The following is a 114,420-nucleotide window of genomic DNA, read 5'->3' on the forward strand; positions in this document are numbered from 1 at the left end:
GTAAGCATTCAATTATATTATTTTACTTTAATGCATTTTTCGTTATTTTTAGTAGCTAGTTTAAAAATATATTTTCAGTATTAATTAATGTTATGTACTTTTACATAACACATTTGCCACAAAGATAACTTATACGTAAAAGTAGACATTGTATTATTGATAAGTAGTTAATTATTCAGCTGACCGTGTTGGCATTTTTATAATAAAAAAATTCACAAACCAGTTTTTTTTAATTCCATTTTTATTTATCACTTGGGTTAAAAAAGACTTTCAAGATCGTTTAAACTAATAATTAATTCGACACAAAATAAAATTCCTTTAGAAAATCGATTTTGATCTAAACCACAGAATGCAATATTTTAATAAAAAATAAAAATACATTGATTTATTGTATTGCTTTCATAATACCATGATAGCGTTGAAATCTGACTGAATTAAAATATATCATGAGAATATTACCATATTAATAGTTGATTGTTCTAATTTGCCACTAGAATTCACATGACGTACTATCGACGAATCGTCGAAAAAAATTTATAGGTTTTCGATATGTAGAACGTCTCGAGAAACAAAACAATAGAGCACCGAATGTTGATGAAGTATATATCCAGTGCAAGAATGCACGTGTTGCAACAATCTTCTTGCATTGTTCTTTGTCTGTAAAATCTCGCATCCGCCGACTCATAGATATGAGAACTAACCATCCAACTAACCGCATTCTTAACCTTTACCAATCCACAAAAAAAAATGTTGACCGCTATATATTCCCACAGAGAGAGGTACCATAGCGAAAAAATTGCATCCGACATTGAATTTCATGAACTGATGATTTGCTAATAAAGGATACGATGACTAGTTAGTTCAACGGTGAATGGCTCTTCGGTCAAATGTCATATCACAAGCTAAACAAGGCGTTTTCCCGTCTGCTATTATTATTATAAGAAGGTTATGATGATGTCTCATCATCTGGAAGCATAATCCTATAATACAAGAATGAAGTGCGTGCATACACAGCAAAACACGATATGTTGCACCATCCAATTATTCCATCCATCATTTGGACTCGTTAATATAAATGCAAATCGATTGTTTGCATAGTGTTATGAAATGATAATAAAGATAATTATCTAATAATGTTCCCAAACGATTCGTTTTACTTTATTATCGATTACACGGATAATTGATTTTATGATACATCTTATTAAAGTATATTAATTTTATCTAGGATTTGCAGAGGTCACATAAAAGGCTAGGTGTGTCACGGATGCAAGCTAGACAGACCTTGATGGTATATAACCTGTGGCGATTTCTTTGAAAGCGACGTGATATAACATTTTTTTTGTCAGACGTCCCTATTATTAATGACTATTTCACCCACATGTGATATTTGAATTACATTCTGTGATCGTAAATTATTTATTTTTATATTTTAATAATAAAATATATCTACAATTCAATTTTATATTCAATAAATTTATCAGGTAGAAGCCTTAATTGGTGTGGCATTACCTTTCTTGGAATACAAAAAATACTAAACAAATTGATAACTTGTATTGTTGAAATTTAAAACATTAAGATATAATGTATTATTAAAAAAAATAGAAATAACTAAATATAAAGTAAAATCCAAGTTTATTCGAAAAACTATTTAATAATAATAATTAAAACAATAGGAAATAGATAGATACAACTTTAAATGCATGAAAATGTTCTCGTTCGCTTTTACTGTAAATATCCAGCAAAATTCATTGTTACATTAAAATTTTGCTTTGAAAAAATACTAAATTATTGTTATGTATCTAATACTATAATTTAGTGTTTTTGTATGAACTTTGGGCTCACATCAAAACCATAAATTAATTTGCTTGATTGTTGTGCTTGGTTTATTTTCAAGTTTAATTACCAAAGTTATCACAGTAGAAATATAGCCGCTTAACTTCTACAATATACAATAGATACGTGCTATGTCGTTAGTTTGCTTCTGCGTTATAATATTTTCAAGTCGTTTAAAAAATTGAGTTGAACTCTTGGAGGTTCAAAGTGATTGCTTGGCTGGACTAGATCGGACGATCAAAATGGAAACAACTTTTTTTTTATTTGGACTTTAGAATTGTTTTCTGTGTTGTTATTGCCATCATCTCTGGATTAGATATTACATTTTGAGAGCAAAAAGTGAGAAATTTTAGTAAAAATTCAATATATAAGTAAAAATTTAGGTGATATTTGGAAGGCAATTTAATTTTGCAACGTTATGATCTAGGAAAAAAATCAAAGGTATACTTCTTCATTGCATTGACTAATCGTGGGTGAATTTAGGAAGAGCTAAAATTTGATTTTATCTTTCAAATATAGAATAAGAATACTTTAGTCTGTTTAGCTGGTGTATTTTCTCTAGGTTGCGCACGTTCGGCAACAATGAAAATTTTGCTCTAAAACGATAGATACTAATTGCAACACTACGAATATGGCTAATTAAATGATTGTTATATTTTATTAAAATATTTTAATACCATAATAAAATACATTGAGACTTAAAATAAAGTAATAACAACGACACTTTTCTGTAAAGATAATGTCAAGGTGTAATTATTCATGCAAAAATAAAAAAGGCAATATTTTACTAATTCATTGCTCTTTTATAGTTAATTGTAAATGTCGCACAAATATTTGTAATGTTTACTTATAAACTATGTTATAGCTTTAAATAAAACATAAGGTTAATTGATTGTAATTATTTTAAATTAATTTACATAAATTGCTATTTTATTTAATAACAACTTTAAAGTTCTGTAAATATTAAAGAAATGATATTTAACCCTTTAAACGCCAGCGACTCTTTAGTGAGTCACCTGTTATTAGTCTTCACGCGTCAGTATCTCTTTCTAAAAATAAATATTAAATACTTGGTTTACTGATAAATTAATATAGTATAGTAGGCTTTATTCATTTAAAAAACATGTAAATAATTCAGTAATTTGTTTAAAAAAAATAAGCAAAAAGTGACACACCAGTGAGTTACTGGCACTTAAGTGGTTAAAAGCACTTTTTATTTTAGTTAAATTGAAATAAAACTGAACGAAAAATATGTTTAAACAAACTGATTGAAAATTAACAAAAGCTTAAGAGTGGCAAAGTTTTTATTTAATTATAATCATTGCTTTAAAATTAAATCTTTTCAATCGTAAATTCCAAAAAAACGAAACTTTTTTTACTTCTTCGAAAAAAATCATATTTACCTGAATTTATCTTACAATTTATTTATTCCTTCACTTAAAGCTTTATTTTACAGCTTTTACAACAACAACAAAAAATCTATGAATTAATTTTGTATTATTTATGTTTTAAAACGTATTTACAAGACTGAAAATGTATAATAAGAAATTGGAAAAATCTACAAATTATCTTAATATTAGTCTTAAGAAGCTAAATCTGACAAATATTTATCAAACTAGCCATATTGCTTCCCAAAGAATAGAGATGTTGAAATATCGCCAAAAAAGCAATATTTAGATTAGCATGGACTATTTTAGAACTATTTTAAAAATAAGTGATATTTTTATGCAAGCAAATAAAATGTCAAGCAAATTACTACCAATTCAATTTTTCAAAGAATTATAGGGCCTTATTTTTTTACATCTTGCTGATAAATTTAACATATAAATAAATAAAAAATACGAAATATTTTTACAACACAAGTGGACCGGTCTAAAAAATCTATAAAAGGCGGACATAAAATTTAATACTTTAAATAGCCTTCCAAACTCGTATAATCAGTTTTATATAATTTGCTCTTCTTACTATCTTCTGGTCCAGATATATTCGTATGTAGGTCAACATCAATTTTTAGGCATCTCTAACGAAAAACCAAATAAACGATAAAAGTTTGGAGACAAACCTTAAAATATTTTTTTTTAGTTATAATAATCGTTTTAAAATATTCATTGAATATGTAAGATCATTGTTCACATTAATTTTAATGTATACTTGTTGATTGTGCGTAATTATATTTTATTTAATTATATATTATTTAAAAACCTTCTTCAATAACAATTATTAAAATAATAAAAACATATTTATGATACTTGAAACTTATTTAAATCTCTTTACAACTCATGTTTGGTTTTTATGCATTAAAATATTGACAATCTTATAATATGATACATTCCATCAAACATTTTTATACTTCCTTACATAAAAAAAACTAGTGATGAATTTCATAAATTCGTAAAACCATGCTAATTATGTACGTTAATCACGTGGCGATCATTTGCTACTCCCTTTGTGATCCTAAATAAAATAACAAAGTTCCTTATGAGTTTGCAGCCTTTAGAGTTAAATTTACGGAATAAGGCCCACTTTAAAGTGTCAATCACTCGTCTTCTTGAAGAAAACAATGTTTCAACGATTTATATCACAGCTTAAGACTACGTGTCGTCAAGGGTCTGTGCCCCCCAAAACCGTACCGTTTTTGTGTTTTAATGGCGTCAAACTTATTGTGTAACTACTGTTTCTAGATCATTATCTAATATATTATCTGTGTTTGTTCTTTATTTGTATATATTTTAATGTATATTTAAATTCAAATATAAATGGCATGAAATGCCTCTTTAACGGCACTCACAATTTTACAACTATAAATAACTTTAATCTCCTGATCATAAAAATTGCATCACATACTCTGATATATATAGTTTTATTATAATATACATGTATCTAATAAACACTCGCTTTAGAGTCATTTACCAAAATATGTTTATTACCTTGCAAAATGTCAAAATATCATCTTATATAATAGTAGTACATATCATATGATTATTAATCAATATAATAGGTTGAATACAAAAAATATTTTATGTCTTTATATAATTTTTTTGTGTCTTGGTAAATCTATTAAATCCAAATATGAACGTGCCTAACGATTTATAATAATACATCACATTATTTTAGCAATGTCGGTTATAATGTTTTTCAATTGCTGAAAGTCGAAGCAGTTTTCCAAAGGTCGTGGAGTACTCGGAATTGTGATTGAAAGGTACGTCGGTTGCGAAACGATTTGTCAGCGGAGGCACCTGAAGACTTGATCACATTTAAAATAGTCATACAGATTCGTTATGGATGTTGCAAATTAATGCCGGACTGTTTGCTCTCTTGACCTCTGATCGGATTTTTTCTGAACATGTCGAAATCAGATCGCTTTCCGAAACCTATCACGAACGAAAGTCGTGATGCGTTTCTTTCTGAAACCGTAAATCAGCTCATTGTTAAAGATGACCACGGTAGCTAATCTTAAGGTGTGATTGTAACGCCGATGATCTAACGATCTACCCACCTCATTTCCACAAACATTACATTTATTATTGAACCGTGGGATTTAATGTTGTCGTATTAATGAAAATAAACGTACAACTATCATGTCGGCGCGTATGAAATTCACGGTATGTATACCAGATAGTAGATTTTCATGGTATGTATACTAGTAGAACACTGAAAATAATAAATGGTCTTGGGAGACGTGAATTCAGCAATATGTCAAAGTTAAGTGGTTTGGGTAATGCTCTTAAATGATCCACGATGCTTCTGTAATATAATGTAACATGACTATTTAACAATAATGAGAAATTACATAACCAGTCTGAATAGCTAGCGTTTTTTTTTGTGTAATTACAATTATGATTATGTGTAAAATATATACATATATAAAAAAAATAGTTTTAAATCAAAAAATGTAAAGCGTCCTTCGGCTTCTTGAATTAGTTAGCTTTCATTAACATATTTTTTTAAGAATGAACTTTACGAAATCATTCATAATGTATTTTTGATTTTGATTAATATGTATTTTTTTTTCTATCGTCAATAAATAATTTTCAATTTAACTTTTTAAGTATATAAATTAAAAATGCATAAAACATTGCTTATTTTTTAATATCTAAGTATTATAATTTGTAATAACTGCATATTTTTAGTACATAATTTAAATATTTGCATATTTCTAAATAAAAAATTGAGAATTATATTATAAATATTTGTTTAATACTGTGTATCAAACATTGTAAATACATATTTTTCTTTGCCACAAAGATGACTCAATTTTAAAATAAAACGATGTTTTCAAATAGCAATGGCAAGATATAGTTTTTCAGAAATTCAGCATAAGCACATGCTGATTTATTATAATACATAATAATACATAGCGTATAATATTTTTTTAAAGAAAAAGCTAGAGTAATAGATTATAAATATACATATTAAAATATGAATAAAAAAATATTTAAGATTAGCTACAATAAATTGTTTGCTATTTTATTTAGCATAGCGATGTAAGTCTACTGCTAGTCTACTGCTTTGATTAGTTTAGTTATTATTATTTTTACAGATGATTTGTACGTTCTTTATATCTATCTTCAGCTATGGCAATCTTCGCTCCGATGAGTATTTTGCTCATTCTGGAGTACCACAGGAATCTATTCTAGGTCCTCTGCTCTTTTTGTTATATATTAACGACATATGTACATGCAGCAATTAATAGCCCAAATTATTTATGGTTGACCTGAAATCTCATTATCAAGATTTATTTATTTATTTTTATTTAATCTTCCGTAATAACCTGACAGGCGTAAGCCCAAGGCGTTACAACGGGAAAATAAATATTAACCACCAGACAAAAAGTCTGGGAATTGGTGACATCTATATTATTAATTATAAATTATTATGTGCTATACAATTTATAATCAATAAATGTCACTGCAGCTGGTGCCAGTATTTTTTTTATAATAATAGCGCATTTTTATAAATACAAATTCGAGTACCGCCAAGTGATACGTCAAATTTTCAAGATCTCCTTGCCCTGTGGAACTCTTTTACACCTTTGGTGGAGGTGTAGAAATACAGAAATATTTCCGTCGATGACTTGAGAATGACCTTCAAGAAGTAATGGAGATTTTCTATCAAAGTAAAAGGCATAGAGGATGCTCGGCTTTATTATGCGCAGCGCATGTCATCTTAATAATTTATAGCTATTTCGCATTCTGTACGATACGCTACTTCGTAGCGTCCTAAAATATTGCTTCATTGTCTTCAATCCAAGTGAAACGAAATACTTCTTGTTGTTGGAGAGAATTTAATTTTATCCGTAGTTGTATCCTAACGTAAGAATACAATTCATTGCATTATTGGCGTAGCGTCAACTCAATGAAGCACTTTTTAAAGTTGCCAAAGGATGGTGTCTACAACCCGTCAATGCTCAGTTACCTTTGGCTAGAGAGTCGCGATCTTTATTTTTGCCCGTTATGGCCAGGAAGTCAATGCGTAAAAACAATCTTTTTTCGCGAGCCATCTAGAATTTCAACGAGCTTTCTAAACACAATTATGAGTTCAGCGATAGTTATGAGGAGCTGGAAAAAATATGTGGGATGGTGCTTATTTATTTTAAATGTACACGCATTGAAGATACCTGTCAAGTTATGATAATCAATTTTATAATAAAACATAAATATGCATATTATATTTAAATATATATTGTTGCAATTTTTATACAATATTACAAATAAATAGGACTACTGAATATTAGTGAATAAGTGTAATTTAATAAAATTATTTACAGAAGTATACTATATTTGTTTATGCATTGCAACCCTCTCAACCACTTTAAGATGACAGACATCAGCCCAATGTGTTACAACGGGATTATTAAATTTAGTTGTGAGAAACCAGTCTGTAAATCAGTGACTCTTTTATTATTTTAAGTTCAATCAATAGATGCCACAATGCAAAACCTATCTGGACTTTTTTAATTATAATCACGATATTCATTCGTGAGATTATGAAATTAAAAAAAAATAGTCCGTGATGCTCGATCGAATTTAGAATTATGAAATTATCACTAATTCTGATTTCTCAGACATGATAAAAATTTAAAAACACTAGAGTTCATATTGGATTTAAGCGCAGTTTTTTTTTAGATATATGTCATTAACTTGTACCACTGGTATATCGTGCTGGTATATAACAATACAATAATAAAAATGAAAATACTAACTAAATTATTTAAAGCTGTTTTTAAAAATGTATTTATATTAAATTTTTTATATATAATAACTAACAGTCTAGCATGATTTAGTTTATATATTATAAATGCAAGCATGATTAACTATAATAAATATGAAGAATTTGTAAACTGCTTGTTATTTTATATATAAATAGAGCTACTTGCTCTTTGTAAAAATAAATATGGATTTTTTTCTATCAAGTGTAATTATTATTCTACTTAAAAACATTCATAATATTATTATATTGCGTATTTTTTATTGCAATTGTAACGAATTATTTCCTAGTTTTTTATCAATACAAATTATCCTAATGGTTCTACTTTTTAATAGTAGTTACAAGCTCATCAATTTGTCTGTTATTATTTTTAATTCCAATGAAGGATACTAATGTTGGAGGCTATGCCAAATTAGGCTAAGTCTTGAAAAAAAACACATTCTATTCGAACATCCCAACAAAACATATATTTATTAGAGTATATTTTTATATATTTTTTTTTAAATGTATAGGTTAATCGTATTTATTTGATTTTAATTTATGTCTGTACATAACCTTAGAATTATCTTGTTTTACATATAAATTATTAGATAATACATTGGATTAAATGCCGCGCGCGTTTGACGTGATGGATTAAATGTCACATTCATAATCGATATTTGCGCCTTTACACAATCGAAAATGCATTTTTATAGACAATCTAATGCAATTTGCATATCATGTATATACCATCAGCATTACATACTTGTGTTGCGACACAGTGAAATGATGCAAAACTGAACTTGATTCTACATGATGCAGGTTTTGCGTTCACTTACAAGGAAATGATATTTAGGGTATATTGCAATTAGGCACAATACGTTCGTTAAGTATTGACATATTATTATAAATAGATGCTGTATGCAATACAATAAATCGTTTATCATTCTGTATAGACACTTAAATAACTGTATATTCATTTTCAAATAAAAAATTAAAACTAAAATATTTTCCAGACACTTTTTTCAATATTTTTACTTCTCCATTCCTAAAATTAAAAAATAAATAAAATATTATTTTTATAAACATAGTATGATTTTTAATAATTTATGTTTAATTATTTAAATATCTGATTAAATTAAGAGTCATATGAAAAATTGGCAATGTGTATTTAATTTTGTTAAAAATAAAATACACATTATATAATATTATTATCATTACTAGTGATATCTACAGTTAATCTTGATTATTTTCAGGCACTGAAAGGATCAATTTTTGATTCCCTATTGTTTGTAATCATAATTGTTTAAATTTAAATATTTTTACTATAATTTTATTTTAAAGAAAAACTTCTTATATATTATAAAATATAAATTTAGCTAAATTAAAGTAACAAATGTATAAAAACTTTTTTTTTTTATTTTGCATGATATTTTTTTTATATAAATATAACGTTAATATATATTAAATTAAAAAATATAATATTTAGATTAAGATTTTACAGCAGTACAAATTAAATATATATATTATATATTTTAAAAAGTTAAATATTGTATCGTTTTTAAAATTATAGCCATATAATAATATTTATAATGCTTACATTAAAAGTCATATATTATAACATATTACATATCTTGTGTGTGAATGAAACAAATTTAAATAATAGAAACTAAAATGCTTTAAAATTGAACATTAACACCCATATTTATTAAAAAAAACGTATTATTTTTTTGCTTAAATAAAAACTATAATAATAACTCGGAACATGCTTCAAGTTTTTTTCTTTCAATAAATATATACACAAATATATCACTATAACTGTTGACAATATATAATATGTAAAAAAAAATATAAATTAATCGAAATACATAGATTTCTAAAACTAGCAAAAACCTAAAACATTATTTTTTTAATATTTCAGATTTTTATTCACATATTTTGTGTTTTCAATAATTATTTAAAAATAAACCGCATAATCGGCAATTTTATTTTCTGCAGTAACATATTAATTAAATAAATAAAAAAATTATATTAAAACACATTCGCTAGAAAACCATTTTGCATTATTAAGCTTTAAATGTTAATAATTAAATAATTATTAATTACGACATATTTTAACAGAATAAAAAAAAATATGAAACTCTGGTCTTCATTTACTAGTTTTTTTTTGATAAAAATAAATTATTCGAGATAAATACTAGCGATTTTAACGATTTCATACAAACAATTAAACTTACTAATTAAAATTCTATTGAAATATGTTTCTTATTAAATAATAATAATATTCTTAAGAACAGTCTGCTTACACAATATATTTACTTTTTATATTATATCATCACCAGAAGTAAAAGGCAAAGAACAGTTGATAATAAAATTTTAACCTTAAACAGACATAATAATTTTTATAAAAGCAAGTTTTAACGCATGCCTTAAAATAATCAATATCGCTCTAAAACTTTAAAAACGCTACCAGATTGTAAATTATTATTAAAAATAACACGAAGTATGAAAAAATATGTATTATTATTTTCTGACTTGATATTAAAATACATATATAAAAGATAAACTAATAGAAATGATTATGTCCCAATAAAATTAAACAGTATTTTTTTTATTATAAACTCTTCAAAACTCTTATTTTAAATTAATATTATTATGAAGTATTAGCTATCTGGTCTATAATCACAAAATATAATTTAAATAGGATTTTTTAAACACGTTATATTTTATACCTATATTACTTAACATAAAAATGAATTTAATGCTTTATAAGAAGAAATCGACAACACAATATTTAACCCAAAAATATTTCACATAATATTACAATAATAAATATTGTTTATGTAGGTATAATATTTTAAGAACTATAATTATTGGATTATACCATGTTTTATAGATCGTTTAACATATTATGCATTTTCAATAGACAATGAAAAAAAAACGTTCAAACAAAATAATAATGGGGCGTATATCTCATATATGCGAGTCAAGGACACAGACGAAAATTTTACCATAAATCCGAATCCTGTCGATTTTTCCCACACGCGAGATTACTATACTAACAAAGGCCCCGCCCGGATTCTTCAAAGAACGCTCTCGGCCATTAGGCGTTGCTGTAAAATCGCTTTACCAGTATTGTACCTTTGGTGAAAGTTCAAACCAATCTCGCCTCTAAGTTATTCGTAAATAAGACTGTTTGTAGTTTGAGATCCGTTTTACGTTACAACAGGTACGAAAACGGTCTCGGAGCAATTGGCGCACTTTCCTATGCGATTTGACGCATATAAAAAGATGGGGCACACCGATGAAAAATCATTCCAAAGCCAAGACTCGAACAGTCAAAAAGTGTCTCTCTGACAAGTCTCTCTCTGTCTATCTATCGCAACTTTTATCGATATGCATTCGGTGAGTGATCGTGTGTGGTTATTGTGTTGTGCGAAAGACACTCTTTCAGCGACCTACCCATAAAAAAATTACAACCCCTATTGTGTTTAAAAATGTGTTTGCCTTAATACAAACTAGTGTTATTATCATTTGAATTTTTTAAATATATATATATATATATAATTTTTTTCTCTAAATCGGATCACCAACCCAATTATATTTATTTTAATAATTGTACATTAGTATTTTAATAATAAATAAATATATACAATATTCAAATTAAGGTAATTCGTATTACAGTATATATTTAAAATTTAATCGAATTTATATATCACTAATTACTAATTACACTATTAGGATAATCAACCCTTTGCTATTTTATTTTTGATTATTGTTTATGCAATGTAAACTGTATAATTTAACAATTTATATTTAAATGAAATAGTATTAAAAAATATTTTTTTAATGGCAACAATGACAAAGGATCTTCAAAGTATTCCAGATTTATTTTTATTATTTAACATCTGCTCCTTTATTTTAGTTTATTTTATTTTTTAACATCTGCTCCTTTACTTTAGTTTAAAAATTTATTAATCATTAATTAATCATTAATTCTACATTAGTTTATCGGTGTTATTATAAACTTATATAGTTGTGGTTTAAATTTAAATATTAAAAATTATGAATTATAAAGTAGAAAATTAGTAAAAATTCGTTGAACGTTTTGAATACATAAAAAAAATGTTAATACCATTAATTTCTAGCTAACCTTAAGATATATTTTCTTATTAGTGATTTATCTAATATATTTTAATTTTATTCAAGAAATAAAACTTTAATAAACATTTATATATATTATTAAAACTGCATAACTAACTAAATACCGTCACCAATGTAGCAACTACACAATTTCGGTGCAACTCTCCCACAATTTAAAAATTGATAATAATTTGTATGACCAAAGTGATTACTCAAGCCAGACAATAACAAGTTCCATGGGAACATTTTCTTGTCGTTCGAAATATACGAGAACATAAAATATTCGCACATTGACAACCATTGTAACCATTTTGTTTCACAGATCGTAGTATTCGCCACCCTCTTGGCTCTTGCCTCGGCTGCTCCACAATCATACAACCAACAGCAATACAATGCACCCATCCCGATCGTGAGGCAAGCTCAGGAGGTTAACCACGACGGATCTTACCAATACAAGTGAGTTTTGGCCTTTTATAATAACGCAAAATATCTCCTTTGAAATTCCACCATGTCTTCGGAACGCCCCATTAAATTATCTCAAATGCAGTTGTGTTGCAAGAAGACGACGAAAGCATGTGAATCTATCTAAGAGATGATGCAACTGCAGGCACACCTTTTATGAATGAACAGCCACAATTAAAAATGCAACTTTATTTTTAATATATACTAAGAAACATATTTATTAATCATTATTATAATTTAATCTTTACTTTTTTTAGCTATGAAACCGGCAATGGAATCGTCGCCCAAGAGCAAGGATATCTCAAGAACGCCGGAGTTAAAGACCAAGAAGTCCAGGTAGCTCAAGGATCTTACAGCTACACCAGCCCCGAAGGAATCCCAATCACCGTCACATACATCGCTGACGAAAACGGTTTCCGCGCCGAAGGAGCTCATCTTCCAACCCCACCACCAATCCCAGAAGCCATCTTGAAGTCCCTGCAGCTCATCCAAGCCTCAAACGCTCAACCAGCTCAAAACTTCCAAGGATTCGGACAGAACAGACGCTTCTAAGCTTACCCACTTACCAACGTTGATGAATTATGGTTATACGATTCGTGATTTCGATTAATTAGTTTTAAGGCCAGTTTTGTGTGATTTTTCTCGATCTTAGTATCGAATACCGTTAATTTATTGTATGATTATTTTTTTTTATAGAAAAGTAGTCAAGCGAATAATAGTACTATGATATGATGATAGATCTGTATTTTTCTTTCTTCTAGCATTTCTTTCATTATTTATTCATGTTTTGTCTTTCTTTAAATTAATGTACATATGTACATTTTGCCTCAATGTGTTTTTGAGTAGATTTTTATATTTTTTGTAAAAATAAAATTACTCATTTTACCAATATGTATTATATTATAAAATGTGATCAAAATAAACGAAAACAATTCGAAATACAAAACATTTTTATTTTAACTTATACAAAAAACATATTCCTAAATTGTCATTATATGAGTTTGATTTTAACTGAATAATATTTTGTATACTAGTATAATTAACTGGTGAATTTTATTTATAATCTACTGAATCATTAAAAAATCATATCCGTTAAATATTCAAAAATCAGTTAAAAAAGATTCAGGCTTCAATACAGATATGTTTTAAATAAACTATTAAAATATAAAAGAATCAGTTAATTATTTACTCTTAGTTGATAAGCACTAACTAACTTCATTATTTCTGGATTTATAAAGAGCATTTAAAACGATAGATAGAAAAATAAAAAGCTAGTAATATGATTATACTTTAAGGCTATTTAATTATTACAAAGCAAATTTAAATAATTGTTAAGAATTCAGTATCTAATAAAGTACCACAGTGATCTAAGTAGGGTCCATTGTTGTCTGTGTTATATAATAGATAAAAAATATTCTGCAATTAGATAACGAGTTTGGAATTGCTTTATTTAAGTATGATACAAATATTTATTATTTGAGTAAGAATACGAAAATGTGAATTAAAAATCAAATTTAATGAATGTTTGACTGAAAGTAATTAAATTTAAATTAAAATCTAGTTTTATTAACTAAAGTTATTGAATTGTAAGAGAGTATGTAAGTTATGCAAAATATAATTAGTAAATACAATTGAGTACATAGTTAGGAATTACTATACCGCATTTTAATGCCTCATTTTTACCAAGGACCAAAGCAACACTAGCCAATTTATTCCAATAAAATATATTCCTATATCACTTATCATTTTTTGTAAAAACTATTAAGATAGAGGAGTGCGTAAAAAGTTCTAAATCTGTTCGAATAAAATGCGAAATATTTTCTTTAAACAGATTTTTGTGATTGGTGATTGTGATCATTATATGATTAAGATGATATTTTTTTACTAATTTTAATTATTGCATGTTTAATATTCATATTAAAACATCTTAATAATATTTATTTTTAAAAGATTTGTCTCCTTATATTTATTTATTTTTAATCATGTTAAACGTTAATTAAATATAAGTTATAAATGTTTATGTAAATGTTACAGAATAAAAAATATGTAAATACTGCATAATATTATTCTACTTTGATATCCTACGCCGATAACAGTATTTATGTTAATTCCCTATAATAACCATAATCTGGACATCGTTGTTCTCGTAGTTCTTAGTCATAAAGATATTTTTTCAACAAATAAAATGTATGGATTTGAAAAAAAGATAAATAATAACTTCCATTACACTATTATTGGCCCACATAAAAAAAATTGAAAACTATTTTAACAAGAGAGAATGAAATAAAAATTGTATTATTAAAAAATTAAAGTCAATGCATATATTTAGGGAGTTACAGTATACAAAGGGAATTAAAAGCTTTACTTAGTCATTGCATACTATAACTATACATACGTAGTTAAAGTATTTACAAACGTAACAATAAGTACGCGTGCACTGATATGGTTGAGAGACGTCAGTTATTAAGTGCAGTAGTCTAATTCTCAATGGCTTTGCTAATTATTATTTGACATAACTTCATAATTGTAATAATTATGTATTTACGACTTTGTAGGTATTTAAAAAAAAATGTATTTTTACAAGATTTAACTTAAAATAATCAAGATTTAAACATATATATGGTGTATTTTTCGTACAGCTAAAAAGCGTTGAAGTTCCAGACATCATAATCTGTACACATTTTATGATCAGAGCTCATCGTATGAGAGTTTGTGATGCATCAGCAAATAGATTTTCTATTATATAGTTATTATATGCTTAAATATCACATAAAATGTGCAATATATATAATTGATCTTGTTTGCAAAAAAGCCACAATTCAGCTATTATTATTTTCAAAAAATATTTGCTTACAGTTACATTATAAATAACCATCGCAAAAATAGTGAAGCCACTGTAGGGCTTTGGTCACCAATGTGCACTCTGTCAATGTCGATTCTCAGAAGAATTTAGTGGCGCTGGTTCTAATGTATAGGTCGGTTCTCTAAGGGGCTTTAATCACTGGAAGTTTCAATGGGATACTTTCTGCGTTGGCCAACCGGCCAAGGACGAAGCAGCGACATTGAGTATAAAAGGGGCGACCAACTAAGGACAAGCCTCATAGCAACAGCCCGCAGCTATGCTGAACTGTATGTGGAGTTCCGAACGGCAAAGGGCAAAGCCCCGACGTTGAACCCAAGTGCGTAGACCCTCTTTGTGGTGCCTATAAATACGTATCTTATTCAGCAACAAATAAAACTCTCACCGCCTGATATCTGGCAAAAAATTAAAATTAAAAAAAAAACAATTTTTTTTTAATTTGGATGGCTAAGCGAAATACCTTATTTTGTTTCTGGATGAGGATTAACGTAACACGTGATCGCCACAAAATAATTGTGCTATTCCATATGTTTTTCATATATTTTTAAAGTAAGTGAAAATATTTTGTTTTATTTAATAATTTAAAATAACAAAATTAGCAAGCGCCATTATTAAAAAATGTGAGGGTTCAAAATTATTTTTCTTTTATAATTATCGATAAAATATTTTGATATTTTTAATAAATTAATTCATACCATGTAAAGAAACACAAGCTCTATATTGATTTCTTAAAATTAAAAATATAGTTAAGAGTTTGCCTCGATATTCAAAGAGGGCGCGAATATTTGCTTAAAATTTTAAATTATTAGTATCTAAGAACAACAACAGATGTCAATATTTTATTTTTAAATAACTTTTAATTAAATATTTTAAAATAAATTACAAACAATATTTGGCTTTTATTAATTATATTCAAAAAACATTCTCTAAAAATTATCAAAACAATACATAATGTTTATTATTATAGCTGATATTAAAATAAATTGTTAGTATCTACTAAATCTTAGTTATTAATAAGCTGATTACTAATCCATAAATGACCATGACTTATTAATATAATTTACATATTTTATATAACCAGTTTAAATGGCGGTAGTATTTAGTGCATATGTCCATTCATACATTATTAAAAATTCAGTATTATACTCGAACAATAACTACCTTTCCTTGCCAATGTAGGTTAACGTAACATCCTTGACATTTAACGACGATTACATAACGAAGAAAGCTGAGAAGACCTTAATAAAAAGGAAGCTACAGGCATTACTTAATAATAAAATATTGTGTTATATTTGTAAGGAAAAAACATGATGGGAATTTTTAATGTTGCAGCCTTATTATTGGGTTTTTGGTGAATCAACCTGTTAAATTTTACCCTATATTTTTCCGAATATATGAATAGGTAATTGCTTTAATTTATTTATGTGCACATTTTATTATGCGATAGGTTAGTAGAATAAATGAGTCATTGTTCTTTTTAAAGTCTTAATAAAATGTATATCTGTAATTTTTAAGCCTAAGATAAACTACATTTTTTTACTATAAAACCATTTTCTTTATTCAAACACATTTTATAGATTTAAAATTAAACTAATACTTGTTTTATTCTTATTTTAAAAATACATCTAACGTGTTTATTTGTAATTACAATTGTACCATGCGTGACTTTTCGAAATTATATGATAATACGGTGAAATGTATTTTTTACAAAAATCTGCAGGTAAAAAAAATAATTACATATTTAAATTTATAGTTAAGTATCCTATATAAAATACGTTTAATGGCTAAGAAGCTTATGAAAGATTTTTTCTTGTGAGTTTGTATATCATGGCGAAATTAAATATTTCGTCTTTTCTTTTAGAGGCATTGCTTTCAATAAATATGTTAAAAAATAGCATTGTATTGTATTAAAATAAAAATATACAAATCGTTTGAATTTAGATTTGTAATTCAAAATGTAAATTTGTATGCTTCGAAATATTTTCACGTGTGTAATAAAAGTAAAAAAAAAATACTGTGAATTTTTAGGTCTTTTAAATGTGTTTTAACCCAAAAATTCATATATATATTTGTAAATTTGTTTGTATTCAAATATTTTATTTTAAAATTTTCTCAGCTTTTCAAAAACTTATTTATTATGTAAACTTGTGCAAAAAAATAATTTTGTCACAAACAAATTTACACCCATTTGGGTAAATTTTTGGGTTAAAACACAGACGACGTGCACAAATTCAAAATCTTTTTATATGCCTTTTATAGGTTAAAATACTGGTAAAAGACCACAAAAATATTTACAAATATTATAAGTGCACAAATTTAAAGTTTTTATATACGTTTTTGCGATTAAAATACCAAGCTGCACAGTTGATATATGTAAACAAAATTACAGTTTTATGGGTAACGCGTATAAAGATAGTTACCACATGTAAAAGTTATTAGAAATTTATACAAATGATTTTAATTAGACAAATATACTAATTTATGTAAATTTTTGGTGTGAAAACACCTGTAAAAATCATAAAATTCACACAAATTCTTTTCTGTCAAGCATCTGAAAAGGCCTTTTAATTTTAATACAAATTTTACAAAGTGCACCAATTTACAATATTTAATATGCGTTTTATCTGTAAAAATACGTAAAAAGGACTTCAGAAAGCTACGCAATTATTAATAAATATAAAAATTTACAGTTTTATGGGTAAAAACAACTGTAAAATACCTAAAAAAATTCACAAATAATTTGAAGCTATTTATATGAATTTTTGAGGTCAAAGCACTTGTAAAAACCTTAAAATCTTTACAGATAATTTTAACGGACACATTTGTAGCTGTTTATGCTGTCCTGGTCTTTGTGTCCAATAGCTTATTTTGTTAAGACAATGACATATATTAAAAAATATTTACGAGATTGATTTGAGACTTTTTTATTAGATTTTTTTTAGGAATAACCTAATAATCTCTGGTTTAGAATCAGCGACGTCATTTCATAATTTTACTTCAATAAGATACGTAGTATTTAATTAAATGACATGCATTTTTCTAGCCAAATTCAAGAAGGGAAGAAAAAGCCCTCACCCACCACCCAAATAACGTTCTTAATAGTAGTCTAAGTTAAAAGATTCTGAAGTTCAGATGCCTTAAACTCAGATTTGAATGTTTAAATGTATCTCATACAAAGTTTCAGAGGGAAAGTCCTTAAAAGAAAGTCTGAGGGTAAGTAATTCGCGGTCGCCCACGTTGCAGTAATTGTATTCATTGCCCCCTAAATGGTAGATTTTGTTATTTGCCCCTTTGAGAATTTTCAAAAGGGTGACGAGTTTTTTTAATACAAATCGCCGTTGCCGTTGGTCAAAAATGGTCGTTTTGAGGATAAACTTTAATTTATGGTTTATCTCTTTTCAAAGCGACGGATATTTAATCCCTTCTGATTAATGGCGCGTACCTTAATCCGTAAAAAGGTTCTCTACGGTGTTTCATTTTAATGAAAAAACCCATTTTTAAATCGAAAGTCAAACTACCCTTTTTATGATTATTAATATACATCAATTTCTTCAGTTGTGAATAAATGAGTAGTTCAAAACTTCAGTAAGAGGCAAAATACCGAAAATTCGTGAACTTTAAAAATATTGTAAAAATTTCTTAGGTCTTTGCAGGTGATTTAATCATTAATAAGGAATCCCTCAGTTATAAGTTTTATATATTTTTTCATTCGTTTCAAAAACAGTAAAATTTTCATTATATTATATACCTTATTTTAAAAATTTATTTATTTTAACATTCTCTTTCAGATAAATTTTATTGACCTGCAAAATAAATACACATTTGCACATAATTTGTGTTTTTTATAAACAGTTTTTTTTAAAGAATACCAGAAATATTTTGGTAGCTTTCGAAATCTATTAATATTTTTAAGAGTATATTCATAGTTTTAAGGAATTTGTAAATATTTAGGAAGTTATTTTTTGCTTATTACATTTTCTATTTTAACTCATATTACTAATCATATTTTTCTAACACAAATTTAAGCACCCCTTTTATAGTTACTAATGATATTTTTTTCTGTTCAAACATTGAACGTTTATTATAATTATAGCATTTTTAACAATTATTTTTATTTCCCGTTTTATAATGATTTAATTTAATGAACGCTTTTTTAAAATATTTCTTTATTATTAAAAGTGTATATTTATATGGTTTATTATTTACTTACGTAATCTAAAACTTTGATACCTTCTTCCGTTTAACTTATCGTATATTTATGCAATATACGCATTTTTTAATTAGAGCATTTAACATACTTTTATAATCCTTTCAATATATGTAATTGTTATTTTTTATTGTATCATGCATCCGGAGAAGTAATACCTTAATATAATATTCTCAACATCAGGCTCACCTTCATTACACACATATTCATAATAAAGCTTCCTTATTATTATAATATAATTATATTCTAACTCTTAAAGACTTTTAAAACTGTAGTATATAATTATAGCATATAACATATACTATAACATATTAACTTTATTTAAAATCTCAAATATTTTTTCAATTATTCAAAGAAGTTTAATTGTTATTAAATTATATACATGTTTGGAAAAGTACAGCTGAGTATAGTATCAATATTTAAAAATTAAAAATAAAAATAAAAAAATATGTGTTCTATAATAAAATTCAATAATAAAAAAACTCCAAAAAGGGCACAAATTTTTTTTTATGTCATAGTTTAAAATTTGTAATAATATACTTATAAATATAATATAATCAACATTATGTTTCATAACATTTTATAAGATAACATCAAATTAAAAGCTCACGTTTCATTTATATAATATGCGATTTAGGTTAGTGCAATTCAAAAATGAAAGCACAAATTTTAAAAATAAATATCATAATAATTGCCTAATAAAAAATATATTTTAAATTGATAAAAAAAACTAAATCATAGCAAATATATTTTTAATTAACTAATAAAAAACTTAATGCGGCATGATACTAATTTAAAATCATCTTTAAATTTACATATATTTGATAAGAAATTAAATATAACAAAATACTAGTAACTTCACGCAAATTTTTGTAAGGAAAAAGGCCTAATTTTTATGCTTGGGTTAAAACTGTAACGGGTAAATCGTCAATTAATCACAAGTGACGGTATTCTAAGGAGAAATGGGCGTCACAAAATAAAGAGGAATTTTATGTGAATCATTGCTATGGGATTTTACAACACTGGTGATTTTTTTACTGGATTAACCTGTAATGATTTATCCCATACGAATTTACGAATACATTAATCAATAATTTAGCGTATATACTTTTAATAATATATTGAAAAAATATGTTGAGATGCATTTATTCGGCAAGTTTTATGCTTGAACTACTTGTGTATTCTAATGACATTGAACCTGCACTACAAGGGACTTCAGAAAAAATATTAGTACATTTTTGCATCAAGCGAAAGTTGTTCACCTTGTGAAATGAAACAGTTGTAATCCTTGCTTCTTAGTTATTTTTATAAAATACAAGCAATATAATTTTTGTTGGTTTTACATAAACATAATATCAAAATAACGTGAAAAAACATAATTTACTTTATCTACGTAATTTATTTTAAAGTGAAACATTGTTTACGTTTACTCGTAGATAGTGATAGAAAATTTATTGTTACGCCTATTATACCTCTTAAAATAATTATGCAACATACATCAAAGTGTGAAGTGGTCTAAACTGAACTGACACAGTATTTTCCCGATTGGTGTGTTTGCCCACACATGTTCGTTCGGACCTGAGTAGAAATGGAATCTGAGCTGTATATAAGAAATGGATACATCATCTCACAGGTTTACTTTTGGTAACATTCGCGCGAGACACATCAGTTGCACGATACAAGGATTAAATATGAAGAGTGTAAGTTGATTGTGACAAATTAACTTAGTTATTATACTAATAACTTCCTATTGTATATTTCAGACATTTGTTCTTCTAGTAATAGCAGGAGTGGCTCTTTCTGCTCCAGTGAAAGATGAAGCGCCTGTTACTCTGTTAAAATACGAAAATACAAACGATGGATTAGGTTCATACAGTTTTTCGTGAGTACTTGATTATGTTTGATATTACTTGACTTATCACTAAAAAGCCGTAATAACTTTGGAACAAGTATAAAACATTAAAATAGTAACCTAATTTAAATTCAACATTTAAATATATAATTTACAATTGCTTTGAAAAATAGTAAACAATTAAGATATGTAATCTAATTACTATTTCATTATTTATGCAAATATTTAGGTATTGATAATTCTACAGCCTACATCTGTTATATTAGTATACCATATTTATAAATCTCATTTGCTTGCAATTTTAGTATAATTTAATATATCTTGCAACAGTAATATAGAACGCAAAATATATTTCTTAAGCTAAAAGCTTAATGTTAAGTTTATAAAAAAATACATATACTCTTTACAAAATTACCAATGAAGCAATACATAATTATTTCACATTTTTTAATACTATTTTTGTAGTGCTTTTTTAAATCCAATTATAATTGCATGTGCAACACAATGGTATTAATTTAGATATTATATATTAAAAGCTTATGATTTTAAATGCACCATTATATAATAAATGTGACCTTTGCAATTATTTTATGTCCTTGAAATCGTTCATTGGCATAAAGTGCTTGAATTAAACTCTAGTTTCCTATAGTATCAATAGTACATGAAATATTTAATTATCTAAATATATTTATTTAACACTTCACGTATTTTTAGTTACATAATGTTTAAAAATATGCGAAAACATTAAAGCACATATGTGTTATAATGAACTGACTTGATTTTTTTATATCTGATAAACATCTTTATAAATTACTTTTTTTATTATATATAAAATTATTTCACGTACTTTTTGCTAGAAGGACACAATATTCCACAGATTTATTAAATAATATGGATGCTCTTTTCCTCTTCTCACCTACTTTAAATGTCAATGTACATAATTGGATATTATTATAGCTCCACACAAAACGTTATTATACCACTTTATTGTTTTATGCTAATTGGAAATCAATAACAATATATTTAATCGATTAACTAATCCGCCTCGTTGCTTAAACTTTTTGGCATAAAAAATATACAATTAATTATTATAATATTTTAAATATATGTAGTAAAAACCTATTGGTTAACCTAAACAGGTTTTACGTCACTTCGTCAAATTTTGTTATAATAACATTTCATAATAACTATTTTTTCATACAGTGTGTTAAAGTTATTTCGCTTCTTAGAAATTACCATAAAAGCGTCCAAGGTGAATCGTTCGCATTCTACATTTTAATCGAATGTGCCTACCTCATCTTCTATGCACATAATTTCATAACGCAATGACAAGTAACCTTTGACGTTCTCCTAGCAATTATTTCAATTTGTTTTTGTAAATGTATATAAAATCTTCAGATTCGAGAGTTCTGACGGAACGTTTAGAAGAGAAGAAGGCGTGCTGAAAAATGCAGATGATCCTGAAAAAGCTTATATATTAGTCACCGGTAGTTATAGCTTCATTGCTCCAGATGGAGAACATTACACAGTTAACTATACAGCTGATGAAAATGGCTTTCATCCCGAAGGAGCACATCTTCCAGGATCTCCCCCACTGGTATGTATCGATTTTTGTAAATGAAAATGTGGCTTTGTAGTTGCACCTTACTTAAATATATATCACTTATTAGTGCACAACTTGGTTAACTTTTATAGTTTAAAGTCATGGTTAAATCGTGTAATTTTTTTATTAAGAAAACTGAGGCTTCCGCATGTATTACTATTTGTTATGAATATCAAAAAAAATATATAACCTTGAATAGTGAAGAAACTTATCATCAAAATCGTGAATTTGTATGTGCCAAAATTGGAAAGATGATATTTTAAATGTAAATTTTACAAATCAATTCAAATTAATACTTTACTAAAATATCATATTTATTTGATAAAATATTATCTATTCTTTGTAAACATAAGTTTATTATATCACAAAGGCAGTATATTACTTATGCACAAAATTATTTAAATATGTTATTTTAACATAAAAATAAAAATCACCAATCATATCATTTCATTATTTCAGGGAAACAGGGTAAAGAGCTTTTAATATTCCAAATTCGTAAGTTAACGTTTGGCCGAGGTACGAAAATTTTTTTTGTCATGGATATAATTTACTTTACATAGATATGTAATTTAAAATTTAGAATATCTCAAATTTATTATTATAAATAAAAGACTCATTAATATAATAGGAACATATAACACAAGGAAAATGTTTAAAATAATATTAAATGACGACAACTATGTAAAGTAAAATCCTATGCTGATATTTCCTTATAAGTCGACTACTATCTTCAATGCTCATTTACTTAATAAATTTAAAAAGTCGATGGCCTTAATTTTTGATTACCATTTACCATTTTTGGATGAAAATAACTTGATAGTGCCACTTTGTTCTAACCATCTCCACTTTATTTGTAAATCTCTCAGAAAATAAATTTAATTTTTGAAGGAACAGATCTATATAAAATTACCAGATAAATATAAGTAATTTTGTCTTTCCTGTACAGTTGACAATTATTAAGGCCATCTATATGTGTGTTTCTTAACCCAACTTAACTTATTTGTTTGTATATAATACATAAATGTGTAGTGATACACATTAATTTATTAAAAGTATTTGGAATAATATGTTAAATAAACCGTCGGTAATTTATATTTTATATTTACAGATTATAACAGTTGCAGCTTTGCCTCCAGGCATTGTCGCCTCACTTCTGGGATAAAATTAATATTAAAATCATTCGTGTAACTAAGATAAAAAAATTAAATTAAAATAATTAATTTAGTATCAATAATCTATTTAGCTTATACTGACTTATTTAAAAAATTATAAAATTAAAATGAATATTTTGTCCTGAAATATACATTTTTGTGATTTAGTCTTAATTTTTATATTTTACGTAATTTTATATCAACATATTTTTTTGATAAATATAGAGGCTATATCAAAATCGAGTATAATTAGAGGCTAATATATTTATTAGAAAAATTGTGCTTTTGATTTTTAAAAAAAATTACACGATTCTTAATAACCGCTTAATGAAATCGAATTATAAATGATACAAAAACTTTTCTAATAGTAATTTTAGTTTTACATACGTGTTCCTAAAAAAATGTATTATTAGACATTGAATCGAAAATTACAAATATGGTATTATATCATTAAACGCATTATCTAAGAAGTGATATATATTTGTGTATCAATCTTATTATCTTAATCCTATGAATAAATCTACAATGTTCACTTTTTTATTTTATAAAAAAAATATTTTTTAGGTACCTAAATTGGACGTCAGATTCAACGATAGAAGATTGATTTAATTTCGTCTACAAAAACTGCCATTTAGCAAATATGTATATTATATATATATATTTCTAATATTATTTGCTAATAAATAAAAATCATTCGCATTATACGATTGATATTTATATTATAAAAATAATAATAATCAAAGATTTTAATTTAAAAAAATCAAAGAATTGGTTTAAAACTCGACTGTATTTTTGTACACACAAATTATGAATAAATTGTTATTTTTTTAAATTGTTATTTTATTTATCTCCTACCAAAACCTTATTTTACCATAAGTTTAGTTATTCACCAAATGTATTTTATTAATATAAATATATTATATTCATACATACAAAAGTATATGAATTTAAGAAATATTAAAAATGTTTTTTTTTTATATTTTGAGCAGGGCGGACAAAAAATTGTCATGGGCCTCATAAAACAATATTAATTTTTACAGTGTAATTAATATTATCTATATGTCAATTATTACTTTAATTTTTACGCAGAAGATAATAACATATTATTTTTAATGTGACAACCGTTCTTATTTATACGATATCAGTGCATCAATAGTTATTTTAATAATGGAAATAGCGATGGAAGGAGTATTTTGAAGATGATCGTTTAGAACTTCTGTTTCAGTTTCACTTTTTATAATAATATTAAATTATTTAATTTAAAATATACATTTAATGATTATTAAAATTGAATAAATAAATTTAATTAAATGTTTATTAATTAACTACATAAGGGAAAAAAATGAACTTACTATTTAAAAGAGATGTCATAAACAAGGCGTATTCTTAGAGTGTAGCCAATTTTTCATTATGCTTCTTAAAATTATATATCTGTAAGTTCGTAGTCAATGTATCGATGCTAACTAAAGATAGAATTTTAAATATACTGAAATGCAGTTGCGGTTTTCTGAAATTTTAAAATCTACTCTCAAATGTATGAAAATAGTAATTTAAGCTACACATTTTTTTCTTTTTAGATGGCTTTGTTCAGACAGTGCTTCAAAGTAAATGAAGTTACTGTTCTTATTTTTAGATAGGCGCAACTTCGTTTGATTTTAAATGCCGACGCTGTTTGAAACATTAAATTTACTACCTGATTTTTATCTTGAAAAGTATGTTCACCTCAGTTAAATCAGACATTTTCAAATTCAATTGCAGGTTTTTTTTGCGATCATGAATTAACCACTTAACTGCAGTAAAGAACACCGTCTCCATAGCTATTTTCCAGAGGATTCAGAAACATTAAATTAAAAGTGATTTAATCCTTTTGCTTTTTTTTATTAATGACGACATTTATAATATTGTTTATTTTTAACGTCGTTGAATAATAATGTTATAGATGAAGAATGCAGTGATACTTAATGAAATGGAAATTATCAGGTTTTTTTATGATCGTCATCAACTTTTTTCACTAATCATTTCTTTATCCAACCATCAGTTAATTATTAAACATGTGAGGGTCGAGCGATATCTTGCAAATTATGTTTTTTCTGCTTCATATAAATCTGTGAAAATAGTTAATTGAAACTTGTAAAGTCAGTTCTTCGGTAATATTAAATTCTATGTCAAATTTTTGAAAGAAGTAAAATCATATCTGAATCTTTCTACAGTGTTTACAACCAAAGCTATAAAATAAGACTTGTATGCTTTTAAGACAGATTATTTCTGCTACGCTTTAAAAACATCATTGAATGAATTCATCTCCAGTAAACGAATTTGCTTTATTTAGAAATTAAATTGGAACCTTAACTTGCTTTTAATGAATGAGAAGTAATTTATTGAAATATTTGTTATATTGTAAGGTTTTTTCCAGATTTTTAATTTTTGTTAATGCACATTCCTCACGGTTTATACAATTTTTTAATAAATTAAATATAATGCCTTAAAAAATTAAGTCTTATTACTATGCAAAAAATGCTTTTTTTTACTATGCACTAGTCGTTAATCTTGTTTTCGTAAAACGCTCTTTTGTCGTATATTCTGCCTTATAATTTTATCAATTTATTAAATATTTCATTTTTAATAATATTGTTTTCCGTGGGCCGCAGGTTGGACACCTCTAATTGAGAGTAATGCTTTAAAAACGTTAAAATTACAATAAATGTGATTTTTTAAATAATAAATCAATGAAAAGTTTATTTAAAAAATATTCAAACAATTTATTAAAAACCCAAGTTATTCAATTAACTATATTTATGGTAAATATTATAATATATAATAAGCATATATATGTTTCATTTTTATCATAATTATATGAATTGTGTTTACGTTATTTTATGAAATATAAATACGAATAAAAAACTAGTTTTCCACCCAAGTGTCACTGAACCGCATTGTCGAAAAATGACGCAATTAATAAGTTTCATTTTAGGTAATAAATTATATTTTTAATGTACAATAACGTCCTGCGATTAATTTTCATTATTCACGCCGATCCTTTGATCATTCTAATACTTTTATTGTTTCATACAATCATGTTGAAAACATAAGCGATTATAATTTATATCGCATAAAAAATACCTCATCAGCTAATAGTATTTTTTGTATTATGAAGATGTTAAATAACCTAATATATTACATTTTAAAGATTCAAAAAAATAAGTAAATACATTTTGCATGAAAATAGCGTCGATGATTGATGCAAATTATATACAATCAAAGCAGAAGAACTTACTGGAAATGTGACGGCCATCCGATCCAAGTAAATTACCCATTCACTGCCATTTGCGATTAAATTCCTAGCAAAAATTGTCCGATGTGAACCCTGCGAAAATTCCAAACTAAATTAAATTTAAATTGGTAGTTAAAATGATTTATGTAAGTAATACAAATAAATTATCAGTTTTAATACATGATATATAACTATAATTATTATTATGAAATAATAAACGAATAACTTCGGATAAGAATAATCCAAAATAAAACTTAAGCCGATCAAAAATAATCTTTGGTTTTATATTAAAAAACTTATCAATAGTAAAAAATTTATCAAAATCCTTATATATTGCGTTAAGCAGACAAGAATGAGACGAATTTTTTGTCACGTATGTCATTTTATTATAAAGTTACATAAATTTGCATTTCTTTAATGTTTTTTGGTCAGAAAAGTTTACAATAATTTAACAATAATTAAATGGATAATACACAATCACATGTGAATATTTAGTAAAAATATCTGACTTTAACGTATTCAAATATAAAACGCGTAAGTTTTTATTATTATAATTTTTTAGGCTCCGACGCAATTATGTAAGACATTCTAATTCAATGTTTACCAAATAAAAATATAACTTTATGCTTAAAGTACTGATTTTTAATATATGTATATATTTTTTATGTAGTATGACAATTTTAAAAATTACTCAAAAGCACTGGTAATAAATAAGATATATATTATTTTTATTTTAATCTGAAACCAAAACTGAAACGAATAATTTGGTTTAGTTTTGATGGAAGTGAAACTAATACAACATTGCAAATAGCAAATGTATATACATTTGTTTATAAAACTATGAGAAGGTAGGACATACATATGTATATAAATATTACGTTAATTAGTTAATTTTTAATTATAATCCTAATGTTTACATTTAAGATAAAAGTCTGACGCTAAAAATTTAAGTTTTTCCACATTTTCTACAAACAGGTTTGATAGTCTATTTGCATAGATTTGTCAAGCTTTAATATTCAAGATACCCAATTTGCAATGATAATTGTAGAGATATTATAATATTTTTATAAACTTAAATCCTGAACGATTTAAAATCAGAAGTTAATGTTGATGCAGCATATTCGCTATGAAGTTGGAGCAGCTGCCATAGATAAATACCTTTTTATTGTAAAAGTTAAAAACAGAATCTTTTGTCTATGTCTGTTTCAATCTATTATATTTGGATTATAGCAAGGACAGAATCAAACCATAATTTAATTTAGATTTCGCGATAATATTTTATATATGTATTTTATAATTTTCCAACCATTGTGCAAAACACTTTCTGTTGTAAAAAATGGATATTTTAAGTTGCGTAAAAAAAGCGCCAAACAATTGTTAGGTTTTAATTTAGTTCGCTTGGCATTTATTAATCAGGCTTTTTGCTTGACCAGAACTGTTGAATTAGTAACCCTTAACTTTTGAACAAGCTCTCGAATTGACATACGTGACTCTGATTTATTTAAAACCGTTAGTTAATCGTTATCAATTGAAGAACGTCCATGACTTTTTTCGTCTTCAAGGATCTTGTTTTAGGCATATGTTTATTAGAACCACCATTGAACCGTGCGTATTTACAAGGTATTTATACTAAAAACATAGTTTAGTTTAGAAGTAATTTCTGCTGCTTTATTACCCGTTCTGAATTTAAACAAAGAAAATCTTCTACTTTCTTTTTTCTATTTTAAATTTAATAGCCTATGGTGAAGCAAAATTATATTAAAAAATACACAATTGAATGACTTTTTCATTCTGTATATATCTGTATTTATGTCATTTATCAATGACATAAATACGGCAGTTATAAATTCAAGTTTTCTTGTACATATATGCAGATGATTTAAAAAAAATTATATACATTTTGTTTCTTGTGGATTCCTCTTTACCGAGTGATTTAAATTTTCTTTTAAGATAGGCTTCCGTTAAATGTCCGCTCTTTAGTGTTTTAAAATGACATACTGTTATCAGTTTAATTCTACGATCTCTGTGGAAAAATTTTGGCTAGAGAAACTTCAAATAAAGATCTTAGAATCACTTTTGAAGACTAGTAAAGTTTCTCTGTCTGCGATAAATTTTCCAAGATGCAGGAACGTATTCTTCTATGCCACTTTAGTTCGCAGAAAAAATACTTGCTAAAAACAAGCTTTTAAAAATAGTATATCTTAAGAATTATTCATTTTATATGTGTATTATATTGTTGAGACTATTCTTAATTTTTCTACTATTTACAGATTCTGTCAATAGAGTCATAAAAACCAGAATATTAGATCACTAGATATGCAGCTCCCTTCCGAAAGCAGCTTTCGAAAAAACAGGATATTTTCTGAACCGTCTCTGATTCTACATTTTTTTATTGCAAAAGCAAATTCACTGGTAAAAACAAATAGAAAATAATAATATAACGACATATTAAAAGTATCTTTTAATGTGATTTTAATTTCTATATTCTACATTTTTGCATACTTCGTGCATGCAAAATCACAGAGAGAGAAACGGCATTTCTTCAAAAAAAAAAAAAAAAATTTTTTAATTTTTTTTTTAAAAACGTACTTTTTTTAAAAGTCTACTGTTTTATCATATATTTGCATAAATTGTTAATATTAGAATATATTCAATTCAGTTTCATCATAAATTGCTGAAAAAAATACGTGTCTTCACTCAGGCAATAAATCAAACATACGAGCTTTCAATACAGTCTGCAACTAAATCTAAATCAGCGATGTCATTACAGATGGCAACTTTATAGTCCATAGAAAAGCAGCCTTACCTCGATCGTCCGATAAATATCCAAGAGTTCAACTAGATCTTTGGGTTGACTTGAAATTTTATGACGCAGTAACAATTGTGCAGCTGTATTTAAAATTGTTCTACCTTTAAAAGAACACATTTTTTTAAATAAAAGTTATATAAAACACTTGTACCAAATACTGGTATCGCAGAATTTATTAACTTGATATATTATACACGCGCTAAAAACCATATGCCTAATAGAATATTATATATATGTCGACCGTTTGTTCATATTATCTATTGTCTATTGTCTATTTTTCTGGATCCCTACGAAGTGGTAAAATCCTATTGATTTTTTCATGATTATGCTGGGATACAAAAAATATGTAATAATCTTATCATATTATATAAAAGAAATAAAAAAAATTGTATATATATATACATATACATTTATATATAGTTCATCGGTTATTATAGTAAAATATGCATATATTATGTAAGTTGTATTTTACTGCATATTATCATTAAATTAATGGTCAAATATGCTGATGTTTTATTCATATTTTTATTTATAATATTGTACATGTATGAAACTTAATAGCAAATTTTATTAGGATTGCTTATAGAGATTTTAATCTGTAGCGTCGCAATTATTTCTGCTATCAATCAAGATGAAAATGGTATGACAACCAAATGCAAAAATTACATTTTCGTATGCATATGCTTTTAGGTTTTTATCGAGAATAATAAAGTATAATGCAAAAAAAATACCATAAAAATATCTAGACGACCATCTCTGCAGGAATTCCTCGAATAGACCGCCTATGCCAAAGATAAATCATCTTAACATTGTCGTACGTCATATAATTTTTACAATTCAACGCGAATATAAAAATTATTTATTTATATTTATTACACGGGAATATTTGACACGTGGTCACGCCCAACTACGATTCTCTACGATCTTTTCAAAGAAAAAAATTGGCAAACGGTACGGTCTTGACCACCACAGATAACGAGATTTACATATATATTATATTAAAACGCGTCACTATAAAATATATATTTTTTTATTCTTTACATATCTATACACTCACAGTGTCATTTCGCATTATGGTGGTGAAGATAAAACCTGTTATATATCCGCGGGTAGAATTTTTGTGGAAATGTATAAAATAGAGTACGTGTTTGAGAGTTTAGCATTTTGTGTGTGAACTTGACCGCTGGACGTTGACATTATATTAGTTTGTTAGACGCAAGCAAATCTTTCAAAATGAAGCTGGTACGTATTTACTTTATTTTTCAGTGTATTTTTTAATTTTATAGTGATAAAACTTACATCTATCTTTTCAGTTTTTAGTACTTTGCAGCATTTTCGCTCTAACCCTTGCAGCTCCAAAACAACACCGTTCAGAAACAGCAGAAGGGCCATCAATTGTGCACTATGAAAATAATAATAATGGCTTAGGACCCTATAATTATTCGTACGTATTTTATTAAAATTATATCTTTGATTCAATTTAAAATTTAAGCACATATGTATGTGATTTTTTATATTCCTTTTTAGTGTCGTAAAAAAAATAAAAATCAAATTAATATTCAATTAAGTGTACAAACATGTTTATTCTAAAACAATATTTAATTTTTTGCTTCTATTTAATTTTATTTGAAAAACTATACATTCTGGGTTTCGGTGTTTTTCATTTTTAAAACTATGAAAATCCGTATTTTCACTTTTAGATTTTTCTGAAATTTCTCAAGCAATTTAGATAAATTATATGTGATAATATATATTTTAAATATTTAAGGATGTGAATTATACTATTCATAGTGATTAAAATATAACAAAACTTGACGAATGCTAAAACATGTTTAATATATTAACACATTTTAGTGGATACATTATAAACATGGCACATTATTCACAAAATAACTTTTTAATAAACACACTATCCAACCTTTTTTGCTAGAAGATATTCAGTTGAAAAATATTATGGAAAGCCTCTATAAATTTTTACAATCTGCCAATTATCACGCGGAGCAAATTCTTATTATCTGATTAATGATTTAGTTCTTTGATTGACAATGCAAATATAGGACCGATTATTTTAATTGAGAACATCGTAAAAAAATTTATGTCATTTAAATAATTCCGACCTATAATAAGAAATTTTAAATAAGCATGCATATTTTTTAACATCTGGTTTAGCCACACCCTTTTTATGCAGTGTTTGTACAAATTTATTTTTGATAAAAAACGTTTTTATGAAAATGTTTTTATGCAATTTAGCATTTTTATCAAGAATTTCCGAGAAATAAATAAGATTAGAAACACTTCTTTTAAATTAAAAAAATATTTATATTTCAAAAGAAATATTTGATTGACTTGAAAACAGGAATATATATTATTTTTCAAAATAAAAGTGAAAAGCTATGAACTATTTTTTTATTTATATATATATGTAATATTTTAATTATTAGAGATATATTATAATTGGCTAATTGTTTGAGCTTTTTGAATTATATATGCACAACATAATTTTAGAATAATTTTATTATTACCCTCACAGAGATTAAGACAATCCAGAAAAATCTAATATTTAATGATCGATCGGAATTATAATTAATAATAATCACAAACTTTTATTTCGCAGATACGATATAAATTGAAAAGCACAATAATTCATATTGGATTTAAGCCTAAGTTTTTCAAGTATTAGTCATATACCTATAACACAGATTAATATTGTTTAATTTTAAAAGCAATGTAGAAAAATGTACGTAATTTGTTATCACAAAGCTAAGATTTAATTAGCTTAAACTTAATTCACAGAAAGTAAAATCAAAAACTACAGCAAATAAAATCAAGAATAATAACAGTACTTTACTGCATAAACATTTAAACGTATATATTAAAGCAATAACAAATACTATAACTAAGAATAATTTTACTGCAATTACAAAAATTATATTTAAAAAAAACAGTTTTAGCAATTTTAATACCTTACAAATTGATAATTTTATGTTTAGAGCTTTATATTTTTTTTTTACAATATATTATTTATTATTATGGGACTAATATTAAAGTATAAGTTTTCAGTTTTCTATTTTAATTTTGGATTTTTAAAATAAACGAAAAAAATTGTTCTATAAATGTAATAGGTTTAATATAGGGTCAAATTTAGAAATATTTTGTGATGAAAAATATCGGATTCTAAATCATCTTGTAATTCTCAATAAAAAATAGCTCAAATTTTATTTTTGTTTCAGTGAAAATGTAAGTGCAAAAGCTTATTATTAAAAAGCAAAAATAACCTTTATTAATCAGTGTTATTTTAAATTTAATTTACATACAAGTTTTCAATAAACTTTCTCTTTTATTAAAAATTTAAAATGGTTGTGATAAAAAATTCACTTTACAGTGCAAGAAATTAGTCAATTATGATACACGAGCTTATAGCTAAATTACGCAATAAATAATTTAAAAATACATAGTAGTCAAAAATAAATATTTACTAATTTTTCAAGACAATAAAAACAATACGTAATATTGTATATATAATCAAAGATCGTTGTGCGTAATTAAGGTGCGGTGTCCGTATTTTTTACTTTATTATTGCTTAGTCGCTAACCTTGTATTATTTTTATAGATACGAAACATCAGACGGAGTTCAAAAACAGGAACAAGCTGTCCATTCAAATCCCAACGATCCTGAATCTCCCCTGATCGTGACAGGATTCTACACCTATCCAGGAACTGATGGAGTCATATATACAGTTAATTATGTTGCCGACGAAAATGGATATCGCATCGTCGAACCCACAGCAAATAAAAGATTTTAAATTTATAAATGTTCACGATTAAGAACTTTTTTGCTTGCATAATTAATTATATGTCCATGCTTTTACCAGCTATATAATATGGCGTCCAATTAAATATTTGCAAGGAAGCTATGAAAATCTGTATACCGAATTTTATATATATATTTTAATTTTAAATAAAAATGTGATTTTTTTATAGTAAAAAATATCAAATACAGAAATCGAATTTTATTTCATTACACATATAATTTATTCATGATCATATTTTATAAACATTTTATATCAAGAAACACATTTTCTAATGCGTAACCTATTAAACTGTCGATAAATCTGACAATAAAATTTAAAATATTACCATTAACGAATACGTGCATATTTTACTATGAATGAAAAGAAGGAAGCGATAAAAATGGCAAGTTTTCAGTAAATCTCAATCTTGATGATTCAGATTAAGAGTTTAAAGACCACATAATTCGAAAACGTGTTTCCCAGACCTTGAATTTTATAGTCAAGTCAATGAAACTGCTAAATTCAACGGTCCGATTCATGATGGCGAAAAGCTTCAAAAAGAGTTTATTGTCTGCAAATCGCTTGAATTATTTCAAACGTTTTGAATCAATATCAATGAAACTATTGTGCGATGATGTTGCACACATTTATGATTTTTGTGGTAAACAAAAACCTTCGTTTAACGTTGTATGTTACTTTCATGGCCATCGTTACAGAAGATGCAGTCACGAATAAACTTGTTTACCGAAAGAACGACTTTCGTCCTTCTTTCATACTATAATTAAATGGCGTGAGTTTAACATTTAAACTAATTAAACTGTACAACAATATTTTTACAACAAATATATGATATATAAATCTGTACTTTTTTCTTATAAATAATAAAACTTTTTATTGTAAATAATTAAATAATCAGACTAGAAAAATTCAATTTAAAAAACATTATATAACACAAACGAGTTAAAAAGTCGTTGTTCTGTAGTATAATTAAAATATATTTATTCACTTTAAAAATGTTCTATTGTATCAAGCAATTTGATTTTTGAGTATACGTTGAAATATAATAACAACTCAGTAAGTTAATGTAATCAAATATAAAAATAATCAAATTAAAAAATATTAACTTATATTTTCTAACAAATAAAATAAATCATAATATTTTATTTAATAAAATGAAAGCACTTGCAACCCTCAGCTTTATATAAAAACTTGTTTGAGCATCTAACATATTTTATTCATGATTTTTTTATTGAAACACAAATGTGTATCTGTTAATTAAGATATATTTCTACTAATTTCGTTAATTATTTTTTATTATACAATTAATACAAATTTATTGCCTACGCGATTTTTTCTATGAATATGGGCCCATTAACATATTTATAAATCATGTATTAAACGTAGCTATTATTATATTACACATGCATGCAAGTTGTTAACCGTGAACCGGTCGAATATTTATATTGAGAAAACCTTCAATTATTTTACTCAAGAGACCTAAATCCAAACTCACTGAGAAAATTCACTAATAATTACAAATACATATAAATTACTGGTAAAAAAAGACGAACGTGACACGTAACACCTTTTTATAAGCAATACACGCTCTACAGGGAGATTAAAAATCGGTTAAAAAACCTCATATAAATAATCAACTTGCATATCCATCTAAACAAGAAATAAAAACTTATTGCTTAAAGTCCGGTATTGTACACGTATAAAATAAAAATAAATGGACCTAGACATAAATTGTTACAATTATACCTATTAAAAAAACTTAAGGTAAGGAGAGTGGAACACCCTTATTTAAATAAATATATTAACTGCTTTATATAATTATTTCACAGTTCAATGAAATAATACTCAAAATGATTTCTTATCTTTGCCATGTTTTATTGTGAATGAGAAAAATGATTAAAAATAATAAAATATAACATGAAAGAAATGAAATAATATTGTTCTAATAAAGTACAATTTTATAATGTTTTTTTATATATATATATCATATATAATACATAAAATAATTCAATAAATAAATTTATATTTAAGTAATCGACTACAAGTTTTTTTAGTATTTTAAAATATTACAGAAAATAAGCTCGAGGATCTAATACCAATTATTAGATAATTTAATCCTTTTAAATTTTGGTTTAAATAAGTTTTATATTTTTACACGACACAGTTTAATCAAATTTAAAGATCAATAATAAAACTAATTTTTATTTTTTATTGCAAATCTGACCATCATGGCTTAACAAATTTGCCCAATGCGTCATGAAGATCATCATATAAACAATAAAAATATTTAAAAACAAAATAAAAAATACGGATATTGTGCACACATAAACACCACTTCATATATTTTTTCTAGCTCCTCATAGCTATCGCCGACGATATCATTGTGATTGACAATTTTAGCTCGAGCAAAAATAGCGTTCTCAAGCGCTGACATCATGGCCACAACTATTTGTAAAGTATTTCTGTGAAAGAATTCCGCCGGGCAAGGGGATCTTGAAATTGTGACAAAATGAAGAAGTAGTTGATTGTCGATCGACCATCACGTTGAGGTCATAAGCATATATTAAATATTCCGAGCTATAAATAGCTTCATGTATGTAGTTAATGAAGAGCAAAGAAAGCATAGGGCCCAGATTAGATCTCTGTGGTACTCCAGAATGAGTGAAATACTCATCGGAGCGTAATAAAATTTAATCTAAATATATAGTTAGTAAGAGTGTAACACAATGCTCACATCTTAAACCTATTTTCTAATATTTTATTTTATGTTAATACTATATTATTTACCTATGATATAAATTTATTATATATTGATTAATTTATTCTCTCAATGATTTAAATAGTATTTAACTAAACCTTATTGTAAAAATTAAGTTAAACGGTTATATTTTTTTAGGCCTCATATAATTATTATATAATCTTTATTTTAAATAGTTAACTCTTATGAAAGACTTTGGTATATTGTTTGATATTTTTCCAGGACAATTCCTTTCCTTAGTAAGGAAGGAAAAAAGGCACCGAAAAAATAAATACCATCTAGAAAACTTCCCACTTTCTACTAAATAAATAAATATTTTAAAATAATATTTTCAAAATCAGTTTACTAATCAGTAGACAAAGTATATCATATAATTATGTTAGTTGGTTTCATCATATTTACACGCTTAAGTCTATATTCACATATGTTATTATATTCCACTCACTTCTAAGTGCACTCACTTGTAAATACTTGACGATGATTCTTTAGTCTGTTCACTAATTTTTTTTAATTACGTGTTTCACACTATCACACTTAGTGTCACTTTTTATAATATATATGTATTAGGCACAAGCCAAGGAGCACCGACCAGCAGTCTGAGAACTTTGTTTTTTAATCTCTCGAGAATGATAATATTGGATATGGAAGTCGCACCCCAAGTCTGAGCACCATAACACTATATTGGTTTTATTAACGATTTATATATTGAAAGTATTGTTTGTTATAAGTAGGAAGTGAAGTTCCTTATGGAAATGAGTGATCGTGTTTATATTAATTATCCAACCGATGGTATGCTTGTTTTGGTTATTTTGCAAAGTGTTTTCTTAAGTACTTTTAATCTGCCTAAATATGATATCGGCACGCGCTCTTATACCACGTCAAAGAAAAAATCACAAATAAAGTTATATTATTAAAGCTTTTAGAAAATCATTGCGACAAATTTTTTTACAAGAATTTGACAGATCCTAAAAGAATATCAACCTTTTGCTTATACAAAATTTGTTTACAAAAATATTTATAGGTTAATTAGATACTTGGTGATTATTTTCAATAATTTGATTGATATGAAATTTTCAATCAACTATATATTATAAATTTTTAAGCCAGACATTTGCCGCAATTGTCTGCGTAGCGTTGCTAGTGTTAGTGTTTCTTCTTGAGAATTATTTCTCGAAAAATTTACTAGTTTTTCGATAATTTTTGTAAAAATTCAATTTACAATATTTTTTTAATGTTTTACAACCGTTACATTTTCTTTATACCGCTGCATAAAAAATGGTGGTTCTGTACTAGATATTTAAAAATATTCATGCTTTCAGACGTCAGAAGAATTTGACTGACAAAAAAGAATTCATAATTTTCTCAACTTCTCGTGGCCAATTTGATTGGTTATTTTATCAGGAAAAAAACGCCTCGCGTGGAGATCGACAGATTTCAAATATGTATGAGGCTTACCATAGAGTTTTTTGTTACCAAAAATTTCTTAACCAGGGTGGCCAATTTCACTTTAGAAGTTTTTTAATGTGTGATAAATGTTTTTATATTCTTCTAGTTTTTTTATAATATAATTACTACGAATACTGAAAAGTGTAAAGTTCTTATAGTATTATGACAATATTGGTAATAAAAATCTGTTGTGAAAATGTGTTGTGAACACGAAAAATAAATAATCATTTATGTTGTAAAAAGAAGTGAAAATTTTTAAGATAATGTCAAAACTTTTTATGAAACAGTTTTGGAAACTTCTTAATATATTATTAGTTTATTTGAATAAAGAAGTATATATTGAATTTTTAGGACCACGTATCTGGCTGATAATAATACATCTTATTAAAATGGTTTACTTGCTGATTAAATGGGTATTAATTCATTTAAAACATTGTTCTAATAATTGCGTAATATTGGAGAAAACCGAAGATATTTCATCGGAGTTTATTGCTATTAAAACAAAAATTCGCTCATGAGAACAAATAATATAAGGTCGTCAGTTTAACAAAAAAAACGCATAACATAACATTCATATAATTCGAATCGGTCACGCATGTGTGTGCGAAGTTGTCCGAAGGTTTTTTGTACGGAGAAGGCATTTATTCATCAAGAATGGCATTATTCGACGCAAATGCAACGTTGCGAAACACGCAGAAAAAATATATAAGGTAGTATCGACGAAAGGTCATATCGTTGAAAAATTGATCGAGAGTGACCTCAAACCTTCAACCTTTGAGGAGCATCGCCAAATTTTCGTATCATTGCTAATTGCCAATATTCACGCGAGCTTTTTAATTGACGAAAGCTCTATGAACAATAATTTACTATTTTACGAAAGCTAGAACCGCCCATTTTATGTATGTGTATTGACCGATTATTAAAATACAATTTGCATATTCATCAGAGTCAAAGGTGATTGACGAGCACGATTAACTTCGTCTTGTAAGAAATTGTGCAATTTTTGTGTTTAATAATAAAAATTAAATTAATGGTTTTATTTGATTATTTCATAACGAATTAGGATTAAAAATATTCGTTGTTGATCAATGACTGTTTCGGTAACTTGGAAACTTGAGCAACTTTCTTGGTTATTTTTTTATGTCCATTTACCATATACGAGAATCTTGGTATTAATTGACAATGACCGTAAGATTTTTGTTGTTAGTGGGCGATGTCCAAACACCTACAAATACCAAAAGAGTGGCAAATATCACTTGTTTGTACGCGAACGGATAATTATCTTTACAGAGGTCAAAAATAATCATCAAAACGAACTAAAGCCATAAACATTCCACCAAAGATCACAGATTGAGATTTACTCCTGCGATGATATAGTCAAAACCTTGAACGGCAACCGGACCTCTAATTTTTTTTTAGTTTCACGACCCGCATTGTGTAAAATTTATATAGGTAAAATTTCGACTATTGTTTTATCGTCGAAGTCAACACAAAAACACAAGTTTTATTACTTTACAATATTATTATATACACATCGATTATGATTCTACAATATATAATTATTCTGATAACGCATATATCAATTTACTAAATGCATATTTTTTATATTAATTACATAGGATGAAAATAAAACATTACTCACAATCATACATCATACTTTATATTTAGGATTTTTTTACCGGACAAGAAATATAATACTATCCAAGATCAAGGTAAAATAAATAATGATGTGCACATTTTTGAAACAATTTAAATTGTAAAAATTTAAATAAAACTGCAACAAAAACAGAACAAAAGTTGTTCGGTTTCGCATGGAATGCAAAATGAATACAACACATTATTGTCGCTAAATACGTAAGCTTTTAAGATCAAAATATAGTTGTAAAACACGTATTATAAAATAAGCTATTCATTAAAAACAAAAAGAGAAATCAATTAATATAAAAGCTAACCATAAAGATAAGCTATAACGTTTTTAGTTATATAATAATTGTCACTGAATAATTTAAGATAAACTTTCTAATGTATATTTGTATATTTACACAACTTCAAACTCTATGATATATAATCTGAAGCAAGAATAGTTGTTACTTTTTACATTCAATCTCACATGGCCGATATATTACTCTCTAATTTAATAACTAATCTGTAGGCTACACATACTTTTTATATAGGCATAATTTGTTAGGATTTTAAAAATATCTCAGCGACCAGTCGGCTTGGCGTTAGAGGGGCCCGGGCAAATAAGCAAAAACAAAAGCAAGTACACAGTCTGGAATATAATTTTTTAATTACTTTAAATAAAATAAATATTTAAATTTTATTTTTTTTGATAAATTTTTTAAAAAAATTTTGATAAATTTGATAATTTTTTTTTGTTTTATTAAAAAAATTAAATTGTAAGTAGCTAAATTTGAAAAATAAAAATATCATAGTAAAGAAATTGTCAAATGAAAAATGTTTCAACGCATATTGTATAATTTGTCAAATACTATGCTATGCAAGCGTATGTTATAGGAGCTGACATATTTTTGGCTAAAAACGACACCGTTGTGATGCCGCAGCTATAACACCTATTCACAAGAGATTATTATAATATTTACTTTTTCTGTTTTCGCAGATATATAGGTCATTTAAAATTGTATTAATGCGTGAGATCAACAAAAAGACGATCATTAACCTCCTCAAACCAGAGTTTTTATTTTTCATAGAATAAATATATTTGTTGAATTCTTTTATTAAGTACTTACATTGAAGGGACATGAAAAATAATAATTTGTATTTTGAAATAATATGGTGAATCTAAAAATAATATGGTGTACACAGTGATGTACAAAAGGTCCTGGTGAAAATAAATCGAAAATGGCTTCATCAACAAGCAATAAATTATTGTACATTGCAATGTGCATTGGGTCTGAGGATGTTAAAGATGTTTATAAAGGTACATAAATATAGCTACCTTAAATGTTTTTATTTTTTTAATATAAAAAACTCCTGAAAGTACGATAGAAGGCCATTTAAAAAAACTATTCATAGGAGCGAAAGATTTGGGGTCCAACTGTCCCCCTGTTCGCACAGAAAGTATTTTTTCTAGCTTCCATCCGCTACAGGTTAAAGGAACAATATAAATTTGAAACAATAAATAAGTAATTTTAATTACAAATAAAAATTAGCATCACTTATTAAATGCCTCATAAATCTTCTCTAGGAAATCAGAGTAATTTTAATGAAAGATAATAAACTATGTAATAGTTCAAATCATACCGTTTTTATACTCTTTAGATATTTTTTCATTGTAAATTATATATATAATTTTCCTAGTATTTTTAGTTACATCACTAAAACATATTATTAAAAAGATATTTTAAATAATTTACTAAATAAATGCTTCTAATATTGCAAAATCTTATAAATATATTTTTAATACATAATATGATCAAGAAGAAGTTGATAAATGTTAATTAGTTTTGTATGGAGAATTTTTAATAAAATTATAACTTTTTAATACACTTTAAATATTTTTGCATCGTAAATTATAAATATATTTTGCTTAGTATTTTTAGTAACATCAAAAACACACATAAAATAGTTTTTAACAATTATTTTTAATGTTACTATTTTATTTTATTCTATAACAATGATCTTTTAGAGAATTTAATTTGATAAACTATAACATTACATGCATTAGACTAAAGAATGAAATTTTATAAATATAAAGATATAACTTATTTATTTATAGCTTTAATAAATGTGTTCTTGGCAAGTTAGACTACTACTTTTTACTTAAAGCATAATTTCATAAAATTATATTTAGCTGTTGAAAATTAAAAACTGTTACATTGAAGAATAAAATATAGAAGTGTCTTAGGATTTATGTGTAATTTTTTTTGCTCAAAAAAACGTTGCATATTTTTAATTTAAACACGTCTATATTTACTTCACTATACATAATTATAATAAAGTACAATTGATAGTTAATTTAAGAAATATATTATATAGAAACTTATCTTGAAACATCTATCTTTTTTTTTTTAATAGTATTCTTTATAAGTTTATCTTCTTAACACGACTTAGCTCACTCATAAGATTAATTGAAATAATTGTATATTCAGAAATTAAAATTCACATGTTAACATGTCACAATGAACAGAATCTAGTATTAACCCATAGCGGCATAATCTCGCGACATTTTACATACATTATCATATTTCACGTACCTAGTAAATATAATTTATAGCGTCTATTTATAATTTATTGTGAGCGTTTAACTGTTTATACCTTCGTCAATTTATCTTTTGCGAAGCATCGTCTCGGAACGTAAATCAAAATTTCAATCACAATCTAATCTGCTAGATCACACATTGTATCATTGAAAAGTGCTTAATATTAATTTTCAACATTTTTTTGATTCGATATATTTTTGCCTTCCCGAGTCGTATATCTCGATATTGAGCGAATAATTTATTGATTATTTATTATATCATAAATCAAATTTGTTCTTTATATGCATTCGTATCGTGCATAATGCGTTTTTGCGAATCCTTGTCGATAGATTCATACATCATCCCAATTCCGGATTCTCGATCACGAAGCGATGTTTATTTCTTGGCAATGACACACGAAATCGAAGATCGGGTTTTTTAATGTGACGACCCAAAAATAAAAGAGCGCTCCCTGTTATTTAAGCGAATGTATTTAAATTAAAAACAGGTTAAAAGTCACACAAATAGAAGAGATTTATGAATTGGCGTTATCTTAACTCATCGTGAACAATCCACAGAAGACATTTGTTAAATTTAATAAGGAAAACGTTAACTTGATGGGTAGCTTCATTATTTATCAAAGGTACAAATTGCCATTAATTTAATTCATGAAAAAAAAATTAAAGGTTTATTCAGATGTAACACAAATGATAATATATATTATTAGATATATACATATACATTTTATATTAAAATAATTTTATAAGGAATAAATTTGTTTATATTCAATCAAAAAAACTGTAAAATAAGAGATATAAAATAATATAAAAAACATAAAAATATAGTATTTCTATAACTCAAGTTTGACTATTTTTATTTAAAAAAATTTAAAAAATTCACAATAAGTACAAAAATCATAAATAATGATACATTTAACGCAATTACAACTATTATAATATATATTTTATAGGCAAATGAAATAATTACTTAATAATGTCAATAAAATATTCTTTATAGATATGTTATATAAATGCATTTATATTTTATTTTAATTAAAATAAATAAATAAAATACTTATTTACCATTGATAATCATACTATTAAAATCTACATTAATATCTATTTGTTAAAAATCGTGCGTGAAGTAACTATACCATTTAATAATTATAATGATACATTTAACGCAATTAAAATATTTTTATAATAATGTCAATAAAATTTATCTAAGCCTTTTAAATGTTATTCTTTATAGATATGTTATAAAAATGCATTTATATTTTATTTTAATTAGAATAAATAAATACAATACATATATACAATAATATCCATTTGTAAAAAATCGTGCGTAAAGTAACTATATAATTATATATTTAGTTAACTTGTATTTCGTGTATTACATACATAATATTTTTGATAATTTAAGTTAATATAAAATATTTTAGCGCGTAATAATCACAGAGTCAAAATCACGTTTTTATTTAAATGGCCGTTTAAGTATTCAAAAAACACGTATGTACTATATACCATATAAAAACGTAAGAATTAACCAACACTTAGTTCTATAAAAAATAATAACATTGAATTCTTCAACGTATACTGCTTATAAGCAATAAAAGTTGCGTACGCAAACGTATAATCAAGAAGAATGATGGTCCAACAAGAATGTCTTTGGAAGATTAGCAAATTAATCATAAAACATTAAGAAATTTCTGCTGACGTTCATCAAAATTTATCATAACATATTTCTATACAAAATCAACAATGTTTTTTTTATAAAATAAATATATTTTTCGTGAGTCAAATTATCTAAGTAATTTAACATGTCGTTCTTATCGCGCTCATTTATACGTTAACGATTTATAATATGTCCGATGCAATTTCGGTTATCTCTACTATTTTTCAATAAAAACTAGTATCAAATTGATTCTGTCATTGGTGCATTAATTTGTGTCACGATTAGCTTCGCATTTAAGCAAACGTATAAATAAGCAAGTTCAGGTTAAAAATTGGCTCATTCAACTTTATGCATGGTATATGATACGTTGAACTGTGAGTGGTTTTAAAAATAGTATATATATTTCTGATTATAAAATATTAATAAAATAGTTAATATATGGTTTGAAAATATACGAAACAGGGTTATAAATATGGATATTCTTACATTAATGTATTTGAAATGGCATATGAAATTTATTTTAAATAAACACAATACCATCCTCCTAAATATCATTGTATTATTTAATAATAATCAATTAAAGATCAAGTTTCTTATATTTATAATTAAAGATAAGGTACATATATTATTTTAATTAGTCGTTAAAATGTAAATCAAAGAATCTGCATGATTTTTTCTCCATTATAAATATATTTTTAATTTTATCTAATTAATAGTTCATATTTTATTTTAAAACTAATTTATGTTGCAGCTAATTTTGAGTTCGTTAAATTTATCTATTAAAAGAATATATACATCCCACTCGATCCTTAGGGCTTATTAAATAAAATTTGCGATCATACATCTCCTTGCTACACTCCTTTCTATAATTATTATAGCACATACAAATATATATTTAAGTATATTAATCTGTAATTTAAAAATGTTGATGTTAATAAATTGTGCTAAAAATATAAAAATAGTAATTGAACATAATCATAAAAAAAGTTATTAATTTTTAATAATTGAATTTTTTTTAATACACAAATTTTTTTATTAGCATTATACAAATAAGCATTCTATTAAATATGTTTTAAATAATCAAAAATACAGTTTAAAACTATTTATATATGATATGACGTGCGTATTTTATTATTTTGTAACTCGATTTTAATTATATATTCTAGAGATAAATTGACGTAACAATAATTTTGTCAGAATTTCATTAAGCGTTTCCCTGAGATTTTTATTATAGGTTATGAAATATATTTCAGTACTTTTATATGCTCTTCGATTAGTGTGTTTTTTACATTGATACTAATTAAGAATATAATTTCTTTAGAATACTCAATTAAAATAGTTTTAATTTGATCCTAAATATTTACAAATTGCACGAAAATATTCTACACCTATATAAAAAGAACTCAATGGATTATGTCGTGTGAAAATTATTACTATTCACACTAACATGAAATGTCTTCTGCACAGATTTATTAGTAAACATTGATTTCGCAACTTGACTTTTGGATAACCTCTGTCTGTTATTCTTTGATGATTACTATCGTACAACACCCATTTCTGATATCTGGCTATCAAATGATGTTTTCACATTTTTTCTGGTTTCACTCAATTCGTGTGAAACCTGAAAAAATATTATTGTATATTTACTATACACACGATCCCGCAGTTTTTCAAATTAAAATGTGTGTTCTAACCTTTAGCCAATTATTGTTTTTTTTCTCAGGTTGAAATGAAAAAAAATATTTAACTTTTATACATTATTTCTTGATGAATCTCACTCTTCACTTTGCGTTTTTCAGTCGCAAATTTATAACTGAATACAATTTCTGATTTGTATCTCAATTAAATTTATTTATTCATCAATAAATAAAATAAAGAACAATTCATTAAGAATTTATAGGTTATAAATTTTAATTAAAACGTGTAAAATATTAAAAGCGAGCTCAATATAGTGCCATTATATTATTATATAATAATATTATTATTTAATTTTTTAAGAGCAACGTGAATTCCAGAATAAATCCTGTATCTTAAAAAAAAAATTAAAAATCAACTGCATTGCAATCGCACTATGCCAAATAAATATATAAAGCACCGATGTCTTCAGTATATTAAGGGCGAATCCAGCATCAAACGCATTACGTGTTTTAATATGTTTTTAATTTAATTAAATAATTAGCTGGTTATTTGTTTAACAGATTTAATTATTAAACCATTTTTAAACTATAAATAAACTTATGTAGAATAGATGATATTTTTATCTGGAGCATACCATACTTTATAGATATACATTTAAATATCAGTAGTTAAAGAAATGGTTATTGTCTTAAGTACAAATAGTCTTTAGCTTCTTAATATTTATTTAAATGTTTTTATACGTTTTTTTAATTCATTGTTATTACTCTTATTTAATATTCTTAATTTTATTTTGTAAACTTAAAAATAGTTATAGACCATCAACTTGTATTTTAATTTTAGTTTATTGTTTAGAACGTTTCACATATTTTCATATTAAAAAACTATTTTTATAATGCTCTTAAGATTTTGTTTCATTATTTGCTTTTATATTTTTACACTTTTTATTTTATGAAAATATTATTTTTAAGATTCCCGAGAGTTTTACAAAAATTTATTTTAAAATTATACATCTGATTTCAACGTCATTTAAGGGCAATTGTAGGCGAGAAGACTACCTTGAATATATCAAGTTTCACTATATTTTATTTTAATTATATAACATCAATGTGACATTTCCGACATATTGCACATAATTTCAGTAGTTAAGTAATAATTTGTAAGAAAACACCATTGGAGACAATCTGATAAATATTTTTTCGTCTTCCTGAAGTCGCTTAAATATGATCTTACATGATCATTTGTGTATTAAATTATACATAAGTATAGGCGAAAGGTGTATATTTCAAATACTAATAATACTCACGAAAAATATTACTCTTTACAATTTTACAACATTACAATGGTCAGCTATCTAAGCACATTCCCAAATCGCACGTATCGTCTATTAAATTGTGCAATATAACACATGTTTTTTTTTTTACACGTTCATCTTCGGTGTTAGATAATATAACCATTTTCATAATCGGTTATAGATTTTGATGAATAGAAGTAGCCCGCGGTTATCGTAGTAAAGTTTGCGACATCAGTAAATAGTATACGCTCGATAAGCAGCCTAGCTCGGTGAACTTTAACGATTGTGAAAATTGCAACAAAGAAATCGGAGAAATCGTCACATATGTGTTGGTGCCGGGTGCGCCTGTCTGCGTTAGGTTCATCACCAGGCCATATATCCGACCCGACCTATAACCTGTGAGGTAACTATCGTGGGTGTTCCGTTTTATACAGTCGATGTCATAGATATTCGAACCGAATAGATAAAAACGCCTTTGTTGCACCGTCATAAATACCTTCACTTTCCTTTTATTAACGCCGAAAGTGAAAGTTTTTCATTTGTCCTGATTTGATCTCGTTGCAAAATCGTGTGTCAAGATGCACCCTTGTATAGGAAATATATGTTAAAAACACATACGTATAAATTATAAATTAATTTATACGTTATGCAATGTGTGAAATGTAAATAACAAATTCTTTTCACTGGGTCGTTGGTTTATCGATAACATGTATGGTGAAAATATGTATAAATATATTAAGGATATTAAAAAATAACACTAGCTAATAGTTTTTAATTAGCTTGACAATATGTATGCTTTTTATGAAGAAGATTTATTTATATTTATTAAAATTTATGACTCCAAAGATAGTGCATATTTTACACATACGTTTTTGCTGCATCTCTCGTAAGATAAACCTGATTCAGTAGTTACATGTAAATGGAAGAGCTATGACATTTATTGTCCCAATTGTATACAATTCTTAACTTACATCACAAAATCATCAAATAAAAACAAAGTAAATTTTTAAATAAGCCAAGATTGAGATCCATGTGATTGGGTTATGATTGTGAATTATTCTAAAAACAGCTTAAAAGTAGTTTTACTCTACAATAAAAATACAAAATCATTGATTTCAATAGCTCATGTTATCAATATGAAGGAAACGTACGACCATATGTCTTAGCTCATAAATTTGATTTAATACAGATGACGACTATAAACTATTGCTTTATTTCTGTGCTTATAAAGATTTATATAGTATTTCTAATATTTATGTTTATTATAACAAGAGCAAACCCGGGCCCTAGGAAAATATTAAGAATATTTTTCCTATTTACATATATATATATATATATAAAAAAACAAGCTATAAATATCAGTAGTTTGAATCTCAAACATAACAGGATTATAAATAAATACGACTTTTTTAAACACATACTGCAATCGCAACCTTGTAAAGGTACTCAATGCCACGTCACGTAGACCCTTGTAAAAATAGCAGTGCTGCCAAGCGATGTTTCGCGTGTACCATTAGTTAAAATATATGGTTAATGCTATAATACGGTGACAAACTTATCTTAATTGAATATTTTCAACCCAGAGCTTATCGAGCTTTTAAAGCTTGCTATAAAGTTATAAATAAAACATCACTTAAAAGGTTAAGCATGAAAGGTTAAATAAGTGGAAATATAATAATAAATAAATGCCTTTCCCCATTCAAATGACATCATGAAAAAATATTGCATACAAATATTTAACCTTGTGTTAAAAATTAACACAATACATATAATTATTCACAAAATGGACTGACTAAAAATATTTTTACACTTCCTATTTTTTTTAAAAGTACATACTATTTTCAACTAAAATTCAATAAAAAATAAATCAGTCATATTAACGCACTTGAAAAAACTAGTATTGATTTCAAGTTGTTTAATCGGTGATTGAAGTTTGAGTTACTTGAACAATAAAAAATGTATTACAGCGAATAAATACACATAGTAATAATGCACTTTTTTATTAACGGAGGGTTTAATGTCCACAAAAGCAATTATAGCACGTATACATATTAATGTTGTATTTTTTTAAATCAGACAGAATAGATTTTATATGCTAAAATCATTAGTTAACTATTGATTATTTTACTAGCATTTTAATAAATTTATATTTCGTACTAGTTTATATTATTATATAAACACAATATTTTATTCAGTTAAATAGATAGATAGCTATCAAAAAGTTACGCGATTAATGCAGTAACCTATACGTATTGAAAAGTATGGTTTTTAGACAACCTCTAACAATGAAAGAGCATCTCTAGTGTGGTTCAATAAAAACGGCACAATCTTGATCAACGTCGGGCACGATTTGTTTATATATATATATCATTATTAACGTTTGCAAATAATTGTCAATGATGACTTTCTTCTTTTTTTATTTATAGACGCAAACAGCACAGCGTATCACGAATATGTTACATAAAAGAAAGGCAACATTTAGTAAAATGTCGTCTCTTCGATATTTTTAACTTCTGCAAATAAATTTTGATTACCCAACGCCTGACTACCTTACCAATTCCTGTTATTATTTACTTAATAAATTATCAGACAGATTAAGCCACTCCATCACCCTGTGGGTGTGAATCTCCTTTTAAAAATAAGAATGTCGTAATTTTCGCAAATTGAATCTCGCTATTCATTCATCAGTAGCCGCGACAAAAAGTTGACTTGAGCAATTATTTTTCTATAATTTTTATTTTAGTAAGAATAAATTTATTGTCAATCTGATGTGTGAAAAGCATCGCATTTGTATTATAAATCAAAGGTGAAGGTAACGTGGTTCATCGCGATCGAATTATATTGCGCAATATTTATATAAGCGTACTTTGAAGTACGTTTATTAATGTCAATTGTGTATTGAATAATAAATGATAGTTTGAAGATTGATTTGATGAGTTCTTAATAGTATTATCCATAATTAATTATCATGACCCATAAACAAGCCAGGACATTTTACAAGCTTAACACGGAGTATAAAAATGTATATAAACATAATTATGTGAAAAATCACACATTGCAAGATTGTTCTTGATGATTATTTTTAATTGTAATTCGCAGTCGTGGGAGATTTTTTTTTGTAACTCAAAGCGGAAAGAACTATGACCTTAGTCTGTCAATAATAAAATTCCAATATGAGGTACAATAAAATGTTACATTTTTAGTACAAAAATGATAAATAAAATAAAAGGTAATTGAAAATGTTTGCTAAGATGATTAATTTTCTCAACAACACTACACATAAAATATTGCTAATAATGATCGTTAAACGGATAACGACGGTATATTTTTACAGCTTGTCCTATTTTCAAATATCAAGTAAGATATTATGAGTGTTAAACGCGCGGAAATTGCACGCAAATTATTATTCGTTATTAAAATAATAAATAACACAAGCCGATTCCTCAAATGACATACACGATCCGAGAAAACGCCATGTTCAATTTTCACATAATTTAACCATACGTTATGCATCCGTGCGAAGTTAAACTTAATTTATATATTCGCAAAAAAAAAGACATTTATCTCAACCCGGGTGTACGTTAACTTACAACATAATTGCTTTGCATTTAATATTTCCTTTAGGTTTTTAAAACAACTAATGATATAAAATCTGTTGTATTATTATAAATACATTTATTTAAGGTACATGCATATTTTTTTAAATGCTTAATTAAATTTTTCAGTTGATGGTAATGCATATTTTTTATTATCTTAAAATTTTAGCGGCCGGAAGAGCGTAATAGATGTTGTTGATAAAGCAATCAGTAATTATAATAAATTAAGTTTCAAAAAAATAAGCTAAATAAGGCAGATCGAGAACAATGGGATTAAAAGATGTGCTATTTTAGTTTTATACACGAAATTTATATAAGAATTAATGACCTCAATTTATATTAGTATATGTACATACATACATTTTTTAAACATAACAGTCACGATAATTAATTAAAATATGAAGCCATATGAAAACTACAAATTTTAATTTATGAAAAACTGAATTTAACTAAGAACAATAATTGATATTTAAAAATATTTTACACTAATTGCAAATACATTGAATTTACCAAGAAACGTCATTAAAATATTATGTTAATATTTTTATATCTTATATACGTATATCTCTCAGTAAAAATCAATATATATTTTAATAATTCCACCATACAAACAAAAAGATTTTTTATCTAATAAGCCATATTTTACATATCACTACTTTTATCTTATTAGATTATAAATTTTTTTCAATAATAAAATGGCAACAATAAAAATATTTGATTAGTTTATAGACAAGTTGTAATTATGATTTTCTGTAATTTATTAATATAAGAATCACTACTTAAAAAATGCCTTTAATGTTGTAAAAAAATTATATTTTGTGCAATGATATTAAATATGTTATAATAAGTTGTAAATAAATATATATAAAACAAAGTTATAAGCTGATTTTAATTATAACTTATTTTAAATTTTATTTTAAAAATCGCTACAAAAAATATTTTAACGTTGTTATAAAAATAAGTTTTTTTTAAATATATATAGTACTATATAGACTGATTTATATATTATATGCCAATAATTTTTTTCCCTATAAGGCTTTTTTCATAGCATCGTAAATTATATTATTGCTGATATTTAGCAGATAAATAGCTACAATTAAAAAATTAATTAGTGATCTAATTTGCCAAAAAATTAGCTATAAAACTAAATAAATAAAAATTATACATGGTTGTGACTCTAGATTATTATTATGTTTTTTAAGTACTTAAAAAATGCTATACATATTGTCACATTTTTTTTGTTATTAAAAATGTGACTTATTCAAATTTTAGTTTAAAAATCGATACAAAAAACTTGATATAAATAAATTTATATTTTTATTATTATATTATTGTTAATCACCATAAATTATCGTATTTAATACCTATAGTATTGACTTGTTTTATTTTATTTTCGTTAAAAATATTAAATATAATAAGGTTTTGATTGAAATTGTGACATATTTTGATTATAAATTAAAAAATCCCTTTAATTTTTTTTATAATAATTTTGAAAAGTAAATAATGTAAATTTACATTTCACTGATTTTATTTATTTTAAGGTTAATAACATATTATATTTACTTTGCTATAAAAATAGATTTTTTATATTTAGGCTTATTTATATTATGTAGTGTACATTTTATATTTATATAATATATGAAAAACTGTAAAAAAAAATTTTTTTACAAAATTATCATTCATGTCATAATAATGAATTAAATTATAAGAATATATAACTAAATTTACATACAGTATTACTTTATTTATTGGAATAGGTTTTAAGTTTTTTATTATATTGTAGCTAATAACAAAATTTTAAACAATAAAATGGTTATAAACCATTTGCATGTATTGTATATAATAATATAGTTGTGAAATTAATTATATAAATTAAATAAGTTTTGTTAATTAAATAAACATAAATATACATATTTTAAACTTAAAACTGGATTTTTATTTCTGATTTAATAATTTCTATTTGAAAAATGCCTTATAACTAGTTGTTGGCAATAGTTTTTTTCTTTATAACGTTATTTTAAATAAGGTCAATTTTAAATCTTTATATTATAATGATTTTTTAATTTTCAGTTGAAATATCACTATAATAAAAAATCTCAGTTTATTAAATATTTAAAAAAACATATTAGTAATATGTATTATTAAAACTTTAAATCAAATTGTTTATTAAATATTTTATAATTAAAGCGAGCTTTAGGTTTTATATTATAATTATCAATTACGTATTGGTCTTGATTGATTTAAATTACTAAATTAACATTATATTAAATTTGTTTCATTAACTAAGGTTTTTTGTTACATATATTCAGTTGTAGTTTTTTTAGCATACATAGTTTTTGTAGAGTTTAAATCTTACAATTTTTAGATATTTATTATATTTTAGTAGATTTTAAAATTTGTGTAAATTGAAAGGAATATGGTACGCTGAATATTAACGAGTACGCTGAATATTAACATTTATAAGCATATTAAAATTTCTAACTTTCATTGCTTATCGTTAAAAGGATCGGGGACACAATACGATCATAAATTTACAATTGTGAAACACAACCATATACAAGAATTTAACCAATCGACAGTAAATATATTTACTTATGATATCCTAAGAAATCTTTATCCTCAAAATTATTGTATTAATTAATTTTCAAATCTCATGCCAATTTTTAATAGAATATGGTATTTTAAAAAAGTGAAGATCACAAGTACAAATACCATTTTTTGGTTGATTCATTAAATCACTAAATTTTCATTTTACTTTCAATCCGTGCGACTTTTGACACATATTCTTTCTAAACACGAGTAGAATCTATATAGTTACATAATTTTATAATGACTCTATATTTTCGCCGATCAATCGGACATCGCTGCCGCCCATGCGTTTGCGGCCTCGGTTAAGAAAAAATCGTCTGTGAAAAAGTCTTGAGGCAACTTCGGTAACCTTTGTTGTTATTACGGAACGAGGTCTGTTGTGTATGTATGTAAGTGACCCAAAGAGGAACTTATAGTGAAGAAGACACGCCGACAATTTGAAGTATAAAAGGCATATACGGCGTGTCCGCAGGTCATCTTTAACCGACAGCAGTGAAAGTGTTAGCATCTACCCGCGACTTAACCGCACAGTTAAACCGATCGTTAAACATGAAGTTCGTGGTTAGTGCGCACACAGAACGTTTGACATACCAGTGAATGTGTTATATAACGATAATATTAAACAAATATTGGATTAATAGGATAATATTTTATTTATTAAATGTAGTTTTAATTAATTTAAAATATCATAAACGAATTAACATCAACAGTAAAACTTCAAATAATTTTATAAAAATATTTAGTAATAATAATTTCAACTTAAAATTAATTTTAAATAATTGTATATTATATTTCATAAATTTTAATAAATAATTAATTATTCATTCATTAAAATATTTAAACAATATTAAAATAACTGCTTTATATTTTAATTTTTGATTTTTAATAAAAAATATATTTAAATATAAAATAACTGCAATTTTACAATTAAAATATTTTATAATAAATATATTCATCAATATCTACAGTGATTGTGAATCTTAATTTTAAATCAATTTAAATAATAAAATTAATATATTATATTTTTCTATAATACATAATAATATATAAATATTTAATAAATAAATATATATAAACTTATTATTGTTATTATATATAGTTTACAAAAAATCTCTGATTAAATGTTATGTATTTAAAATTAAAAAGCAAAAGTGATTAGAAAACAGTATAATTAAAAAAAAGTATTGTTAAAGAATATTTGTAAATCTAAAATTTTTACTCTTTTATCTTTACGTATATTAAACTTTTACTTCAATATATTTTTATGAAACTTATTGACAGTTTAATTACAAATTAAATTAATGACTTATTTATAAATATTTTAATATACTTCTAGATTGTATTCGCTTTGTTTGTCGCCTGCGCTTTGGCAGCCCCTGCAGATCAAGATGTTCAACTTTTGCATTACGAAAATGACAATATTGGACTGGGAGATTATCATTTTGCGTACGTCTATTTCAACCTGATTCCAAAAATCTAAATATGTATATATAACTTCAAAATTCCTTTCAGTTATGAACTATCCGATGGAACTAAGAGAGAAGAAAAAGGTCAACTGAAAAACGCCGGAACCGAAAACGAAGCTATGTCAGTCACAGGATCCTATTCCTGGGTAGCACCTGATGGCACAGTATGGACCGTGACCTTCTTGGCCGATGAAAACGGATTCCAGCCGAAGGTTACATCATCTGGAACTCCATCGGGACGTTAATTCGTTTTAGATTACTTGCAAAATTTATTTAATCAATCCAAAAGCCATTTTAGTTGTGGATTATTATCTTTCCCAACACAAACTCTCCCTAATTATTTTCGCAACTTTGTTGCATCTATGTATCATTTTCTTTGTTCTCGTCGCATTACATATAAAAAATGTAATGGATATTGCAGAATTATTCGCGTGAAATTAAGTCTCACAACTGAAGCCAGTATTATTTTTATATCGTATTTTTCTTAGTCTTATATTGTTTTATATTGTGATACTCTACAACTGAATTTTGTATATAATATTTATGTAATATAAAAATAGTGTAAATTACACTTACAGGTGAAATTTACATTTTTAAACAATAAATAAATATATTAAATCAAGCGCTATTTGTATTATTATTTATTTAAATTATATGTAAATAGGTTTTAATCTTATGAAACAATACTATAGAAAATAACATTGTTGGGTCACGATAAAATGAAGATATCTCGCATCAGAATATCCGTCTTAGAAAATTACAATAGAGTGATAGACAATAAACATTGATGCATATCTTAAATAGTTAAGATACATATTGCAACATTATTAATATTTAAAATACCAATGTTTATGATCTCATAAAGTTCTATTTAGTTATTGAATATAGAAAACTTTTATTTTGTACGAGACCAAATTTAATAAAATATTAAACACTATTCTTATTTATGCCTATATTTGGAAAGTAGTATATGTTAAAAAATATTAAAAGCTTATTTAATAAATAAATATGAGCTATATGAAGTAAATCAAAATTACTTATATTGAACTTTGACCAAGTAGAATCAATAAATAAATCAATAAATCGAATATGAAGATGCATCTAATATACTGCGTAGAAAAAAGTTGCAACATATTACCAATTAAGGTTGACGATAGTTATAACTGTTTTTAAATATCAGTGCGTCCGTAAATCACTCGTAAATACATAATGAAAGTAATAAATTGATGTTGCGAATTATTTCTATTGTATGTTATGAAATAATAATCACACGTATAATAATTCATACTACAAAATATAACATTATCGAAAAGTCATAAGCAATCAATATCTCTTCTATAATAAATCAACAGAATGCCATATTAATGACATTGAAGACCTTTTACCATAATAAAGAATGTTCAGTTGTGACTTGAGCGATGATTAAATATCTATCATCGTACATATAGGCAAATTATATCTCTCATCAAAAATCAATATGTATTTCAGATAAGAGCCAAAATTGTTATATTTTAACTGAAAGTATTCTAAAGTTTACTCACATTGAAGTTATACATTGCGCAGTGAAGATCATTTACTGAAGAAATGTATAAGGTAACAAATAAGATTTTTCATTTCTAATTAAACAATGGTGTACAATCAATCATGCATTCTTTGTAAAAAATATTAACAAATCGTAAGTGTATTATATAAAACAACGTGTTACATAAATCGAATTTGAGTAAGGTTTAATTAGAAAATTTCGACGCAACTAATTAAGGTCTCAAAATATGTATTCAAGACTAATGCACGATTTCAGTATTTTTTCATATTAGCACTAGTGCCATTATGTTATTCGTCGGGCGAAAAAGTCACCGTGAGAACAAGTCTTACAGAAGAAACACTGCCTGAAAGGAATCAAGTCAAATTGGGAGATTGGTACACTATTGAGTGAGTTACACTATTGAATATTAATAATCATTATTTAATAACACATACATGTATTTTTACTATTATAGTTTTGGAAGAGGAGAAGAGTTGATAAGAAGAGAGTTCGTGCAAATTCAGGAAGTAAACAGTCCGAAAGATTATCTTTATTCAGTAGTTGGATTTCTGATAGCCAAGGAAGATGGAAAATCACGTGCTTATTCTTATACTGGTTCTGACCAAAAAGTTAATATCTTGGGCTCCAGATTTGTGAATGACGAAAAGGAACTGAACCCAAAGACATTTTCGGAAGAATTTAAAAATTAATTTATTGTGTGAGCAATATTAATAAAGTTTCGCATACAATGTGATATTGATTTATTATTCTTACACTTAATCGATTAAGCGCCATTAATTTATCCAGCCAATTGAAACATAAATCAACGCTGAGATTTTTAGGTAGCAGTCGTTAGATCAATTTCTTTTATAATATTTTTTTTTACAAAGCGCAATCTGTGTTTAGTAACAATATTTAATTTCGTGTCAAAGATTGCTTTTATATATAGGTGCAAAATTATTTTAATTAGATGTCACTCCACTTAATAAAATAAAAATAGATATTTTTAAACTACAAATAATAATATAAATAACTTTAAAATACATAAAAATATTTTTTTGTAATTTTTGTAAAATAAAACATTATATTAAAAATAAAATTAAATGGCACTATACTGATAATATACGTTTAAATTAATGCAAATTTAAAAAATGCATATTCTGTATTAATTACAAGTAAAATATGATTTCTGAAATTATTTATTAAATAATGTATTATTTCTATCATGTGTTTGACGCAGGATGACTAAATATTTTACACGGATTAAATTAAACATTAGTTATACTATGACGCAAATAAGGCTTCGTTTATTCTGGGGCTTTTTTATTTAACATTGAAAATTTTCCTTATACATTTTATATACGAATTTTCCTTAATGTTAAAAATTATGATGTCTAAAGGAAAAATAAATGATAAAAACGTCCTTTTAGAAAGACAACCACAATAACTGGTTACTTTGGTTTTAGAATACTAATAAAACTGGTAAATATTTATAAAAGAGACTGTTTTGAGGGAAAATATATCAGTTCATATCCAATACGTGCAATTTAAACTTGTAATTCAATTAAAAAAATATAAAAGTGACCGTGTTTATAATTGTGTTTTTCATATAAGTGAAATAACTGTGTACAAAATACATTATTAAATCAATTTTAAAATAATGATTGTAAAGGTAAATTAAAAATATTAATATAATATACTATTCACATATTGTATTATTAATTCTGTTTTAGGTTGTTATTCTATTAACTTATATTTCTAGCCAAATTATGGTTAAGTCGTTTCCGATTATCAGTGAATCGAAAAATGACAAAATTCAAAAACTATTTCATTTTAAGTGAGTGTTGATGAAATATTAAATCATTTTTAAAGTTATTATGGACAATAATAAAAATATTGTTTTAGGTTAGATACACCAAATTATATTAGAGAAGAGACTGGGTATTTTCTGGAAAAACCAGATGGCCAAAAAATATTTTTAACTGATGGAAATCAAAAGTTTTTGAAAGAAGATGGAAATTTTTATACAATTGATATGTCTTACAAAGAAAATGAAAATAGTATCAAGCGTCCAACTAAAGAGCAATTTAAAAATATTGCATCAAAATCTCCAAAATCTAAATTGGTGAGTTATTTTTTTTAAACAAAATAGGTATTTTTAATATTTATGTTCAGGAAATTTATTTTTTCAGAAAAAAATATCTGGAAAGAATAAAAGGCCACACATTTCTACAAAAACTATGCATTCATTAAACGGATGATCTTAAAATAATATGAGATTTTTAAAAAAATAGCGAAATTGTTTTATATTTAATAATTTATTCTGTAAATAAAATAATGAAATATATTTAATAATTTATTCTGTAAATAAAATATTTATATCAAATTTAAAAAAATATATTTTCTTTACAAAATTTATACTAGCATTCGACCATAGATGTCAATATAACAATAGTCATAATTTTATGAGAGAAAAATAATATTTTAGAGATGATCACAACAGTTACATGTAATCTATTGCAACACACAGGTTACGCATATTTTAAAAATACATTTAATATATTACCATAAAAATCAAAGGGTCATTCAGATAGAAATAACTAATGATATAATCATAACCAATATGCAAGTTTTCTTTAAAAATAATTTAATTTATAAATAAACATTTCGTTATTATAAAAAAATATATACATATAATTTTTACATATGTATTATTGCACTTTAATACACATATTGACATATTTGTCGATTGAACATATTGCACAAAAACATATCCGATTGCAATAAAGTTTTGCAATCCATAGCGGTAACTGGTCAACACTATTCGGTAATTTTCAACTTTGGCATATTGTGTTTAGTACATTTTGCTACACGTTACTACATATATAAATTTACACGTCTTTCACTACGCACATTGAAAAGATACTATAAATATTCATAGCTGAATCTAGGCAAACATATTTATTAATAAATGTATTACATTTAATTTCTTAAAGCAAAATCATATTAATATTTTTTAATAATTTGCTAAATAAATATATTTTTTTAAATTAAATCCTTAACTTTTTTTTAAACGTTTTTAAATGAAACATTTATTATTAATACTATTATTAAAAATGCGCAGATATTTTATATAAATTCAAGCAACAAAATATTTCTTAAATACTCATTATTTCAATTTAAATTAAGATATTTTGCTTTTACAATTGCAAAATTTTAAATTTAAATGCTTATAATTTTTTAATATATAGCACCATTACAAATTATATATTCGTGATCTTAACAGATTTTATCTTATTGTGCAATTTTTTACCTTACTTCATATAACACATTTATACGCCTATCTATATAATATTTTAGTCTATTACATAATCACATATTTGCTTGAATGTGAGATGAATGATATCGTACGATAATAATATTTCCATACTGTGTTTATTTAATATTTTTTTCGGTTTCATTTAATATCATTTAATCCAAATCGACCATGAACCAAAACTTCAATGTGTACGTCGTTTGCAACTCTTCAACTTTGTAATGTTACAAAAATATAAAAAATTCTGATACACCTAGTAGGTGGTCATTATATTGAGTTATATGACATCAGCTAATACTATGCCTTGGCTTACAAAAATATTATTAAGAATAATAAGAAAACCACGATTGCACTTATTTAGAAGATATCTGTGTATAAATATATTATAGATAAATATAGGTCGAAAATTCATTGCAATTGAAAATCCGAGACAATTGCTAGCATTGGTTAGCAGCATATAATTACTTTCACTGCTATAGATTGTGTGACACATACCCTGCAGCTGGCGATGTATAAAGCTATTATCGTTAAAGAAAAATATTGATCAGATCATAAAAGAACGCACAAATAGTGCAGTAAAAAAAGTAAATATATATTTATTAAAATGTCAGGTTACGTGTGTGTGATTTATCAATTTATTATCAAATATAAAATATATTTATAATTGCGATGAAATAGTATGTTTTTTATACAAGAACAATATTTTTCAAGCGCTACAATAAAATTATTTTAAATAATTTGTATTTGTATATTAGTTAACTTACTTAATGCAACTTATGACAAAAGCGTTATTATATCCGATTAATAAAATTCGACGTCTATCATTATATCAATAAAAAAAGTATAGTGCAATGAAAATCGTATGATAAGTTTAACCCTTTGATTGATAAAATCCAATGGCAAGAATCACTGGATCTGACATCATCATAAAATGAACAATCAAATACATTTTTAATTGGCTGTAGGATTTTCTGTTGTATTAGCTTCAGTGGCAAATAACATTTTAATACAATTTATATCAAACCCACCCATCATTGTGTAGCGGTAAAATATACAGTGGTTGTAAAATATTTAAAAATATATTTTTAACAAAAAAAGGCTCTTAAATTTTTTGAGAAATCAGCTAATTTCTCAAGAAATGCGAAATCTTGATTCAGCATTTTTCTAAAGCAATTCTTAAAAAAGAATTCTTAAGTAAAAACACTAGGTAGACGTGATGCAATTCTGGTTATATCTGATGAAATATTTTTATTTGATTATTTACGCATTAATGATGAAATAAGAGGTCTTGATCTTGAAGATCTTGTGCCTTTAATAAAATTTCACTAAACATTGGATTTTCAATCTGCTTCTATGAAAGGTTCGCCTTTATCATTTAATTTGCAAAAACTTATTATACAGCGATAGTTATTACATGCATTAAAAAATAAAAAAATAATAGGCAAGTACGTAATATAAATGATAAATTTGCTAATGCTAATGCAGCATTTAAAACTAAAAAAATATAAAACAAAAAGTCCGGTTAGCTGACCAAAAATCTGCAAAATAATTACAAATATATATAAGTACAGGTAACAACAGGAAATCTACAAAAGATGTTGGATACTTTGCTGACTGTATAGCTCACATACATATATTGAAAGTAAAAGGGTTTTCTCGGCACCGGCAAATTTTGTTCAAAAAAATATCATCTTGAGCTACTTATCCCTAAACTGTTAGTTCTAAATGCTATTTTAGGAATAAAAAATAAATTAAATACATATATGCCAATTTTTTTCCTGTTAATTAAATAATTTACTGTATGTTTTTTAAATTAAAATCCTATTTTAATTTAATATTTTATTTAACTTTTTTAATCTTTATACATTTTTTTTAATTTCACGTGATTCTTGAATTTTCCATGAATATTAAGTTCAAATTTCTCGTTTCTTGGGAACAAAAAAATATCCGAAAAACGAATTATCTAAAACGCAATCACGAATTTTCAATAAAATGATATCTTCGAATCGACTGTCAAAGTCTGACTATTATCATTACTAGGAATTGCAATAATACCGAAATTTTCAATATTAGTATTACCGAGAGAAATAATAGGCAATAACGGTATTTTTATTATTATTTTAATTAATTAGTAAAAAAATTATCTTAATACGAATACCCGGCAATTATTGTTTCTTTATTATAAATATTTAATTACATCATAACCCTTTTAATGTTTACAATGTTTACATCCAGAATTTACAATTTTCCTGACCTTCGGATACTTTTAAAAATATTTTTAATATGCTGATCTTTATGCTATCTACGAGTACATCAATAAGACGACTGTGTTTAAAAATCTTCTTAACCCATTTATATTTTTACTTTGATTAATTTATAACATTATCAAAAAAATATATTTCTAAAAATTCGGGCTTTTTAAATTAATTATTTAATTAGTTATTTAAATTTTAAAAATACGGTAATACTGCATAATCCTATTTTACTTTTAAAATCCTACGCCGATAACACTACTTATGTTAATGCCGCCATTGCGACCCTTAGACCGACATTTAATAGAAAAAACGCGCAAACTATAAAAAATAAAATTTTAATATATTAACAATTAATTAGACCCATTTTAACATATGCTTGTCCGATGTAGATTAACATCAGTAATACTATTTTTTCTAAATTGCAAGTCATTCAAAACAAAGCTATAAAAATAATATATAAAACACCTTTTAAACTAATCTTTAAAAATGCAGATTAACCTTCAAATACTCACAATTAAAGAACAAAATATTAAAAAAATATATCACGAAACCACACTAAACCACTAAATTCGTGTATCAGTGACATTAAAATAAAAACAACATTAAATTTAAATACAAGCACAAAATGCCAAAACACATATTGCTTTAGAGGCTAAAGACAACATATTAATAATTCCAGTTCTCCAATGAAATATATTATACTCAAATTATCATTTAATTTATTGTTTTCTTTTTGTTTCCTGTAAAAAAAATTTTCGCTTAAATTCGTTAATAAGTTTTATTGTATTCAAACTTTATTTACAGAATCTTTTTAGATTTTAAAAAACTCAAAAACTGAGTCAAAGAGTTATTAAAAATATTAAAACACTATGTTTATTACCAGACTTTGCTTGGAACAGATTTAAACTCATTCTTTATTAATTTTAATGAAAGTTGATAATAGCACAATTGACCTAGAAATGGCAGTCAGAATGACACGTGCAATGTCACGTCGCTACTGTTCAGCATTTGAGAAGATTTTCTGTGACAGACAAACAAACAGACAGGCACGTGTATTTTCTGTTACCCTCTTGACAGTCAACGTACTTCTAATATGTGAAGTAGCAAGCGATTAAAGTCTTCGTTATTTTCAAGGCAAAGCTGTCCAAATAATCTGTTATTGAGTGTATGACTTTTGATTTTGTAATGACCTATGCAGACGATCATTAAGGTTTTTGCAAGTCTGAGCCAAATGTTGTCATAGTCGATACATTTGGCACAGACTAAAAAAATACACAGTGATAACGCCACAAAAAAGTATTGTGTCCAGCTATTTTTAATTTTAAAATTTAATTTCATTTAAATCACATCATTTGCATCATACAACCTATATTTTTTGCAAATATGTATCACTGCAGTAATTGTTTCTATGTGTCAAGAGATGTTTTCCTAAAATATTTTGATGTTGAAAACATTTCCTATAGCCCACATTTGCTCTTCAACGGCTTCTGTTTTTTAGGGATCACTATTGCCCCACAAAATTACTTCAATACCTTCTTTGAAAATCACTGTTTTAAACGCTCTATGTGGTCCTCAAAATGTTGATCCACAGCTCCATTTATGTTAAATGGAAAAAATAAAAATGTAGAAGCTATGTTATGAAGACAATAAAAATAATACTACACTTTTACTTTGATCACCTTGTAAGGAAGAAGATAACATCTTGAATGATGAAATTACAGCAGTGGTTCGAAAAGAGCACTACCTGCATATTGATAATTGTAGCCAGAACAATTTAAAGCGTATGATAACAGGCACAAAAAATACTGATATTATTTTTTAGTTGCAATAAAATTTCTGTTTCGGCCAAATACGAAAAATGCAGTTTTAGTGGAAATCTATAAATCTTCTAACGTCCTTCTCAAATAGATAATATATGGTTGAAATGATAAATTAATTAAATAAAAACATAGTTTACCAATTTAAAATGCAAATAATATTCAATTTGAGTTTTACATATGAGTAAAGAATTAATGTGTACACAAAAGGGTAAGACATCTGTGACGAATGAGTAACACGCTGACCTTAAGTTAATCATTGGAAAAATATTATATATTACCCAACATCCAATACTAATAAGACGAGAAAGTTTTTTCCTCTGAACCTAAGCATTTCGTTTAAACAATGTTGGCCAATCAAAGGCCGTTTGAGATTGCATTATCGCCGGACTCTTATAGGCTTATGCAAATGTGAAGATGTGCATAACTTTTTTTATTTGATGTGACTATATAAAAGACCATGTTCGAATCATTAGATACCAGTCACGTTTCAGACACGGTAAAGACAAACTCAACCATGAAAACGGTGAGGGGTGAAAAATAAACGTGAATTTGTGTTATTAAAATTTATATTGTGATTTAATTATGATGTGACATATTTGCAGATAGTAGTATTTGCCTTTTTGATAGTCGCGGCGTTGGCTGCCCCACAACAAGACGTAACGATCGTTCGTTACGATAACGACAATAACGGAATAGATTCGTATAATTTTGCGTGAGTTTTCAATGGTTTAAAACATGAATATTCAAGCTAAGTATTGAACCTTTCTATATTATCAATTGCAGATACGAAACTAGCGATGGAACTGCGCACTCAGAACAAGGACAGTTGAAGAACATTGGAACTGAAAACGAAGCTTTGTCCGTCACGGGAAGCTTTCAATACGTAGGCCCAGATGGTGTATTGTACAAAGTTACTTACATCGCCGATGAAAATGGATTCCAGCCTCAAGGAGACCACATTCCAAAAGCTCTCTAAAACATTTATCTCACTATAAATGACCAAAAATTATTTATCCAAATTTCTACTGTATATTATGCTTGTTAATTTTATAACAAAATAAATTATACACATTTAAATACATGTATATTTTTCATTACATATCCAATATCAAATGTAGATTTTTGCAAGGTCGACGCATATTGAATTTGTTTACTACTTTTTGACATTATATTATTCTGACTATCTCGGATCAAGATTGATGCTCTTATTTTATCGACAAGTTTCCAAATAAAATTATACATACATATGTATATGCACAACGTCACCATATAATAAATAGCTTTGTCCCATTTTTTACAGTAATTTATCTTATGGCGTTTTATATATTATCCAGTTATACAAAGTAGTATTCAAATAAAACACAATAGTTTAAATCGTATCTATTAAATTTAGGTAAGATACACATCAACTTACCACGATCCATAATTTGCATATTGATTCAATTAATCAACAAATGTAAAAAAATATTTTAGAAGTTTTATAATTATTATGTTGTAGTATGTATATATGTACATCTTGTACATATTCTTTTCGAACGCATCTCATGAATTTGTCACTCAAATGATGTCATTATTGACGACAATATGTTAAGCATTTAATTACATTCGAAATGCTCGTAACTTGATCAGGTAATGATATAAATACGCGTGAATAATTGAAAAACGAGTTTTTCAATAAGGATGTTCATATGCAAAAATAAATAAATATTCCATTACACGAAGCTCAATTGACTTTTACTTTTGTTGTAGTTATTATTTTAATTAAATGAGGACATGATATTTCACGATTTATTAAAAAATAATACAAACTACATATTACTACACAAAAATATATTTTAACCTTTTGATTTCAATATTATTTACTATACGTATTACATATTTGTTCAAAATAAATAGTTAATACAATATTATTGGATAATATTTCATGTATACATATATATGTATTATATATCTTTGCATTTTTTTTGTCACAAGAATATTTGTAAAATAAAGATAAAGTGCATTAAAATTTTTTTAAATATAGTTATATTAAATCTTAAATCTTAAAATGCATTCAATGAGCCTGTATACGAATTTTTAATATGTTTTATAAAGCACTGCTTCTTCCAATTATTTTATTCAACAAAAACGTCGCTTTTCCCTGTTTTAAATTCATGACATCATTTTATCTGTAGCTAACTGAGAGCTCAGTGCTGCTGCCAATACGGTCTGGTAAATCTGGCAAAAACGCCATCCTTCGGTTTACGCGGTAGATACGTTCCAGGAAATTTGCGTTAATCGAAACCGCGTAAACCAAGACATAGAACGAAATTTGTAATAAAGCAATTGTATAGTATTTACCAGTACTTTTTAATGTTTCTGTAAATTATAAAGTGAACAAGCAAAATCTTCAGCAACACACATGTATTCTAAAAATCAACTCAAAAAACACTGCATGGGCAGTGTGAGATGTTCTATATGTAGATAAAATGCAAGAAATAAGCTAATAACACGCTATGAGTGTGAAATAGAACATATTTAATTTAGAGTATTTAAAAAAATGTTTTTTTTCTTAATTGCGTAAATCGAGGGATAAGTGTATCTCTACTTTTTAAATATATATCTCATATTAACAAAAACCGGCTCTTGATACTTAGGGAAATAATGTCATATCATGATTAAAGCTATAATAATAAAAAACTATATTATTTTCTGACCTACTTATTAAAACTTTATATTATTACAAGATATACTGTTGCTATATCACTACTATCATATAAACTAATATACTAGCGTTTGTTGTGTTACAATGTATTTTTTTAATTAATAATAATGACTTAAAATATTACAAACAAAATTTCAAGAAGGAGTACGAATCGTATCCGTAATTGTATCCTGATGCTTTTTTTCTAGAAGCGTTGAGATACATCTCATTGCATTCACAGCGTAGCGTTTACTCAATAAAACATATTTGAAAGTTGCTAAATGGCGGTGTAGACAATCCTTCAATGTTCGGCAAATTTTAACTGCCAGCTTTAGAATGCTCTAAAGAGTCGCGATCGCATCCCTCATTCTTACGGTCAAAACATAAGCTTGCCAAACGCAAGGATATTTTCAGTGTCTTAGGGGGAACTGGTGCACATATATTTTAGGTGTGCACTATTGTTGTTTTTTTTAATATTTAATGGTATAATTATTGTTTGTATAATGACCAATTTGACGCATTGAAAACAGCTGTTAAATCATGATGCTAAAATTTGTATTAAAAAATAAAATACACAAATAGTTAACCATTTAAAATTACTTTCTGATTTCATTGCCAGTGGTGGGACTTATTTAGTCAGTAAGACTTTGGAAAAGCTATTTGATATATAGTTTTACTGCATAATGATTATATAACACCAATATATAGATAAAATTTACATATTATTATAGAGTCGAAAATCATCTAAAGTTTATTGTTGATGCCTCTCAAAATATATGAGTCTCTTTGGTCTCTGATTTTTGCTGGTTAGCTCTTCTATCGATCAAAAGGAAGTGTTTTTTCAATTTATTTCATGTCTAGGGGATCAGAATTTGTGATTTTTTATAATTACAGTTCCGAGCGTGCATTACAGATTATGTTTTCATAGATTTTCCTAATCTCATGGTTGAATATCTTTATATATAATTAATATAACAACAATTTACGCCTCATTGTACTTCATATTGAACACGTACATTTTTTTTGTCGACACTATAATACACAAGGATTACCAAAATAAAAATAAATAAGTTCAACTTTAAATAAAAAAAAATTAAAACACAACACAAGCATCTAAATAAATAAATTAAAGTATGTATTTATTTAATACAAACGTCTTGTTAAAATTAATCAATTCGATAATTAAATAATTCTAATCAGTTATTTTTTATAAAACAACCTATAAAACTAAAATCATATTAATTATTTTTTGCAATTTTTTTTTTTACATATTTTTAAATAGTTAAATACCTTTAAAATCTGAATAAAAAAAATTTAACTTGTATTTTTCAATACTTAACTAGAATCATATCTTATGAGTAATAAAGTTACCTTAGAAAAATTTTATCATAAGTGTGCGATGGTATATGAATATGAGCTACATTATGATTACAGAATAAAAAATTAACATATAAGTAAATTATTACAAACATTGTTACAACGCTATTGCTTAATTCATATGCCCTAAATGATAGATTATCCGTAATCAGCATCGTAATTGCCAATTATTCTCTCGTTGCGTAAAAGATCAATAGAAAATTGCATGCAAATGCCAATACATGAAAAACGCTCCGGGATATTAGTTAGTTAAACCTAAAGCGATCAATACAACCAACAAAAGAGTGAACTATCGGAAAGAAAACCAAAAAAGGAACGGCACAACGATACCGCCTAATGTTAATCCACTTAAAACTAAAATCAAACAGCTTGTGGATCACAGTCCGACGCTAACAGTACAACTGGTCTGTCTGTTCTTCCTCGTCGTGGAAAGTCCGATAAGAAATTTCTTTAACGACAATGTCAAACGTGAGTGTTTTTTAAAAGAATTTAACATTCTGCCAATTTTCCGCTTCCGTATTTTGATATATTATAAACGCGAGTCGCGAGCTTTTAACGTTTCACAACAATTTTAGTCGTAAAACGTAATCTGCGATAATAACTGGTTGTTGTGTAAAATATTATGTTATAAGCTAATAAATTAGATATTAAATCTTGCATTGTTATTTCATATTATTTAATATCTGTAAATTCTTATATTTTTGTAAAATATATTTGCATGAGATAATAGATTGAATATTGAATCTTAAATTTGTATATTATTTAATATATTGATTTTACATTTCACAACTATAAATTAATAAGCGATGCACGTAGATTGGTTAGAAATGGTTCATATTTAAATGATAATACATACTCTATTTTGGCACAACTTTCACTCGACAGTCAAATATATTTTATTACTATATACAATAGGACAGCTTGATTTAAATTTCAAATACATGCATTCCATACATGATTTAAACCGTTTTCTTTTTAATTTATTTTCAGATTTTTCTCTTTGTCTTCGCTCTTACGTTGGCTTCGACATTTGCCGATAACGATGATGCTAAAGCTACTCTTTCTAACTACGAGTTTGTTAGAGGACCATCAAACACTTATCAATTTGGGTAATATATACCTAATAAAAAAAATTCATGTCGAAAAATTAAAGGTGTAAACATTTAATAATACTAAAATAAATAAAACTACTATAAATAAAGTTTTTCTTCAGTCATATTTATAAATATTATTTTCTTTATTTTATGAATATATATAAATATCTTGAAACACTATTTATAAAATTAAAATAAAAATTATTTTATTGGAAAATTTAAAAATCAAGAATAAAATGTATTAAAATTATTATAATAATAATTCTAAAAAAATATTATCCTTTAGAGAAAAAAATGTTTTTACTGTTTTTTCTTAATTTTTTTGTTTTAATTGCTGTTTTACCATTAATTGTAAATACAATCAGCAACTACTAAATAAATAGTGAGATATCAGTCTCTAAATCAGTAAATTTTTTAAATATATTCGTATATTAAATATGATTTTGATCTCCTAGATATTTATTTTATTTTAATTAATTATTTAGCTTAATAGCTAATTTTTACATAAATATATAAATTGAAAAACTATTAGGTCCATATGAAAATCTAACCCATATCTTTTAGGAATTAGTCACCGAATAAAACCACTTGTCTATTGAGCTGTTTTTTTAATAAGCAATCAGTGTTTTAAAATAGTTGTCATAAATGTCATTGAAATTAACTCCTAGCAATACAATATTGACTATAAATTTATGTTATGTAATTGAATTCGGAATACCTTTCTTTAAAAGATCATTGAAATCGAAGTTACGATGAAACTAATATTTCAAAGTACGTTTTTACAAAACAAAATGACGAAACAGTAATGCATCGCGATTATGAATTTTTCGATGGCTATAAATATACCACTGATCTCAAATTATTTTTATTCTATCTATAAAGATTCATACAGCCATTAAAAAATTGACATTTTAGATTTCTATGGTTTTGAGAAGCCCAAGTCGCATAGTTTCGCAGAACTGAACTTCCTGACTTAAACCTAATATTAAATGACTTTCAGGTTATTTTGCTTGCTCCCTTTTGAATTATTTTCAATTTGTCGCTTAAAACTTTATCGTTTCCTGATTTTTTTGATATACGAAAATCACTCCATAAAATGGCTGGTAAATCGTATATAAAACTTTAGACCAGTTAAGGTTCATTTGGGACCTACTAAATGGTTTGCTATATTTCTTTACATAATATATTCGCAATCACTGTCGGCAAGCGCTACTAGAACAACAACGCAGGTTTTGTCTGCGTCGTTCAACATCTACTAACCACTTTTACCTTTTGAAAACTGTGAAAATCAATTTTAAAATCCAGGTCGATGTAGTCTATACTGACTTTCAAAAAAAATTGTCATTAGCTACTCTTTTGAAAGTTAAGCAACTTCGCTTTTTCAAACTCACTTCTGGAGTACTACAGTCCTCTGCTCTTTTTTTGATCTTTGTTAAACGGCAATTAACACGCTGATGACTTAAAGTGTTTCAGAGTATTCGCATAAATTCGGATTCACTCTCTTTACAGAAAAACATAAAATCGGTGTGGAGTTAGTTTGTAGCACCATTGTCTGGAATCCGGGTGAAGCGAATTACTCATTATTGTTGAAGAGATTTCAAAAAAAATATTTCTACAAGAGGAATTACGAGTCGTACCCGTATTTGTATCTTAGTGCCTTTTTTCTAGGAGTGCTAAGATACAATTCATTGCATTCTCGGCGTAGCGTCCACACAATGATGCACTTTTTAAAATTGCTTAGGGGCGGTGTTGACAATCCGTTTACGCTCGGTGACTTAGCTACGAGCTTTAAGATTACGTTCCTTATTTCTGATCATTGCGACCAAGACGTCAACGCTCCTCTTTCAAGAATAAACCAGCTTCTCAACGTGCTTGCCAAACACAATGATGTTTTTGGCAATAGCTATGAGAAGCTGGAAAAATATACGTTTTTATAACTATTTAAAAATATATAATTGTTTGTATAATGCTCATCATGATCCATCAATAAATTTGTCAAGTCTTAATGGTCTGATTTATAATAAAAAATAAATAAAATAAGTGTATTTTTTACACATACAGTAATTAATTAAATAGTGTATAAAACACAATAATTGTTTTTAACATAGTAAATTTAATCCATTTAGTATTGTTTGTAATAAGATATTTAAAACTCAAAACGCATTTTTAATTTTGATATATGATTAAGCGTTTTTATCATGATGCAAAAAGTTTATTTTGGTAGTATTTGATGGGTTATAAATGATTTTATATCATTTTTTTAAATAACATATATTAATTATAATAAACAGCAAACATCTTATTATACATTTCGATTATCTATACTACTATGTAAAATGTGATAAATTTACACATATTTACATAATAGTAATCAAAATATAATAAGCATTTAAAAATTGATTTATCATACACAAAAAATATTTGAGCATCTTAAAATCACAATGAATGCATCAAATATTTGTGTAATATAAGATTAAGTAGATATCATAATCAATTATAATTTAAATAAAAATAATAAATATTTTAACTCAATGGTATTTTGCGTACTTAATGACATTGAAGCCATTCAAAATTTACATATTGATAAAATAATTAATCGTATTTTAAATTTAAAAAAATGCATTACAATATCAGCCTTGTAATTAAACGAATGCTCATCTTAAAAAATAGAAAGTGTTTATTATTTTATGTAATATTTTTTTAGATTTGACACCAGCGATGGCACGTCTCGTCAAGAAAAGGGCAAGGACGACGAGGATCAAAACTTGGCCATCGACGGGTCAGTGTCCTGGGTGGCCCAAGACGGCTCCAGATATTTGATGACTTTCAAAGCCGACAAGAGAGGATACAGGCCAATCATAAAAAGGATATCGGGTCCTTGAGAATGATTTACGCCGTGATAATAAATTACTATCGTTCTTCAAACGCACCTTTTTGGCATGGCGAAAATGGCGCGACGTTATTTATTGAATTTTTATATATATTGCTATGATATCATAGTTGTATTTTTAATATTATTTTATTTTTGGGTAAGTTTGAAATTGATAAAAACTTGACCTTCAATGTTGAGAGACGAATAACGAGAATCGATTAATTGGATTGGAAGCACTGCATACCATGTTTACATTACACATGCACAAGAACCAGTAAGATATATTTTTAATGCAATTGAAAAGGTCACTTTTTATGCGACAATATAATAAATATAGATCATATCATATTTTTAAATACAAAAATAAATTATACAATAATATGTACATATATTTTACAATAAAATCTTTTTATGTTATTTATTTGATTACTTAAATTATTGTACTACTATTTTTTTAATTAATAATATCATCTCTTGCGAAAAAAACTTGTACTTATATTATTTAATATATAAATTTTGGTGGTTAAAAATATAATATAAATTTTAGAGAATAATTTATCTAATGTAAAAATTATTTATAGATCAATTTAGAACAACTTTTCAATAATTATAAAACAGCTATTGCATTTAAATTATATTGCTAAAAATATAATAGCAAACTCAAAGAAAAAACATATAATATTGTTTAACACTTACATTCTGTAAAACCAATTATCATATTTCGAAACAGAACTGTAGTAAAATCTTACTTTAATTAACAAGGCAATTCATTTAATAATATAATATAATAATTATCCATAAAAATAATATAAATAGATGCTACGTCAAGAATACAATGAATTGTATTCCAACGTTCTTAGTAAAAAGGCAGTAATAATTACGTAATCCACTATGTATAAATATCGCAGATATTGTCTCTAAAATCTCATTAACTTAATCATCAGTAATTCTAGATAAAATAACTACATGAAAGTCAAAATAGACTGGTAGCCCAGAGGCCATGGGCAGTAGAATCGATTTTTATTTCTTAATAATGTGCTATTATTAAAAACCGGCTGCAAAGTGACATCTATTAATTGTAAATTATAATACACATAATAATTAATAAGTTAATATTTAGATGTTACTGATTCTTAGACTGATGTTAATATATACTTGTAGGTATATATTATTTCTGTTTGACTTAGTTGGTTCAGATTTACATTGGGATTATTGCAAATTACCTTCAGTTAAAACACATCCACTCAAATTATAATGGAATTCCGCCAGGCAAGAATATATAAGTTATAAATAATAAAAAAATTACACAAATGCGGGTACGTGCCGCCTATCGTTGTCGTTGTTTCATAAAAAATACTATTATTATATTATATATTATTAACATATAGAAAATTATGTTTGGTTTTAGCGTTCGGTGAGTTTATTTTGTTTGCACAGCAATTGAGACGGTATACAAGTGGATGCAAAGAGAGAAGCAGCGGCTTCTGTGCTTTTCGCTGGCCTGAAGTTAAGTCAGCCTCCTCTTGGCTAAAGTTCAAATTGGAAGACTCTTGAAGATATAATGCCTTGAGCTTTAAAGGGATCTTCAGGTATGGATTAGGTAGAGTTAGAGAAAATATCTGAAAAGTAGTCCTCGGATGAACTGTCTAGGTGAAGTGATGAGTGAAAGCTCTTCTTCGTTACCCGCGTTTTTTTAATACAAATTACCGTCGGCTATTAAGGAAGGCTAAAATCTATTTTATGGATGAACTAGAATGCACGGATTAGCTCTTTTTAAGGCGGCGAATATATAATTTATTTTTGATTTATTGCGCGTACCTTATGACTTAATCCGTTAAGAGGTTTCTCATGGTGTCCCATTTAAACAAAGAAACATATTTTTTTCAAATGGTAAAAAAGCTTTATCCCAATTCGAACTGTTCTTTTTTATGATTTAAGAGCATAAGTTAATTTCTTTAATTATGAATAATAGAGTGATTAAATTGATGAACCCGACACTGCTGACTAATAAAAAGTTTTGGTATTGCGTCTAATTGTTGTGTAAAGTTTTATCGTTCGAACAGATTTAGCTATTGTTGTGCAAATTTATTTAAATTTATGGTGGACACTTAAAAAAATACAATAGAATTTGAATTTAAAAAAAAACTGTCGATACAATATATAATAGTACTTGCTAATTGAAAAGAATCTGAATAGTTGTGATGAGTTCGTCTATTGTCACGTACGGTCTGCACTGAACGGTACACTCATGATGGGCAAAAGCCTACAACTAATCATAATTAGCTTAGTTTCTCATGCTTAATGCGTCAATTTTACAAAAAGCTGTTATAATTGCATTGATAAAGATTTACTGATGTACGATGTAGATTTTCAGGTAGTCACGTGGTTCCCAAATAATAATTTTTTCACACTTTTAAATAACTAAAAATACTAAAAAAAATCTATAACTGCATATTTAATATTGATTTAATATTTTATGTACATATTTTACGTTTTTAATTATTTTAACCTTTGGTTAGTAGATTAATTAATTTAATACTGATTTTTACTTGATTTTCTGCATAAAAATCGTTAATTAAAATTATTTGGAACGTTAGTATTTAATAAAATTGTATATTTTGCTTAGTATTTTTCTATTATATCATTTTGTTTAAAATTTTATATACAAATATTTTATAACTAGCTGTCGAAAATTATTTAAAAAAATAATTATCTGGTAATTTTACACTTATATTTTAATTTTATTAAAATGAAACTCATACAATAATACCTAAAAATACTATTTTTAAGATTAAATATTATGTTTTAATTTAATATAATTTATTTATATTGTTTAATGGAATGAGCAAAAAGCAGAAGTACCCGACCTTCAAATATTATCATTATAATATCAATTATCCAATTTTCTTACACTTATATATTTAAACGCGTAATGTGTAAGCATGCTCATTTTTTATATTGAGGTCATAGTAGTATCAAAACGTCCTTACTTTTACTTCTGGCCATTTCGTGCGAACATCTCTCAGCCCACATTAACGACCATTGTTGCGTAAACGAGTGCATCTTACTTTGAAAAAGCTGACACATTCGTAAATACACCATTTTTAAATTACATAAAACCAGTATGCGCATCTGCGCTTTTTGCACAACGACCCTGCCAAGGAACAGTATAAAACGCTAAGGACCCTATTGAATCGATACCATTTCAGTATAGTCCTTTGCCAGACAGAGACCTTTAAACAAAATCTTCAACATGAAATTTGTAAGTAAACTAAACCTATTTAGCATATTGTTTAGAAAAATGTTCATATTTATACCAACAGATGTCTATGTAATATTAAATATATTATTTCAGTTAATTGTATTGACATTGCTGGTTGCTTCTGCTTATTCAGCTGCTTTAACTAGCTCAAAGGATGCTCAAGTATTGAGATATGAAAATGATAACGTAGGACTAGGAGGATATAATTTCGGGTATGTACTATTTTAAATATATTTATTAAATGGCATGTAATAACTATTTATTTAAAAAATCTTTCAGATATGAAACTAGCGATGGAATTGCAAGACAAGAGACCGCAGAACTTAAAAATGCTGGTTCAGAACATGAATCTTTAGCAGTTCGTGGTTCATACAGTTGGGTTGCTGATGATGGTCAACATTACGTTGTAAACTATGTAGCTGATGAAAATGGTTTCCATCCAGAAGGAGCACACATAAGAGTATAAATATTTTAAAATGTTACATAATCATTAATAAATAAAATATCAATGCAAATGATATACTTTCATTTTATTTCGAAAAACCTTTCATAAAATACATGTTAACAATGTAACCATGATTCTTTGTTACTATTTGATTCACACCTTAATTTCTACATACATATTTTTTAATACTTGTTATGTAACATATATTATAATATTTTAAAGGTATGTTTTAAAGATTAAAATTTACCTATATCAGGAAATTATTAATTATATTTAATTAAAATGTCAGATGTTATAATGTTATTAATTTATTTTAATAAATAAACTTATTTGCATAATATTATTTTAAATATTGCGTTATTCAAATTTAAGCCGTATGAAAAATAACACAAAAAGGTCAAGTGCCCAAAGATGTTGAACCACCTTGTACATACATAAATCGATATAGTAAAACAAATATAGAAAATATTACGATATCACATGCAAATTTTCAACTGATCCAAACAAATCGTTATAATGAATTATGAAAAATATGATGAACAAGTGCGAACAAAATATTGTGCAATATTAGAGCCATACAATCAGTTAAATAGTAAGATTTATTTTATTATATTATTAATATTTTAATAAAATATAATTTAAAATACATTTCAATAATGGTTGTTGAAATCGAAATACTTTATAATAATTAAAAACCTTTTATAAAGAACATTCTTTTTTGTATGTATTTGCAACATATTTTATACAAATCGACAAAATCGAGTCTTAAAATCAAAAGATTGTGACAGCTGCAGCATGTTTATTTTACTCAATTAATAATATAATGCGCTAAGTAGAAGCTACCACTTATTTATCTTGTTGCGTTCTTAAATTTATACAATTAAAGGTGGATTACCAAAGCACAAACCAATCTACAATGTTTGTGAGCATAGTAAAGCCTTAAATGAATTTATTCTCAAAATCTGAGAAATTACTAAAAATTTGATTTTTTGCTTTAAACATTCACCATTGTTTAGTTAGGCATGATAATAAATATATCGCCTTCTCTCATGCTCAATTTTATGCCGCATTTAAATATGTTAGTAAATAATAATTATTAAAAAAATATTAAATTTTGAAGGATATAATGTAATTGAACGAAGGATATAATGTAATTGAAGTTATTTAATTGCCATAAAAGTTTTATGTTTTTTTTATTATTTTATTCATTAAACTAATTATTAATCATATATCTTATAGCCTACTTTTTATAGCTTGTATCTATTATTTTTCAATTTAGATTTTTTAAATGCTGGAGGCGATTTATTTAGCTACACTGGAGCAATGCGTTCCACTGGCAACGCCATAGCAGCGGTAAAGGACGCGTTTGGCAATGCCACTGGAGGACACGTGGCTCGTAATTTTAAACATAATTATTTTAATCTACAGCACGTCTGCAGAACCATAAAAATTACAGTAATCCCTTTGGATCAAACAGCAAGTAAAGAGCTTAAGCGTAGCCATCGCTCTGGGTCGGCCGGCAGGTAATTATTCAATCGCTGACCGACCATTTGTAAATGTTAGTGAAATAACGGTTAAATTTATTTAACCGTTATGTTTTTAAGTGCCAAATCCTTAACTTGCATGATATTAACTAATAAATAAACTAGGGCTCAATCTATTAAAAATTTAAAAAAACTTTTACGTTCATCAAGTCCAACATGTTTTAAAGCGTCAGTTATTTTTTTATGTTGCACCCGGTCAAAAGCCTTTTTTATATATATGAAACATAAATACATGTATTAGTTATGCAAAATATGTATTGTCTGATTATAAGCCTACTCCGAAGTAATAATTGCACATCACTGATCAGGATTTCTCATTTATTTCTGATTTTTTTTTTATTGATTCAAAGTAATTTTCTTTGGTTTTAAAAAAACGTATTTTTTTATTTTTATTTATTATTTTATTACAAATCAGATTATCATGACTTAACAAGACTAACAAATGCGTCATGAGGTTCATTATATAAACTGCAATAAACATTTAAAAAAAGTTATGATGCACACCTAAAATCCATCCCACGTATCTTTTTCCAGTTCCTCATAGCTATTGTCAAAAACATCCTTGTATTTGACAAGCTCATTACGAAGAGTGTTCTCAAACGCTAACGTCCACCCGATCTTTGGTTTATAAATTATCCAAAAAGCTCCAGTAAGAATTTATCTTGTTGAATTTTTACAATTTTCTGGCTAAATAGTGTAATGGTGTATTTTAAAAAATATATATATTTATTTGATTGTTATAAATAAGCATCAAAACACATTTATAATATTTTTTGCAGTTTATATAACACAAAACGACAACAGTAATTTTATATGACACCTAAAACATTAATAATAATGATGATAAATATAATTAAATTAAAGTAGCACATGTATAATATAAAACAATGGTTAATATGTATTATACATTTATCTTCAATTTATTATTTCTTAACACAATTTTATAGTCGTAATATATTACTTTTTGAAGATAAAATATTGAATAATTCAGACACTACCATTTATGAATGCTTTCAACTAACACTTACATAATATTAGCAAGTAGTACTTAACATAAAGTGTTTGATCAAAAGCAATAAGAAGGGCAATAGGTGTATGTGCTGGTTGATGAAATATATTGCTGAAATCAGAGAGGGGTAGACAAATATTATATATAAACGATGATAATTTACCATTTGATATTCTAAATTCTTCATAGTGCAATACAGTGCTAGTAGATTTTGCTGAAAATGAAGAGCGTACGTAAAGTGAATCGGTTAAAAAATATTTATTTAATTTTAATAATAATATAATAATATAAAATTTTAGATATTCGTCCTTGTTGCTTTGGTTGGAGTAGTATTGGCAGCTCCACAAGGAGACCCAAAGGATGCTACGATTTTGAAGTATGAAAATGATAATGGTGTACAAGGATATAATTTTGCGTAAGTATAATAAATAATGATATTTTATTAAGAAAATATGATTTTTCTAAACCAATCTGGATTGTTTTATTTTTGTTCAGTTTCGAAACGAGCGATGGCACTGCAAGGCAAGAGCAAGCTGAATTAAAAAATATTGGAACAGAAAATGAAGCTTTGGTAGTGCATGGATCAATTTCTTGGATCGCTCCTGATGGTCAATCTTATTCCTTGACTTATGTTGCTGATGAAAATGGTTATCACCCTACAGCCGATCATTTGCCTAAATCAGTATAAAATCTTTAAAAAATATATACATATATATATCGAAGAGAAAATGTGCTTACATCTGTATAATTTATTTTAACACTTACTCGCATCGAGAATTTGTTTAATATTTATTTTTATAATTTTCAAATAAATATAATTTATTTAAAGCGAATTAAAATGTATTTTATTTTTATTATAATAACGACATCTATTATTTTAAAGAAATATTTATATGCTTTTATTATAAAATTTTGGTTTATAGCTTCGCTAAAAATATAATAATAATTTATTTTATTTTTTACATCCATTAGAAAATCACTAAAAAATAAATTTAAATGTGAAATTGAAGCGAAAATTATGAATGAATTTTGTAGATCATAAACTTATGTAAATTTAGAGTTAATTATAATAATTTTGTGATTATTAATGCAGACCTTTTTATGCTAAACAGTTTGTTAACATTGTGTTACGGAGAAAAACATGTTAGGTATTTTAAATTTATACATTTTCAAATTTCAATTTATCATTCGCAATCTTTCTGAACATTCGATTTATAAATTATTTATTGAATGGTAATACCTTTTAGTTTTGAACATATGAAATCTGATATTATTTTGTAAAATTACATTAACCCTAAAGTAATATATTAGTGCATATTTTAAATAATGAATTTAAATAACTACTTTTTATTAATTAAACATGAACCTTTAATCATACAGAAAAATAAGGAAACTATATAGTTTGTTTTGTATATATAAATTATTTTAAATAATTATAGATATACGAAATATAATTATCGATATTTATATACTCCGATATTTTATAAATCATCTTATAAATATTGAAGGAAGTATTAAAACACAAAATATATTTTTTATTGCACTACATACATAATCAAATTAAAATACATCCTTAATATTAAATCAAAATTATATTTTATTACTATTACGTACAAATGTGTAAGATCTTATATTTAAATGTATAAAACGTCTTTATTTATTTTTTATGACATATATTTTATTTACTAATAATGAATATGGTATCTCAATAAATGCCAAACCGCTAAAAATACTTTGTTCTTTTCACCTATCGACAATATTTTACGTCTAATAAAATCCGTTTAAAGGTCGCGATCGTAAAACCAAAAACTAGTTTTATATATTTCAATTAAAATTTAGTCTATTTTACCAACTTATTTTTTATCTTAAACATATAAAACTCTTATAATAAATCTTTGAAAAATAAACATAATAAGTGCTTAATTGTCTACATACATGTTAACATTCTCGATTTTTAAACATAAATCACATATAAGTGATAAAATAATATTTACAATACACTCTATACTTTTTTATTTATATTACGTAATTTTATACAGATTACATACATTAAAATTCAATTCACACGATCAATTGGGTGTGCTTATGCTATAAATAAATATTATTTGCTTGTATTATTTTATACTTATATTATATTAACTTCTGTATTCGTTAGTCATAAAAGTCAATGTTTAAAAAAATCAATTTATATTAGTTTTTTATCGATTTATGGTAAATTTCATAAATGCTAGTAAATCATAATATTTTAAACACCTTTCAATTTCACAATTTCTACTGGATTATGACGTTATGCATTATAAATCATGGTGATGCCGAAAATCTATCGATTATTTTGATGATATTCCAGATGAATCTTGGAAAAATATTCTTTCGGGTCATTGATATTTCGTTGGTAAAACCAGTACCATTGTAAAACATGTCGTTGATAAGAGGACAAACCATACACCTGTGTCTCATATTTTGAACGGAAGAATTTTAAATAATTTTATTTTTAAAGTACTAAACAGCAATAATAGTCTTAAGGACAAACTACTTTTTTTATTAAAAGTTAAGTTATATTTCTAATTTTAATAACAACACTTATGAGATAATGATTATAAATATTAAGGCATTTATTAAATGTATATTTACCAATATTAATAATATATTAAATGCTGCATGAGGTCGTTGATTAAAAAATTAACCTTCTTTTTATACACAGTCTATAATTACACGTCTAATTATACTTCACATTTTTTGCATTACTTTTTTATTACCTACGTCACATATTTGTAGAATGTATTAAATGCATTTTTACATCCAACTATTCATTCAATAAACAGCGATAATTTAATATAATTGTTTGATTTAAATGACCTCCAAAATTTAGCTAATCAATTGTTTACATTTGCAAAAAATATCATTTCCTGAAAATGTCAGTGCAATGTGTTGAGAATATTAAAAAAATTCTTACTAATTCAACACATAATTTAACACCCACATAATATTTTTTTTAAATCTGTAAGGACTATTTCATATACATGTGAAAAAACTGTAGTGTTATAATTAAGATCAAGAGCTTTAGATTTGCACATTTGTATCGGCAAAACGTCAATTAATAAAACCATAAAAAAATCAACTCAATCATCCTTTAATACTACAATGACACTTGACGTGCGAATTTAATTTCAACATTCCATGCAAGGTCTAAGCTTTCCATTGCATATAAAAAATCTTTTGTAATACGAATTAAAAAAAAGTAACTAAGAATATCCATTATTTCCATACAAATGCCTTATTAACATAATGTATTTTTACTTTATTTATTATTAACTGGTATTTTATGTTGTCTTTGTCAACTAGCGCCCAAAATATCACAATAAAATGACCATAACGTTATCTGAAAATCCATTTTTATGTTACATTAAAACTTTTCCCTTTTAATATTTTTTTTATTAGAATAATAAATATACGATAGATTCATCACAGCATATTTGTTTCCTCGATTCTGGCCTTCAAGTTTATTTATTTCTATCGAACATGCAATTATATTTTTATTACATATTAAACTACATTAAAAATATTTTAAATTAAAATTCATAACATAAATCATAATTCATTTCGTAACTTTATATACAAATTTATTAATTGATAATCAATGAGTCAGAATCGTATACTTGTCAAATCAATATTTATAATTTTTGAATATAACAATTTCCTCCAAATCTTAGAATCCCGGAAAAACAACAACACCTGTCTTCAAATCGCACAATGTTTTTATTACCGCAGTATAACTTATAAAAATATGTATAAAATTCAACGATGACTCAATCTTAAATCATAACAATAAGAATACGTTACACTAGTAACAAAAATAAGTTTGTGTTTATATCAAACAAGTCACATTTTATCTGCCTAAGTTCAAATTACAAAGGTTCATAAGTTATTTTAAAAATATTCAAAATACAGCTTCAAGTTAAACTCTTTGTGTTTTGAGATGAACTTTTGATTAAAACAGACACGGCATACAAAGTCTAAGCGATTGATTTATATGGATTACAAATGTGTCATCTGTGTCGATTTTACGTAAGCTCCGTTGGATGCAAGTTAAAATCCTGATTTATATAGAAATTCTTTTGTACACAAAATTAAAATTGCAATAGCTCGCTATACAATGAAAGAATAGCTACTTACGTGAAGCACTAAAAGTCTTACCAAAAATAAGTTTTCGTGTGAATAAGAGCAATGAGTTAATCATTGCTTAGGTGCGCATTTTCAATACAGTTTATAACTGCAAGAAAATTATTCTGGATCCATAGTATAGTTTATATTTCAACAAAATAAAAAAAACTTTTGATTTTTCTGTAATATTTTGAATATATGACCGTAGATATTTATTTTACAAATACAAAAAAATTTCTGAAGAACTATGTATTTCAAATCCATTTTGCTTACAAACTTTCGTATATATTAAGAAAGCTTGTTATATTTTAGTTGCGTTCATAATATTAACATCACAACCTGTTAAATATTATACCTGTGTAAATATTTTTCTCATGTAAGCCAACACATAGATTAGATCTTTATGTTTAAGTATCCTTTTTTTATTAGGGACAAGAACTTTAATAATAATAATACCTATAAAAATATTAGTCTGACTGTTTCCAAGTTATGATTTGAACCCATGATTTAAAATATTTAAACTTAAAATAAAACATTATGCATTATAAATATGTCTATGCTTTATATATATTATAGTACATGTAGGTATAATATTATTATCTAATCAAGTCATAAAATAGTAATAAATATTTTTTAATTATCTTTATATTAGGTTAACATATGTATATTTATATCTAAAACTTTTCTGGAGTAAAATAGAATTGAGATACATTATAAAAAAAAAGTGTTTGTGTGTGATTGTTCTGATTGCTTGTTTTTATTTGCCCGGATTTAATATAACATTTTTTGGGATTCTTCTAAGCACCATATACATATAGCAAAATATTGATTTTTTAAACATTTTAATCTAAAAAATATATTATACATTTATATTCACATCTTCTGAAATTATATATTCATACATATTTTATATATTTGCATATACCTGTTGTTACATATATCATTAGAAGTATATAAATTTTACGTATTTTTCGATAGATTATAAAAACAAGTAAATGCAAAATTGATACGAAAAATGTACAAATTAGATGCGAAATTCTAAATTATTACCTTTTTATTTATTTATTATAATTCTTTAAATTAATTTTTATCTTACAATTTTTGACAGCCGTTTTGTTTTTATATTGTTTAAAACTTGTATTATTATAATTACTCTACTGGTTTCTCTAATGTATTTTACTTGTTGTTAAAGTTAATATCAATGTGTTGAATGAATTGTAATTTTAATTAATACATTGAAATAATCGTTACCATACTGCTCAATGTTTTAAGCGCTTTTAATTTTATTTTTAGATTTTTTGCTACAAAGATAAGACAGATCGATTTTTATTTGAATATATTTTGACAAAATATTTACCATTATTTTTAAATTTATTTTCATGATTAATTATTATAAACCATGAAATTAATTAAACGTATATTAGGTAATAACAATTTTTTTATTTTTTATTTAAGTCAGTCGTGCTTTCCCATTGAAACCAAAGTACGTATTTTATTACATATATCTGTATTAGTTCATTGATTTTTTTTAATTTTTGCAGTTGTGTGTGATTCATTAGATATCAGTAAATGTCAAAAATGGTAAAAAAAAATTCGAACAGGAAATTACGATGTAAAAAATAATAAAAAAATAGACGATGATGTCCTGGCTGAATAAATAGAAGCAAATGCTACTTAAACTATCTATCAGCTGGCCGAAAAACTAAACCAGTTCGATTCAACATTGTAAACTAAGAATTTTAAAGTCTCGGGTTTTTAAAATTACTATTGTAGAAGTCGAGACACAAATTCCTGATTTCATAAAAGTCCTGGAAATTCTTGAGACTAAAACTTTTATTATTTTCCATTTGCATCATACAATTTTTCAGTCAATAAAGTGGCATCTTGGCGAATTTATGAAAGTACTTAAGTGCATTAAACATGTATTATAAAATTTTCACTATTATTTTTCAACACGCGATTGTTCGAATCATTCTAAACATAAGAGTAGCAAGATCAAAGATTTCTTAATTAAATTACGTAATCTTTCGATCATCGAAACTAAGAACTTATACATTGTCTTAACATTTTATTATAAATTAGGTTAGATATAAAACTCATTCTTTAGGTATCTTTGTAAAATTGAATTTTTCATGGGACTTTTTCTAAATAATTGTATAATTTTAAGGTCGGTTTCAATGATAATTTTTCATTTAATATTTCTGTACTTTTATTATTTTTAAAGTCACTTTTCTGATTGCCTTATTTATCGTTGTCGTAGTCTTCTTCATCCGCATTTTAATATGTATAACTATCATTTACTTTTCGGTATAAAACTTTTATTACGGCTAAATGAATTGCATGATTTATACACAGACAATTTTTTTCATTACACTAGTTCCATCAGTTGTTGTTACCACATTAATATATATTTAGTAAGAAAATATATTTAGAATTATTAAAATAACAATAAACGTTTTAAAGAGATTTTTTTTATTAATTAAAAGAGCGATATTATTTTGAGAATAACAAATTTGTAATCGATAAAGATATATTACGAAAGTTGTTTTATACTTCAGAATAAAAATTCAATACAATTTTTATAATATTATTTAAAAAGAGTATTTTATATTATAAAATATGATCTATTATTTATAATTCTTATTTTTACAGTACGTGTGACGTGTAACAATTTTAATTCCAACGTTTTTAAATTGTTATTACGTTATTTGGGTATAAAGACTCGATTACCTAATAATTATACGTTAAATGTGTATAGACAGGCAAATTTATATTTGAAAATTTTCGGATGTATACAAAAAATATTTTGAACAAATTTAATGCTTACGATTTTAAATTTCATATATGAACTAAAATTTAAAAAATGTTTATTTTTTCAAACAATAAAAAATCCTAATAAAATTTTATTACTAAAATCACTGTTTATTTTTCCAAGCAACTAAAATTTAATTACCAGAATTATGACATGTAGTATGATGTATTTTTTACAAAATCTTCATCTAATATATGACTACACGTGTAAAATATGACATAATGTATAATTTATATTATGTTAACGCGACAAACGTATTATAATTCTAACCAAATTGAATCATCTCTCGTGTTAAGAAAATAAATAAATACGATTCTCCTTTTTCGTTTCGCGAAATCGCCGTTTGCGTATATACCGGTTTAATAAATTTAGAAGCCATGCAAAGCGGCAGATTTAAGACCGCAGAAACATTTTTCTCAAAACTTGTACATGTGAATTTATCAAACGTGTCATTTATTAAGGAAGTCAAATTCCTGTTTTTAAGGCCCTCGGGTACTTAAGATGCCCCACTGTGAGTACATAAAGTACCAAATCTCTGATTTAAACTCACGAACGTTCGCGTGAAAAATATCCTTCATCCTGATTAATTGCGTCGGTTAGTATCCTTTCAGGCCATTTTTTAACTCTTGACTTGTTATTTCCTTATCTCTCAGCAATAACTTTTCGTGTGCCTCTTATTATTTTTATTAATTAACGTCCCTTTTACACCATACGTTTTTAATTTGATACTTTTTATTAATCACTTCGAAATTTACATTTATAACGGTGCTTCTAAAAACTTGAACAAATCCAACTTTCTAGTGTTACTATGGTAACCAAATTATACTGCGATTTTATTAACTTTCAATATTAGCGTTAACTTAATAATGGTCTATAAACTACTGAATTGACATAGATCGCAAATTTATGGTATTTTAAAAAGCTTATCAATTTTACTCTTTTATTTAGTTAAGATATATGGAATATAATTTATTTCATACAAATACTTGTTTTTTCATACGAGTGTTACTAACATAAATTTATTTTTTAATGATTTATTGTTGTCTTATTTTATGCAATATTTATATATTTTGATTTAGGATAGATTTTTTATAAAATATAACTAAACTAGTAGTTCAAGTAAAATTGATTTTTACCTTTTATTGTTTTAAAGATATACTTTAAAATGTATGTATAATTAAAAAATCATTTACATAATACTTCAAAATAAAATATATTTCGAGCTGCACATAAATAAATTTATTAAATTTATATAAGCCTTTTATTCTTAAAAAAACTGAGCATTCAATTTGTTGCTATGTATGTATAATGGGCTTTTTGGTAGTTTCTGCAAATATATTATAAAAATAAATAAATCTGGATAAATTTACACTAAAATTAGAAAAGCACAATTTGCTGTTAAGTATTAAAAAAAATGTATAAAAACACTAATAAGTTTATTTAATTTATTTTTCTTGTGTGCAATACTACATATTTTATCATTTAATACAATGCTGCAAAAAAATAGTATTATTTGAAATCAACGCATAATTATACATATATGGCAAGTTATTGCACTAAAAATAAAATCCAGTGCTATCACAGCAAAACAAAAAAATATTCATTGTACTTGAAATTAATCGCAAAAACATATCTTAAAAATTATAATCCAGTGTTAAAATTCTGCTTTAAATTTACCCAATACTAGTAGAGTATAGTAAATATTAAATCATAAAGAAGCATTCAACTTTTTATGAAAGTAAATTTTATTTACAAAACTATGATATCTCAATACAAAAATACAATTTTTCTAATAAAATTGAGTTGGAGTACCCAAATTCGTCTGAAAACAAAACTCAGCTGCGACTCAATTATAAAAAATAAATAGTTTAATATCACTGCTAAATTTTTCACCTAGAAAATTTATAAAAAAATAGTCGTATGATTTGGTGTTTTATTACCCTAATAATATGCACGATTACATTTTAATGAAATAGAACTTAATAGCACAATAAAATAATTGACAATCCTAATAATAACGGAAAGAAAAAATATTCTCAGTGTAACGACTTATCTGATATGAAAAAAGAAATAAAAAAATAACCTTTTTACCTAGATTGTCATTTAGGAATTTCACTTTGCAAGAGGTTTAATATATTATTATTAATATACTGAGCACTAAATACAACGAGATATGACTAAATAAATGGAATAATTATGAAGAAACTAGGAATAAAAGCAATAAGATTTATAACCATTTTATATGATGTAACAATCAGGCTCAACTACTTCCCAACCCATTAGACAGTAGCTTTAATATTTATACTACTAAAACCTGGAAAAGAGCCAAAGGATGGCACATTATACAAACCAATAAGCTTGCTACAAATGCTAATATTAAAAATAATGCAACCTATGCAGAAGAAAAAATTAAATAAATGTTTTTTTTTAGATTTTTTGTAAGATATTAAAGCTACGGATAAATTGTGACCATGGCTGAAGATTCCAGTCGAAATATTAAAAGAAAATAAGCAAAAATCGCGATGAATCCAGAGATTTCAAATAAATATATATATATATATATATATAAATATATATATATATATATATATATATATATATATATATATATATATATATATATATATATATATATATATATATAAATATATTAACCCACATGTGTGTATAATAAATAAAATAAAATAATAATTTCATTTATTTTAAAAATCACTGGCGATGCAGAGATAATATTAATCGAGATTTTCCATTTCCCGTCAAGAGTGAGCTCGATGAGCGGGGAGAGTGCAAACCCGCGCTTCGGCTTCTTTACGTCGATTCTTGTTTTTTTTCTTCCACTGGCCACATGTGTATACATATAAGTTAAGACAAACTATTTGCACAAACCACAATTGAACTGTCTCTCGCTTCGTCACGGTGCTCCCTTGCTAAACTGCAATGGCACAGTTCCTGGACCAAAATATTTAACTGAACAATTAAAGAGAGTGATTGTGTACTAGTGATTCAATAAACTGTTCCTATTGACAATATATAAACTAAAATCATACAAAATTTACATTATTTCATATGCGACAAAGTGACAAAATGGATTTCTCGAAATTTACGGTAATACAATTTGAATTTAATATTAACACATTATAAATCAATATTGCGAAAAAATATTTATACTAACACGCATGGTATCTGAAAATGATCTAACTAAAATATCAATAAGTCACATGGTAAACTAACATTTTTTTATTATCTACAATACACATTTTGTACGCTTAGAAATACATTTAATATAATACACAAATACGTGACAAAGTATAGATATATCGGTGAAATTTGCATTTTCCATTCAAGATGTTAAATTGAATCGAATCCGGTTCGTTACTTTATTTATGGTCGTGACCTCCTAAAATCTCTACAATACTCGTTTTGATGTTTAATAAAAAAAAGACGCACCATTAATGAAAAAAAAAGTCAAAAATGACAATGTGAATCTATTTTTGTGTAAGCTTTACGTGTGACGAAACGATAATCTCTTTGATGTTATACGTGTGTTTTCATAATTATAAATTTAAATAAATTTAAATTTTAGTGAAAATACACCTGTGTGATCTTGATCTTGAACACGTATCACTTTTTCTAATTTTATCTGACTCTGGCTTAAACTTTTAACCGAACCATTTTTCATGCAAACCGAACGTTCTTTGGTGCATGCTTTATTGGTTTCACATAAGATTTTTCCACAGTCGTAAATATTAATTGTTTTTTTACAATTTAAATATATATATATATATACATATATGTTAAATTCGCACATGTCAAAAATAGAATGTAATATATTATATGGAAACCGGCAGCATTAGTAAATGAATTTTTAAGCATCCTTCCAGTTGTCGTCCACCAGTCTGGCGTATGCTAAAGGTCATCGGCATTATTTGATTCTTAAAAAATACGAAATTCATTCAATTTTTTTCTGTGAGGAAAAACTATAGTAAAAAAAATAGTTCACAAATACGCGTTCCTACTGTTTCTAGACGACCAATTTTCTTTTATTATTGTAATTGGGATCGATACCCTCAAATTAATTTGTTTTTTATTATCTTGCTGTTTGTTTATATTATAAGTTTTTAACAAAAGTAGCTGTTTCATTTGGTGCGGAAAATAATAAAAAAATCAATAAATAATTGTCATATAAAAATATAATAATTGATCCAATTATATAAAAAAAAATGTTGTCAAAAATAATTTATTATATCCACAATGAATAATTTTAAATCTAATTTCACTGAAAAAATATTGTAAATTATATTAATCTTTTAATAATAGCACGAGGCTACAGAGGAGATATTGTCTAAGGTGAAAGATAAAAAGGCTAAAAAACCTTACCTCGAATGAGATTAAGGGATCCGTGAAATGAAGGAAACTAAAAGAATCATGGAAATTCATCACCTAAACAAAGATTTATTAATGCGAATTATGAATCTAATCAATGATAATGCAATATCACATTTGCGCCAAATCTTTAAGTATCATCAAATAGCTTCCTAGTTAAAGTTTCATTAAAAGATATTGAGCTATTAGTGATAGACAGCAGTAATTCCGATACAAATAATTATAAATTAATTTATATTATTTCTAAATAATACAAAATATATTTTATAATAATATTTTTGCAACGAAAAAACCAAAGTTTTTGTAATTTCTTATGAGGAAATTTGCTTTTATATACGAATGTTTTTAAATACAAGTATATTTCTGGCACAAATTATGCTTATAAATCGAGGTTTCACTGTATTTATGTTTCAAATTATAAAACTATAGTTAAATTTGCACAAATCAGTTATTAATTTATTACACACGAATTTTATGGGCAGTGAAAAAATATTGCTAATAGATTTTATATAAAAAATGAATAGCAAGTTTAATTTTTTTTTATTAAAACGGTTAGTTACTTTTTAACACACAGTAAGTGATTTTTTAATAACAATACTTAATTTTTAATTTTTATGATGCATATATTCTAGTAGTGCCTATTTCTGTTAAAATACTGTAAAAATAACAGCTTAACAAGCATTTATTTAAACTAATAACCATTTATTGAAAATATAAGCCGTTTTATAATCAATATCAAACGAAATTACTAACTCAAATATTTAGGCTGAAAAATTAACAAACTAAATTACAGCATTATTGATTTCTTTGCACGCTGATCTTAAATCCTATAAACGTGAACGCTACCGTGAAAAAAAAATATATAAAAAATAACCATGATATTACAGATATAATCAATTTTTTGTAACGATCTTAATACCAAATATTTAGTTTTAAAAAATTATGATTTTTTACTAAATCGCCCCTATCTATAAAACAAGTCTTTAAATTGCTTTAAACTTTTAGATTATTTTTTTTGCAATAATAAACGATCTTTACCTAAAAAAATATAATTTAATATTAATTTAAAACATCGTGATGTCACATTTGTAATATCTCAGTATTGATAAGTTGAAGTTCAATGTCAAATATATGTGTTGAAAAATTTTGACGTTAAACGTTGCTAACAACTAAACCGATTGTTTACTTTCAGTTAGTTGACCCGAAGAAAAGCGGTGAGGCTTTGAACTAATATTAACTGTCATGTTATTTATGTGCTACTTTTTACGTAACATATTTTTTATCTAAAATATGTCCTTCAACATCCAGGATGTGTTAAAGATAAACTCGCAGTAACTATTTTATTAAAAAAACGTTGATTTTTTAATTGCTTCAATTAATTTATTAAGATAGAATCGCGTAGGATTAGAAATATTTACATTATAATTTTAAAATTAAAAGTTTATGTTTATGTAGTACTAAATAAAATATGATTAATTATAGTTATATTAAAACACTAATATTTAATTTATTTTAATAAAAAATAATTAAACTATTATATTGATTTATTACCGAAATATTTTGATAGCATCTACCGAACGCCGTAACTAATAAAAATGTTATATTTCATAACAAATATTTTAGTTGCAATACATTATTGAGAGGAGCGCGTCAAAATGACATATTCACGGTCAAACTATGAAATGGTTAATAGTGCCTACGAAATAGTAATAAATTAGCCAAATAAAAATTACCGATAAATCTGTTAGGAAGATTTATTGCATAAGTAATTTTTTGTGTGATATTGTATATGTTAATTACAGATATTTTTCTTCAGATCCCATCGACGGGAGCCGTGTTTGTTTTTTAGCTAAATTAATGATGTGATCGATTCAATGTCGACCGTTTCAAGAAAAACGTGACTACAACGTATCATTAAGTTTAATAAATTAAATTTATTCAAATATTTTCAACGTATGCGACCTCGTTTAATATTAAGATGCAACACAATAAAGCATTCTAGTGCTTTTTAACAGATAAATCACCATCACGGTTTTGTGTCATAGATATAAGCATTCCACGTGTATAATAAACACAGTATTATCATTTATATTTATACATAATGAATATTTGAATTAGCACAAACTGTGAAAATAATTATGGTTACATTTAATATGTTAAGAAATAATTGCACATGTATATTTATATATTGTATATTATTTTTTCTACAATTTTATATTTTTTTAAAGATAATTTATATAAATTTATAGGTTTATATAATGAACTTTTTTAATTAAATTTATGGATATCCAAATATAGATAGTGTTATTTATTAATTATTTTATTGACCATAAATTATCCAATTCCAATTATCTATAAAATCAATAAATAAAACTTTATTTTTCTGTAATATGTATTATTATATTTATGTATATATATACATTAAGCTCAAAATAAACGATTTTGTATAATTTATTTTAAAATATTACTGTACCCTATTTGTGTTAACACATTTATCTATCCATTTCATCATTATTCATAATTAAAATCTCTCTAAAAAGAATTAAAATTTCTAAAGCACACGATACTGATACGCGTTCGATATACTTATCTCTTCATCTCTTCTTCAATTATGAATAATGATGAAATGGATAGCTCTCAAACTGACTGTATTAACCCTAATATAATATAAATAGTTTGCTAAACGCTTGATTTATACATTGTGTATTAATTTAACAAAGCAAATAAATTTTTCTATCCCTAAATATTCAAAAATAATTTTTGGTTAAATTTTTATAATTGCTTGTATTGTACTTGAAACCCTTACACATATTGTATGTATTTACAAATAAATCCTAATCATAATTAGGAATAGGTTTAATTTTCTATATACATATGTATATTAATATTTACTAATTTAGTTGTTTTTTTTCTTTGTGTGATTCGTATAAAAAATTTCCTTTTAAGCTTTAAAAATATTACCCTCCACATATTACTGTGATGTACGCTGAGTGTACATCACATATTATTTTATATTATTATCTCGCACTCATATATTTGATTTTTGTAATTTATAATACTATTTCTCTGCGGCTATTAATTTATTTGTACAAACGCTTTCAATCGCAATATGGCGATTATCTTTTTCAATAACGTTTTAAAATCTTCAAAATAAAATCGCAAATTTTTTGCACCATTATGGTTAAAAATTGGTCAGTCGAAATAAAATATATTAAACTTTCATACATTACTTTGCAAATATTTGCAATAAAGATTAAAATGTACATCTATGCGCTGATTAGTTTTTTCCAGAGCATGTATTTTTGTATCGATATAATATATAGTGTCTATCCTAAAAATGATTAAGAAAACTAATAATTTTTATTAAAAATATGATATTCTATAAATAATTTATTTAAACTATCTATGAATTACATTATAAATGCGAATGTACAACCAAATATTTTAATTATCACTTACCATTTAAATTTTTTCTATAGCTATAAAATAAACTTTATCAGAAAATTAATTTAGAAAATAAACCCGAGTCACGATAACCGTTCTATTATATATTTAATCGTAGACATACAGACTGAAAACATTTTTTTTAAATATACACACATATATATAAAAAAGTTTTAGATTTTGCTATTATAATAGGCGTGTGGTAACATATGTTTCAAATAGTTTCTACGCCTATTGAAATTATGCTATGACCTTACAAAAAAAACGATATTTATTGTTTAATATTTTAAAGCATTAACTTCCACCTAAGGCGTTTATTGCCACCAATTATCATTATAATTATTTCAGCATTAAATTATGAAAATAGTATCATACCTAAAATAAAATAATTGACAGCTCACAATATGCAATATATAATTAAGGCATAAATATTTTTCGCTATACAATATATTACAATTTAATTAGAGAAATATACCAAAATATTTTTAAGTTAAGCCATAACGATTTTTTTTAATTGTGCGAAATCCAATGGAATTAGATTTGAAAAATCATATTATCTTCAAACATATTTGTAAAATCAAACATTATATTGTCAGCCTTTTTATTTTAATAATTTTAAGGAACCTTTCCAGTAAGTTTTTATTTATAAATGATATCTGATACCATACATAAAACATTCATTTTATTTAACTTTTTCGCGAAATTTTCGTGAATTTTCCGCAATATCAATAACCCGTCGATTACAAATGACGCCATTATATTCAGTGAGAGCTTAATTTCGATAATGTAATATTATTTATGCCGCACACGTCGTCAATAAAAAGTGATAGACGCCGGCACTCTATTGGATGATTATCGTAATTCACTGTTACTTTTTTTTTTATTGAAAAAAAGCTTAGCCAAAGTCGTTTCGCGAATCGAGAGTTATTTGTTGCCCCTGTTCTAAGAGGTCATAGGCCATAGCGGACCTCTTACTCTCAACGGTTGCCATTCTCGTAGAGATTGAAAGTGATCAGAGGCATAGATAGAATCATATGCAATTCAATGCAAACACTGCAATTATAATACATTACAAATGAATAATAAATTATCGATTGGCAATAGATTGACTATTAACGTTGGTTATTTAACGTCAGTAGGGATTCATGAACATATTGCAACTTATTATATAATGTGTATTAAATAATGCATATCGTAAATATATAGTTGTATATAAAAAACTAAATATATTTTTAAATGTTGTATATCTCATGAACTGTTGCGGAATCGTAATATTGAATAAAAAAATGTTTACCAATGTCTTTATTATATAAACTGTATGTTAAACATTTTTAAACAAAGGCAACTCGATTAATATGTTACATTACATTTAGAGTTTCTAAATATTTGTTGGTTTCAACTATTCGAATATATAATAATAATTTTTTGCAAAATCAAAAAACACAGTTAAAATAAATAGCATATTTTAATACATACACAGTTTTTTGTTAACAATATAAAATAGCATGATAAAGCATTAAATAAGATGTTAAGAACATTTTTATTTTAGTGATTTTTGCTGCAGGATACTTATTTAATTGCTATTGACCTGGGTTCTATTATCAGCATATAAAACAATTTACCATAATTAATTACTTTATAGATACTTAAAAAATTATTTGTAATAATTCAAAAAAAAATTTAATACCAGTCGTTGAGAAAATCTTCAATTGCATTATATTAACTTAAATAAATAATTTTCGTAATATCAGAAATGAAAGGCTTATTTCTTTTAGCTTGACCATGGCTGGCATAAATAAGTTAAAGATAAGAAGTTCAATTTTGCAAAACAAAAAACACGCAATTAGCTATAAACTAATGTTTTAAGAGTTAGCGTAATATTTATCTATGAATATTTCATTACAAATATGAACAAATACTTTAATATTAGTTAGATAAATATTCTGATAAGGATTAGGAAAAAAAAGTATTAGTATATTAAAAGATAAAAATTTAAGTTTCCGATCACATAATTTCTACAATTGCTGAAAAGTAATAATTTGTTGAATTTGTTATCAAAAAGCAAATTTTAATATTAACTTTATATTTTCACAACAAAACCATTCCGTTATCTTTTTTCAAATATTCATATATTACTGGTTTTGTCTATAATAAATTCAAACTTATTCTTTATTCTTTACAATGCAAGTTCAAAATAGTACAGCTAACCTAAAAATGGCAGCCAGAATGACATGTGCAAATGTCACATCGCTACTGTTCACCGTTTGGGAGAAGTTCCTTAAGAAACAGACAAATACATATATTTTTTATAGTATAGAAGATATCTAAATCCAAAGACTAAGATACTTAAAATAATTCAAAATTTATCGTACATTAATATGAAAAATTATATTTAAATCAACATTACTTTTAAGGCAACAAAATAAATAGAAACACGTCACAGGTAGCCTAAAAAAATTAAATGTGTAATTTAATTATTATATGTTGTCAAAAATATACTTATGGTTATAATTATGATACCATAAGAGATGATTTTATAGAAGAAATGTAGCGATTATTACAACCTAAAATTCTACTTTTATATCTTTATAAAAAATAAATAATATTAGTAAAACTTCCTAAATTAAAAATAATACATTTATTATTGAAATCATTACTAAAAATATTCTAAAACTGTGTTTTGTATACAAAAAATAGGAATTTTAACTAATAAATTCTGCGTTTATATATCTGAGATATATTTACTATCTTATCTTTGTGGCAAAAACGCATAATATTATTTTAATTTTCAATTCATAGTCCTCTCCCTACTTAACCCTACAAATAAATTTTCTATAATCAAGGACAAAACCGCACTGACAAAATCTCGCCGACAAATTCGCAAACCGACATAAGCGCGAATGTAAAACGCTATAAATCAATGTATTTTAAAAAATTCCATCGTCAAATAAAATGTTGATAATCGATAACAAAAGGATATGATAATAAAAAATATCCTATATTTTTGTTTTTAAAGATTGTTTCTCAATTACGGTAAAAAGGGTTGTACGTTTTTGCCCTAAATTAACATTTTTAGCATACCGTTTCGAACTCTTATTTTTTAATTTTGACACTTTATTTAAGTATTACATATCAGATATTTTTTTCATGTATGTTTTATAATATATTTTAAAAACACAAATACCTCAATATATAATGTAAAATTTATTTATTTATATTTTCTACTGTTATCATTTAACAAAAATCCAAAATACCGCTGATATTTAAATAATATTTGAACTTAATAATAATATTTTTACTTAAATATTCTACATCAAAGCTTAAAGCTCAATTTTTTAATACATTGATATATTCAGTGGTATTGGTAATTTATATTTTTAACTAGGCTAAATAAATTAACATATTTTGGAACCGTAACAGAACTTGTTAATTGTCAAAAAATAAAATTTTGCCGAAAACTATTATAATCTTGTCGTTGAGGCGAAAATGCAAAGTTTAATTAATAGCTTAAACATTAAACTAATATTTTAACTGAGTTTTACTGCAATATTTTTTTGCGCAAATATTCTATATAAAAGATTGAATATTAAAAAAAAATATAGTTAAATTTTATTTTTAAATCAAATTAAAACATAATAAAGCATATTTTGGATCAAAAACAGAACATTTTTAGAGTTAATAAATTTTAATTTTACTTATTACATAAAAATTAATTAATTTTCTAGAAAAAATGCTGTTTCATAATTAAATTAAAGTGAATTTAGAAAATAAAATAATTAAGTATATTTTTAAGGAACTTTTGCAGAACTTTTATTTAAAATCACAAATCTCAAAAAATTGCACCTTAAGCTTAAAGCTCAATTTAAAAAATCATAATAGCTATATATTTTGCATAACAAATCTTTTACTATATAAAGTTTCAAAAGCATACTAAATTATAAAATAATAATAAGTTTTTAAAACAGCTATTTGATATTACCAAAATAAAATAACAAATAATGTATCTTTTTTGGTAAGAAATATAAGATCATTCAAATTTAGTAAATGGTACATTAAATAAATACATGTATATAATAATATTTTTACAAGGTATTTATTACATAAAGTAATTCAATATTAAAATATATTACATAAAGGTTTTTTTAGAAGCAAATAACAAGATATAAACTGAAATTGAGAAATTTAGTAGCTAAGATTATTGATAGTATTTTTATAAAACACGCATTTTTCTTTTAAATCCTTGATCTTTCAATGGCACGCATAAGATCTTCACAATACAAATATTTAATATGTTCAATGCAGACATTAATATACGCATTCGTTGCTTTATTAAATGCCTAATAATAATTTTATGACGTTAAAAAATATATTCGAAACCGCTTTTAGCCGTGACCTCTCCATTTGTCGGTGCGTTTACTCAACACTTCGATTGACGGCGAACAAGCGTGATGATATGTTAAATTTTTATTGATATGCGATATGTCATTGTTGATTTATTGAATAATAGAGAAATAAATATTTTAATTCTAAACATTTTTCATCAAATCAGTCAGCGCGTTATATTTAAATCATTCGTCAACTTAGTAGCACATTTTGATGATTATAAAATACATTGTGTATGCATGTTATAATCGCCAATATGTCAGAATCCGAAGTATACTAATTTATCTGGTGGACAGCCTTGATTATCTTTGGTGGTCGTCTCTAATCGTCGTTAAAATATTTCACCTTCTATGGTTAATATTTTATATTTACGACGATTTAATGCAGAGTCGTAAAACACTATTGTTATAAAATGTAAATGATCAATACTTGTACGAAAATATCGGCAAAAAACAAAAAATAATTAAAGTGTTTAAGCTCATTTTACTTTAAAATATCATCGAATTGCTTTAAAGCCAGATCAAAGCAGATTGCATATATTAAATATATAATAAAACATGTATTACACCTGCGGAGTTTGTTTATAGATTTTTTGCACCAAAAACGTTCCACATTTGCATAATCTTATTAAAAGCTCGCGATAAATCACAATAAGGATATCAATATATAAGTTTAAGTTAGGCAAAATGAAAGCGTCCAATTTCGCCTAAATGTTTTATGAGCTACCTTTTCTAAATTAATATCAGCCATGTTGAAAGGAGACAGAAACGAAACCGAATATGTTAATGTATGATTTTCAGTTTGCCATTAACTAAATTTACATATAAACGTCTGCGATAAAAAGTCGCGACCTTTACGTTTCTCAGATTGTGTTCTCACGTATTAACGTGCATTTGACAAAATAAACGTCATGAAAGGATTTGTTATTTGGTTTAGTGATTCGATCTCAAAAGCGTGACTTAACAAGAGGAATTATTACGTTGCAAGTAAAATTTGAAATTTACATTTAGAATATCGTGTAATTATAAATGCCCTTTGATGTGTACATGTTTAAATATGTCGTGAGAATATACGTTTGGTCATATACATACATAAATATTAATGCTGTGACACATACAGAAACGTAATATGGACACAAAGCTAAACAGCTCGTAAATGTGATATTAGATCACCTAAAATCACTGATAGATTTATTAATCCTTTTCCAGCATCCTGTTTGATTTTAACTCGAATTAAATATCAACATAATTTATATTAATAATAAACATCAGAAAAAATATACGATTCATCAATAAAACGAACTCTACGCGGAAATGTTTTTTGTTCAATTATGAAAGATTGTTGTTTTAGCTTGTTGATACTAATATTCAAATTAAGCTTTGATTTTAAATTAGTTTATTTTATAATATAACATCACAAGTTTTTGCTTTTTTATTATCCTTAATAATTTAGGTAAAAGCAAAAAAAGGCCAATTTAAATAATGATAAGAATATTTAAAAGATTTTTATACTATGTAAATGCAACTTATTTGCAAATCTATTATTTTATATTATAAAAATAATGACACTCAGCAACCAATTTGTAAATATTTTATTATTATAATAAAGACTTACACAAACGTGGGCTGCTGTATAAAAGTCAATAATACAAAACAAGTAGAAAAAAATATTCACCATCAAAGGTTTTAATTAATTGGTTGAATAATTATCTAATTTAAATATATATGTATTTTTACCTGTCAATGATCGTATGTTTTTAATTTTTTCATTAATTAAAAAAATATTTTTTTCATTGGTTTATGATTTTTGTATATATATATTAAATGTATTTCATTTTAATGAATGGTTCATTAAAAGTTGGTATTAGATTAATAATATATATATTTAAATTAATATAATTTATTGAAAATGAATACTAACCAGCTAATAAATAATAATGTTTTAATTTAACCACCATCATTAATATCTATCCATTTTTTTATTTACAATCGACGTTAATTAATATAAATGTATATAAAATTAAATATTATTTTCTATTTCAGATAAGATTCTCGACAATCTTCCTAGTATTATCATTTGTAATATTAACATATTCTAAGAGTATATACACAGATGAAACTAGGCCATACAAATTTGGATTCAACATCGAAGGAGAACAGCATAGAAGAGAGTCGAAAGGTTAATAAATAATGCATACGGTTTTCATTGTAATATTCATCACTAAATGTCACAATTTGAATGTTGTATTGCCATAGATGACCACGAACTCCACAAATCTCTAAAATAAATTAGCTTTATTTTAATTTTCAGATGAGAATGGAATAATTATGGGAGAGTTCGGCTTTATTACGGCCGATGGCGTATACCACGTTACCGTATATGCCACAGACGAAAATGGCAACTTTAAAATATTAAAAATGAAGAATATTCGCCTTGGACCAGGTAAGAAAATAAAATAATTTAGTTGCTTATACACACATAAATATTCATGTTATTAAAAAATGTGTCGCAATCAATCTCAATATCTCAAATGGAATGTGTTAATCCTGCATACCAGTGTTAATTTTACTTCATAATTTAATTTAAGTTGAAATCATAAGTGATGTAGCTCTTTAATTATTCCAAAATGCGGATACGACTAGAAGCGTAGATCAAGTGTATATATTAAGAAAAATCACAAAAAAATATACGATATGTAGCAAAATATTGACACATAAATATTAAGCAATATAACAAACATTTTAATACACGAAAAAATCTAATCATCTATACTTTTTTTTTAAATAAAATCATTTATCTTATTACTATTTCCAAATCTCAATAGTTCAGATTTTAAAAAATAGCACAGTTATCATATCGATATTCTTCAATATATAGATATATGTATATATAAGATAATTAGCTCTACAATTTAAAGGTTAATCTCAAAACAATTTTTCATCCAAGGGCATATATATAAATATTTTAGATATGCGATGTTTATTTTATCCCTTGGTTTTTGCGATACAAAAATAGCTTCCAGAAAATAAAAATCCAAGTAAAACGAGACTTTGTGATTAAAACGAAACGATATGGTAGTGAAAATATATTATTTTTTAATACATTGATATTTAAAAATGCTTTTTTATTTTAATATTAATACTATATTTTTTTCGGATTGCTAGATCACTGTCATTTATTTAATAGTTTATTATCAATGTTAAAGAAATAAATAATAACCAATATATTACACAAAGATTTTGGATTACTTTTTTAGTTATAAATATTAAAAAAATACATGGAAACTTTGCTTTGAAAAATTAAAAATTGTTTTCTTTTTGACTGCATATCGCTTAAATCGATATATGAGTGTATTTCATAATTTGGTTTTAATAACCTCACACAAGCCTATTTATATGTATTGTATTAATTTCGGTAAATGTATTTATTTTTGTTTTAATGCACTTCAATAAAGTTTTGAGGCACATATCGTAGTAAAGTGAATAAGTCGAGCGCAAAAATATTGTACAAAAAAAATATTCTCTTGGATATCAACAACCAAATTTACAAAATCTATATTTATAAATATGTAAGATAATAATGATAGTCTAACATTTAAAATTTTATTAATGAAAGCTAACAATATTGTACACACAGTTGTTTGAAAAAAATGTTTTAACAGAAATTCTAAGAATATAAAAAGCAAAGTTAAAAATATAATATGGCAGGAATAAGTAAAATTCCCACATTGAAATATATATAGAAGTCCCAATACTTTTTTATTTAAAGAATTAATTTACATAAAATATAAACTTTGAGTTTTAATAAGTTTTAATAAAGTTTTAAAACACAGTAGGGAATTAATAAGTGTTATGCTAAAATATAGTATTAAATGTTTAAATTAAAAATTCAATGTGGCAGGAATACGTAATATTTGCATAAAAGTCTGAGTGATTTTTTTAAATATCAAGAACTGTAAAATTAAAACTTAAGCTAAGCTAATAATGATATTCTAATAAATATAATTAGAGTTCTCACTCTTGTAAATATTTTTAATAATCAACTAATCGCAAAAATGATACGATTGTGTAATCTTAATTGCGTATTAACTGTTTAATAAAAAGTTTTAAAATATATTTATATACCAAAAGAGCTTAAAATAAAATTTTAAGAGTGCAAAAATAAATTTTAGCACTGCTAAAAAAACTTATCTAAAAGAGTTTTCATTGCAGTTAATATAGTAATAAGCTTTCAAAAAATATTATCTTAATTTCGTAAATGAATAATTATTGATATTTATGTTTTGTGTATAAACACACAAATTTAGCATCAATATTGGGATTATATTTAAACTTACTAATTAACTAGAATTATAACAGAAGCTATTTATTAATTCGAATCATCATTAGAGAGATTAGTGTCTTCTGCATTATTATCCCTATAAATTCATTATAAATATAAATAATATGTGACTACTTTAAGTTAACTATCCAGTTATAGTTTACTGCTGTCTAACTAGATTTTTACATTGAATGTTTGACAGGGTTCTGATTTTTTTTAAATTAGTTGCTACGATTTTTTCTTCCTTTATTTTTTAAGATGTAAAAAAATGATTTTTTTTATGGCTTTAGAATTGTTTTCAATGATAAAAATTCAGCCGTGGGGTTACGAAAAGTTAAACAACGTCGATTTACAACTCAATAACAAAGTATAAGTGTAATGCTTTATCCCAAATATACGAAAGTTCGGGGACTTTTCTGATATTTGTTGCTCAGGTTTTTGTGGTTAGTGTTATCGACAATATTTTGGAAGCTAATATTTATATATGTAAGGCAAGTATTTAATATTATAATGCTTCCTCCTATTTTTAATCCAATGTACATAAGGTGCTTTTTCAATGACAAAATTCTATGATGGTAGTAATTTCACACTTTCAGTGCTTATGGCAATCCTAAGACAATTATTCTACACTACTAATAATTTGTGTTTCTTCTCAAGAATTTCCCAATAAAAATACCAAATCAATTATTCTCATTTATCAAGAATTTTCATAGATCCTTTTTAAATAATAAATTTGCACAAATATTTTCAAATATTCACAACCACTGCAAAGAAGGGATAAATTCGTGACAGATGTTTTAAAATATGCATGCTTACCTATTTTTTACTATTCAAATACTTTTGGCCATTTAAAAGAGGTCAGAAGTATTTAAAAAAAGAGCATACGATGTTTTAAACTAATCTAAATGGAATTATTTTTGCTTTACTAATCTAAGAACCACATTATTAATTAGATAAAATAAAACTGCTCTGTGTAAGAATCGGCAGATTGCAAAAATATATGGGGGCTTTCCACAGAGTAGCGACATAAAGTCGGCGAACTTAAATTTTCTTAATAAATACAATACGAATATATGTTTTTGATATCGTTTATTTTAACATATAAATAAAAAATAAACACAAATTCAATTAGCCTACTTTAATCATAGCTTTCCATTATATCTGAAAATGCAGAGAACTAGAATCCATATCTTGACTTTTTGTTGAACCGTGATTTTATATTTATTTTAAAACAGATGCTTTAGTCAATTTTAATAAAAACTTTTTCCCTATACTACTCATTTATTATGCGCTGTGATGTATTGGCCGTTTTTCACATAAAATCAAAGTAGTTTGACATATCATTGAATTTTTATTGCCGAATATGCATTTTTTATGAAGAAGAAATATTACAAATGACGGATTTTAACACACACCGGCGGCCATTATGCCACGATTGATGAATTTTTAATAGTATCTCGGGAGATTGTTGTGAAAATAGATTTTAATATATGATAAAACACGTATAAATACATAAATTGTGGAAAATTCAATCTTTCACAATTACATTTTCTTAGAGATGCGTCATAGATCTACTCTATATAAATATTTGAGCAGAAAAAATGCAATCGAATAGGTTGTCGACATGCATTATGTAATTTCCTTATTGCTTCTAAAGCACGTAAAAATGTAAATATTTGACCGAACACATCATCATAACGAGTTTTTCAGTGATTGATGACATTTTTTAAGTTTTCTCAACTAGTTTTCTTTCAAAGGCATATTTGTACTCATTTTGTTGTATCGTCATTAAATATAGTTTCGATGCCCTTTAGTGAATATGAGAAAAAATTTATGACGAAAAAGCCCGTTGGCGGAAGCACCAGATGTTTGGATGACCTTCGTCAAGTGCCATTGGCCAAAAATCATTTTCACACGTGATTCACGATATGACGCAATGAAAAATTTTATCGAAGCCAAAACGTCTGGTAATGTTGCACGTGACGCATAAATGTAGGCGTTAATCGTAACCAGTAAAATTATTAAAAAATGTAAGATTACGTACAATACAGTATACAAAATTATTTGATATTAATGTTGTATTATTATTAAAAAATATATATAATACGAATCTGCATTACTACATCACAGCATATTTTGTTACCGTCTTCCATAAAAAAACACTCATTACATGATGATAAACGTCTTTTGATCGTATTATATAAAAATAAATAATTATTATATAATTATAAAGCTTTACAGATAATATGACATATCAGTTTTAAATAAAGTTTACTCTTATAATAAATAAATTTAAAGTTGAGTTTTTAGAAATTACATAATAAAGATCACTACAAAGTTTATTTTTGCTTATAGTATCGGTTATTCATTTTTACAGAAAAATCCACGCTTGATTTATAAATAGTTAAAATTATTGATGATAAAGCCGCATAAAAACATATTTTATTTTAGTATATAGCCGTTAGTGATTTTTTTTGCTTAGTGTGAAATTTCACGAGGGATATAAAATAGATTAAAATAGAAAGTCCTTCAAATAAATAATAATAATTTTACGTAAGAATTAACTGAAAAAACATTGACTTATTTAAGTCATTTTCTGAGCCTAAAAACGTTTTTATTGTTTTCACATTTAAATTCTAATCAAAACATTTTTCGTCACTGTCAATAGATGACCTTTTACTTCTATCTTTGTCACTTTTGCCTGCTCAGAACAGGCAAAATCTTGTCGCGAAAATAAATTAGTGATGTTTGCCACATTTTACCAATTCATAACATCATTGCCATAAACAAAAAAGAGAATTTCACTATGAATTTCATTTTTTATTTAATTTTTTTATGGCTTAGAAGAAACAGAATTGACGCCTATTAAACTTTGACATGTTACATGGACCAAAGCGAAAAATTCATTGTTCATAATGAAGTAAAAAATGCATACATTTTTTCTGGCATTGCTTACTTTCTAAATATTTGCTGTATTACGATTAGCTGGATATTTAAAGAATAGTTAATTAATATTGAAAATATTGTATAAGATTTTATGTAATAATTTAGTAGTAATAGTTCATATAAAATTGGTATTTTACTCAAATAGATACGGTGAATATAATCTTAGTACATTTTTTTTTATTGCCAAAATTTTCTTTTGTGTTACATAGTAGTTTATTCTTATAAAAAATAGTATTTTACACCTAAAGTTTGATACAGAGACCAGAGGTTGAAAAAATCAACATTAGATTTAGTAAGTTGTACTTTCAACTAAAATCGTATGTAGGCAAATTTCAATTTATTTTAATTCTGTATAAAGTAAATACATTGAATTATGTCTACAAATATAAAAATACCAATTAGGATACGTTTTTTTAGTAAAAACATTTTCACTACAAAAGCTTATCTTAAAACTTTAAAGTTTTTTTCAAATCATTAAAATATTTAAATAATTAATTATTTAATAATATGTAAGAAATAATTAACTAAAACCTTAAATTGCGTAAAATAATTTCATTTATTTTTATTTATTTGATTTTTTACAAACATACACACATACTGATATATACTTATGTTATCGACATAAAAAAGGTCTAAATAAAAATGATTTAAGCTGATCATAAAAAATAACAATAAAGCTTATTTCATATATTCTCCTAAGGGTATAATAATCCCGGCATCTTTCGATTATATTACATTTTTAAGGTTGTAATAAATATTTTATTTATTTAAAATAATCATCAGCTCACCGTTTAACTGAGATTGTTTATCTCTCAGTCGACAAACGAGCGGATATTTTTCCACTCGTTAACTGGAGATCGGATCATTATCTTAGTCATTTCTTTTCGATCTTTAAAAACAAAATTGTCTGTCAGGACCCACACATGCTCGTAAAACGGTACTGTTAGCCGGATTCGCCAAATTGCGGAAGGGCCTCGAAACATTTTAGCACCGACTCAACTTTTTTATTTCGACTGCTTGAATATATTAAAATTGCATGGGGAAAAATATACAAAAAAATATTTATCGAATTGGGTAAAATTATTATACTGTATGTCCCAAAATTAAAATTCACACGTCTGTTTAAGCTCCATCAAACGCAAAAAAACCCGGACTCCAACCGTTCCCAGTCGACAGGATAACTAATATGTTAAAAGAGGTATTTTGTATACAAAACAAAAACATTTTATATGGTCTGTGTTTAATTATAAATTAACAGCATCAGTTGCATGGACCTTGCCAAAGATTTAACCGTAGAATATGACTACGTTACTTGGCCACTAAACGTATTGTATTAATAAAAATTTGACAATATTATAATATATTATTCATATAAATACACGCATGTGAAGCAATAAAAGTTTAAAAAAATCACTACACACAAACATATGCATAATCCTAAAGCATTTTCATGTATGCGACCATAAAAAATGCAATCCGATAATAAATTATTCGGCCTTTTTGTGTGAATGTTAGATTTTATCATAATATTGATATACATAAATACATATACCTTATACAGCTAACCATTTTTTGGCACATCGATTTTGCACGTAAAGTATCACAAATATAATAAATTAATATTTACTACCGAGTGGGTAATTTTATTTATTTATAAGTTTTATTTATAGATTTGTACGCTTTTTATACAACAGATTTTTTCTGAAAGCGTTATTGCTTTATATAATAAACTTTTTAATAATTTTTATTAATTTAATGCATGTGTGTAATTTAAAGCAATATATAGCCATTATATACTCAATGGTGTTTATAAGGTATTGTATTATTATAATGCATGTGTTTAATTAATGACAATATAAAGACATACAACACAATTATTTTTAATAGTTGAAATAGAAATTGTTATTAATGATTAGTTTTAATGATATTTGTATCTTAATTATGGCTATTTATTTATATAAGAAAACTATTACAATTTATTTATTATTATTTTAGTACATTAATATTTTATTTTACATATATGTTTATTCTTATATTTACATGCTTATTAATTTTATTATAGCACCAGAACGACCACCGCCTAATGCGACGCCAATTACTGAATTTACTACAAAGCCTCCACCTCCAGAAAAGCCTCAAGGAGACCAGCCCTTCACAACAGCCAAGCCTCTCCCAATAGCATCGTGTGCTTTCTGCAGTATACCCAGTACCACAGAATATACACCAATGTTAGACAATAGGTTCAATGACGTCGATTCACCTGCCGAAAAAATACCACCAGTTGATGAACAACTACAACAAGATCAACCACCAGGGCCGCAACAACCACAGCTTCCAGACAATCAACTAAATCCTCCAGTAAATCCAGAAGATCAATACAATCCACCGCTAGTGATAGGAGGCGACGTTCATAAAACTGACCCTTCGCATCTCAACGATCAACCTCAACCCGGTGAACATGAAGGTGCTCCTCCAGGAATTTCAACGGAAGACATGTCCGGTTTGTTATATAGATTCAACTACACGATAGGATTCCACGGACATCAGGAAGAAGGTTATGGCGACGGTTCTAAGAAAGGAGAATACTACGTTAACCATAGAAATGGTGTAGCAACTAAAGTTAGCTATGTAGCCAATGCTCAAGGATATCGACCCAAGATTGAAACCGTCCAAATTACTCCGGAAGAGACACCCCATCCTGAATCTGAAAAGAGTCCCCAATATGGACTCAAAGGTTATGAATTCAAGTGGTTCTATGTACCAAAGTATCATCACTTGAATAATCACTAATGTGTACTATTAGACTAATTCAATATTTATTAAACTGCTTAATATATGACTTTTTTATAAGAATATGATTATCCCAACAATAAAAAAAGTAAAAAACTTTAAGTTAATTGCTAGTATAATTTTTATACTTTACGACGAATATATTTTAGTGTAATCGACGATATTACATTAAGAAATGTATTATTAATTATTAATTTATTATTTTGTACTATTCATTCAATGGAATACATATAAGAAAAAAACATAAAATAAAATACATAATGTAACATATATCTTTTATTTTCCAATTTATTTTAGCAAATATTAATATATTTCATAATACACTTACTGTTATTATGTAAGCATAAAATAATAAACGACCAGTTACTATTAATAAGAAAAAATAAAAAAAAAATGTATCTTCAACAAAATTAATTCGCTAAAATAATAAAAATTTTCAATATATTATTATGTACTATTACTTATCATTTTTATAATTACGCGTAAACAGTTATAGTTGCTTCAAATCTTTACTATTGAAAAGTATACCAGCAAAGAACTTCTTTATAAATCGAAATGAACCTAACCAACAATAAGATAATTAAATATTAAAAATTATATATGTATATACTCCTAGATACTATATTTTCATCAACGCGCCAAATACGTTTTTCTCTATTTATAAACTAATAAGAAACTATTTTTAGTGATAACATTGATTTTTTAATATGACACCTTAAGCTTTTTTATGAATTACGAACATAATTCTAAGCCCATATTACACAGAAAAAAGTAATTTAATTGCAATATAGTGCAATGTAAAATTATAGGACTTAAATTTTTAAAATATTTACGGAATGACACTATTATTAATTTATTTTATTTGGTAATGAAAAAATTTATTTTTATTATTGAAATATAGTTGTAATATTAAAAGTACTCTAGGTACAACTATGGACGTTTGTGAGGCTTATAAATATTAAACTTTGTTGTCAAAATTTCTAAACTCGTTTGTAAAGAACGGAAATTTCAACAAAAACTACTTATGAATCTGCTAAACGGCATTGTTTAGCTTAACAACCCATTAGAATTTAAATAGCAGACATGTATAAGCCATAAATTACCACAAAACTTCTTTAAAAAATTATAAGCTTTGAGACACGTCTATAAAAAAAACTAATAGCTTCGCATCGAATAAACATTATTTTAATTATCTATTGTAATTATCAGATGGTACCCTAAAAACTTATATTTCCTGGAAGTGAAGCTACACATTTTAAACTCTGCTTAAGCCCTTCGGTCACATTCATACAAGCCTCTTCGAAGAAATAGTTTTAAAGATGTGACACTCGGTCACATTATTTTCTTTCGTTGTAATTTCAATGAATTACAACGGAATAAATCTGTAATAACTAGATAATACAATCAAACATAATAAATATCTATAAGTTATTATTAACTACCAGACTTCGGTCTGTGAATCGGTGACATCTATGTAGGGATTCTTCTTTATATATTCGCGCATTTAATCACCATAACCACGATAATTACAAGAATGAACGTGATAAGTGCATAATATAAACAAAGACTGTAACTGAACGTACCACCACAATAGCCCTCGTAATATTCCGAAGGCAAAAAACGATCCTTTGTACATAAAGGAATAAGCAAACGATTCGTTTAACTACGTCGTAATCACCCTCGAAATACAAAAAATTTTTTTTGTATATAATGGTTGCGCAAATAATACGCCATCGGGCGACAAAAAAAACACCGTTAACATTCATTTTTTGCATTATTTGCTCTACGAAATCGCCATCAAGCAAATTTCACTATGTAGGGGGGTAAACATGTTTTGCTACACATATTTTATTTGTTCAATAAAATATTTTTCATACCAATTTACCAAGCATCTCACTAGCTAACAAAGTCACGCCATTTGGTCTTAGCCGAAAAGGTGATGCATATATATACATATACAATATATGTTCTTGTTTTATTTGCTTGATTTTTAAATGTATTAATTTGCGTGATTTTAATAGGGATTTTTAAGTTATTCTGAATTTTTATATTACTTAATAATATTTCTCTCATGTATGTGACGATAAACTGTATTATTAATCAATGCTATCTTTACATCAAGAGATGTCACCAGAGAGCAATATTTATTTTAAGATATGTTTAATAATGTATTGTCATAAGAGCTGCATGCTAATTTAAAACTTTAATAATAAAAATGCTAATCCTATTTTTTTGCATTTTATTTTATATAATGTGATTCTTGCAATTTGCACGAATATCATAGGTTATTGTGATAAAATAGTTAATATGACAAATACAGGTTTTTACTATATTTAATAATAAAATATATTATATTGAATTGAATACCATAAATATATTTATATAATTTTAGATGGCAATAATAAATTGTATATTATTTTTAGCGACATCTGTATTCCAAATGTATAGGTTTTATAGATATGTATAAGCACAAATCAAGTTTTAAATATTTTATTGTAGATAATATAATAAATTTTATTTAATAATAATATTTAACATTTTTAAATAAAATATATTTAAAATAAAAGATAAATATATTTCTTAATATCGACAATTTCTTTTATTTATATATTAGTTGTAGTGGTATTTTATTAATTAAAATATGGTTAATTTTATATAGATTTTTATTTTTCTGCCAGTTTTTAATTTTTTAATTTATAATAATATATCTCTTTTTTTATAATTATTAATTGTATTTATTAACACTTTTTACCAGCAGAACATTTTATAATTATACTAAAAAATAGCATGTATAAGCAAAAAATCAATCAAAATAAAAAAATCAGCTTTGTTTTTATTATATAATTTCATTGTAATATTATATGTTTAATAAAGTTTAAATAAAATGAAAATAAATTAGGATATTATTTATTTATTACATATATATTTTTGCTAAGGATACTATTACTTATATGTGCTTTTTTTAAATTTAATAAAAAAAGTTTGGTAAACAATTTATCCTAAATATAATATAAGCCATTGTCAAAATTACTATATTATTTATACTAATATGGATAAAATTGTATTATTATATATGACTTATCTTAAGCTTAAATATTGATAATCTTCTAAATTAATCATCTTATCGTTCACAGTTTATTGGTACTTGATAAAAATAAAAAAAGGCAGGTTAAAAAGATATGGTAAAGAATTTTTGTGAAACGGGGATTTAATTTCTTATATTTTCATCTATTTATTTCGATCTAGAATATTTATGCTTACATATAATATTCATAATCTTACTATTTACAGTTCATAGGTAATACTAAATAAAATAAAAAATTGCCTTGCAAATCGTTAAGGTAAATGATTTTCGGGAAACGGGGATTTTTGCCATACCATTAATGTATTAAGAAGAAACATCACCGCAAATAAATTTGTGTATTTACAGTTCTTTCGCCTACGAGTTTAAACCTCATTTTTTCAGATCTTTACAATAACAGTATTTTGCAAACATCATCCTACTTCCTTTGTCCCAAATCGATTTAAATAACAGTGAAAACACCATCTGCCCCCATACGCCAAATTAAACACATCCTTGTGTACACAATTTCCTCATTACCAAAAAATATCCCAGCGTAATAAATTCGCACGAAACTCACAAAATAACCATGAAACGCCTTTATGCTCTTGTTATGTTTTTTACTGTTAAGTTCGCTGACCCGACCCATACCATCAATAAAACAATAATGTCGTAGGATAGATTCTAAGGACCAGTCCGCCTGCAAATTACACATCCATTTATGGAAGGACATACAGTGAAGGCATGACAAATCGCTCTTCAAACGCGCGAAATTATAAACATAACTGTAATGCTAACATGATAACATCGACCTGAAGCGTTTAACTAGAGTTGTTTACATTATGGTTTAAAAGTCAAGTTCAAGGCAGAACTGAGACAAACCTTGCTTAACTCATCTGCGGTAAATGTTTTACCGAGCTATTCGAAATATGCCATTTATTTATTAAACGAGTAAAAGCATCTCATAGTATCACAATGTAATATATAATAAATTAGAATTGCATCTAATAAAGCTAATTGCAAACAATAAAGCCGTGTTAACACGTCGCTAAACATTGAGAACATTTCCCATGGAAAAAGTATATAATGGGTATATTTTATAATTGATGTTTTTTGTGCAATGATTATTACACTTTTTGCAGTATGCAAAACGTTTTCATTTTTCTTGCAATTAATAATGTATGTGACATTATTAAATACACAGTTAAGATCAAGCAAGTGAAACTATCGAAAGTTATACATTTCTTAACAAGTTGTTTTATTTCTTAACTTAGAACAAGTCCGTAATAATGTCACCATATAGACCATGTTGTTCATCATCGCGTGTTAATTTAATATATTCTTCATAACAATAACATTCTCAAACGTTGCGCAATGACAAGAATAAAAATCATACAATTTCATATGAACAATAAGAAAATTTTGAATGTGGAAAATCTCTGAATTTCTATTCAAAATTTCACCTATTTATTATTTTTTTTAACATTTAACACCATTATTCCGAATAGAATTTACTTATGAATGTAAATTGTAAAAATAATAAAAAGAACAATAGAGTCCATACTAAAATTGACTTGAACTTCATACTTGAATAAAATCAACACATTAAAATTAAACATATTTAGGAAATATAATAAAAAATGTATACACAAATTAATAGTGGGTATGCATTGTTCATCGCATTCCCACATTGAGCATAAATAAATATTTTTTAATGCTTCTTCCGTTTAAGTTATCTGATTGGAATTCCACTAAATATTACATTGAATGCGCTTAATTTTTTTCATGACCCTACGTCATTAGATTTCCATAAGGTGACCTTCTGCGTGTTGCGAAATATCTCTGTAGGTGTCCAGGATATAATTTGTACACAATAGATAAATTATCTGTTGATTCAAGTTTTATTTAGAGCATGTTCTCCAAGACTCGCACCCGTGACGCAAGCTTTTAAAATCGAGTCATTTCCTTGGGCCGATGACCATTCGTCTGTCATGCCATTTATGGTTGAAACGCAAGAGATAGTGGGTGGAACCAGCAAAACTTCCCACGTGTAACTTCAACCCCTTGACACTGAAGGAATTATGTTACTCATAGTTTTAATGTGGATGAGATTATCAGAAATTCCAATTGAAAATTCATGTATCATTACAACAACTCTTTTAGAAATTAATTATTTATTACACATATATTACATATGTACATTCAACTAACAATATTATTTTGCTGTATTTTTTAACATATCTATTTACATAAAAAATATTTTTTTTAATTTATACAAAATTGAAAGAGTCAATCTAAAAAAAATAGTATCACGTACTTGATCGAAAATATTGGTCTAAAGATATTAATAATGAACTGACATTTGTAAAAGTAAAGTAGAAACTTGTCAATCAGACTGCCACTGACATCCAGACTGACACCTCATCAAAAGCTTTGTTAAGGACTAAAATAGTTTCAGCACTTTTCTTCATCCAACTTGTAGGACCATCTCATGGTTACATTTGGCCATAGATATTAACAGCAAGAAATTCAAAAAAATGTCAGACGAGAATTGGACAAAGCTATTTACTATTAACATTGAATCAATATTTTTAAGATTAAAAATATGAGTTCTGGCATATTTTTTCTTATTAAAAATGCACTGCAAATGGCTTTATACCTTCTAAACCAGGGGTTGGCAAAGTACGCAGACCAAATCCGGCATGCTGCTTATTATGACACGTTATTCACAAATGCAACTACCAAAAAAGTAGGAATGTTTAACAGCGCAATTTTTCGCGAAAATAAAAATGAAAAATGATGCTCTAACTAGGGTTGAAGCAATTTTGTTTATTTATAACGAAAAGTCATTTACCGATAATGAATTAATTAAAACATATTTAATTGTCGCAGCCAAAGAAAAGAGATTTATTTTATTTTATCAGTATTTCATAAAAAACAGTTACCAGAAAGATTAAGCACATTGTTAGTGACATCAATAGCCAATTTAAGAGCAATGAAAATTATTTTAAGTGAATTTTTTTGCCTCGACAAATGTCAAGTAACGTTTCTGCATAATTCAGATTTAACTATGCGAATTAGTGTATATTTTGTATAAATATAGGATTAGATAAAAATAGTAACCATTTTTAGAGGATTCTGCAAACAATTAGTTACTAAGTGAACCACTCATTTGCATCACATTATTTATTAGAGGAGTCAATGCTATGTTTGAAGTAACTGAAGAATTAGCTTCCATGAATAGTCTAAATTGAACAATTACCATTATTATTTATTTTAATAATTTATTTAGCTTAATACACAATTCTTAAACTAAATAAATTTTAACGAAACATACATATAATATGTGACATAAACAGAAAAAAATACTTAATATTAGAATATATTTCTTAATGCACGAATATGTTTTTTTATTCCATTCAGGAAACCCGTTATAGATTTTTTTTTTGCGGATTTCCCTAGGAATATTATTATACAAATTCACACCTCCGTAAATAATTCCTCTGGAAAATAGTTGGGTATAAAAACGTAAGTAAGTAAAGACAGCTGTTTCCTGATTTACGCAATTTTAAATTTATTTTACAAGAAAGAGAGAGGATAATTGTAGAACGTGTAAACAGACTAAATTATTATTAAATATATATAAACGCTTAACTACTTGTCCACAGCGCCAAAGTCAAAGCTAATAGAAAAAACAATAAGTATAGTAATTATTACTAGCACGACTTAAAAAAATCAAGTTAGAGATTATTATTTTAAAATTGGTTTTCTGATTGTTATGAAGTATTAAAAGTTGTTTTCAAGACTTAAATAGTTATAATATTTATGAATTATTAAAAAAATAAAAATACATAAAGATGACTTAATTAATGTAATTTAATTATGGTTCCGAAATCGAATGTCATTCCTAAGAATGTGATCAAATTAATTAATTAAGCTAAAAAATTTGAAGATCTAGTGATAAATAATAATCCGAATATCGAAAGAGCTTTCAAAATTTAACGAAAAATAAAAAAAAAAATATGCTATATGAAGAAATTCATAAAGAAATTACTAAATTAAAATCAAATTTTAG

The 114,420-nt window shown here is 25.7% G+C and overlaps 10 protein-coding genes and 1 pseudogene across 13 annotated transcripts; all 11 read left to right on the top strand.

Annotated features, from left to right (window-relative positions):
• Positions 1-11,293: 11,293 nt before the first annotated feature.
• On the top strand, positions 11,294-13,570 carry LOC148237785 (endocuticle structural glycoprotein SgAbd-2-like). Its single transcript, XM_088204059.1, has 3 exons — positions 11,294-11,424; positions 12,485-12,618; positions 12,882-13,570. Exons 1-3 carry the CDS (start codon positions 11,416-11,418, stop codon positions 13,174-13,176), a joined length of 438 nt encoding a protein of 145 aa, XP_088060185.1. The 5' UTR covers positions 11,294-11,415; the 3' UTR covers positions 13,177-13,570.
• A 7,684-nt stretch (positions 13,571-21,254) lies between these two features.
• Positions 21,255-25,129, top strand: LOC148237786 (endocuticle structural glycoprotein SgAbd-5-like). Of its 3 annotated transcripts, none has more exons than XM_088205498.1 (4): positions 21,255-21,391; positions 21,455-21,573; positions 22,942-23,140; positions 24,255-25,129. In XM_088205498.1, the coding sequence occupies exons 1-4, from the start codon at positions 21,305-21,307 to the stop codon at positions 24,306-24,308; spliced, it is 459 nt and encodes a 152-aa protein (XP_088061624.1). In that variant the 5' UTR covers positions 21,255-21,304; the 3' UTR covers positions 24,309-25,129. The 3 variants fall into 3 exon arrangements, with proteins under 3 accessions (XP_088061624.1, XP_088061625.1, XP_088061626.1); XM_088205499.1 differs by having other exon boundaries at positions 24,862-25,129; XM_088205500.1 differs by lacking the exon at positions 24,255-25,129 and adding an exon at positions 23,606-24,230.
• A 6,352-nt stretch (positions 25,130-31,481) lies between these two features.
• Positions 31,482-34,380, top strand: LOC148237787 (endocuticle structural glycoprotein ABD-5-like). Its single transcript, XM_088205633.1, has 3 exons — positions 31,482-31,619; positions 31,691-31,821; positions 33,988-34,380. Exons 1-3 carry the CDS (start codon positions 31,611-31,613, stop codon positions 34,178-34,180), a joined length of 333 nt encoding a protein of 110 aa, XP_088061759.1. The 5' UTR covers positions 31,482-31,610; the 3' UTR covers positions 34,181-34,380.
• A 19,423-nt stretch (positions 34,381-53,803) lies between these two features.
• LOC148237788 (endocuticle structural glycoprotein ABD-5-like) lies at positions 53,804-55,468 on the top strand. The gene is made up of 3 exons (XM_088205496.1): positions 53,804-53,941; positions 54,717-54,826; positions 54,893-55,468. Exons 1-3 carry the CDS (start codon positions 53,930-53,932, stop codon positions 55,089-55,091), a joined length of 321 nt encoding a protein of 106 aa, XP_088061622.1. The 5' UTR covers positions 53,804-53,929; the 3' UTR covers positions 55,092-55,468.
• A 931-nt stretch (positions 55,469-56,399) lies between these two features.
• Positions 56,400-57,078, top strand: LOC148237789 (uncharacterized). Its single transcript, XM_088181294.1, has 3 exons — positions 56,400-56,439; positions 56,645-56,775; positions 56,844-57,078. The coding sequence occupies exons 1-3, from the start codon at positions 56,431-56,433 to the stop codon at positions 57,076-57,078; spliced, it is 375 nt and encodes a 124-aa protein (XP_088037420.1). The 5' UTR covers positions 56,400-56,430.
• An 823-nt stretch (positions 57,079-57,901) lies between these two features.
• LOC148237790 (uncharacterized) lies at positions 57,902-58,773 on the top strand. 2 transcript variants are annotated; one of them, XM_088181390.1, is made up of 4 exons: positions 57,902-58,040; positions 58,102-58,205; positions 58,274-58,493; positions 58,544-58,773. In XM_088181390.1, the coding sequence occupies exons 1-4, from the start codon at positions 58,029-58,031 to the stop codon at positions 58,619-58,621; spliced, it is 414 nt and encodes a 137-aa protein (XP_088037516.1). In that variant the 5' UTR covers positions 57,902-58,028; the 3' UTR covers positions 58,622-58,773. The 2 variants fall into 2 exon arrangements, with proteins under 2 accessions (XP_088037516.1, XP_088037518.1); XM_088181392.1 differs by having other exon boundaries at positions 58,561-58,765.
• Positions 58,774-64,240: 5,467 nt separating this feature from the next.
• On the top strand, positions 64,241-64,840 carry LOC148237791 (cuticle protein CP14.6-like). The gene is made up of 3 exons (XM_088205456.1): positions 64,241-64,282; positions 64,362-64,471; positions 64,543-64,840. The coding sequence occupies exons 1-3, from the start codon at positions 64,274-64,276 to the stop codon at positions 64,733-64,735; spliced, it is 312 nt and encodes a 103-aa protein (XP_088061582.1). The 5' UTR covers positions 64,241-64,273; the 3' UTR covers positions 64,736-64,840.
• A 3,327-nt stretch (positions 64,841-68,167) lies between these two features.
• On the top strand, positions 68,168-72,217 carry LOC148237792 (endocuticle structural protein SgAbd-6-like). The gene is made up of 3 exons (XM_088181437.1): positions 68,168-68,287; positions 68,810-68,928; positions 71,618-72,217. Exons 1-3 carry the CDS (start codon positions 68,279-68,281, stop codon positions 71,793-71,795), a joined length of 306 nt encoding a protein of 101 aa, XP_088037563.1. The 5' UTR covers positions 68,168-68,278; the 3' UTR covers positions 71,796-72,217.
• A 2,676-nt stretch (positions 72,218-74,893) lies between these two features.
• On the top strand, positions 74,894-75,565 carry LOC148237793 (endocuticle structural glycoprotein SgAbd-5-like). Its single transcript, XM_088181436.1, has 3 exons — positions 74,894-75,047; positions 75,141-75,259; positions 75,327-75,565. Exons 1-3 carry the CDS (start codon positions 75,039-75,041, stop codon positions 75,511-75,513), a joined length of 315 nt encoding a protein of 104 aa, XP_088037562.1. The 5' UTR covers positions 74,894-75,038; the 3' UTR covers positions 75,514-75,565.
• A 1,250-nt stretch (positions 75,566-76,815) lies between these two features.
• LOC148237794 (endocuticle structural glycoprotein ABD-5 pseudogene) lies at positions 76,816-78,733 on the top strand (annotated as a pseudogene).
• A 9,167-nt stretch (positions 78,734-87,900) lies between these two features.
• On the top strand, positions 87,901-107,547 carry LOC148237795 (uncharacterized). Its single transcript, XM_088205701.1, has 4 exons — positions 87,901-88,123; positions 99,271-99,406; positions 99,539-99,670; positions 106,557-107,547. The coding sequence occupies exons 1-4, from the start codon at positions 88,085-88,087 to the stop codon at positions 107,282-107,284; spliced, it is 1,035 nt and encodes a 344-aa protein (XP_088061827.1). The 5' UTR covers positions 87,901-88,084; the 3' UTR covers positions 107,285-107,547.
• Positions 107,548-114,420: the final 6,873 nt, after the last annotated feature.

The sequence above is a fragment of the Plectrocnemia conspersa genome, unplaced genomic scaffold (assembly GCF_051122295.1).
Source record: "Plectrocnemia conspersa isolate PC_06_02 unplaced genomic scaffold, ASM5112229v1 ptg000002l, whole genome shotgun sequence".
In the NCBI taxonomy this organism is placed as follows: Eukaryota; Metazoa; Arthropoda; class Insecta; order Trichoptera; family Polycentropodidae; genus Plectrocnemia; species Plectrocnemia conspersa.

Excerpts from the sequence above, each read along its gene's own strand:
- LOC148237785 (XM_088204059.1), top strand. Across the intron at positions 12,619-12,881 it reads GACGGATCTTACCAATACAA|CTATGAAACCGGCAATGGAA; the intron begins GTGAGTTTTGGC and ends TACTTTTTTTAG.
- LOC148237786 (XM_088205498.1), top strand. The coding sequence starts at position 21,305 with ATGGATACATCATCTCACAGGTTTACTTTTGGTAACATTCGCGCGAGA. Across the intron at positions 21,392-21,454 it reads AAGGATTAAATATGAAGAGT|ACATTTGTTCTTCTAGTAAT; the intron begins GTAAGTTGATTG and ends TGTATATTTCAG. Across the intron at positions 23,141-24,254 it reads TTCCAGGATCTCCCCCACTG|ATTATAACAGTTGCAGCTTT; the intron begins GTATGTATCGAT and ends TTATATTTACAG.
- LOC148237787 (XM_088205633.1), top strand. Across the intron at positions 31,822-33,987 it reads TTAGGACCCTATAATTATTC|ATACGAAACATCAGACGGAG; the intron begins GTACGTATTTTA and ends TTATTTTTATAG.
- LOC148237788 (XM_088205496.1), top strand. Across the intron at positions 54,827-54,892 it reads CTGGGAGATTATCATTTTGC|TTATGAACTATCCGATGGAA; the intron begins GTACGTCTATTT and ends AATTCCTTTCAG.
- LOC148237789 (XM_088181294.1), top strand. Across the intron at positions 56,776-56,843 it reads GGAGATTGGTACACTATTGA|TTTTGGAAGAGGAGAAGAGT; the intron begins GTGAGTTACACT and ends TTACTATTATAG.
- LOC148237790 (XM_088181390.1), top strand. Across the intron at positions 58,206-58,273 it reads CAAAAACTATTTCATTTTAA|GTTAGATACACCAAATTATA; the intron begins GTGAGTGTTGAT and ends ATATTGTTTTAG. Across the intron at positions 58,494-58,543 it reads AATCTCCAAAATCTAAATTG|GAAATTTATTTTTTCAGAAA; the intron begins GTGAGTTATTTT and ends ATTTATGTTCAG.
- LOC148237791 (XM_088205456.1), top strand. Across the intron at positions 64,472-64,542 it reads ATAGATTCGTATAATTTTGC|ATACGAAACTAGCGATGGAA; the intron begins GTGAGTTTTCAA and ends TATCAATTGCAG.
- LOC148237792 (XM_088181437.1), top strand. Across the intron at positions 68,929-71,617 it reads TCAAACACTTATCAATTTGG|ATTTGACACCAGCGATGGCA; the intron begins GTAATATATACC and ends ATATTTTTTTAG.
- LOC148237793 (XM_088181436.1), top strand. Across the intron at positions 75,260-75,326 it reads CTAGGAGGATATAATTTCGG|ATATGAAACTAGCGATGGAA; the intron begins GTATGTACTATT and ends AAAATCTTTCAG.
- LOC148237795 (XM_088205701.1), top strand. The coding sequence starts at position 88,085 with ATGCGACAAAGTGACAAAATGGATTTCTCGAAATTTACG. Across the intron at positions 99,407-99,538 it reads GCATAGAAGAGAGTCGAAAG|ATGAGAATGGAATAATTATG; the intron begins GTTAATAAATAA and ends TTTAATTTTCAG. Across the intron at positions 99,671-106,556 it reads GAATATTCGCCTTGGACCAG|CACCAGAACGACCACCGCCT; the intron begins GTAAGAAAATAA and ends ATTTTATTATAG.